We start from the raw sequence: 144,179 nt of genomic DNA on the forward strand, positions 1-144,179 counted from the left end.
ATAGACCATTTTCTGTGATGCACTGGACTAAATAGACCATTTTCTGTGATGCACTGGATACATAGACCATTTTCTGTGATGTGTATTGGACTAAATAGACCATTTTCTGTGATGTTTGGACTAAACAGACCATTTTCTGTGATGCACTGGACTAAATATACTATTTTCTGTGATGTATTGGACTAAATAGACCATTTTCTGTGATGCACTGGACTAAACAGACCATTTTCTGTGATGTATTGGACTAAACAGACCATTTTCTGTGATGCACTGGACTAAATAGACCATTTTCTGTGATGTATTGGACTAAATAGACCATTTTCTGTGATGCACTGGACTAAATAGACCATTTTCTGTGATGTATTGGACTAAATAGACCATTTTCTGTGATGTATTGGACTAAATAGACCATTTTCTGTGATGCACTGGACTAAATAGACCATTTTCTGTGATGTATTGGACTAAATAGACCATTTTCTGTGATGCATTGGACTAAATAGACTATTTTCTGTGATGCATTGGACTAAATAAGCCATTTTCTGTGATGCACTGGACTAAACAGACCATTTTCTGTGATGTATTGGACTAAACAGACCATTTTCATTTTCTGGATTTAATACTGCCTTGTACAACTGTTAATAATTGCAATACCTCTCTAAGTCACTTTGTAGATACATAGGATACAAGACAGAATGTGTAGATGCATGACAGAATATGGTATGTATAGATGCATGACACAATAGCTGGTATGTGAAAATGCATAACAGAATGTGGTAGGTGTAATTGCATGACATAATATGGTATGTGTAGATACATGCCAGAATATGGTATATGTAACATATGAAGATGCATTCCAGAATATACTATTGTGTACCACATCACACACTGTGGCAGGTGTAATTGCATGACATAATATGGCATGTGTAGATACATGCCAGAGTATGGTATATGTAGGTGCATCAAAGAATATGGTATGTGTAAACGAATAATACAGTAAACAAGACTTCTAATTTTATATCCTCACTCGTTTTTCCTGGACTTTATCAAATGCTTTCTGTGCTGGGGTTCTTTTATCAACTGGTGATTTCTCCGGCATAGCACCATCCTCCTCATCATCTCCCGTTACTTCCTGCCTTGTAGCAATGTTTTCTAGAATTTTCTTGGTCTCCTTGCTCTTCTTTTTTTTCTTCCTAACAAATGAAGATTGACCATGATGTTTATATCTACCAGCAAATGAATGACCATGATGTGCATATCTACCAGTAAGTGTGGAATGACCATGATGGTCAACAACGAATGCACCAGCAAGGTCTTCTATTATACCTTTCTGGTGAGTTTGTTGTTGACTCTGTCAAGTTAATCCGGTGATAACCTTGTGACAGCATCCACAGATTAGTAATTTACCCTTGCTTGCTTTGGCTCATAAGGCAATCAAACGCATCAGATAATAGACGCAGCACAGTGACAAAACTTTGCGAAAGATTGTCGAAGGACAAAGACATGACACAGCGACAGAGAAAAAGAAATCATTACAAAGCCAGTGCTAACATAAGACCATAGACCCTGGAGCAAGACCATGACACCAAAGGTTGGCAGTATAAATCTTTATTGGCAATACATATCACAGTCAAATGTATTAAAATACAATAAACCATAGCAAGAAGAAACCTGTGCTGAGACCAAGACACCCCTATCCTCGCCCTTACCCCTGTGGACAAACATTTCTACGACCCCTATGGTATAGTGTTGGTCTTTCTCAGGTAACAGGTATGAATTTTGACATGAGGTTGGTGCCACCAATGTTGATTTATTTAATAAATTCTTTGTGAGTGAAAAAATTCTTTGAACTTAATGCGTGCATGGCATAGCTGCCAACTTATAGCTCTACGGTGTGGCGGTCGGTGAGTCTCGGTTTTTGCGACCTCGCTAACCAGTAGAGCTACAATGCCGAAAAAACGTCGATCACCTTCCAAAAAACATTTCTGGGAGCCGCCGTTACCAACTTCCAGTAATGGTGGCTCCTAGAAACACGGATTCCCCATGCTAAATGTTTATAGAACACGATCAACACGTTTGAACAAATACCAAACCCCATAAACAACAAGGTTAGTGTAGTATAATGTTTAGTCTTCAGTAGTGATAAATCAGTACGACCAAATGCAGTAAATATGTGGGATTTCACACCCAAACGCTGCACCATGTGCTGTGCGCTTATTTTGAACTCTACAGGGCCTTTGGCATTGTAGCTCTACTGGTAAGTGAGGTCGCAAAAACCAAAACTCATTATAGAGCTACAAGTTTGCAGCTAGTGCATGGCAGTGAGCTGGTTTCATCATGGAGGTAGAACCATGGAGGTACCTCCATGGTAGAACACAGCATTATGGAGGTACCAAACTGTGTGCTACCTCCATCATGTCCATGATCATGTACTAGTATTTTTTTCCCCAGAGTCACACTGGGTCTGGCCGTTGTGTACCAAACCACAATTGACTGTGTGCATATGTATGGGGGAGGGCCGAGGGTCTGCTTTAGGTGCGAAATGTCTCGATCTGATATCGAAGCCAATCTCTGCTGAATCAAGAATAAAAGTTTACAAAAACGAACAAAGTTTGGGTGCTGTTAGCTCATGTTTACAATTCAATTGGCTGTGTCCGTGTGTCACTGTGTGTATCCTACGGAGCGGAGAAATTCTAAGTACTAACATTTCGGAGCCAATCGGGATTACACACGATTTTTGTCACATCATTAGATATAATGATAAATTTACTAACTAAAAATGCTGAGATTTGGACTTACTTTTTCAAACCAGGGTTCTGTACACCCTTTAATTTAAGAGCACCTCCGGCTGATGTATATGTCGACGCCATGTTTGTAATTGTCCTTCCGATATCGACTTTACTTCCGGAATATTTTATTATTCTACCGCTGAGGGCGTCTGTAGCATCAGGCATCATGATGAAGGTACAAACAATAATCAAACAGATAATTATTTGTTTTTTCACACAAGACGCATTGTAATTTTAACGCATTCACAGTTATGTAGATTTGTTTTATTTGTGACTATGTTGAAATAAATTTATCTTTTAACAAAAAAAAAAAAAAAAAAAAAAAAAGAAGGTACAAACAAAGATCATCATATGAATGCATTCAGGATGCATTCTTCTCCTTCCAGTCTTACAAGGCTTGAAAACTTTGTGATAAATATTTTACAAAGGAAGTAATACAGTAAATAATGTCAGATGTTGCATTATTATCATTTTCGATTCCTGCAATTGCTAATCTTTTGATATTGATATTATTATCAAAGTTGTGGTTTCTGACAAAGAAAGAAATACATTTCTGCCAGATTTCTTTAACATATTTACACTCAAATAAGATGTGTTCCAGTGTTTCTTCTTGGCCACAAATATGGCATTTCCCATCACTTAAATTGAAAGTTTTGGCCAAGCTTCCTGTGACTAGGCCTCGATGGAAAATCTTCCAATTTAAATCATTTACTGAATTGCTGACAATTTCTGTTGAATTAAGACGGCTGAATAGAGTAGCTTGTAACTGTCAGTAAGACTTAGATTCTCAGCCCATTTTTGACCAATCTGACCTCTGACTGCATGCCATTTCTTATCAACTAATTTCCAATGAAGTGACTTGGTTTTGACCTCACTTTTTGTCAGACCATAATTCTCTAAGTCTAAGATATCATAGTTTTCTTCATTTTGGATGTTTGAAGAAATGATTTGTTTCCAGGAATCTGGAATAGCATTGAGGAGTGTTTCATACTCTGTTTTGATTTCCTCTTGCACATGTCTATTTGTACCTCCTCTAATTTTTGCAATTATTTCCCATTGTTGAAGCCAGTCATTTCTGTCATCATTCCAGATGTCCCTAAGCCTTAAAATTCCACTCTTGACCATTTGTCATAAAAGAGGACACTTCCTTCATTCTTAATATTGTCGTTATACCACAGAACTTCTCTAAGAAGATTCTGTTTTGATGTTGGCAGATTCACTCTTGTAAGTCTAAGTGACTTCCAGGTATTTAACATACTGCTGAAATCACTAATGTATTCAAAACGTAAAAACAAAGACCCTGCCGCCAGCACGTCTGACCGCAACTTTTTCCGGCTGTCAGCAAGACTTGTCAACCGAAAACATGAACCCGCCAAATTCAAAACATCGACGCGCGAAACAGAAAAGTTTGACTGCCAAGACCAAAAACATAAAACCACGCCCACCTTCCAAACGCCGACCACCGCACACTTACACTGAGTTTAAAGCGTGTTTGTGGACAGCTTTTCTCTCGATTTACTTACTGGTTTACTAGACTTGGTTCAAGTTCATGATTTGTGAACGCGTGAGTTGGGTGAACCCTGTGAATGCAATGATTTGTGTTCCGTTTTCATGTGAAACGTGTGACTAGGATGATATGAACGCGTTGAGTGGGGTGAACGCGATACAGGGAAGTTTCACTCTGCACAAACTAACTCACTGTAGCTGCACAGACCATGCACAGACTAAATAAAAAACGCGTTGATCGCTACGAAAACCTGACCTGGGCTGCCAAATTTTACACGATGAACTTTTACAGATCATTACAGGGAAGTTTCACCCTGCACAAACTAACTCACTGTAGCTGCACAGACCATGCACAGACTAAATAAAACGCGTTGATCGCTACGAAAACCTGACCTGGGCTGCCAAATTTTACACGATGAACTTTTACAGATCATTTTATTTTTTGAAAATTCACTGACGAACCAATTCTCTGGTTTACTTCGTCCTGTGACACCCTAATGGCTCAAACGGAGATTTAGGAGTGGGAAGACAATCTTGCCCGAGTTACAGGATTTGATTGTCATGGAAATCTTACTGCGTGGTGGGGATAAAGTTACTGGCGATTTTCTCGTCATTCAGAGAGGTGGCGAAAAGTTCCGTTTCAGCGATCGTGGGCCACGAAATTTATGGTAACGCTTTTGTATCGTGTAAAGCGTTAGATATCTCTAAAAGAAAAAGAAAATGGCGAATATGGCAATAGTGCAGAAGATGTCTCAACCAGTGCCGTCGCACGAGGTGTGAGAAGCCGATGGTCAGTTTGGGAATGGACTTTTAAAAAACTGACGCCGCGCCAGTAGCCTATGAGAAATTCACCGATGAGAATATTGCTAACTGTGATGAATATGTGATTTTTTTTCTGAACAACACCCAAACAAAATCCAGTTCTTTGATTTCCAGTTCTTGCATATTTCACAAAGTCCTATAGTCCATGATTTCGAGCCATGCTTCTAGTTGTTTCTCCCGCGGCGTGTCGATGTTCTGTTCGGGTAAATCCTGTTCATCGTCTCACAATTTTACAATTTTCCAAAGATGAACGACAGAATGGCCGCCGGCCGCGCCAGTCGACAGGACCACAAGTCTGAACAACGTCTGAGAAAGTGGTTGATCGTGAAATTTGAGGTCAAAATTGGAGGCGTGGTTTAACAGATTTGCTTTGGCGGGTAGAACTTTTCTATTTCGCGCCACGATCTTTTGAGTTTGGCGGGTCGATGTTTTCACTTGACAAGTTGAGTGACAGCTGGGAATATCTTGCGGTAAGACGCGCTGGCGGCTGGGCCTTTGTTTTGACGTTTTGAACACATCAGTGATTTCAGCAGTATCCCCATACACCATTGGGTTCGTTTGTTGTTGACTTTGAAATTGAGATGGAGGTAGTGATAATCACTATTAAGTTTATTGTCATAACTCGCTATGAAATATTTTGATAAGCTGGCCCATTTAGGGGTCCCCTTATCTGGATTTTTCTCAAATAGTTTCATAAGCCACTTTAATTGGAGTGCATTAATTTTTTCTTCAATGTCGACAACTTTTTGCCACAGTCATCATATCTTTGAATGAAAATACCCCTTTTTATAACTTCTCGTTTACCTCTCCAAATAAATTTCCATAATTTACTATTTGCTTCATTAATAATTTCCGTTAGGTACGTGATCAATGATGCCAGGTACCATAATTTTGATGCAGCCAGCATATTAGCTACTATTGCTCTGCCTTTAAACGACAGATTTCTAGCATTCCAGATCTTAAGGCAATTCGTAAATTTTTCCATCACTGTTTTCCAGTTTCTCTAGATGTGTTACTGTTTCCAAACCCAACTCCCAAGATCTGTAAAACCTTGTTTGAAAAATCGACCCCTTCCACTGAATCAGTGCGGTTTTTAAAACTCCCAGCCCATAAACCTTTGGATTTCTTTTTGTTCAGCTTTGCACCTGTTGCTTTTTCATATTTGTTGAACATTTTCAATGACTGAGTAATGCTTTTCAAATTTCTCAAGTAAAGAGTCGTATCATCTGCAAAACTCTTAATTTTTTCCTCTTGTTTGTCTGGTAGTATGAATCCTGATATGCTGTCATCTTTACGAATATTTTCGGCTAGCACTTCTGCTGCCATGATATACAGTAACGGTGATAAGGGGCACCCTTGTCTCACACCCTTCTGAAGTTGAATACTGCGAGAAAGAAAGCCATTACACTTAATTTTGCATGTAGTATTATTATAAAGAATTTTTATCCACTTGATAAAGTCAGTGCCAAAGTTGAATTTGTCAAGGACTTGAAAAAGGAAGTCTCTGTTTAACCTGTCAAAAGCTTTTGTTTGGTCAAGACTTATGACAATAAGAGGTTTATCATAGTCGCGGCTGTTTAACACAGAACTCTGGTTCCGTGTTTGTATGTTTACTTCTGCGTATTTGTTTATATAATTATTATTATATTATTATTATAGTTCTTTATTTCAGACTGAAATGTCCGTGTTAGGAAAATACAAAAGGAAACACCTGAAAAATTCACACCAGAAAAAAAAATTACAGAAGATACAATTGCTTTCTCCAAAGCTTAAAGAATGTAGTATCTGTTACTCTATCTGATGAACAGATCGCGGCAAGTAATACATTTGATGACTTTTCAAGCCTACACTTAAAACTGTACATATTAGGCCTAATAACTTCACCTAGAGACATGACATGGTTTGTCACGAACATACCGGTAGCTGATGAACTACAAAATGGAGGAAGACCGAGAAGTCTTCTCCAGACGATGTTATACATAGTTCTTAAGTTGTTCATCAGTTTCACCTTAAAGTTCACCCAAACATTGCAACAGTAAATATTGCTACAATATGCCATAAATAATGCTTTCTTTACATTCGGACTACATACGTTGAATTGTCTGAGTAACGTGTTAGCTCTTACTCAAAATGCACGTCTATGTCTTGTGATAATCCTCATTGTCACACCCACCACAACATATTACATGACCCAGATAGCTGTGCACAGAAATACAATTCAGGTTGTTACCATTAAATTTTACTGAGGATATTCTTTGAATGTTCGTTTTCCTCCCATTGAAAAGCATGCACACAGTTTTATTTATATATCATATTCCTCGCTATACACTTCACACATCCTGAAAAGATGGCGAAAGCCCTTCACACTTGCACTGAGTAAAGTCATGTCATAAGCGTAACCTAAAGTGTTAGCACTGACACCACACATAGTACAGCCAACATTGCATTTACAGAGAGACATTAAAAAGATACGGAGAGAGTACTCCCCCTTGTCTTACACCGTTAGAAGCAGAAAACCACTCTGATATAACATTGCTCCATTTTACAGAAAACAGTTGATTTCTGTACCAATAGTATCATATTCGTACGACAAATAAGGAACATTCCTGTCGATGAGCTTTTGGACATATTTAAAGTGATTAACTCTGTCAAAAGCTTTAAATGCATCAAGGAAGCAAGTAAACACAGGTCCTCCATTACTGGTGTAATAACTAACGATTTCTTTATAAATGCAAATAAACATAGGTCAGTGGAATGTTTTCAGTCACAGATTCACATCTGTTTTAGGTACTCGTCTCCATGGTACTCGCGAAGCCAAAACAAGTCGCTTTTAGAATTGTTCAAGTTTCGTGTCAGAATCGATTTATTTCAGTTTTTCGCCAACTTTTTATCTTTCTATTAGGAAATCGTTTTAGATACCAGATATTGTCAGGTGTTATATTTAGTTTAGCCTAACGATGGGTTCTAACATGGCACAACACAAAGTTAGCCCGGCACTGGTGCTTCTGAGGTCGGAAACCGCGTTCATGTAGCTGTCCGTTTTATGCTCCATGCCATGTTCAAGGCGGACTGTGGTTGTACTTCAACATGCAGCACGGAACGTAAAAGCTTACGTACGCAACACGGCGTCTGAATGAACTTCGTCTTTGTCGCTATGTACTACATTGTAAATTCATTGTCACGTGTCTCTCTCCAGGCAGGAAGCTGAACACGCGTTGACGATTGCGCAACCAAAAGAGAGGAAAACACAATGTCATCGGACTTGGCATGCAAAATCACATAATTTTTACGAAGTATATACGCAGCCAGCCATTTCTCCGCTTGATAATCAAATTTTAACTTGTACACTACAGTGCACAGTTAATACGCTGCTTTGTATTTAGCAAGAAGATTATCCCCAGATTTCGCTCGGAATGACAGTTGTGTAAATAAAGCCTAACGCTTACGCCGCGAACTGGCCGTTTCAGCGTTCGTTTTCTTCCAATTTTCACGTCATGTATCATTTCATTCATACCACAAATTCAGACAATTATGTAAAAAGTCCTGTACTTTATTATGGGCTGGAAATTTCCGACGAAAATGTGAGCGAACCGGAATTTTAGCTGACTTTGTGCGACTCCAAGGGTCGCATACACATTTCTGCGATTTACTCCGTTCCGTTTTTGGCAATGTATCGCAACTTCTGGAGAGTGTAACTTGGCGCCACGTTGACGGATTAGCCTTATCTTTGCACAGGTTGTAGTTTGTGACTGTTTCTGCAAAAGTGTGTCTCAGAATTCCGATAATGTTCCAAAAACAAAAGATATCGTGACAAACGTGGACAAAAGCCGTTGATTCATTCAGAATCCACCACTTCTCACTTTCAAGGCTAATTGTGCAAAAACAAAGCGGAGTATCAAAAATCCAAGACACGGTTTTTTACACAACTAACCCTGCTATCGATTGCAGTAAACGGCTCACCAATGGCCATCACCCTCTCGTACTTACACTTTTAAGTGAAAAAAACTCAAAACAAACACACGCAAACAAGTTTTGAAATATTCTTACAATTTTTATAATCTTCAATTGTCGAGCTACCCAAACATATACTACATGTTGGGTTAAAAATTCATTTTAATGGTAAAAATCAGGTTAAAGAAAAGTGTCTGCGAATGTGGGTCTCCCCCTTAAAACTAATTGTAAATAGAGTGAAGTAATAAATTCCTCACAACGTGACAGTATCTATTAGTAGTTTATTTGTTACGTGTGATTATTTTATTATATAGTAGTACTATAAAGAACCAATAAAAAGTTGTATTTGCGTTCTTGTTGGTCAACAAAGAAGGGCATTTGTTTGTTATTTTACTTGTCTTTGATTGTTTGTTTGTTTACCAGTTTAGTCAACAAATCTTCGATAGATAAAACTTTAGAAATTCCTAATACAATCACACATATGAAATAAAGCATACCCCTCCTTTTCCATGAGGAGTAAGCACTCATGTGTGTGCACCATTCAGTCTCATCATGGACATAAGAAATAGATAAAATGGTATAATTCAAGAAACAAATCACAACTATGCATAACAAACTCAAGAACAGCAAGGTATGGACTGCAGCCTTTATTAAATTTATGGTGCAAGGCTTTGGAACTCACTACCCCAACATATGAAAAATTGTACTGATTTACTTGATTTCAAAAATATGATGCAATCATGGATGGGTTCTTTGTGTAAATGTACATTTGTCGATTTTTCTGTGAATGTTTTTATGTATTTATTTTTGCTCTTTCAGTCAGTGATATTAGTCTCCGGCTAAATTTTAAAACTGACTTTAAATAAAAGAATTGAATTGAAAAAGATGGTCTCGCCAATAACCAGATATGGACCGGGCGGGAACCCGGTGGTGACCAACCACGGTGTCTTTTTACAGCTCTTTTCACAACGAATGAGAAAAGCTGGCTTTGCAAAATTTCTGCTAAGCTGGTACAGCTGTCAGAGGCCAAGCTAAACATCAAAGCATGACATAGGCCGGGGCCATGAAGAACAAATGAATGCTTTATTTCACCAGATGCTTCACAGTATATACAATAATAAAAATGAAAAGAAAAAGGTGTCTTACTGAAGTTGTACAAAGTCAAAAAAGAAAGAACATTGCAGTATTGTGCAATCTGATGGGGACCATGAAAATAGTCGAATAGCACTAGTCGAGTCCATGGCCCTGAGTATCCTAATAATTATTCAGTACAAGCTTAGGTGTGATGGAGGATGGAAACATACACAGATTTAATGTAGGTTCAGTAAATGACGTTTCTATGTGGATTTGAAAATTTGTCTACTTGACAGTTGTTTGAAATAGTAAGGCAGGGAATTCCAGTGATTCACAACTGCATATTTAATATCATGTTATAAATTGTCAAATTTGAGCTTGGGATACGAAAATTTTCAACTTGTCTTAAATGTGTTGGATACGAGTGCTTTGGAATCTCAAAATAGTGTTCAACTGTATGAGGAAGATTGTTATTTTCGAATCATAAACAAACATAAAAGTACAATATTTACTCAGTTTGTAAATATCTAGATTATTCACTTTGTAAAACAGAGGTTCGGAATGGGCAATAAATGAGAAAGGGTAATCGAGCGAACAATCCATTTCTGAAGGCGAAAAATTGGTTCTAAGTAGCTGGAAAAAGTGTGTCCCCAGATTTCCAAACAGTAAATTATATGAGGTAAAATGAACACATTATATAGTTGGATGAGAATGGATTTTAGAACATAGTGTCTTGGTCGTGTAATAGTATCAATTTCGGGTGTAATTACTTCAATAACCTTCCTTATATGATATTGCCAAAGATGAATCTATCGTAACCCCTAAATAGCTGGCACAAGAAAGTTGTTCTATGGCACCATTCCCAATTGACAGATTTCCTTCAAATGTGGTGTTTCTCTGAGGTGTCTTTGTGATCATATAATTGGTTTTGTCAACATTGACAGCGAGTTTGTTGGCCATACACCGACTGATAATGTCATTAAATTTGGCGTTAATTTGATTTAGATTTACATTCTGGGTACGTAGAGATTTAAAGATGTTAGTATCATCTGCAAAAAGTGTACAATTTCAATAATCAGTTTAATTAGAAAAATCATTAAAATATACCAAGAATAAAGTGGGCCCCGCACTCCATAATGATGCAGTTTGTGAAGAAGAATATCATGATCTATAGTGTCAAAGACTATTTTCAAATCAACAAATATACCTAATGTAAGATCAGCAACGATGTCAGCGAGGGCAACTTTAGGGCTGCACGTGCGTTTTGGGAAATCCATACTGCGTGTCAATGAATATATCGTACTTGTCAAAGAAGGAAAACAGCTGTTTATTAATAACTGCTTCAACAATTTTACTAAAGACTGGCAAGATTAAAATTGGCCTGTAATTTCAAAAGGGACAACCTTATTGTGAAGAGGAGTAATTTTTGCAACTTTAAGACTATCGGATAATACTATTCGAAATCGAAAGATTGATAATATTTGAAATAGGGCCAGCGATATACTGCATGAACAGTCAAAAGAGGGTGACTGAAATCATAACCAGGTGTTTTTGAGGAATCCAGGGAGCGCAATTCTTTTATAATGTCTCCCGGTACAACTGGTCGAAAAAAGAATTGCTACGACTCTGCTTCAAATAATTCTGAAAATTGATATCAGTGGAAATTTTGGACGCTAAATTGGGCCCAATATCAGAGAAATCTCACAGAATTTATTTGCAATATTTGTACTCTCTGTTATCACCCTGCCACCACTTTCACTAAGTTCTAATTTGTTTGCGACAATTCCATTAATTCTATTGAGAATTTCAATTATAACATTCCATTATTTTCCAGAGTTCCCACTTACAGAATTAAATTTATTACAATAACACATTTTCTTTGCGTATTTTAATTAAGCCTTGGTTAAGACATTACGGTAACTCTTCAATATCATTATAACATCGTCGTTCATGGGACGCTCCTTACTTTTTGAGAAAAGCAAATGTTTTTTCTTGATAGAAATATTAAGCAAGCCTTTTGTTATCCATGGTATCCGAATTGATTTTCTGCGGCGTTTTTTGGTGTCAAGCAAGAGTACGTACATGTTTCATTGCAATAACGTGAACTTTTTCATGAAATATATTGTAGGCATCACCCATGTTACTGCAATCATACCCTTCCTGCCATTAAGTATTACTCTAGTCAGTCAAAAAGGACTCAAGACTGTTACTAGAAAAATCGAAACGTGTGTTCCCATTGCTGTTTGAAAACATGTTTCAACACTTTTACAATTGCAAAAGTAGACAGATTGTCTGAAATGTCAGTTTCGATGGAACCGCATTCAAAATACATGTATTGGTAATCAGATGGTCTATTGCTGTACATGTATTGCCAGTTATTCCGGTTGGGATGTTAATTACTTGATGGAAGTTATACGAATTCAAAAGGAAATGAGACGATGAAGACGTATCGATGTTGAAATCTCCAACAATTATGCATTTTTTGTCTTTCGATGAAAGGTATTCAATGACTTTTTCAAAGCTTTCAAGAAAGTCTTTCAAGAAATGATGGTAAGTAAGATTCAAAAACTGGGTGCATAGAAAATGGTGACATGGCATCCCCCTAAACTTTTATTACGAGTGTTGGATGAAAAGTTTTGAGCTTAACTGTGAAGTCCTCTTAGAATAAGTTTCTATGCTATTTATTTTTCAACATAGTCCCCCTTGCGGTGCTGCATTGCTTGGATCCCTGCTCTGTAGGTTTCATCTTCGTTGTCAAAAAAGTCCTGAACAGCGGATATGACGTCACCATAATCGTCAAAATGCTTTCCAGCTGTTTCTTCATTTTGGGGAAGAGATGAAAGTCTGAGGGTGCTAGGTCAGGAGAGTATGGTGGGTGTGGAACGAGTTTGAAGCCGCACTGTTGCCATGGCAATGACTGACTTGTGGAGTGGAGCATTGTCCTGATGGATGAAAACACTATTTTCTCAACTTTCTTCGTCGTTTTTTTTGATAGCCTCCCGTAAGTCTTGTATCAGTAGTCAAATACACAGCAAACTGAAAATAAACCAGTCAGTTAGTCATCTGAGAGTTGAAATAAATGCAAACCAAGCTTCATTTATCTGGCATCGCTCCTTCATAGTTAGGCTAAAAAATTTTCATCCACCCCCCGTACATGCCTCGGATGCGAGTGCAAATCAGTGCAATCATATGAATACGAACATCCGGGGACCATGTGAGCAATGTACGGACCGGTTTCCATAGTTACCTGGTCCGATGAAGCCCTTGGACATTTTCGTCGGCACCCAGGTCTAAAAGTCCACTCATAGATCCTGTAGCCAGGGCTATAGTTTGACCATAGATTTTGGAGCCAGGGTCTAGAGTTTACCCACAGATCCTAGCACCAGGGTCTACACTTTGCCGTTAGACCCCCGAGGCAGGGTTTATAATTTGTCCGTAGATCATGAAGCCAGGGTCTATACTTTGTCCATAGATCCTGGTACCAAGGTCTATACTTTGCTGTTAGATCTAGGAGCCAGGGTTTATCCTCTGACCATAAATCCTAGAGGTAGGGTCTATACTTCATCCATAGATCCTGGCACCAGGGTCTATACATTGTCCATAGATCCTGAAACCAGTTTGGGTCTATACTTTGTCCATAAACCCTGAAGCCAGGGTCTATACTTTGTCCGTACATTCTGAAGCCAGGGTCTATACTTTGTCCGTACATTCTGAAGCCAGGGTCTATACTTTGTCCGTACATTCTGAAGCCAGGGTCTATACTTTGTCCGTACATTCTGAAGCCAGGGTCTATACTTTGTCCGTACATTCTGAAGCCAGGGTCTATACTTTGTCCGTACATTCTGAAGCCAGGGTCTATACTTTGACATGGCGTTTTTATCAGTTATTTTGTTTCTTGAGAGTGAAGAGTTGTTTGAATTCAGCTTTTATCATGGAAAAGTAAAACTGACTACGGATGAAGTCACCTAAATTTGAACCTTTACAAAAGCTGTTTTAAGGACTCAAAACAGGTTATCCCAGATATACGTGCCACAAGGGTTCAAAGCCATGGAGGGGAAAAAACATTAAAATAACCAACATATTTGAGGAAATTTGGGAAAGGCTAACTTTTTACCAGTAAACAAAGTGACTTTGATATTTGGTTCAGTAAGTCTGAAATTCTTGATAAATATGGTGCACAACAATCTTTTCCAAGTACGTCATAGAAGACAAGGTATACATAAATTAGCTTTCAAGAAAAAATTACTTCTTTTATTGCTTTTTTAAATTCAATATTCACAGAACTTAGCATCAAAATTATCAACGTACACAAAATGTAAATCAATTTGCGATTTGATTTGAATTTGACCAGCTGAGACTTCGGTGAATGTCATGTGATGTTATCTACACTTGATCTCGCCATAAACATAGATCTTGCTCAATGAATTAAAATGAAAAAAAAAGAAACTGGCAGTTAAGGTATTCAATAAATTCAAAAAATTAATGTGTATTAATCTATTAAACTCTATGAATGGTGACATCATACAAAATCCTCACATGCTGGGCATAAAACACTTCACATCACCAATGTTTCTAATATGAATTTCTGAATACACATCATGATTTCTATTAAATGATCTTGTCAAGAATACTTCTCTGAATTGTGAAAAGCAAGAGAAGCATTTTTCCAGTATGAGACTCTCACTAAACAATACCCTAAACTGATTCTGTAAAAATTGAAAATTCCTTGGTATGAAGATACACTGGGTAGCTACAGAAAGTTGTGAGGCCAGATGGTTTTGGAACTGATAAGTTATCTAACACAAAGGCACCTGTTTCTGTTCACTGAAAAACTGTTGACATCTTGACAAAGTGAAACACCAACAGACTGTTTTCCCTTTTAAACATAGCTCAGCACAATATGTGTGCAAGTTAGTGTACATATTTTTACTGTAGAGTATTGAAATTCAGTGTACATGTTGATTTGATCTGACATCAAATTCTTCATCATGACAACAAGCAGGCTGGATATGCCACCAACTATTTCAACACACAGGATCATGGATGCATTTTAGCTGATAAAATTTGTCACTTTCCAAATTTGTCTTCAACATTTCCACCAGACTTCCACAAAGTAGAAAGTTCTGAACATGGCATAGAAAGAATCTTGAAGACATAGAGCAGCTCTGTATGTCAAAAAGACCCACAGTAAAGGAAGTAGAAACGCTTCAACCAAATAGTGTGTCCATTTGTTAACACTCACACCACAGACATCTCAACTGGTCACATGCCAAAGTCTTAGGCAAATGCAGGTTATTGGCAAAAAGACCAAAAAAAAGGAAGAAAGTAAATCTGTAAATGCATTTAGATGCATAGCAAGAATACAAACTTTGAAATGGAATGCAATCAAACCTTAAGCTTTAGATAATAACATGAATTAATTTACATGAATTAATTTAACATTTTGATGAAAAAAGGCAACAGCAAAAAGGACTCAAGTTTGACATGGAAAAAAGGCAGACATCACATCTAACAGAACATATTCTGATTTACAAATACATTGACACAATACAGCATCAATTCATGATATTTTTTGTCCTCTTTCAAAACAGTACAGTATCTTTGATTGAAAATAACATACATTATAGATATAGCTATCTCTAAGGTCTTCTCTCACTGTGCTTGCCACAGTAAGATGCAAAAATACAACTAATTCAAATAAATAAATCTCTACCTCTCATTTAATTTTGCAATTTTAAATAGCCTGTTTGATTCCCTAATTTTTGCAGAAAATGCAAAATTGTTCAAATATAACTTTGTCTAAATACTACACCTTAGAAGTTTTTCACAAAAAGTCACTACACTGTACATAGTATTCACTGTCCTTGAGTGCAACTAATGAAATTGATCAAGGTGCATAGATTAAAGTGAACCAAAAAAAAGACACTGAACAAAACAATTAATAAAGTACACAAAAAAGAAATTCTTTTTCATATTGTTAGTGGTCACAAAATCTCATTATACAATGAATACAAAGACATTAACTTGTCTTCAAAATAAATTTAGAGATGAATGATGCAAGATAAGCAACAAGGGGATAAATATTGTAATTTTCAATTTTAATTTAATATTTATGGAAGCTCAGGGATAGATTTCCTAATTTGTACATTATCTTATATTTGATCTTTGACAAAGTCAATAGATACATCATGTAGAAGAAACACAAGGTTTTGAAGTAGGCATCAAAGCTTTTATGACGCATCAAGGTAGCATTTACGTAGTTGTTCACACTAACATCAAAGTATCCCCTTTCTCAATAAATTACTATAGAACTCATTCAATGACCTTGATGGACTTTTAGAGTGCTATGTTTGTGCTTGATGTTTAATAGATAAGGCATGTAGGCATGTATCAATGTCTTCTGTTTCTGTTGAAATTGTTTTAGAAAACTTATTATGCAATTTGATTTAATTCTTCAAGATGGTTTTCTGAGGAATTTCATATCTTTGTCTAGCATTGTTTGTCCTCCGTATTCTTTTCTCTGGAAGACAATAAATAGTCTATGTCAAGCTCTAAAAGTGACTGGCGGCATGACGGTTAACATAGCTGGGGTAATCTTAGTTTAGAAAATTACATGGAAAACAATAAACAGCAAAAGTATGATTGGCTTATCTGTACCCTGCTGGCCTTTTTGAAACACACACATACAACTACGCTGTAAATATTACACAAGATCATCATTACTTTACAAGGTTTTTCCTTTTTAATATTATTATACAACACTCTCTGATTCAGTGTTGTGGTTTGTTTTAATATACTCTTCTAGAATGGCAGTGCTTTGAATTGTTTCCCAAAAAATGTTTGTTTGGAGTATGCTGATGACAATCTGTCACTATTTACATATGCAGTTCAGTTCAAATCCAACTCAAAATACTTTATTTTCCAGCAATACCACCGCTGTTACGCCTTGCAACTGCATTCTTCACATTTTTCTTGTGAACTTGAGTTCTTTTGCCAGACTTCTTACTGTTTTCTGTGCTGGTTCTACTGATACTACTCCGACTGCTGCTGCTTTTAATGCTACGTTTTCCCTCCACACTCAGTGAATCTTCTGTACTGGAACGGTCACTACTAGATCGATGAAGGTTTTCTATGCTGGAACGTTGACTGACCGACAGTAGATTTTCAAAGCTTGATCTCTGGCTTGCAGATTTGGAGCCATGAGTGCCAGGTTTCACAAGACTGCTGTTTTGTGAAAGATCTTCACAAGATGAACTTGATTTGTGACTAGACACTTCACTACCACTGTCCCTTGCCATCCAGTTAACACCATGCAGTGAATAAACACCTTTGGATGATGTACTGTTGATGGATCTAGTTCAAGATAAAGCCATTCAAATTAGAAATCAACAAGTCATTGACAATGACATAGTCCCCACTTGTAATAGGAGTATTAGTCTTGATGGGGCAGGGAAATGTGGTCATTAGAAGTATCACTGGAGAGTGGCGTTCAGATCTATGGACACATAGGTCTATATCATTGTTCCCAATTTGAAACAAGAGGCATGTCTAAGTTATGGTTCTAAATCAGGAAAAAAGATCAGACCTCCAGCTGTATTGGTCTATTGCCTATGAAAATTGAAGCATAAAGAACTTGTGGTTACTGAGTTATGCATATATAAGTATAATCAAGGTCAAGGTCATCAAGGTCATGTGACATATCGAAAAAAACATAGGGCAAAGTCCCTGAAGCTACTATAGACATGGATACAAAATTAAGTATTTCCTTACTGTATGAAATTATCTCACTAAGGTCATCCTACGGACAAGTAAACTAAATATTAAAGCTGTCTGACCAGCGGTTTTGAAAGAACAAGCAACTCAACAGTTGACAGAGCTCTGTTGAGTTATGTAGAGAATAACCTTTTGTGACACATGTATTGATGAAGAAGGTGGATATCTTTGATTAACATTGTGAGTTCTGTTTAATAAGTTGAGACTGTACATACTCAGAGAAAGCACACTGAAGAGACAAAGGTTTGAAACTTAAGAAGTTCAAGGTCATCAAAAGCATTATAAGGAATCATGTTACACTTTCATTGCACTGTTTACACAGATTGCATAATTGCTATAAATAGCACATGAGGAACTTTATACAGCCCAGCTTTACCATAAAACCCTATCACTTTGACCACTCTTTTAATTGACCACTCTATTTTTTTCCTCAAAAAGTAATTTTATTTTATCCTTACCAAGTCAACCATAAATGGAAATTAGAACTTTCTCTATCTCTATCTCTATCTCTATTGACTATTTTGAGCAATTTCTTTTAGATAACATACAGGGCACAATAAATGACGGTTCAGAATATGTCAAAGTTGGGATTCAGGAAAGTTGCCTTTACATGTTTTAATCCTCCAAGATGGTAAGCATTTCACTATGAACTGTCAAAAAAAGTTGAACTTTCTGATAATTCTACACTAAAATTATTTTGGCTTTGATGATTTCCTAATTAATTCAATTATTTAAAATCATATTAATTATTTTTTTCTGGGTGAATTGCTAGGGTTTATACAGTACAAGAATTACATACAATGTAAGTCAAATTTTGACCAAAAATGACAAAAAAATTCCTTAAAAATACAGATTTGCATATTCATCACAATTTGAACAAGTCTAAGTTGGGTTACCCCTAGGGACCTGTATACCAAATAACAAAGCTGTCTGACCAGCGGTTATGAAGAAGAAGATTTTTTACCAAAACACCTTTTTTGGCATTAATTTGCCTATTTTCAACAATATCAAAAATTAAAAAAAATAGTTTCTCAAAATCGTATTTTTCATCTACACAACAAATATCAAATCAGTAAGTACTGCGGTTCTCAAGATATTTGAGTGGACGGACGCCTCACAAACGGACATACATACATACATACATACATACATACATACATACAGACTGACGCCGGACGGATACCCATCCCAATAGCTTCTATAGACTATAGTCTATAGTAGCTAAAAATTGTATTGCTAATTAATCCCTATATGCAAAAATCGAGACCTCTAGCTCTATTGGCTTGCCAAGAATTATATATGTGCATAATTAATGAGGTAAACCATGTGTTGTCATAAGGTCTCCCATCCTACTAAATATAAAGGACATAGCACTTGTGGTTACTTATTTATTGACATAAACATGTATTTTAGGTAAAAGGTTATCGAGGTCTAATGAAATTTTGTCAAAAAATTTCTATCCTATAATTATCCCTATATACCAAAAATCAGACATCTAGCTCTATTGGCTCGCTCAAAGTTAGATATGTGCATAATTAATGAGGTACAATATGTGGCGTCATAAGGTGTCCCATCATACCAAATATGAAGGGTGTAGCACTTGTGGTTACTGAGTTATGGACAAATATGTATATTTGAGGTCAAAGGTCATTGAGGTCACGTGACATTTTCTCAAAAAAATTGTATCGCTAAGTTATCCCTATATACCAAAAATCAGACCTCTAGCTCTATTGGCTCGCTCAAAATTAGATATGCACATAATTAATGAGGTACAATATGTGGCATCATAAGGTGTCCCATCATACCAAATATGAAGAGTGTAGCACTTGTGGTTACTGAGTTATGGACAAATATGTATATTTGAGGTCAAAGGTCATTGAGGTCATGTGACATTTTGTCAAAAAAATTGTATTGCACAGTTATCCCTATATACCAAAAATCAGACCTCTAGCTCTATTGGCTCGCTCAAAATTAGATATGCACATAATTAATGAGGTACAATATGTGGCGTCATAAGGTGTCCCATCATACTATATATGAAAGTTTAGCACTTGTGGTTACTGAGTTATGGACAAATATATATATTTGAGGTCAAAGGTCACCAAGGTCAAGTGACATTTTGTCAAAGTGTCTGAGATATCTGCGTGAACGGATGGGCTCACGGACAGACATGACCCACTCTATAAGCCCCCTGAACTTTATCTGTTGGGACTAAAAACTGTGTCACTGCATCCTTTTTGCAATATGAATACGATGAGAAACTAAATTTTATTTTTCTTGGCCTTATCTTATACCGGTACATCGGAGTCTATGGAGAACAGCCTTATACATGGGAGTCTATGGAGGCGTAAACTAAAAAGTCCTCTAACGCGGCCAAATTTGATCGCATCGTGAAACAAATTGACGTGCATCTGTATGAGGTAGGGTACTATCCTTGTATTAATTTTGAACAAAATCGCTCCAGGCGTTTCTGAGATATCTGCGTGAACGGACGGACGGACGGACGCACGGACGCACACACGCACGGACATGACCAAACCTGTAAGTCCCCCCGGACGGTGTCACTGGGGACTAAAAAGAATTGGCACAGGAATATCTCAGATATCTGCATTCATAAGCCCCTGTGCATGGACACAGCATTAATATTAATTTCATCCTGGGGACCCTGTGGATCATACCTGGGGACCCTGTGGATGGATATCAAAGACAGGAAAGAAAATGGCCGTCACACAGCCATTTATGATCGAATCATTACAAAAATCGGCGTGCATATATATGTGATAGAGATTAATATAGGTATCAACTTTTAATGCATCCCACACGGCATCGCTGAGAAATTTACGTGAACGCCTGCACAGTCGTAAAATATAGGAAACAAAATGGCCGCCACGTAGCCATTTTAGACCAGATAAAAACAAAAATCAATGTGCATATGTGTAACATATAGAGTGATCTATGTACCAAGTTTGAATGGAATTGCTCCTAACATCACTGAGAAATTTGAGTGAACATACGCACTGACATCAAATACAGGAAACAAAATGGCTGCCAGACGGCCATATTGAATCAGATCGTAAAACAAATCGATGTGCATATGTATGGCATAGGTGATAATCCTCGTACTAAGTTTGAATGAAATCGCTCCAGGCGTCTCTGAGATATCTGCGTGAACGGACGGACGGACGCACGCACGCACGGACGCACGCACGCACGGACATGACCAAACCTATAAGTCCCCCGGACGGTGTCCGTGGGGACTAATTCACCAATCACATCGTGTTAAAACATTTTGTTTTTCTTTCATTTTGAGATGAGCAGTACTAAACAAAAATATGATAGCGATATTGTTGGCTCATCAATGGATCAAAGTTTTACACACCATAGGATTATGTTTATGAAAACAGACGGCATCACACCATAGGATGGCATTTTTCCAATGTTCTTGAAAACTGACAAATAAGTGATGGCTGTTCTTATTGATTTGTTTGCTTTATTTTTCTGTGTGCATTCTACACTCAATTTTAGTTGTGCTGATATTTTTTCTTTGTTTTGTTGCTTTTGCTTTGTTGTTGGTATGTTCAACTTTGTGTACTGTTTTCTTTAAAGTTCCCTTAAGGGATTTTTGAGGAACCTGTAAATGGGTCCGAATACATAAAGATATAAATAAATACATAGACAATCATATATAATGACATGGTGTTAAGAGTACTGTTGCTTGGATGGTTCTCAGATGTTTGAATGAAGGAAGAGAAACAATGTGATATCATGATTATTGGAAATTTTACGGTATAGGCTTGGTGCTTGCATAACAGGAAGCTGGCTACAGCACAAACTATTATAAACGCTATTGTGTAGCTACACTCTGTAATCTTAATACATCACTCTCCTGATGTGTTCACACATTCAAAAGAAGTTTGATAAATTCTAAACAAAATGATGGAAATGACTTGCAATGAAGGCAGACATGTTGACATAACTTACTCATTCAAGTACTGTCCATCGTCTGCTACTAACTGCATAGCACGGAAAAGTTCAATAGTGTTTGGTGTCTTGATGGCTGCAGATGTACCTGGCTGTGGTGTCATCATCATTGTGCCGGCATTCACACTCGGTGTCAGCACTGTAGAAATAGCAGCCGGAGTAGCCGGCAGAGTGCGCCCTGTTGGACCTGTAACAATGAGATGAAGGTTTGTTCATGTCTGCTTCAAAGAAAATGACTAGGTGACCTGCAGTCAACTTTCCAATTGTTGCTGTTTCATTTAATTACTTTATATTATTTCATGATATTATTCAAAGCTAACATTGTAGTGAACAGCACTTCTAAATCAACGACACACAATTTATACAGACGCTACATCTTTTTGTGCAATCTCTTTTATAAAATGCTGTCCAATTTATTACTTCTTGTAAATGATGCAATTGTATCAGTCTGAGAGTTAATAAAACATCACTGAATAATTGTAGAAATATTTGCTTGATTGTAAATTGTGACGGTGGAAAAGCAATTTTCAAAAATATATTGTCAAACAGTTTTTAAATGATAAACTTTGCTGTCATCTTTGTAAGTAAATAAAGAGAGCGTTAAGATATTGTAGTTCATCAGCCCTACATCAAGTGAGGTTACATAGATGTCAATAACTTTGATGAAACTGTACTGTAAACACATTTTTTGATGCATTTTATTGTTATTACACACAGATACCAATCTCTTGTCAGCACAATGACATAAGGTTATCTTTGACTGAAATCACAAACTACAGAAAAATACAGCCACCAAGTCTAAACTGATTTTGATCTACATAGAAAACTCTGATAGTTGTTCTAGGTGTTTGGCTTTCAAATACACAACTTCACATACAGTAAGCTATTTGACAGTAAGCAAGTGTTGAAAGGTTCAAATAAACATGACAGTTTAATAATGATTGGTCTAAAATCATGTAATTGTAAAGAGCAGTGGAAACTAGCAAGTCAGAAATGTGCTTGACTACCGCCCTCTAGAGGCTGGTAAGATTACCAGTATGCAAACTAGATACTCTATCTACAAGGGTGCAATTGAACTGGGACACTTGTCATAATTCTGTTTTGTACTGGTGTTATTTTTTCATCATTATTCTTCAAAAATGAAACAGCATCAATTGTTTACATTTTATTGATTTGATGACATTACCCATCATGCTGGCAATAATACACATTTTGAAGCCACAGTTTCTAATTTATCCCTTGCAGTTACCGATTAGAAAACACCAAACAATGAGAGATGCCTGGATGCCATTACTATACAATTTATGATAAAATGAAAGCCACACAGTTAATCTACACCTACATGCTGTATTTTTACTGATGACTTGAGAAGAGTACAACGGAGGTATAGATGACCCTTCATCTTTCTCTTTCAACCTTTGTCATCACACTTCCCTGAGGAATGGTACAACCCACCCACCCCACCCATCACACTTCCCTGAGGAATGGTACAACCCACCCACCCCACCCATCACACTTCCCTGAGGAATGGTACAACCCACCCACCCCACCCATCACACTTCCCTGAGGAATGGTACAACCCACCCACCCCACCCACTATAGAAAATAAGATGGATATAAGACACCATTCACTTTTAGCCATAGACACCAGTCTAGAAGCAAATACAGTGGAGACTTTGGTGGGCTGATTTCACTCACAGTTGAAAGGCGTATCTTTATACATAATTCATCTTTCAGTGTGAACTCAGCCACACCTTGCATTGAGCAATGTCAAAACTTTGCCCCTACAAGATTATCTCAATACTCTCTATTGTGGATAGTATGCCATAGTTGTGACATTCTTTCTCAATTTTTCTTACTCCAAGATCTTTAAAATGAGCCATTACTAGTGGTGGACCAGAAAAGCTTGTAAAAATTGAGATTCCAAGAGGCACATTCTACCCTAATTGGGAAAAACTGGGTCTTTTAGGTCAGGAAGTTTTATTTCATTTTAACACTGACCACTGAGCATTGTGTTATTGAACTGAAATGGACAAATTAGAACAAGTAAATTTTCCTATTATGATCCAGTGCTATTCAGTAACTTGAAGTGAAATTGATATATTGTGCTGTTCAACATCAACCCTTACAACTTTTGATAATGGGGAGAGGGAAGAGATTAGCTCTAAATTGTATTCAATGCAGTGTTCTGAGCTGTCACTAAGAACACATGTACATGAACAAATACTGTGCAATCTCAGTCACTGCATCACATTGACATTTCACTGTGCACACATTTCACCTTATGTGTTGCGTTGAAATTGCTAATATAATAGAATGGAAGTTCCATGACAAGGCAATGCATTGGGCACCTCGGATTAGCTAACGTAATAGAATGAAAATTCCATGGAAAATCACTGCATAGGGCACCTCTAATGGCTAACATAATGGAAATTCCATGACAAGGCACTGCATAAGGCACCTTGGAATACCTAAGTTTCACAGGAATTCACTGCATAGGGCATTTGAAATGGCTAGCATAACAGAATGGACGTTGCATGGGAAAACACTGCTTAGCACCTTGTAATTGCTAACATTATAGAATAAAAGTTCCATAGGAAATCACTGCATTGGAATGACTAGTAACATTACAGAACAGACATTCTATGCAGCAATTTAATTACATACAACATTTGATTGTTCTCACTGGCTGATGTACAATAATAAATATTTTTCATCCTGATACCTGAAAGGAAGTAGTCTGAGATGAGTGTGAGCATAGTTTAAAAGATTTCACCATCAGTTACAGCTCAATACCTCTTTAATGGAGTATGATCCAGTTGAGTGATGACAAAAAGAGTTTATGTCCTTGGAAGGTGATCTTAGAATTCCAACACAAACACAACCCTTTAACCCCATACACAATGTAATGCACAGTCACCAAGGACTGAACCAAGAAACCACACAATGCTTTGTGATTCATGAAAAAGACATTTCAAAACTCCCTCCACCCTATGCAGTTTTTATACTGAGTACGATCACACGGAAATTTTTTTATTGACTGAAACAAGTATGAATGATAATTACAACACGAGAACTGAATGGAATATGGTATTTTGAAATGTATCACTTTTGAACTTTATGAAAACAAACCGCTTTTTGATCTTGTTGGTGTAACTGAAGCAAGATTTACTTGAACAAACAGTAATTTTTATAACTTATAATTCACTATTTTATTTGCAGGGTATTTCAATTTGCATAATACAGCCAAAGTCTTGCAGAAGACAATTTTATGAAAATTTGAATTTTGTCAAACAAATCACAGAGAGATCTCTTGCCACTTTCAAAAATATATCATGATTTTACTTTATTGACTATTTTTTCTTCAATTGATGTCATTTGTCTCTGACTTTCTAAATCAGTAAAACATTTTCTTTTTAACAATTCTTTTAATATGATGTCTCCTACAGAACACTGAATAGATAGGCTTTCAGTCTACATATACCTAAATTTGTTGGAAACACTTTCACTGATGCATGGATTTCATAGTCAGAAAGTGTTTTCATGGAATATTGCATTCATATTCCTACATAAAAAGTCCGGAAATGTTGAGACCCAGTCTCACTGCAAGAGCCTGGCACAGTGACATTCATGATGTGTGTTGTATTTCACAGCTGTAATTAAATTGATAGCTGCATTCATGTTATGCATTGTTACTGCATGCCAAGACTATAATGCCATGCTTGCCATGGTCTAGTGTGTGCAATTAGAGACAAGTGTTACCATGGTATGGTGTCGGCAATGAGAGAGACAGTGTGAGACAGTGAGCGTTGGTGATTTGCCGAGACATACATACCCTCCCAGTATATTGTTAATAATAAACAACAACAACATCATCATCACCACTCACAGCCTTGTAGAATGGAAAGTGAAAAACACAGTGGTGAGAAATGTGTTACATGAATTGACAGGATAAGAAAATAAAACAATTGGTTTGACGTGTAAAAAACATGTTGATCGAATAATGTAACATAATGTCATACAATGAAACAGATGGGTGTCTAGGATTGCATCGTCCATCAAGGTACATTATCAAGGTACATTATTCATAGCAATACAAAATAAATATTTCAACTCTTTCTACTTTCAATTTCAAAAATAACATCTTTTTAAAGAAAAACCTTACTCAGTTTGGCAGAATAGGGCTGTATCACTTATTCTGCCATGAAAACTCACATTTTGATATTTTCAATTTGAAAATAATAGCTCATTCAAATGAAAAAACCAATTGAAAGAAATTGAACTATGCCATGACAGAAAAGGTTTCTTGGGTAGTTTTGAAAGACTTCAGGTTGCTGGTCTGGAAGAATGAAAATCAGTATCTCCTGACATTTAAATACACACTACACTATGGATTACACATGTAATGATGTGGTGTTATACATTGTGCAAAGGGGTAAGGTTGTCACTCAGCTATGGGTAACTATGTGAGTATAAAATGTGCTACTTTATATGTTAGAAGTTAATTGCTGAGTTAATGATAGAATCCCTTCAAAAAAAAGAGTTCAGAAAATAAAGCCATGTTGTCCTTGATCAGCATATATGGGACATTCTACAATAATCTAGTGTTCTTTTAATAGCCTTCTTTTACCATGACATTGACAGTTAAGGATGGGGAGGTGGGGTGTCAATAGAACAGCCTGTGATGAAGGATTTGGAATATTTCTAGTCTAAAGGCTACTTCAAAATTTGAGGATGTACTGGTTGTTAGTTTATGGTAGTTTTCAAAGTAATTCCATATTAAAGCTCTTCTTTGCTGAAATAACCTACTTTTCAGACGCTTTTCAAATTTTTCTGAGAAAAAAAAATTTCACAATCAATTACTGACTCCCTGAAAGAACTTGTCAACTAGTGTTTCAGACTTATTCATGGAATATGTAATTTGATGACAGAATATCTTACTTTTAGCCGTGGAGATTGACTTAGCTGGTCTGAGAGTTGGTGAGACTTGATGAAGCTGTGTTGTCATTTGAAGGAATTGTTGTTGAAGAAATGTGGCCTTTTCTTCTTCAAACTTTTTCCTCTGCAATGGAGAACAAAAATGAGAATATTACAGTGTATCTACTGAAATATTTCCATCCAGCTAAAATGATGAATTTTTTATGTTGTTTGCTAAACTGTTTTATCAGTGTTCGTCCTGTGGATCTCTCCTTTATCCATATGACTGCTGAGCCCAATATTGAGTTCAACTGATCCTTTCACAAGCAATATGTGAATCAATTATTCATTTCATCATTCAAATTTCATCAAATAAAGCCCTGCCAATTTTTCACAACCTTCCCGTCATCGTTGATGACACAGTCCCCGCTTATCCATTTTGTTATAATCTTTTGTGTCTCGGTAGCTGTGGTCTAGGTCGCTGTGGAATGACATTGATGCAACGGGTGCATCAGGCCTGTGACTTGCATAATAAAGTAATCTGAGGAACGTTCAATAAATGACTCATCTCTGCCGGTAATGACCACTGAAGGAACTTTTGATTACATCACACATAACGATGCCCTCACTGCCTCTAGTGTCATGACGGCACATACTATACACATGGTTTGGTGGAATTTTCGAAATGGTATGGGATCGGGTATGTTGTTGTAATCAGCCATCAGCCATTTCGGATCATATAATGAAACAAATTAATGTGCACAAGAATGCAGCTATAGTATTTTATCTTCGTATCATGTTTGAACAAATCAGTCCATCGAGGGACAGTGACCTATGTTTATGTTTCAAGGACATAAAAAAATCACACCAAAATTGAAATCAAATGGCTGTCTATATTGACCATATGGATCATAGCACAAAATTAGTAGACATGCATATGTATGCCACAGTACTTTATCTTTGTACCAAGTCTCAACAACATTGGTTATGGAATATTTGCATATGATTAAGCCTCAAAGACATGAAAAAATCCAAAAATGACCATCGGGCAGCAATATTGGAAAAAAATGACAATCTGGCAGCCATATTGGAACATATATGTCACGAAGTACATTGACATGTATGCCATAGTGCTTGATCTTGTGCCAAGTTTGGACAAAATGGGTGTAATGACCTTTGAATTACGCTTCAAAGACATGCAAAATTACAACAAAATGGGCAGTTCTGCTGCCACATTGGATCGTATCGCAAGGTTAATTGATACATGCATATGCATGCCATAGTACGTGCTTTGCCTTTGTGCAAAGTTTGAACAAATCGGTTCAAGGATGTTTGAGTTACGGTTCAAAGACATGAAAAATTGCAAACAAAATGGCCGGCTTGCGGCCAAATTGGATCATATCGCAAAATAACTTGACATGCACATGTAGGCTATAGTGTTATGCCTTTGTGCCAAATTTGAACAGAATCTGTTCAAGGATGTCTGAGTTATGGTCCAAAGACATGAAAAATCGCAAACAAAATGGCCGCCTTGCAGCCATATTGGATCGTATTGCAATATAATTTGACATGCACATGTAGGCCATAGTGTTATGCCTTTGTGCCAAGTTTGAACAGAATCTGTTAAAGGATGTCTGAGTTATGTCCAAAGACATGAAAAATCGCAACAAAATGGCCGCCTCGCGCCCATATTGGATTGTATCGCGAAATTATTTGACATGGATATGAAAGCGATAGTGTTATGCCTTTGTGCCAAGTTGAACAGAATCTGCACAACAATGTCTGAGTTATGGTCCAAAGACATGAAAAATCGCAACAAAATGGCCGCCTCGCAGCCAAATTCGATCGTATCACAAAATAAATCGACGTGCATCTGTAGGTCATAGTGCTATGCCTTTGTGCCAAGTTTGAACGAAATTTGTTCAGCAGTGTCTGAGAAACTGTTGATGACGGACAGACGGACGGACGGACGGACGGACGGACGCACAGACGGGACCCAATCTATAAGTCCCCGCCGGACTTCGTCCGCGGGGACTAAAAACCTTCCCGACAGTGTTATTTTATTGATAATTGAGCATTACCTCATGTCCTAGTCTTATTGCAGCTTCAGTAAATTTTCTTCGTTCCTCTTCAAAGGCTGCCTTTTGCTGATAAAACAATCTCTTGTCCTGAGAAAAGCTTTCTTTTTCTTCCAGTAAATGAGCATCTTTGAGGAAAGCCAGTGTCTGGTCCTCTTTGTCACTTACAGAGTTGTTTTGGTACTGTGATCAAACAATAAACATAGCAGTCATTATTTCACAGTAATTGTACATTACTGATGCATTCTAATCATATTGTAGAATTGTATCTTGTGGAACACTGACATTACCATAACAACAACCTTGAATAAATGTATCTATGAGTACAAATTTCACTGTACACTGATAGGTATCAGACTGAAGAGTTGTCATACCTGAGTAAGTAGTTGTTCTTGCTGTTCAATAATTTTTCTGTACACTTCAACTTTCTTCTGTAATTCTGACCTTTCTTCCACTAGCACCTCAACAGTCTGTGTACGACTTGTTATCTGGGTGCTTGTCTCTGAACATAGAGAGAAATAACCATTACTGCATGTCTCCGTTTGGATCATAATAAACTGGAAAAATGTACTTGAAAATGAAACAGTCTTTCAATTAATTTGGACAAATATTTCAGTTTTGACAATTACACTTCAATTTAAATACACTTGATCATAAAAACACGGAGCTCTTTGCCACTAACCTTTTTCATTTTCAATTTTTTTAATGCGTTCTTTGAGTTTTCTCCATTTTTGTCTCATACTGTTTTCAATTCCTTCTCTAACCATCTCATAAGGCATCTGATAATGACCAGTAGATAACTCTTCTATGGATGAAGAAACTGACTGGCTTTCATCTTCCGATTCCTCTCCTGAAGACTGAATGGATAAAATATGCAAACTTGCTAATTAACATGCACATCAAAACATTTAATTACACTTTTTCAGGAATAACTATCGAAAATGGTGAAAATAAATTATCTGAGACAGTCATGAACTATGTGAGATTATTAAAAAAGCAAGAGGATTGAAATTTACACATATTCTGCTTGCTAATCTCACTGGTTCTCATTCAAACAAGTGACTTGGATATCTACTAATAGTTTGATTCACATATCAACATGGAATGTTATTTCCTTTTTATAGCTGGAACAACTTGATAAGAAAATCAACTTTTCATGACGTTTCCAGGACCATCTTTTCATGAAGTGGCGATAAACAAAACATTATTGTATGTATTGTTTACAGAGCTTATTTGCTCATCCTTGCATGAAATACAGAACTCTGCTTGGAGTATTCTTTTATGAACTTTAGTGTTGCATTGTTTGTTAGTCGGACCATTCTAACCTAAATGACCACTGTACTGAGTCCTTGTTAAAAATATTATTGAAACAAGTCATCGTTGATGACACAGTCCCCATTTGTTAACGGGTACTTTGATTACACATCATCAGAGAGGATAGAGCCCTCTTCATTAGGTCTCTGATAAAAATACTTTTGAAAAAATTCGCTTGATACATGTCTGAGCTGTGGTTCAGGACATGAAAAAATCGTAATAAAATGGCCACATGGCGGCCATATTGGATCGTATCACAAAACAAATCAATGTGCATATGTATGACATAGGTCAATGTCCTTGTACCAACTTTGAATAAAATCGGTTGAAATATGCCTGCGTTATGGCTCCGTACATGAAAAAAGCGTGATAAAATGGCCGCCTAGCAGCCATATTGGATTGCATCACAAAACAAATTAATGTGCATATCTATGTCATCGGTATATGTCCTTGTACCAACTTTGAATAAAATCAGTTGAAACATGCCTGAGTAATGGCTCTATACATGAAAAAATCGTAATAAAATGGCCACACAACAGCCATATTGGATCGTACCACAAACAAATCGACATGCATCTGTATGACATATGAAGTAATCCTTGTGACAAGTTTGAATGAAATTGCTCCAGGCATCTCTGAGATGTCTGCGTGAACGGACGGACGCACGGACATGACCTATAAGTCCCCCCCGGATGGCGTCTGTGGGGACTAAAACCATCTGCACAAAGTTTCATCAAATTTGGTACAGTTGTACCAGAAACAGCGCTCTAATCTTGAATTATGCAAATTAGAACTAATTATGCATGCCACACCAATATAAATAGACCTGCATATGTATGCCATAGTGTAGTATCCTTGTACCAAGTTTAAAAAGAATTGGCACAGGAATATCTCAGATATCTGCATTCATGAGCCCCTATGCATAGACACAGCATTAGTATTAATTTCATCCTGGAACCCCTGTGGATCATACCTGGGGACCCTGTGGATGGATATCAAATACAGGAAAGAAAACGGCTGTCACACAGCCATTTATGACCGAATCATTACAAAAATCGGCCTGCATATATATGTGATAAGGATTAATATAGGTATCAACTTTCAATGCAATCGTGCCCGGCATCTCTGAGAAATTTACATGAACGAACGTACAGTCGTACAATATAGTAAAACAAAATGGCCGCCACGCAGCCATTTTAGACCAGATCAGAATAAAAATTAACGTGCATATGTATAACATATAGAGTAATCTATGTACCAAGTTTGAATGGAATCGCTCTTAGAATCACTGAGAAATTTGCGTGAACATAAGCACTGACATCAAATACAGGAAAAAAAATGGCTGCCAGACGGCCATTTTGAATCGGATCGTAAAACAAATCGACGTGCATATGTATGGCATAAATGATAATCCTTGTACCAAGTTTGAATCAAATCGCTCCAGGTGTCTTTGAGATATCTGTGTGAACGGACGGACGCACGCATGCACGGACGCACGCACGCACGGACATGACCAAACCTATAAGTCCCCCGGACGGTGTCCATGGGGACTAACAATGATCACTCCAAATTATGATTGTTACCATCAACAGATCAGGAATATATTTCTCTGATCCAACAAAATAAATCATATTGACTCCTGGATCCATGATACACTCTAATTCTGTCTGACCTAATGATTATCAACAGTCAAACCTTTATGTCTTTCATTCAGATAGTTTTAACCAGGTTTCTGATCACAGTGCAGTAATATTATGAAAAAGACACAGCCACAATTAATTAACTCACCGTTGATCTGTTGGTTTTGACCGGAGACTGTTGATTAAGGAGATCCACAAGTTCTTTTTCCATGTTGCGTAGTGATTCTCTGAGATCCTGGTTTTCCAGCATTAGTTCCTTCTGTCTTTCTTCATAACTTGTGATTATCAACCTGTACATGTCTTCCTCATTTTTGCTGAAATAGGAGAAGAGGATTCTAAAGTTTATGACCATCAGTCAACAATTTTTTTGTAAAAGGAGTTTATGAGAGTTTGTCGGGGAGAATTATCTATTTGCCATACAAACCATCTTTACTATTATAACTGTTGGGCTCATGTCTGTTTAGTCTTCACTAACAGTCATTCAGCATTTTATAAAATACCTTGTTTGATACTCACGTTACACAATCAAGACTGAAATAAGAACAGTATTACATGTGCCTAGAATTAACAATGCACACTTAAATCTGCGGTGCAGTGTAATTCAAAATTACAACACCGTCATTGTAAGGATATTGCTCGGAAGTAATCTAATTTTTATAAGCCGACTGATTCCCTTTTTTCACAGAAGTCAATCTTAAACAGAGTATCTGCAAAGCCACAATAATCCCTAAGCATTTTGTGTGTGTGTTTGTCTATGTTAAAATGAGAGCAGAGTTATTTCAATAATTCTTGATTTCCTTTTTTGTTTGACGTGACTCACAATACTCATGCTTTTTTACTTACTAAAATGGTTTTAAAATAATTATTGGATAAAGGTGATATGTAAAAGGTGACTAAGGTGTCCTTTTCCTTTCATGAACTTTTACCTGTTGTGTCCAGATGTTTTCCAGGTTCCTCGTTTGCCATCTGAACGTTGTAAAGAATTCAAAATATCCATTCCTGAAACACAGATTTACAGTATCCGTGTTGTAAGCACATTCTGTACAGAATAATTGCTTTTGTACGCAGGAGTTTAGGGTTATGTTGGAAGTTATCGTGATGTGAGAGCATGTGTGGTGGATGTAATGTTACACAAAGGGGAGGATGGAGATAATACAGAGTTTGTTGTTAGTTCAATATAATGAAAGTGTATAAAAAGTTGTAGGGGTGCATGGTTAAAACAAGGAACACATTGCAAGGAAAACTTTGCAGATTAAAATTAAATGTTAGAATGTTAGAAACGTTGAACAGAAGTAAACTATTTACACGGATACATACCGGTACTGTACATACCAGTATGTACACAACACAAAGCAGTCAGCTGACAAGGGAAGTATGATCATTTCATATTCTCATTTTTATTGAATGATGTTATGTGTTGTGTAGTAAATTGCACATCTTAGTTTTTGAAATTAATGTAGCACAGAACATCAGAGAACAACTTGTGACTGTAAAGGCTTGTGAAGTGATGTGACCATACAGTATGGCATGTGAGGTGTAACCGTACAGTATGGCATGTGAAGTGTGACTGTACTGTATGGCATGTAAAGTGTGACTGTATGGCATATAAAGTGTGACTGTACAGTATGGCTTGTAAAGTGTGACTGTACAGTATGTATGTGAAGTGTGACAGTATGTTATGTGAAGTGTGACTGTACAGTATGGCATGTGAAGTGTGACTGTACAGTATGTTATGTGAAGTATGCCTTTACAGTACTAGTATGGCATGTGAAGTGTGACTGTACAGTATAGTATGTGAAGTGTGACTGTATAGTACAGCATATGAAGTGGCTGTACATATGGCATATAAAGTGTGACTGTAAAGCATGGCATATAAAGTGTGACTGTATGGCATATGAAGTGTGACTGTACAGTATGGCTTGTAGGGTGTGTGACTGTACATTATGTATGTGAAGTGTGACTGTATGTTATGTGAAGGTGACTGTACAGTATGGCATGTGCAGTGTGACTGTACAGTATGTTATGTGAAGTATGCCTGTACAGTACTAGTATAACATGTGAAGTGTGACTGTACAGTATAGTATGTGAAGTGTGACTGTATAGTACAGCATATGAAGTGTGGCTGTACATATGGCACGTGAAGTGTGACCGTACGGTATGGTATATAAAGTGTGACTGTAAAGTATGGCATGTGATGTGTGACTGTACAGTATGGCTTGTAAAGTGTGACTGTACAGTATAGTATGTGAAGTGTGACTGTATGTTATGTGAAGTGTGACTGTACAGTATGGCATGTGAAGTGTGACTGTACAGTATGGCATGTGAAGTGTGACTGTACAGTATGGCATGTGAAGTGTGACTGTACAGTATGTTATGTGAAGTGTGACTGTACAGTATGGCATGTGAAGTGTGACTGTAGAGTATGGTAGGTAGGTATGACTGTATAGTACAGCATATGAAGTGTGGCTGTACATATGGCATGTGAAGTGTGACTGAACAGTATGGCACGCAAACAAAGGTATACTTTCTTAAAAAACCAAGAATATTACTTATTTTGCCACTGAAAACTCAACACATACCTATTCTTCTTTCTTGTGTTTTATCTGTCAACAGCTGATGAACTCTCTCCTTCAGTTTGTTTATTTCTCTTTCCTTCTTCTTAATTTCATGTTTAAAATGAGAGTCTCTTTGTTTCAAAACGCCTTCAAGTTTTCTCAGTTCCTCCTTTTCAGTTTTGACTTTATTTAACAAAGATTTATTTTTGTTTTTTAACTGTCTTTCCTTCTCACAGAGTGCAGCAATGTCTCTTTGGCCCTGTTCAATTTCTTCTTTCAATCTGGTTTGGTTTGCTTGAAGGTGATCCATGTCACTATAATTACGGTGTTGCCTACAAGGAGAACGGTAACAAAAACGATAAATCTGAATAATTTGAATTACGCCCTTATAACACTGGTATACTCCCATTGGAGTAGGGTGACTTGATCTACAATGTACGTGTCTGCAGTGGAGGTGAGAAGATTTTAAAGGAATGCTTATCATACACATGATACCATGGCAATGGGAAGTTTTTTCAAAACAAAAAACTGAAAATCACTGTATGATACTCGTGTAATTACTAATTTGATAACAAAGCATAGACACAAATCAGCATAGTCTGTTTCATAAACTTCATGTCAATATGTTATGACAAGCAACTTTTTATTCTCTTTTCTGTCCATCTCATTACAAACACTGTTGATCTGACTATAACGCTGTAAGACTTACAAGGAGGCCAGTTATTCACTGACCAGTCTCTGAATGCTTGAGACAATAACTCTTCACTGCTGAAAACCAGTACAGTTCATGACATTAAGGTCATCAGCTTTACTCATGTAATAAATTTGGTAACTTAATTGACCATAAAACGGACTGTCTGAACCAAATTGACTGCAGTCTATTGTTGTTGCTACTTCACAAGTGAATAACAAATTGCACCGTATTTGTTGCATTCTCACTTAAACAGTTTGCTAATCAACTTAGAACTTAACAAAGCCTGGAGGGCGTGACTCCTGGTGCTTTGTGCCTATGCTTATGAGGTCAAGATAAAAAGCATGTCAGCTTTACATGTATGTAATTCATTCCATAACAAGGATACCATAGAATTCGAAAGCCTAGATATTCTTGGCCGGTACTCATCAGATATTCTTCTTTTATTCTACATGTGTGCAAGATAAACACGGACTATATACTGGTATTTCAGAAGATTTACCGAGAGCAAAAGCAACACTCAGAGTTAATCATATCACAAAGCAATACCATCAGATAGATTCAGTAAATTATTTCTTCAAATCCTTTTCTGGCAATGTTGAACCTTGTTGAACACATCCCTGTGGGATAACTGTAATCTCATTGAAGTTCAACGCCACAAAACTATATAACGGTCAGTGGAATTTACCAGCTAACGTTAAAAATAAGCCATGTATTTAGAATATATGGTGAGCATTGGACACATGAAATATTAACTCTAAATGAAACTTGAAGGTTGTCCGAAATGCAATGTCATTTTATCTTGGGTTTAATTTCAAATGATTGCATTATACAAGGTCTTGACTGTCATACATACAATATACATGTACCTCTGCCTCACATTGGCCATTGCCATTCCATTCCACATTAGAAACTCCCTCTCCCTCCCACTTGCCATTGCAATTCCATTCTACATATAAATTAGAATATTGGAAGAACACCATCCCCACCCCTGCCTCCCCTCCCACTTTCAATTTTGATTCAATTGTACCTGGACATAAGAATATTGGAAACCAACGCCTCCCCCCCCCCCTTGCCTTCCACTTGCCATTGTGATTGCACTGATGTCAAACTCTGAAAGTCCTTGATAAATAATCAATGCAAATAGTCTGGTTCCTGCCTGATCTATTGTCTACCTGTCATTAATGAATTTACAAGCAGATTAGAGGGTTTGCAACAGTATGACTCTACCGTTCTGTCAGGTTTCTATACACTACAGTCATATAGAGTCTAGCATTCTATTGACAAGGCAAGGAATCTCTGACTTTATTCTCACAGAGACATGGCAACACAAATATTAATCACTGAGAAGGCAAAATAATTGCAAAGTAATCCATAATTAATTGAGAAGTGAGATGATATGGTTTGGCAGGACACTGTCACAATAGACACACAACATACTTTAGTAATATAAAATATTTTACGGAAGTAAATATTTGTGTGTAGACGTCATACCTAAACACTGCCTTAAAATTAATTTACCTGGGTGTTTTCAGATCCAGTTCTATATTGGAAATAAGATTACTGGCTTTGTTGTGGTGGATGAAAAGCCTTTGAAGGAACTTAACCTTTGTTTACAATGGCAATGTTTTGTTAGAATTATTTGGCATTATATGTCTTTTCAGTCTGAGTTGTGGTTTACCTTTGTAGTGTGCTAATAAACATTACAAATGGATATTTTAAATGCTGACCATACTTGTGAGGATAACCCCATGACCTTATAAGAATGTTCTAAAGATACATTGCATCATGTTATGGGCCAGTGACAACCTGAAGAAACAAACAGCACTATATAAAGACACCCTTAGACTACTTCTTATACACTACACACCATTGTTCTGGCAATGTAAACAAACTGCACCTCTTTTATAAAGCTGCAATAACTTCAATCTGTCAACACAGTCTGTAAATTATTTGAACTACCTTTTTATGCCTACCCTGCTTGGATTTGAGCCGAATCTCTGACTACCCTGCAAGGAGAGTTAGCTGAATATATTTTATCATGCCGGTGCAAGGTCGGTAGACGATATTACAAATTTATGTATTTGAAAGGTGTACTCAAGTAACTTGTTCCTGTCGTGTCAGTGAAATGTGTACATATTGAAAAAATGTCCAACGATGGCATTATATAAAGATTTTGCACTGTTTGAATTTTATGCCACGTATCAAAACAGTCTGAGCCATTTTAAGCAGAAGCCTAATTTCCACAGAATTGTCAGTTTTGTACAGATGCTATGATTTGCTAGTTGTGCAAACTAAATACATCTCTCCTATAGGCTATACTAAAACACAATCTATGCAACCTATTTCAGAGATTTATTAATTGATAAAAATGAGCAATTTGAGCTGACAAAAGACTGAAGCACCAGTTTTTACCCTGAATGGTGTCATCATCATCAAAATGATGGGCTAAGGTGAAAGTTTAACATTGTAAGGTACCTGTAGAGACATCTTTGTTTCGGTTCATTTGATGGATGATATATCATATTCTACTGGGTGGAAGGGCTGTCAGTCCTGGGTGGCGGGGGGCTGTCAGTCCTGGGGAAGGGGCTGTCAGTGTGATTGTGAGTGAGCGCTTCACAAACTCTACAGCGTGCGAAGGGGTCGCAGTCAACTTAGCTCTGTTATTGAACCAATTTTTTTGAGATTGGGGATTTGGCCAAGTGGTTTTGTCTGTGGCTTCTTTACTAGGTGACTGGGTACCGTACGTTGTGAGTTTGAAGCTGATTGAAACCAACGTATTTTCTACTCTGGGTTGAAAGCTCCGCCGGTGGACAGAATTGTCCCGAGGCTGTCTTTCACCCAGTTTAAGCGATGTATTCATTGCTTTGCTTTGATAAAGTGTGTGTGCAATTTGTGATAGTGAGCGTGTGGAGGGGTCGCAGTCAGAAAAATTGTAACAACTTAGCTCATTTATTGATCAAATGTTTTTGAGATTGGGGATTTGGCCGAACAGTTTTGTCTGTGGCTTCTCTGCTAGGTGACTGGGTACTGTACGTACGTTGTGAGTTCAAACCCGATTGACAACACTGTATTATTATGGGTATAACATGTAAACGTGATCATGTCATTTCAAGAAATTGTCATCAACTTTACTGTTGTGTCATGGCAAGAGCATATACAGTTTGTATATTTGTCATTTCAAAGTACAACATTCATTTCAATTACAATTATAGGCATTATAGGCATAATTGGCTATCTCATGCTAAAATGTGTTTGCGGGCACATTTAGAGTTGCTGAATCTTGTCAAAACTCGCTACGCTCATTTCAACTTTGACAATATCATACAGTCAACAGAAACCCGACACTGCATACTTCACATTGTAATATCTTGTTTTTGCTTACATATAAACCATAAGGACAATAATTTTAGCAGTATGTTTTTTTTATAATCAACCCACTACATTATAATTAGAATCATTAAGTGTATGGTACTCCATGAGCACAGTCAAAAATTCAGAACTTTGTTCTATTTTGCTCAGTACATGTGACAGGATTTGTACAACCCATAGGATAAACATCCCATACTGATTGCATTACTGACTGTTTTGTACAAGCCACATGACAAAACATCCCATACTGATTGCATTACTGACTGTTTTGTACAAGCCACACGACAAAACATCCCATACTGATTGCATTACTGACTGTTTTGTACAAGCCACACGACAAAACATCCCATACTGATTACATTACTGACTGTTTTGTACAAGCCACACGACAAAACATCCCATACTGATTGCATTACTGTTTTGTACAAGCCACACGACAAAACATCCCATACTGATTGCATTACTGACTGTTTTGTACAAGCCACATGACAAAACATCCCATACTGATTGCATTACTGACTGTTTTGTACAAGCCACACGACAAAACATCCCATACTGATTACATTACTGACTGTTTTGTACAAGCCACACGACAAAACATCCCATACTGATTGCATTACTGTTTTGTACAAGCCACACGACAAAACATCCCATACTGATTGCATAACTGACTGTTTTTTACAAGCCACACGACAAAACATCCCATACTGATTGCATTACTGACTGTTTTGTACAAGCCACACGACAAAACATCCCATACTGATTACATTCTATCTGTTCTCACCTATTTTCATACTCTTCTTGTAATCTCATACTCTTCTGATGTGTTTGCAACAATTCAAATGTACAGTTAATAAGTCTGACAATGTCAAAGGTTTCTGCTGGTCCCTTGTCGCTCTGAGTTGCAGTGTACAATGGCGGAAAGCCTAGCACTACTAATTCCTGTTGACAAAAAGGTAGAAAGAAAAGAATGAACTATCAGTAAGTCAGTGTACTCAGCTTCAGTCATTATGATGTCATTGTAGTCTTCATATGCATTTATATGCCTCATACTGCTACATAATTAGTTATTTTGTAAAGAAAATTTGGTACAAACTACAGAGGTGTGACTGCAAGAAATGCAAGCAACCTTGAATTAAAGGTTTCACTATTTGATTCAGATGGCCATGACACCATCACTGCCTACGGTAGAAGTTAAAACACGTGTAGTACGGTTTAAAGTGATGCCGGTATTTAAACAAAGTCAATGAGCCGAATGTTGTGCCAACGAATGAGATTTCTGTCACATGACTGACCTCTGAAACTTTTCTAATAGTCTTTTGATGTAGATTGACTGCAGTATGTCATGTTCATCAGAGTAACTGGTGGATAAACTACATGAACTACATTCTAGTACGACAATTATCAATTTACACTATGCTCACTTGTGTACATATTACTTGACATGACCTTAGAATGAACCCAAACCTTGCGTTACAGACTAAGCTATACGGTAGATGGATGTTTTGTATTGTCTTTTTGTGTCAAGTGATAAGTAGGCTGACAATGACAACTTCTTTCTGGAAATTGCCTTCAAACTAATCATACAAAAGCTGTGATGTTTAGACTTCCAGTAACCGTTTTTCTTTATCTGTTTCAATGCTGACAAAATTTCTTACAACTGATACTTTGTAGATGATGCTTTTCTTTTGCCAAAATAGTCATTTTTTCAACAAGAAATCAAAATTCCCATCATGAAAATACAACTGAAGTGAATTGAAATCATAGAAGAAAGGTTCATGAGCTAGGTCCTGTCATGAGGGATTACATTGATGAAAGAAATACAATACCAGTTCATATTTGATGGGAAGCTGTCTTGCATACCGGTACTGTTCATGTTAACCCAAACCAAAGAGCTAAGATCTATTTTGGAATTTATAATGAGGTCACATACAGTTGAACATTTTACTCATGATGTGAGCAGTCAGAGATAAATCTGAAAATAATACCTGATCAAGAAATGCGATACACTGGTCTACATTATCCCTTGTACAAAATACCGGCTGAAGTAACTTTTCTGGGAGTAGTTTCGACTGCAGCGGCTGTGGTGACGGTGTAAACTGCAGTCCTGGTCTTTCACTAGCTAGCATGCTTGGTGATTTGTCTGATGGGAGGATGTATTGCATAGGAAACCCATTACTGAGTCTATTCGGTGTTGTCATTTCGGTTAGCCTGTTGAAACTACTTGCTCTGCTCCAGTCGGCCATCTCTCTCCAGGCCACACATCAGCTCTTACTTCTACTGTTCATACTCCCTGCAAGTAGAATGTATAAAATTAATGTTTGATTCGACAAGCTTTCCCATGTAACAAGCTTTTCTGGTTTGTCTGAAATAAATTAAAATGTATGAGCAGCTTTATCAGCTGTTCAAAATAATTGACACATAACAGTTCAAAAACTCAAGCATTTTTGTGGATGTTGGCGACAAATTTGTAGACCAGAGGTAAACGTCATAATGAATGAGACAGCTGTGAAACACTCAACATGCCAGACATCGAGATGACTAGCATGATATGGATAAATATATCTTCTTTAAATTGCCTACAACATACCCATAACCACCATACACTGATGTGACCTTGGTACTACTATAACCAGAGAGCTCAGATTTAACTGGATCCTAATACTGGTACAATTATAGAACACTTCAGTAATATGATCCCCAGATGTCAAAAAATATTATTTTGACAAAACCATCTGTTGCAGTAAAACCTATAATGGCTGAAAAAGGGCTTAGATGGCATGGAAATTAGCTGGTGTACCGTATTGTCTAAACTGGGAGCATAATTTATTATTAAGGTATTTTAACATGATTCAGATGCAATTGCATACTTGCAATATTTTATTGTGCATTATCATAAAAATTCTATTCAATTCACACACTTAATTGTTTGCATTAGATGGACATAACTGGTCTGGATTATCACGTACAATGTGAATATATTAAATGTTGCAATTGCATATGAGAAGTTAAACCAAATCACAGTAATTACTTAAAGTCTACAAGAACCAATTTTGAAATATCAATTGTGCTAAGAAACTTTCAGAGATATTAAAACACAAAATAAACAAATATAAGTAGATACAGCTATTTGAAGGAATGAACTCTTGGAACAAGTTCTGTTTAAATGACAGACTGCGTTGCCTATCAACAGGCAACCAAGCTGTTTATCTGAGGGTATACTGGTATAATGAAGTAGATCATGGAAGACTTCCTGTGTTGACCTTTCCATAAACATTGCCTAGCATTACAGGTGAATGCACGGGGTCAATCATATTTCTACCATACAAACAATACTGTATCAACATGACTTGGGTCCCTGTACCGTACAATGAATGGTGAATCACTACAATGAAAGACTAGAATTTCTGGCATTTCTGAAACTTCTTTAACTAAAATTTACACTAAAATAAGAGCATCCTGGAACGCAAACAGCTGGTACATGTATACAGCATTCATAAATAAAAATAATTGTGGTTCACTACTGAATATATAGGCCTTAAAGATTACGAGATAAGAAAGCCCAAAGATATTTTCCTCCTAAAAATCACAGATATTAAAAACAAATATAACCACGGGGGCATATGCAGTAATTTAATTTTACAAACAATATTGCCCAATGTAAATTAATAAATTTAGACATGTCAGATGGTGTGAACTTACACCAAAATACATTCAAACATATTACATCAACAAACCAATTGTTTCTGCTAAGGTTCTGGAATGTTAAATGATTTGGGAACCCTGGTAACATTTCTGCTGTCCCTAAATCTGATTGTTCTGATATACCAAGGGGAAGTCTGGTGAAAATGACAGGGGAACCCTGGTAAAATTTACCTGTTTACCGCCCTTGGCAAAAACACTGAAACCCAATTAGAGGGCCAGTAGCTATAACCTATTTGTGTATCTCTATATACGCTTTGGGTAGTTGACATTAAAGACAAAAATATAATCTAAAGATATAGTTAGGGCTCTTTAAATACTTTTTATAGTTTTGCTAACAGAATTAGTGCAACATGACCAAAATATCTTTATATTGATGTGTGTATACCATTGTCAACTGTCAAGCTTTGATGATCTATACATGTAAGATCTCTCTGTATAAGGTCATTAGACTGCTGATGAAAACGTTTAAAGACATAAAACATTAAAGTACAATGAGAAATAAACTGTTACATGCCTCCCTGATGCCTCATATATATTGAACGTGGCATGCTCCATAGGATTCCATGGTAACATGTTGATGATGTCGCATGCTGCATAGCCATCATTTGGATGAAAGTGAACAGGATTTATTTTCAATTAGGCAACTTTGGGATTTAAAATGATCAAATTACATGTTTTTCATGGGAAATACTGTTTTTACAAAACTATGCATTACAAAATTGATAAACACATTACAGCGATGCACCATTCAATGATGAAAATCATTCACTTTCACTTACCATGTAAAAAAACATCTGATTGTCATTTGAATTTAAACCCAAAAATTTAAAGTAAAATGTATGTAAAAGAGGCATGTAGTAAAAACATCATAGCCAAAACAAGGGACTATGTACATGTACCCTCAAGGCAGGAGACTATTTGCCATCTTTATATCCAGCAAAAGGTCACCTATCCCCTGGCACATAGTCCCATGTTTGGCCTATAATTATGATATTCCTGTTCAAGTTTAACCCTTTGAACCTGGCTCGGACATAAATGTCCGATGACGTCATAGAGTATCAGGGGGTCAGGGTGCAAAGGGTTAATAGTCATGAATGAAAAGTAATCAAAACTTTGATAATGTTACGACTGAATAAACTAAACTTTATTGTGATACAATAACATCTGAGTATGGAATATGGTAACCATCAACTGACTGGTCTCCAACTACTGACATAGAGATATTCGAACTCTACGTGCCACATTACTTTCGTGGTATCAATGGATCTGCATGTACATGTGTAGTATTCAATGTCATCATTTGATGAAAATTCTCTATCTGAAGCACTGTATAGTGTATATGTATGTGCATAAAAACTGTGACAACTACCAGAGGTTGAAAGCACACTACTAGTAACATAACTCAGTAATGCCATCTTGAATACAGGCAGGGTGATAGTGTACTCTGAAAAATTTTACTGCCATCTTAAGTGTCCCTGGGACACTTTATGTAAAGACAGTTGACTATAAGTATAAATCACAACTCAAACCCAGTGATCGAGATGCCAGCATATATAGTGAGTAATGAATCCACCCTAATAAGATCTCCATTTCTACATAAAAGCAAATAACACACAGGGTTGCCATCCTAACATAACATCAAAACTGGGCAATTCAGGAATTTCTCATCAGAGACGAAGAACACGTCATGTACCACGCAAACTGTGAACATTATCAACCGAGGTCAGGCAAAAATTGAATTCCAATTTATTTGCACTGTTAATAATATTTCCAGGATAATAGAAAATAAATTTTTCACTTGAATGCAGCTCAATCAATGCCTACTCACAGCTTGAATAAGCCGATATTTCATTGATATCATAGACTGTGTGAGGAAGCTACATGTACATTCCTGTATTGAAATCACATTCATCCATCAGCCTGCATACATACCACTGTACCACATTTCTGAGATTCCAACCGACCACTGCGGCCATTGACAGAATCATACGTATGACATGTATCAAGTTTTTGCCTGCATTCATTTGTAGTCTAAAGTTGATGCTTTCTATCATTTTCAGTATGGATCACCATCATTCAATTACTGTGATGAAGGAGAGTGGGTTGTTTTCATCCATATCGCATGGCGATCATGTAAATGCAATGAGAAAACAAATTAATATATTCTTTGAAGAGTTGATACACCAAGACATTGACATCACAAATACTGATAGATTGGCGCACACATGCTGGTATTGAAAATAGATTTTGCCTTGAAAGGTTATTTCATGTTGTCATAATCAAGAACACCATACCTTCAACACTTCTGTTTTTGATTGGCACCTGCACCACCACATCAAATACACTTTACATTCAAAACAGCATTTATTAGAATGTTGTCTTGAATGTGATTTGTACAGGAGTAGCCATGGCACACTGAGGTCATTGACTAGCGGTGTCAACTCGGGCAATACCAATTTACTGACTCTAAAGTATTAGCAGTGCAACACAACATGGCAAGTTACTAGTACTCTGTAGTGCAGCAAACATGATGAACCTTAGATCATCAAAGACAGTTCACTGTATGGTATACCAGTTAATGTACATCATATGTACGTATACCCCTATCTGCACCCCTCCCTTTTCACACTCTCACCTTGGTTGTACACAATAAACCTACACAATTGGTGCATGACCAAACTGTGATGGTAAAACAGTTAATATAATGAAGACAATTAAAGTGTCAGAGATAAGTTTCCATGGCAACAAATACACAAAACACAAAACAATGACCTGAATTGGAACATGCCTTTGTAGCAAACTGTTTTTACAAAAAGACATTATTTGGGGGTTTTAATAGCCAAGGAATTTACTGTAATGTATCTGTTGAAAGCTTTGGCAAAGTGAAGCACCATTGAAGACTGTAATTTCATCCTTATTCATGGATGTTCAACAAGGTCTTGGTCTCAAGGTACTTGAGCACAATGGATCTCTTTTGTTCATGGTCTATGCATACAGATACTGGATTTACTGATGAACAATCACGGTTGTTACAGGTCAGACATACTGGTAAATCTAATGCCTCAGAACCTAGATACATGTACTACCAGTATATAGCACTCAGTCTGTGATCTTTCCCTAACCTTAACCACATCCTACTAGACAATGATCTCCATTTGGATTTACCGTAAATGCTGAAGATCGTTCTCTAGTCTGAACTGCATCCTATTATATTATGATTTTCACTTCAATTTGATTTCTTGAAGAAACTTTTTAATGCAAAACACTTACACTGCATTTAAGCATATCTTGCCAAGATTTCTACTAGTGGTTCATTGATGTGGAATATTTTGGGTGTACAATTGTCTTAACTTTGCAGCTTACCTTGGTACATGTAAGGCTGGTGTACACTGTATGGTACACTGACAATGTTAATGTGTGTCACACATGTGATCTTTGATATTTTATTCATAGTACCAAATCAGTTGATATGGCATCATTACTGCAAAGCCCTGATCAAACAAACTTTATTTTAAACTGTATCTACCGGTACCAGTACATTGGATTCACGTATGGGTTTGTGCTACAGACAGCTGTCAGTAAACAGACAGCACCTTTTACAAGCATCTGTCTGTAGCAAAATCAGATTCTGACCTTACAATACTCGTAGAGAGGCAAATTCAGTCTACTTATGTTTTAACTTCAAAAATATTAAATTATACCATCAAATTGATGGCATTTATAAATTAAAGAGCATGTACAACTTTACATGCCACTCAATAAGTTTTCTTAGACACTTTGCTGTCAATAATACCATATTATGTATGCTTTGTTAGGGGGAACACTGCTATAAAAAGGCATTGCGGACAAACAGATATGAATATAATTTACAACATTTCAAATATTACGACAGTTGCAAACGAAAAGGATGTAATGTAATAAATATAGATTTGCTGACTACACACCTAATAAAGAATTTTATGATGTGTTGTATGCAGTCAAGGGTCTAGAATTATTATATATACTGGAACTTTAAACAGGGTTGTACACGACATACATGTATGTATACATGTACCGGGTATGTCTGTGAATAATCAAAAGTTTGATAGAGTTTTGGCGAAACAAACCTTTATCAAACAGCATTGTAAACTACAGATTTGTTCTTTTCCCGGAAATAGAATCTAATTTGGTGAATGAAACTGAGCAATTTTCATGCACATGTACTTCCTTATGAAACCAACAATCTGTCAATAAAACAGTTCCTGTCTACCATTCGTTTCAATTCACACACTGTTAAAAACATTTCCTATTTCACTGATATGCCCAGTTTTGAATTAGACAAGCAATAATAATATACTGCTATTCATTTTATTTGCCTTAATGACACGAGAAATGGGGTATATTAGGCACTTATGAGCACTAAATACTGACTAACCATATTGTTCCATTGGCAGCCTATACCATTATCAGGGTATACTCTCGGTAAGTGAACCACTGATATTGATGTATATTCTCTTCTTTCATCAGATAATCCTTTTCAGTGTTGGATTATTCTTACAATTTTACATGTCACTTTAATATTTCAAAGAGAATTCTCAAATTTTTGAATAGCTGTTATACTGGAATAATTACTCAAAACAAGAAATATCATTGGCATTATGTGCATACGCTTAGTGAACCATTGAATTGCCATACAAGGCCATAATATCATTAACCATTGGCCTCCTTGTAGAAACAGCTGGAGGACTTCTACAACATTCTGGACATGAAATACAGATAAGGCTCACAAGAATGTTCAAATCAGACCTTGTTGATGGATTTGCTCAGAATATTAATCAATATAACTGGGAAGGTCATGCAATGATCCTGTTGATATAATTTGTGAATTAGCATGAATTAATAGATTTGTAATTTCTAAATGGCCCAGTCTTCCGGCAAAGCAAAATTCAGCTTTCCTCTTGGATGTATGATTATATCATACCAGGCAGCCATTTTGGAATTTGGTATGAACCTATGGTACTGTACACAATGTCAGTGATTTTTATTTTTGAAAGACATCACAACTCTACAGTCTGCATATGAATTATGATATTACATCAATTCAATAATTCAAGCATGGCTGCTTTCATTATCAACACTTCTTCAGCAACTATCACCCAACTGTGACCTTTTGGACGACATTCAATTCCCAGTAGGCTATATTCTGCATAAATGATACATGTATTAAAAGGTCATGTATTTACCATTCTGAGCTTTACCATTGCAAGGTCATGTGTCTATATGTACCATCATCATAAGCTTCACCATTGATATCATCTACCCTTACACTTGTAAATGTCCCTGAAATACAGAAATAGCCTTGGTATTTTTTTACATAAATTGAACTTTCTGTAAACACATCTACCTAAAGTCAGGTGGATTTATTAGTAAATGACTTCCACTATTCATGACCTGAGTCTTGTATTTGCTATCTCACTGACACAACACTGACCTGCTTACATTAGGGACAGCACAGTGTACTGTTATTGGAGAATTGCCTAACGAATACCAAACAAACATACAATGTTTCTACTTGATATCATATAGTGAAGTTGAGCTAATGCAATGAAAAATCCTGTTTGTAAAATACAACAAGTGTACGTTCCCTGATTGCAAAGATTTTATCAATTCAAAATACCAGCATGACATTTTCTGATTCTTCTTTCATGACGAGGCAGTCAATGTCCCGAGTTTTTTTTGTCACTTTTGGAATTGTTGACATGGAGAAATCAGAAATTGAAAGAATTGTCAAAAACCTTGTCTACTGACAGAACTGATGACAAAAACAACCATTCCTGGTATCGACAAGAAATATGTGTTAATGTATTACAAGATAAAAGTCTTTTGCCCTTGTGAGGTGAAATGAGACTCTAAAATTTTGACAACTGTGACAATTGTCACCCATGTTATGATCTGATCCTTGATTTTCAACAAGTAATTTCATATTTTCTGGAAACAAAAGAATGCTAAGCAATATTAGCTATATAGCTGTTAATATACTTTTAAATCTTTCACTGTTTATGCTTTCCAAATCTACAACTTGCCAGTTTGACAGACAAAACTACCAGTAATTTTATCCAGTATTACCTTACTACTGGATCAACAAATGATAAAAAAAAACAAAGCAAATAGCTGTATACTCTACGTTCTTAAAGATATCCAATTACAATTTGTCTTTTAGTCAACCAAGAAGTAGAAATATTTTCATTTCTGTTGAACACCTTCGTTATCCCTTAGTCACTGTAACTTAGTGCGTGACGATGACACCATCCCGCTTTGACCTTTGACTTACACTTGCTGCAGAACAATGGTGTGTATGTGTACTACTCATTTTCCTGAAATTAGTTTATGTTATTTGTTAACGCTGATGATGAACACAGTACGCCATAGAAAAAGGTAACAAATACACACATGAAAATTAGATTGGCAATAAAAAATAAATGAACAGAGAATCATTTTGACATTTGTATAGCTACACGTGTCAGATTTCTGGTTTGTCTGTATATGATAACTGGCTGACGTGTGGGCACGTTGTATCATAGTATACTGTCATGGTAAGATTAGAAACACTGTAACCGGGTACCAAGGAACCTTATCTCCTCTACATTAACATCAATCATTTTATTTCAGAAATACTAAAAATACCCCATCTACTTCCTGCCTTCATAGCTGTGATTCTCCAATGTGCATTTGAGCAGTGCTATTTATTGACAGCCATCAACAAACCATCAAGTCAAGACACATCACTCTATGGAGTGTTGGCCAAAACTCATCTTGTAACTCAAACAAGGTTACAAACATGTGAAATAGGTCACTGGACGTTTGTGTATATTTATGGGTGAGCCATTATTTTGCAGCCCCCAATTTAAGGACCATTTATTGATACATTTCACCATACCACTGTGTTCTTGAAATGGATGGGAAATGTGTGAGAAGCAAGGAATAAATGTAGGTACCTTAGCACACTGATAGAGCGTATGTCAATCAACAATAAGTCATTAAAAATAAAGGAAACTGATGACATTCATTGTTAATATTTTCTTGACAATGAAGGGGAGAGTTCAAAACGAAGTGTTTTACCTCAGGGTTCAGTTTGTCAAAATGTCAAATAACATCTAGTGAGTTTACAAACACTGCTGTGTCTACAAATCAGTTATTAATTATGTGGTTGTACCTTGGAGATGTCAAACTGTCATGATAGGTGTAACTGTTGAAATACAGGTTACTGTTTGATGCTTGATACAGATCTGTATTTACGTCACTTCATTAACACAAGTAATGGGAACTGTGGCCACTCAACTGTACATGACACAGTAATTTCAGTCACAAGCCATACTTGGGTGTTTGTTTACATGTAAAATAGCAGCAAAGACATGAACCATTTGAATCACATTGTACACAGCCAGACATGACATGTTCTATCACATCATCCCCTATCCACTGTATTGTCTTCTGAATAGAATTGATTATCAGCAAACAAACAGATACAATCTCAATTTATGATGTCTGGAATTTTGTGCAAGTTTTGCATTATTGAGAACATGTTTCATTTTGTTACTTAAATATCTAAAAGTAGTGTTAGATAATTAACAAGATATTGACTGCTGTTTGATTAGCCATTTATTCCCATGGGATATTACAGTAGTTTGCAACCACCAGACTGAGTTTACTTCGCAGTATGCTGCATTTATGATAAATGTGAAGATCAAACTATCTAACAAGTTCCATTAAATTACACTTCTGATCTAATTAATAGGAATAAATAGTCTATGTTTGAATGTATACTTTAGCCATACTGAAGTCACAGTGAATATGGGCAGATTTTCATTTGAAATCTCGTAATTTTGAAGATGTCATCAAAACTCTACAGAATTCCACTTGGTAAAAAGTTAAGCCTTTCAGTAAGTCCAGTTACACAGTTAGTTTAGCCTGTTAACCATCCAAATACACTTGGTGTTAATCCTTTGAACATACATCTACTCTCAGTTTGGAAAGGTCTGAATACATCACAGAATTAAGATGATAAAACATAGAGCCAAAGTCCCTGAAGCTACTGTAGACATGGATACAAAATTAAGTATTTCCTGACTGTATGAAATTATCTCACTAAGGTCATCCTAGTGACCTGTAAACCAAATATTAAAGCTGTCTGACCAGCGGTTTTGAAAAAACAAGCAACCCAACAGTCGACAGAGCTCAGCTGTGTTAAGTAGAGAATAACTTTTTGTGACACATGTATTGATGAAGGTGGATATCTTTGATAGCTCATTTCAGGACAGCCTGACAAAAAATGGCAAATTAGCTGCAAAAATACAAAATTGAAGATTTCATCATAATTCCAATGTATTACATTAAGATAAAGCCTAGGAACCTATATACCAAATATCAAAGCTGTCAGAAGAGCAACTTTTGAGAAACAAATATTTTGACCAAAAAGTGGCAAAAATTGACCCAAAAATACAAAATTTGAAGATTTCATCAAATTTCAATATATCACACTAAGACAACCCCTAGGAACCTGTATACCAAATATCAAAGGCATCAGACAAGTAGTTTTGAGAAAACACATTTTGACCAAAAATGGCAAAAATTGCACCAAAAATACAAAATTGCAGATTTCATCATATATTCAATATATCATATTTAGTTCATCTGTAGGAACCTGTATACCAAATATCAAAGCTGTCAGACAAGCGGTATTGATGAAATAAAGTTTTGACCAAAAATGACAAAAACATTCCTTATAAATACAGATTTGCATATTTCATCACAATTTGAACAAATCTAAGTCGAGTTATCCCTAGGGACCTGTACATCAAATAACAAAGCTGTCTGCCCAGCGGTTATGAAGAAGATTTTTTACCAAAAACGCCTTTTTTGGCGCCAATTTGCATTTCAACAATATTAAAAAGTTTCTCAACATCATATTCTTCATCTACACATCAAATATCAAATCAATGAGTACTGTGGTTCTCAAGATATTTGAGTGGACGGACACCTCACAAACGGACATACATACATACAGACTTACGACGTACGCTGGACGGATACCCATCCCAATAGCTTCTATAGACTATAGTCTGTAATAGCTAAAAAACAAGGTGTTGTCTCTGTGGAGTGTTTGGTGTTTATCTGTTACTTCTAATTGCTATCTGTTCAAGAGAACACACCCAGGAAACTGCCGTGTTAACACTTTGAGTACCAGTCTATTTTGTCCCTTTATGAAATAAACCCCTGTCAATTTTTCTCAGATTTTTTGCCAAAATTTTGAGAGAAAAGTGTAGCCAATGAAATGTGATGTCCATTTGGTCCAAAATTATGAAAACAATACAGAAAAATTCATAAAAATTGGTAAAATTTTGCACTAAAATTTTGGCGGGAGAAAATTATAGAGCTCAAAGGGTTTAACTTTCTACTTCTCACTGACACAGATTCCAAATGTCCTCATACAGTACACAGTACAGGTAGATAGCAGCAGTTTCAGAAGGCTGTGGAAGCAATCATGCAACGTTCATATTTCACCATCAAGGCAAGTTGGTTGAAATTTGTAAAGCATAACACATACCTTGCATTTCAGTTTAACAGAAAATAGATTTGAAGGCTTTTGAAAACATGCATAAGTTGTAAACATGATTTTTGCAGACTAGAACTGCAATAACATATCAAGCCAAATACGTGACAATACATATGGTTTTGGCTCAGTACTGCGTTTTACTGACTTGTCAGTTTGGGAAGTGGTACTGTCTGGCAGGAAAAGAGCTAATACAGTATGGTGGTCTACAAGACCACTGGCACTATCAAGGTGGACCCAATGTCCCACAATTGAGTCTAAAAGTCCAGCATTAACCAGCATACATTTTAACCATTGGTCAAGTCATGTTAGAATTCTACTTTTACTGCTTTAGCTAACCCTCTATCAAGTATTTGTTCACACCTGAATGATGTAAATATACATTTTCAATGGCATGAATTACACTATCTCAAAGGCCTGTTCTACAAAAACAAGGTTTATTGAACTGTATGAAACAGGGATTAGTAAACTGATTTATATTTTATTGATGTAAACATTGTAAAAGTACACAAATAAACCATTTGCCATCAAAACACAAATCCTTTACACAGTATTATCTTCCAAGTGAACAGTCAAACATTACTATCTACAACAGACTCTCCTATACCTGAGATAATGTAAGAGTTGTTGAATCAACAAAGTCAAATTAGGGCCTTCAAACATTTGACAAGTCAACATCAACTATTTCACACAAACTGAGGACTTTATTTGTGCAACCCGTAAACTATATTACTTCAACACTGCCCTGATATTGGAGTACAATGTACATAGCCAAAACAATATAGTCCTTGCAGTTTTCTCCACAATGTTTTCAAAAACACCGCTATGTCCACTAACCAGTGAATAAGCCAATACACTGAGACACAAAACCTGGGAACAAAACTATTTTCAAAATGCATTTTGAAAGGACAGCTCTGTATGACAGATAACCTGGGTGTTACAAACCACTGAAATTGTTTTTAAACCTTACATGTATTTGTTTCATAATTGAAATGAATCCATACAAGAATGGACTCATCCTGGTGCTGTGCTCTCCTGGCCTTTCGAAATTGTTAGTAAATTTACGAATTTGGTTCAAAATAAATTAGTAAGCACAAATTATGTAATGCTGAGCCATGCCATTTTCAACAAGCACTTCTGGTACTCAATAAATGATTTTAAGGGTATAGAAATGATGAATGATTTTTATTATAGACAAAGGAAAGTGAAAAATTAATAGTTTTTTTTGACAATGAACACTCATATTTTGATACACATTTTCAAAAGATCCATTAAATAACACAGTATATCATGGGTCATGAGTGCTTGTAACATTGAAATGAGTGCTTGTAACATTGAAATTTCTTCCTTGTTTCAATAAAGTGTGTCATTTTGGTCAACCGGCCCACGAATGTTATTCAATTAATCGATCTTTATCACACAACATAACATTTTCAAGTATATTGTGACACAAATCGTAACTCCCTTTGTGTGTGTAGTCAGTGCTTGATGATTTTATATATTAATATATGAAGTGGTCATTAATATTATCAGTGTTTGCACCAGTTTAGATGCTAGAAAATCTCTCCCCTGTTTGTCATATTTGGAAAGCTCTGTTAATCTGAAAGTATGCATGTCATCCATGGGTACTAGGTGGTGCCTCTTGGTAGCTGCAGTCATTATGCCATGTTCATCTTAAAATTCTTTTTAAAATAACCACTGATCAGAACATTTGGCAGTCTGTGGTTTCGCACAAATTTTGTCTCATTATAACAGCAAATTTAAGTACGCAAACTGAGACTGGCGATCCTGCTAATGTTTTCTTTAGAGACAGTTATACTTTTAAAACGCTGCAGATGATCGTTATTTATTTTTTGTCTGGATAATCGTTTTCGTCTTGGGGCAGCTGTGCATAGCATTGTCTTTGGATCATCAAAGAAAACTATCAGTATTCATAACATTTGCTGAGACAGTTTCTTGTAAAATATTTTGAAGGAAACCTATTTAAATTGGCATGTTCACTGAAAAAAATTCAATCTGCAGATCGTCAAATGACAAATCTATGACAACTAAGATTTCCGGCTAAGATTTCCGGCTCGTTTCCACCTGTACCTCCATGCACAGAGACAACCACTTTGCGGTACGATACATCGTTCAACCATGGGCGGTCCGGACTGCAGTTCGACTGTCTTTCCGGCTGGTCTTGATCTCTTCTCGGCGGTTTCATTGTTTCCAATTTTTTCATATCAGGTGCCGTTTTTATGCCCAACTTTCTTTCCCAGCTGAGGATACTATCTATCTGAAGCATTTGTAACTGCCCGCTTCCCTCGATCCGCTTCACCGCGGCCGCGTCCATTCGGAAAGTTGACAGCATGTGAGTGTTTGGGTATCTCGAAACTACCGTAATGCATGACATACCAGTATGAGAGTACACGACCCGGGGATCTTGAAACCTTTTCGCGCATGCTCATGTTAGCACAGGTCAAAGTCCAAAGCTATTGCCATTGTCGATGCGCCGATGATAGGGGCAGAGTAGTTTTTGACGGACGAGATATGACAGTATTTCCCCGGAATTCATAATCTTGACCGAAAATCAGGCTTCAAAAATAAAAAAATTGTTCGTAAATGGCCGATCGGGCATGTATTTTTTTTCGTAAATTTTCATTTTTGTTCGTAATTTACGAACGTTACGAGCGACAGCGAGAGCACAGTGGTGATAGTTCTTTGACTGTCAGAGGTTGTCTCTGTCTTATACTGGTTCTCCTATACTGTTTTACAGTAAAGCAATTATTATTAGAACCTGTTCAAGTACATTCATCTATCATGGCATTGGGACAATTGTGGGCAGATATTGATGGACACAGAACTGACAGGCTTTACATGGAACAACAGTACAAAACTACACACAGCTGTCTGTTACAGTGTTTAGAAAACAGTTGGCCTGGAGTAATCAAATGATTTATGAAAGTATGGCTGTGTTTGTCTGACAGGAGATTTCGTGAACAATTTTCTTTCAGAACAAATACCTAATATTGAGTTGACAATTATTATACCAGCAACTACACTGGAAAGAGAGCTTTACAGGTTTCTGGCTCAAAGGTCAAGTGAAGTTGACTCAACCAACTGAGGTCCTTGTGTATCTCCTTGAAACACTGTGGCCTTAGAATTCCATTCAGCAAAGACATGAATTGCAAGTGTTTTTAAGAAGGTTTTGGGGAATGTACATGTGATTGGTTTCAGAACTCTGACACCATTTCTACTTGCCACTAATATGACGTCATTGATATACCAAGGGGAATCCTAGCAAGATGACTTGGTAACCATAACATAAAATTCACCTGGTACTGCACCACACAGAAACACAGAACTGAACCACTGTATATTGATTTTTATGTCACATATTTGATTGCAAAAGAACTGAAATACCTGTTTTAAAATTTAACAAACCTACAACCTCTCAGAACTGGAAATCTTTCCATCTACCATACAGCAATATTCATTAATAGTATCTCAAAGTTCATTTATGCTTCCTCTTTAAATTGAGGAAGTGGATAATTTGGTAAACAGCCATTTTTAAGCCATCAATGGCTTTACAAAAGTCACCCTTGACAAAAAGATATGACTACAGTTCAAGTACCAGTCTTTTTTATGAGAAAATGTAAACAGAATCACTAAAACAGTAATTGACTGCTTTGATGATTTCAGAAAGATGAAAATAAGTGTTTTTTATACTATAGTCTTGGGGTTTAACTGTACCTATACACAGGTATATTAACCCACATTAAGTTGTAACTTGGTACAGCCTTGTGCTTTCCAATGATGCAGTTCAGAGTGGAATACTTTTAACAGGGGGAAAGGGTTGAAAAGAATACAGACCACTATTGTTTTGAACAACTGTCAAGTTATCTATGCACTGTTCAAGATAAAATACTATTGGTTGAGATAACTGAACAACATTCTACTTTTACACCATTGTGTACATGTAATGTTGTTCACAGTGTCATTGACTGTATTGCATCTGTCAGTGCAATTATTCAAAACAAAGCAGACTTGATTAGAAATGAACACCAGTAACTTGTGGAAACTGCCTTACAAGACTAACACAAGTCAGTTTTTATGAAATTATCATTATACATGAAAAGCAAGATGATATTTAAACGACAAAACAGACTAGCATTAAATTTGAAAGGTGTGTTTGACGTGAATTTGTAATGTTGTGGTTTGAGAGGAAATTAAAATACATCATACTATGGGACCACCTGGACACCAATCTGTGCTGTGATTTTGCTGTAGGGCTTCATTAGGCAATTAGAACTGGCAAATCAAAAAAAAAAACATTCAGTAGATACACAGAATTATATTTTCAATGAATATCAGTAACTCCATAAGATTCGGGTATGACTACATTCACAAAAGATAATCATCTATAATTTTCAAAGTAGCTTCAATTTACAACTTTAAGTTCAAATAGGAAGCCAAAGCGTGCTAACACTATATACAGAGATTTAAGTTTTAACAAGAGTGCATGTCATAGAGATAAAACTCACCTGAACTATAAGCTGCTTATGTATGTCTACCTGAAAAAAGGCATTGATATAACAATGGCTCATAAATAAAGATGACATGAAATACTCATTATTTCCTGGAACAGCTACAAAGTTAAACTCAACCTCACACAAACAAACATCTATTTGACCAGTATTGATGTACAGTACAGCAGTTGGCATGACCAACAGCATATGACAAAATATAATACAACCTGGAATCACTCTGTAATCGCTCAATATCACAGATATACCTGGGAGTCCATTTCTTACTTTGTAACGCCAACTTCACCGAAAATAATCTTTGACAAAATCATCACATGGTACATTCTAATATAAAGCTTTCTGGTCATCAAGGGTCATCTAAGACAAAAAAGTAGCCTAAGGAATTAACCAGATGGTCCATTTCCTCAATGCCACAAATTGGTAAAATGTGAACATATTTCCGAAAGCCCAACTACATTGACTTTTACTAAAATGACAGAATCTACCTGTATCCATGATAAAATTTACTCAGTACAATCAGGAACTAGTTGATGAATGGTACTACCAAAGTTAAAATACATTTGGAAAAGCAGCTGGAAATAGTTGGATTCTACCATAATTGCTAATCATTTCATAACAGAATGAAGTAAGTGTTAACTCTTTGATGCTGCACATTTGAAATAGTTGGTCACTAAACCCCATGTCTTGAAGTAAAGATCAAAAGTTCTATTTTAGAGGGTCTGTTTGATGCGCAGGAATTAATATATAGCATACAGACAGTAAAAAAATAAATAAATTGTGAAAATCATTTTTATTTTGAGAGCATGAATACCTTTAATCATTGAAAAACACACTTGTTTTGGTTGACCATTATTACACTGAGACTGAGATTGATCAGCCTACATTTCTTTCTGCAATATTTTTTTTAATGTACAGAATTGCATGTAATGTGATACTGATAGTGATTCACATGCACTCTGGAGTCTCATTCAGTCCACAAGTGCTTGCAGTATTGCTTGGATAGTTGATCGAAGGCCCAGTATTGAAGTGTGTGGTTGAAGGCTGAGCCACAGTAGCAGTGTAAATCGGCAAAAAGGCCAGAACCAACACAATGTAGCATCTGCTCTCAAAAACATAACAGCGGAAGGTCGACAATACCTTCGAAAGTTCAAATCTTTACTCTTGTAACTGCATTTGACTGATACATTAGAGTAATATCGAAGCGATGGCCTTAGAGTGTTCTACAATAACAAGCGATGGCATGAGTGGACTTCTAGATTACTAACAGTTAAAACAAAATTGTCTTATGTCCACTAATCTTCAGTTTTGCTCTTCTTCAGTTTTGCTCTTTGTTTCAGTACAGTCATGACAACATATTATTCCTGACTGAGAACTATTTAACATACTTTTGAGTCAAATGATATCAATGCAGATAACACAAAATGTGTCTACCTTTGCTAGTACATGATTTCACTAAAAATAATTACCGTACATGACTTCTTTCCAGTATTTACATTGTTGAGTGGCTATGTTAATCAAGTTAATGTAAATGTCATACAATTAATATTTGGTAAATTGTTTTCATCTTTAACCATTTGAGCAACAGAGTCAATTTTTGTCGCCTTTATAAAATATACCTGGCTACATGTATTTTATACCTGTGTATTTTTTTCGATTTGTGCTAAAATTTTGATAAAAAGTGTAGCCAATAAATGAGATGTTCATTTGGTAAAAATTATCAAAAACTTACAGAAAAATTCATAAAAATTAGTAAAATGTTGCACCAAAATTTTGGCGGGAAAAATTACAGCACTCAAACGGTTAATACTTCAGAGTGATGCTTTTCACTCTGTGTTTTGCATGTAATCTCCCTAATTTTATGGTTCATTAATTAAGCCAAATATAAGTTATAACATTCTAATCCATGAATTCACATGGCATTCCTCTAACTAGTACCATTAACTTCCACTATTGTGAGTGGAATATTCTAAAAAAGACAGTCCAGCTGGATTTAATTTCTGCCATATGTTTTCAGAGTATTCAGATCATTATCAGCATAATAACAACAGGTGGATGCACGATCCATTACACTGCATTTTGTTTTATCTTAATCATCATTCTCCTTTATGCAAATTGTGGGGATCAACACTCTTACCAACAGTGCCACATTAGTTGATTAAAAGAAAATTGTTATTAATGCATTTATGAACGTTATCATCATGTAGAATCTTGCAGTTAATCCCCTGAAGATATTGGGAAACTTCATGAGCACAGTTTGTCTGCATTTCCTATTACAAGCATTCAAGGAGGTAAAAATTTACCACAAGTGTAAATTTATCTCGTGGATTTTTATCACAGGTGAATATTTTCACTAAGCCTGACTCTTGTTAGCTATATAAAAACTAGAATTGTACATGTATGATGTATGATATGTATCAATCATGATCTGGTCAAAATCATCCTTGATCTCTCAATTTTCTGACCCGTACAAGTACTACATGCCTGAGAAGTGATACAATGTTTTTCAAAGGCATTTACATGTACCTTTCCTCGAAGCAAATGATTCAAACAGGCAAAGCAAAATGTAACCATGACGTCATTCAAAACGTGATGCGTGTCGACAACTGTTTGTCTGTGTCTGTTTTGGTGTGGTGTGACTAGCGAGTGGTCAGGATGTTCGTATGAATCATCCGCTTTACTGTTGTGAACAGCTGTTCGGTAAAACTTGGACGTAAAAAGCAGATTACCGGCGAAAAGGCCGCTAAAGATTACCCCCTCGCTAATCCATGAACGGAACAACGAAACTGTATTTATTACACAGTATGGGACTAAGCTGGCAGAAAATTCAATGACGATATTACAAAACATGTACATTTTATTCCATTGGGACGAAAGCAGTGGACTTGTTAGGACAGGTACTGAGGTAGACTGTATTCACTCACTATCACAGCAGACATCTGTCAAATGGGTGCAATTCAACGTTACCATAATAAACTATATCGGTTCCGGCGAACCGTTATTGCAGTGACTCGTCGGCAAATACATTAATACCGAACATGCAAATAACTTGAGTGCGAATCAATATATTATTTTGAGGTATCAATTTTCCTTCTTACACTGTACACAGTTTTGCGACGACGTGCGTGACGTATCAGTGCACGTCTGCGATGCTGATTTTGACGGTTAATTTTCGGACGCAATTGAAATGATTTGACCATGGAAACGTCAGAATTCTCTTCAAATAAGACTATCTCCGACCACGGCTAGGTAATTCGTTCACATCCATCACACCGTGCACCAGTGAAGTGTTGTTACGATACATGGGCTCTCGACGACTAAAACTGTTCGTAAGTACAGTCGCGCCGAATAACATTCTCTGAGTAGGGTCAGGTTTCATATGGAACACAGACAGTTTACACTTCGCTACTTATATCGGCAATGAATCAGAATGATATAAATATATAGTTCTTACTATTTACTTCATACGAGCTTACCTTGTTCAAAAACGTTCATTCGAAGAATAACAAGTGGCTATTTTCCCTCTACAGGCTACAGTCCTAGCAAGCCAGTTGACCCACGGTACATTAACCTACCAGCACACCTTCCAAATTTATCTTGGTACGACGCATGCCTCCTGTTACAAAGACCCTGATTGGCTGACCCCGCAAAGCGCACACTTCAAATTAGCCTCGAACCAAGAATACATGTGTAGTGGTCAATTGTGCTTACATTTCATATTGATAGATCGTCAACATGCATTGATGCTTCATTGCTTAGAATAGTTCATCGTTCACAAGGGTTCAGTTGACCAAAAAAGTTGCATATCCTTGATTCGTCCGCACTTTTTCACATCTACCAATCTTCTCCGCTGGCGCATAAACAGGGTTGTCAGCTCAACAGGCACAATATATCGAGTTGAAGCCATTTGGACATCAACAATGGCGGAAGATTCAAATCGGAAGGGGAAAGAAACTGCGAAAGTGGTGATAGATTGTCGCGCCAACCTTCACAAACAAGGAGAAAACAATTCCTTTAAGTCCTGGAATTTTATGATCTGCCTGCCGAGCGATCAAATGACAGACTGTTCCAAATTTAAGGACTTCAAACAGATGTTAACGAGGAGGATAGAATCAAGCGCTATCAAACATGGAGTAAACAAAATTGAACACAAAAGCGTCAAAGTGAGTTTGTTTCGGACAAACGGAAGACGGGGAAAAGAATTCCCTATACAGTGTCAAATGGACTGGACTGAATACTACCCTTTACTTGTGGATCAAAGCGAACTCTACGAAATCGAAGGTGGGTATTTTAAACAGGCGTTGTTTTGCAACATTATTCAACAATGTTTATAACATTGCCATTGGTAAGCCTCTTCATTCAGTGCAGCCTATTGTCATGATGTAACGCAATTGCATTCGTACTTGCTTGGGCTGTCGCCTCATTCTTAAACGTTTCTGGTACAAATAATAATAGGCCCAAATACCCAAATAGCTCTCAAAATTTTCTTGCGACGCTGAAGCACGGGTGAGAGCGCATCCATTCCTTAGCACCGTAAGCATTCGCAGGCAACATCGTCAACTTTGCACCAGCATTTGAACAAAGCGCACAAGTGTAGAAAATAACGAGCGTTTTGTCTTGCGTTTTGTCTTGGCTGCAGACAAAATTTCATACATAAGTTATCAGTTTCTGCAGTAGAGTAGAGTGATTCGTTCGTCAAAATCATCAGGATCAGATTATCATATATTTTGATATGGCGGTTAGACAGAGATTTCTGTAAAATTTCAAAAATGGTCCTCAAAAAATAAAACTTTACGCTAACATTTATCGATAATAATCATAGAAGTCTAACTTGTACAGTATGATGTTACTAATGCGCTGTTGCTTCAAGGATTTCAGCGTTGAGTCCTTTTAACATTTTCATTTGGGGAAGACTGTTATTGATTTCTGAAATTAAAAAATTAAGAAGAAAAAAACAGCCAATGGAAATGTGATTGTATTGCTTGGTTTGAATTACATATTTATTTGATACACTTACTGACTTTTATAGTCAAGTATAGAGTTACAGTTTTGTCTTTATTCTCTCCTGGTAGTTCAATGCCAATTAGAAAAGAACCGCTCTGGTACCAAGAGATCGCATGCTGACAGTGAGGGTGGCTACGAAACAGACATCTCAGCTAGTACATGCAGCACAAGCCGGAGAGCGACCTGTAGTATTGGCAGTGGTAGTGGCTCCGACAAGACAAGGTCTGTATTGACCTTAATAAGTCAAAGTCAAGGCACTGATTATCATCCACCGTCCATGATTTACGATAATGAAGACACTCATTATCAAACCTATGGATATTGGCTGTAGAATAGTTAGAGAATACCATGTAGGTTTCCAATACTAATCTTATCTTTCCTTTTCCTTTTTCTATTCACAAATATTAAGCAACAGCAATTAGAAAAAATTATCTTTGATGAATTTTATAATAAGGGCTGTACTTTTTGCCACATAAAACAATACTTCTCACCTCTGCGTTTTGTGCTAAATGAGTTTCTAGAAGAATTGTATTTCGTTGTGCTAAACATCTCCGCCTAATTAGTCAACACATTAAAGAAATACCTACACTTGTGATATCAACCATAGAAAATTAGCGTGTATTCAACATCGTGGCCGCTACCACCATCATGAAGCAGCACCTCATGAGGGCAGTGTGACTGCGGGAAAACTGCATGTCCCTTGTTCTATGTTAATCATTGATGTATGATCTATAGTGTGTGTCAATACCATCAATGGATAGAATCTAACTGCCAGTTTTATTCAAACATCATACCAGGCTACCTCCTGGTACCGTAGTTGTTGTAACATCTGTTGGTCCTGAACTGTAACTATATTCTCACAGCTTTTCTCTCTATTCTAAACACCCAAAATTAATTATTTCTTGATTTCTAAATCCCCGACAAACTGTTTCTCAGATTCAGAGTCTGTTGTGGAAACTTTTAATGTGTGATTGAAGTTGTATGTGCAGTGTTATTGTACTTAGATCAAAGTTTATCCCCAAGCTTTGTGTCAAACGCTATTACATGTTCTACCACATGTGTGTTTGTCTAAGGATTCATAAGTTCAGATGTAGCAAACAGTTTTCCCTTCTGTATGACAGATGGAGTGGCAATACTTCAAATTAGCAGCCGTGCTATATTTGATTTTGTGTAGTTATCAGCTATTCCCAAGTTTTCAGAATGTTATGCTTGTGATAATTCTTTGCAAAAACCAAACCAGCAAAGAAAATCAAAGATCATAGTTTTCAACCATTGACAACACTCTCCATTGATTATAAGAACCAAGAAAAAATCAAGAAATTTTAATCAGTAATTTGAGCCATTTAAAAGGAACACAATATTATGACTCAGCTGGTGTTCCATATTCTGCATACATGTAGTATCCTCATGTCATGATTCTCTGCATTATCTGAATTTTAATTATAAATCAGTGACATCATTGTATTGTCTCGTAGACTTTACAATCACATTGATATTGTTATTTCACAATAGCAATGCACAAGATGTTGCGCTATAATTAGTGGATTATTGTTACTCTTGCACCTAAAACTGTTTTCAGCTTGTCACACATGTTACAGAGCAAGTTTTCCCACCCAATCAAGAATAGCCAGTTGTTCTCACTTCTTTATACACTAACAGTATTGGTGATCTGCCACATTATTTATGATTGAGTTTATGGTAGTGAATAACAAAATATCAATGTGGAGGGGCCGTGATTTGCAGCCTATGTGGCAGTTTGTATTCAGATTGAATTTGAACATATCATGTTATCTTTACAACTAACTACTATTCTGAAAATCCCTGTCATAATGAGGTGGTTTTTTCTGTGCATGTTTCAAACTCATTTATCTTGATTTTTCTGCACACTGATACACAATATGCATGTTTAGCTCATGTTCTGACCAGTCTTCCTGTCTTATCTAAATTGGATTATTATCACATTGATATACTGAAGGGTTGATGTACATGCTGATATCCAAGGGCCATATCCATTGTCTTTCTTTTCTAAAATGTAGTACACATTGAAGAAATTGCAAATTTTCAAAATGTTGTAGTTGTGTCTGAACATATGCAGAATGGTCCAAGCACTTCACACAGATCAACTTGTAGTGGTTTTAGTAAACCTTGATAGCAATGGTAAGCTGAGAAAACATTTGAACAATGACTGGAAACAGGATATTGCCTGAGAAAACTTCTTTTGTGTAGTTTTAACACTATTGGTATCATGCGTGCTATTCATTGATTCCACGTTGATCATATTTCATTTCTTATATTTCATTACAGGTTGATTGATTTTCCAATGCCCAAAAAAGCCAAAAGTCAAAATGTCACAGTATTCATCAGTTCACCAGAAGGAGAACTTTTCTGCTACAAACTCAACCGAAAGACATCTCTCAAAGCCATATGCAAGGAGTATTGTCTGAGAACAGGACACAAGCTGCATGCTCTGCGCTTCATGTACGAGGGTGAACTAGTATTCTATGAGCATAGTGCTGATTTCTATGGCATGAAGGATGGAGATATCATCGACGTTCATTTTCAAACCCTAAGTGCCACAAGCCATGATACCACAGACACTCAATAATCGTACAAAGATCAAATGCCCTCAAGGATCACTGTTGTCTGTCATCATTTGCAAAACCCATGACAATGAGCATGATACTTGAACTCTGCTCTACATACCATTGTAATGTACTTGTATTATCAAATCAAGTCTTCATTCTACTTTGTTAATGTAAAATGTGTTTTCATACAACTTTGTATGGGCCAAAGTGTTAACATTGTGTCCAATGCTCTTGTTCTAATGACTTTCTGTTTACTTCATTAAACAAGGACAACTTTGCTCCATAGTCATAGTCACTGTAAAAGAGTTCAAAATGGCTCTATAATCACAGTCACTGTTACAGAGTTCAAAATGCATTATGATGTACCACTTTGATCAGCTTGCATCATCTTGAACAACAAATTCAGTTTACATCTCAGTCATTTTGTAAATGTTAAATAATTGATAACTCTCACAATTCTGTTCCTATGAATGAATATGTCAATCAGCCCGACACATTTTTTATTTGAATGGAGTGTCTCATAACTGAGTGTGAAATAGTATGACATATTGACTGGCCATGTGGGCAACAGCATACGTCTGTACTCCGAGGGACTGTGAGACACCCCCCAAAACGGAGTTTCCCTCGGCCTTCAGCCTCGGGAAATAGTTCATTTTTGGGGGTGACTCACAGGCCCGAGGGATTAAAGACATATGGTGTTGTCCTCATGGCCAGTCAATATGTGTTTTATAACACACCTCATCCGCAGTCATGCATAAGAACGTACAATACACAAAACTTGTCGCATGTAATATGTTGCACTGGTTCAGTAAGAAAAAGTTTTTCCCAACAGGATCGCAGTACTTCTGCAAAACATTCAATGCACCTTTGATTATAATTTTCGTCCGTTTCGAGTCCTTGTTGGAAACCAGAGCATTCAGTTCTTCTTCAAAAAGTAGGATAAACCTAGAAATTTCTTGACTATCGTTCGGATCGGCCGCAGACAACATCTTTGTTTACATTTCAGTCAATGTCATGCGTCATGCGTCAATGTCGTTTTTGACGTCAGCGGGCATCATTTTTCGGAACTGATGCCTGGCAGGCAACAGTTAAAAAAAAATGATGCCTGATGACATCGTTTACGTGGATCAGCGCAAAAAGAACGTATCCCATGTGACTATCAATTGGCGAATTAAAATACAGACTGTGGATGAGGTGTGTTATAATAAACTTTGATAACATTTTAGATACAGGGTCTGACTTTAGAAGCCACTGTTTCTCACATTTCTATCCTCTCACTTTGGCATTTGTGTTTTTTGAAGGCAGGAAGTCCAAAGTGAAACTTCATTGAGACCAAGAAAATCCATGCATTATGCAACGATACCACATAAAGGTGTCGTAATGAAGGTTTAAGGGTTGAGGCAAAGTTTTCAATTCACTGTGGCATATACTTTTGACAGATTGCCCAGTATTTTTATAAAATGAAATTGATATCACTGCAAAAGGCTGTTCTATTTTCTGTTAATTCATCTCCCTGATGAAAACAAAAAAGGCCTACAAAAACAACTTTCATATTTTCATTTTTGAAGAGATTGAAAAATCAAATTTGATGAAATTTTGAAAATGAATTTTCTGAACAGACTGAAAATAGTATATTTCTGATATAAAGCTTTACAATGTTCAGCTATCAAGTTACTGTACTTCCAAATAAGGTAATGTTTGTCCAAGAAAGTGATAGCTTCAGAATTAAAATATGCCATTGCAACCTCTGATGTCAAAACTTTTTAGACAGAATCAAGTCGCAGTGTTTACATTTTCAACTCCAAATACGCACATCTTATGTTTTTCTTGTTAGTTTGCATTATTAAGGAAAAGATTAACTCCTTAAAGTAGAACAAATTGAGGTTCATAAACCTATATTGTGACAACTATCTCAAGAAAAGTAAGTTACCTTCCATTTGAAATGTCTTTGTCAATTTTAATTTACCGGTATCATGTGGCAAGCTGTTTGTTCACAACTCATAAATTATTCATGAGATTATTTTATTACGGAATGTCAACATGCAACTGTATTATTGTTTTAAGGTTAATGAGGTAATATTCTTAGAGTACATTTGACAATGAACACTGCCAAAATATGTATTAACCTGAATGTGCAATCCAAAATTATTTTCATTGAAAAATTTGGCAGTTTATGTTAGTATTCACCATATCTTAACAATACCGTAGATTTGCAGTGGTGGGTATAAAGATATCAAGTCAATTTGTTTCTTCTCTTCTTTTTACATTTTTATATCGAAGGCTCACAATTTCCATTTTGATCATTTGAATAAACAAGGAATGGAAAACATGTCACAGCTACTGATTCATCTTTGTAACTAGTAAAGTGACAGTGTTGGTGCCAGATGGATACAATCACAAGTAGAGCAATAATGTTGATTCTAGATATTGAAAAAAACTGTTGTATTATTGTTTTATTAATGAAAAACAAACATCTTCTGCCATACTTAGATTATAATTCATGGCAATTTGATGTAAATGTGTGATTTGACAAGTTCACATGACATATGCAATAAATCATGTACAATCCTTGTCCAATATGTTAATTATGTGTCTTTGTTACATACACTCAATTTGATTTCATTATAGAAATGTTTCTTCCTTCAGAACTTGTCCTTCAGAACTTGTTCCCTCAATATTTTTTGTTCTCTCAATGGTAGGAGGTTCAATCCCAGGGATCAAGTTTATCCTAGTTTGTAAGAGGATTAAGGAGGTGTCATAGCCTTTCGTTTTCCATTGACATTGTAATCTAGTAAGTAAATTTCCTGGTAAGAAAATCTGAGCCCCAATACAGCCTTTAACCCTTTTCCTGCCAGACAGTAATAACTATCACTTCCCCATCAGCCAAGTCAGTAAAAAGTGGTATTGAGCCAAAACATGATGTATTTTCACCCACTTGGCTTGGTATGTTATAGCATCTTTTGTCCAAAAAACATCAACTTTACAGTATTATGTTTTCAACAGCCTTCAAATGTACAGTATTATGTTAAAATACATCATATGGAATACGTTGTGTTTCATTAATTTTAACCTTCTTGACCTGTTGGTGAAATATGGACTTTGCAGGAAAAGGGTCAAATGAATTGAAATTCTATTGCCATTGAGTTTTCTTGTCCTAAAAGAGTTGGATAAGATCAGCTCCATCTGGAATGAGCACTTCAAACTCACTCAGAAGCTACTGGTAATACTGAAAGGATTTTTAAAAAAATGAAGACTGGAAATATAAAGCATATGAATTAACTTGACATTGAAACTTAAAATACACATATCTGTACTGGAACATACACCAGCGCATTTTAAACATCACTCCCGTTGTAAACTGAATTCCCTATCTCCCTGCCATGGTGTCTCTGTTTATCTTCCAAACATCAGATCTTGTCAAAACAACATGTATTCACAGATCAAGTACATGTACAGACAAGGCGTTTTATTGACTTAAAACACACTAAGTGTATCTCGTTGGTAAAACTGTGTCAAGGCCTGTTGGTTTTACCAGGTACCGTGGACACTTCAAATCTATAATCAGACTGTCTTGTATTTATTTCAAAATTTGTATTATCTTGTTTCAACTTGTTGAAAGATAAAAGCCCCCACACTTGTGAAAACTAAGATAGTCTGAGATTTCATCAAATGGTCATTATGATGTTTATCATGCAATTACCAGGCTCTTAAACACACGCTGTTGATAGGATCACTTAATTTGGGTTATTTACAGGCGTCTTCCCAGTCAACAGACTCTAGATTTTTTCCCCAGTTAACAGACTCTAGATGTGTCCCCAGTCAACAGTCTTTAGGGTTAATATTCTATTACTCTATTCACTGACAGAATCCACAGACCTTTATATGAATTAAAGAATTTACATCCCCATTATCTGTGCTTTGTTTATTAAAATCCAATTTCTTGTTCCACTTTCAAAATCAAGATTTTTATTTCTACATGCATGTATCTATATTTCTTCAGTTTGGTAATCTATATTATGATGATGAATATCTTCTTAACTGACAGTCCACAAACTTCAAGACATCTCTTAGACTCTTATGGATATCATTCTGATTCGTTAGAAAAGGTACTTCTTGATGAAACAAAGTTTTTTGTCTATCTTGTAAATTGGACAGTTTTGAGTATTCTTTACTGGTCAACTTCAAACTCAAGAGCATCTTAATCATGCCAACTGTTTTGTGATTCGCAGAAAACAATTGTCAATTTCATTCTTTTTCATTTCATAACAATTAGGCCTGCTGCTTATAAACCAACTTACCAGCATTTCTATAATCTATACCACTTGTCCATACCATTTATGCTGGTGGACGCATCTTTGGTGTATGCATTGTTATTTCCTTACTAAATGTGATAGAATGAGTATTTTACCCTCATATTTATTTCATTTTAAAGCATGCCACAGTAAGTGAGACTACCCACAATTCCCCTTGATTTGTGTGCTCAGACATTATTTACGAAAGGCTTCTGCATTTTATCAGTTTCTGAACAATTTGAAACTTAGAATTTAATTTAAGGATTATTGGCTAAAACTATGTTCCAAAATTATTGATCATGTTTAAAATTCAGGAGTAAATTGAATAAGAATTCGATGTTTAAAGGTGCTAAAAATTGTACACTTGTCAAGGTAAAGTTATCAGCAACTAAGATGGTCTCATCATACCACCTGTCAGACATGTTAATTTCCTATGTTACAAACATTCAAAAAAATCAATACCCTTTCTTTTGCCAACACAGATGCTACTTATTCCCTTAGTTTCCTTGAAAATATTGCATATGGCTGTCAAAAAACTATGTCGACAAAATTACAAAATTGCTATCTCCTCTGCGGGAAAGGGGTTGATCTCCTCATTATTCACAGTGAGAAATCAGAAAATTATGATGATCAGAACTATGGTCCCAGAATTTTGAAATATGGACCGAGTTGTATTGTGTACAGAAGAAATTTGCTTCAGTTCAGTGAGTGATCTCCGTGTGTACAGATCATGGAGAATTGTGGGTAGCCTCACTTACTGTGCATGCTTGAATTATAAGAAACATTGACAGAAGACAAGGTAACTTGTTGTCCTTATCATGGAATTTCTTCCAGAAAAATGGTATCATCTGCAAAAGACATCATAAGTGTCATCTTTAGTTTACCAAGGTATACATGTAGTTCCAATTACATCAAGAGAATAATGCAGGTGCAGAATTCATTCAGAAATGCACTATTTAGCACTCACACTACATGCACATATTGGTTAGTAATTCAGTTGATGTGGAATGGAAATATATATATTGCAGTTTTAGAGTAGTTTTCACTTGATAACTAGCAAAAAGATTCTTGTCACAGAAATGGGTTTTGTAAAATTTGTAAGAAAATAAGAGTATTATTGAGAAGTTGCATACTCTCATCAATGAACTTCTGTATTCAATGACAATATATCAATGAATGTGTGAAGACAGTTTATTAATGTGATACCTCTATTTCTGCATACCATATCAGTAATTATAATATTTAAATTATTTACATGTATTTTATGCAAAGACATGGTCTCAAATAGATTTGCTTTGAAAGGTGTGATTTCTCATTTCCTTGAAAAGCATTGGTCACTGACAATTGCTTTCTATGCTTTCTAGTCCATTTATTATTGACCTGAAAATTTTACATCCACCAAATACTGGCACTGATAACTTAGAAGTTCAAAAGATGAAAATATCTTGCCTGAAATATGAGCAATTTGGCCCAGAAAACTAACATTTGCAAAGTTAACCGTTTTATCAAATTCTTAGGCACCAACATACAAAATTTAAAAGCTATCAGTCAGCTGAAAGAAATAACATATCATTTTGAATGTAAATGAGGAAAGAATAAAAGAATTTGCATATACCAATTTACTGCTTTATTGAGCAAAACTATGTATGGGAATCTGTTTACCTGACATATTAGTGCTCTCTTATGAACAGTTTTGAAAAAAATTATTTTTGGCAGTTGTTAAGCATATTCGCATATTTTTGGTGTGAGCAAAAACATTAAGATGGTCATCCACTGAGTGCTGATCCAGTATTTAATGGTAAAAGGTTTTCAAAATATCTCACAGGATGGACACACATGGATATAAATATGTATTATACCAGTAGTTCATCAAAATAGCGCCCCCATGCTGTGCATGATGAGAGCGTCAAATATTACAAATTCAGCCAATATTCATATATGCAGGCTTCTGTTGACAAACTGAATATTGTGTGATTCAGCATGCTTTAGGGAGACACCAAGAAACTGTATATGATTATTGCACAGAAATATTGAAAAAATTACCAACAGCAGCTTCTGCCCTGATACTAGCAGGTCTACTTGTTTGATTTTTTTTACAAAAATGCACACATTTTTAGATTTTTTGAGACAATGTGCCAAAATAGTTCTAGATCTGGTTTGATTATTACTAACATTAGAAAAATTTGATGACATTAAAATGATATTCAATTTTCATTGAATTACCCACCAAACCTTGGAATTGTAAAAAGTACAAGGGAACCAAAAAAATTTCAGCCCCCCTTCTCCAATAGGTAGAGCAAAACTTTCAAGTACGCCCTGCCTCCACTACTCCCAAAATTTTTGAATTGCCCTGAATTCCCCCCGCCCCCCCTCCCCCACTATTTTTTGGTGAACACAGCCTTGTAGTCAAAGACAAAAGTATGAGTATCATGATATTTCATAATGCATTGATTAGCATCCTTATTTTGTCTTGAAAACATGAACAAAGGACTTATTGTACTAGTTAATGGTTTGAAAGTATACACTAGTAAGTTGTAAACCTGGCAACATGCAGACTAGCTGTGACCTGTCATGTCAGCTGAAAGAGGATTTAAATTAGCTTCCTAATTTAAAGAAATGAGATGAAGTGGTAGCCATAATTTTTACAAAAAACACTTGATTTTTGAAATTTGTACAAGCAGTATAGGGCGGTGGTGATGATCATAATTATCATCCATGTATTAAACATTTTTTGAAGACTTGTCCTCTATGTACTGGGGATGTAACAAAGCAGTGAACATGTTCTGTACAGCGCCACCATCACTGGACCAAAGAAATGCATCCCTCCTACAAGAAATGATAAACAGGCTATTTGGAAACAGCTTACATACATTTCATGTAATTTTACTGTCCAATCTGACAGCGGGTTGTGTTCTAGCTGTTTATAGGCAAAACACAAAATTTGTTGCCATTCCTTGACATTTGGTCATTTATCTGACGATGCAAAAGACTTTCACTGTAGCATTTTATGGGTATGCTGCATGCATGAAGGCTATTAATTTCAGTAATGATGCAAATTTATGAATAATTTAGGCTGTGTGTTGTCAGTATGTAGTTTGCCTGGGAATACAATAGTAAGAGTTGGGATTTCATTAACTAACCTACAATGGAAAAATCAACATGTCAGCCAGGTCTTGCAATATATATGAGTGATGTCCAGAAATATATATATTTTTTGGTATTAGTATTGTCTGGTTCGCTACCCAATGTCAAGTGAGTTTTATTTCACCAGAATTGTCAACATAATATGTACATGTGTGAAAAAGAAGACACAACAGTAGTCTCAAATCTGATGAGGGCAACGCAATTAGGGACTGGTCAGTTTCTTCAGCCTGGGGGGGGGGGGGGTCACCCTGTTTTTGACTTTGGTGATAGGGGGGGTCACCATGTTTTTGAAATGCCCAATAGGGGGGGTCAGTGTGTTTTTGAATTTTGACACAGGCTCATCATTGCCTAAAATGCTAGTGTCAGCCACAAAATTCATCATTCAGTTGTATTTTTCGGCGCGCCCTTCGGGCACGTAACTTTAATAATCAGTCATATTTTTCAGCACGCCCAACTTTAACATATCAAGCATACATACATCAGAGATATCTGTATGTTCAATATTTTTCAGCGTGCTCTTCAAGCTCATTACTTTAATATATCATACATCTTTCAGCATGCCCTTCAGGTGCATGACTTTAATATACAAGGCATATATATCAGAGATATCAGGATGTTTCATATTTTTTGGCGCGCCCTTCGGGCGCCATACTTTCAGAGATATCTTGATGTTTGCTAAGTGAAAGTGTACCATTATGAAATCTGCATTTCATATGAAAGGATGACAAATTCCTGATACTTTTCTGTTCTCTCTGTGAGAATTCAGTATGAGAAAGCAACATGCACAAATATTTCACAATATATATTTGATACAGTGACTTATTTTAGAGATAGAAAAATGACAAGATATCTTTCCTTCTCATTGATGCAATTATTTTCCTTTGTTTCATAGGTTTTCTGTAGAAAGATGCTTTTTTATGAACAAAATAACAATTAAAAAAGGCAGTTTTTGTCATTATTAGCTGTGCTTTTATGGTTTCAATGTTACACAAGAAAAGGTCCTCTCAGACACTGTACACATCAGATTTGGCTAAAAAAGCTCTCTATGGCTCCTCAGTAGATTTAATTGGATCGTTGGCAAGTCTTAACACCCATCAAAGTTTTTGATTCACTGCTTTTTCCTCTTTGATATTAATGATTGACATCCATTTCTGTACAACAGTTCAGGACATCTGGTTAAGCAGAGAAAGTGTGAAATACATTCACAGCTCATTCAAAATACAGCTCATTCAAAATGTACTGTATTTAAACTTTAAGATTGACACTTTGAAATTCCTATCTTACAACTGACATGTCAACAATTTCACTAAAACATAGAATGACTATTTAAAATATAAATATATGTAATATATATATATATATATATATATATATATATATATATATATATATATATATATATATATATATATATATATATATATATACCGGTATATATATAATTTATGTCCATCTTTTGTTTTACCTTTGTCGCGCCCCGGGGGGGGGGGGGGTACCCTGTTTTAGAAATTTGGAATAGGGGGGGTCACCCTGTTTTCAAAATTTGGAATAGGGGGGTCAGCCACTTTTTGACGTAGGCAAAAAATAATCCACCGGCCCCCCCTAGGCCGAAGAAACTGACCAGTCCCTTAGTTCTGAGCGTACAAGTTAGGTCATTGTGCACACACAACTGTGTTAGATGGCAGATTTGAATGTAGATCATGAAAATGCAAATATTTGCTGCATAAAAGACGTAACTTACATGAAAGCCCACGCTCCCTTACTTGTTTATAATAATGACAAAATAACAATAGATACAAGAAAATTGTACATATATATATATAATTAGTCAATCATCTCAAAGGTAAGCTTTAGCATTTTTATTTAATACATTGCTGTTAGAAATAATTTTGATATTGCATTGGAGCGAATTCCATCAGTACGGATCTGAGTGTTTTACACCATGTTTACTTTGCATAAAATTTACTCCAGGTATATAAAAATTTTCTTGTTTTGGGCTAGTGGATCCATTGGGACTCACACTATTTTGACTTTGGTGATGGGGGGGGGGGGGGGGGTCGGGGGATTTACCATGTTTTTGAAAACCAAATAGAAAGTCAGTGTATTTTTGAATCAAGACACAGTATAATTGCACAAAATGCATGATAGCTGCCATGGCATCATTCAGTTTTTGTTTTTCGGCGTGCCATTTGGGCACATAACTTTAATACATCAGAGATATATATCAGAGCTATCTTGATATTTGCAATTTGAAAGTCTGTTTCGCAAAGCATCATACCAGCCACAAATTGCATCATTCATCTGTTGTTGTTTTTTCCAAGAAGGGCTCAGCCAGTTTTTGACTTCAGCAAAAAATAATCCACTCCCTGCTGAAGAAACTGACCAGTTCCTCAGTAAACTATTTTGAGAAGCAAATAGTATCATACAACCTTGGATCTGAATTCTGTGCTCTTTTTGTCTTTATTCATGATAAAACCAGAAATATTATTATTATAATGCATTTATTGTCATAAAAATTACTACATTAACCATTCACAGAGACCACAGAACACACAAATTTATTAAAGATCTCCGATGGACCATCAAATTTTAAATTTTTATAATCTGTAACATTGTACAGAAGTCTTAAAGTATTCTGATTTACAAAAGTAATCTTATTTACCGTGTGTAAAAGTCAGTGCTCACCATGGGTGATATTTAGTTGTACATTGAACGCTGTCTTAACCACGATCAGTCAGTTTATGAAAGTCTGTCTTTTCCTCTTCTATTCCACATCAAATAGCTTTGTTCTATGAACCTTTCTATACTGGACACTTTTATAACTTAATCCTTTCCAGAATTCCATCAGTATTTGGTTTAGACAGCTTTCACTTAGTATGTCATGGCATGAGAAATAAGAAACATTTTTCTAAAATGATGTGTCACAAGTACAGACAGTATTTACATAACATAACAGAAATGACCAATGCTGCCACTAAGGCTTAATTGTCCTCTTTCATACGTAAGGCCAGAGACCTACGTACCAGTCACAGTGATTGGTGTTTGTGGTCTGATAAGGTCCGCTTACAGCTAACTGATTGGCTTGACCTTTTCCTTACTATGTAATGTTCAGTTCATGGCACTGTGATTGTCTGCCTCATGTCCCTATGTTAGCCTCGTTTTGTAATCTTCACTGTATGGCCCATGTACTTCCTGTAAACTGTTGTACTTGTAGTAACCAATCAGGATGCTTGCATGTGCTTCAACCGCGACGTGAAGACAGAGACAGAGACTCAGTGTTCACTGAGAAACATGAAATCATTCAATTTGATGGTTTTATTTTGCTCTGCACACTTTGTGTTCAGCAAGTCCACCTTTAATAGTAATATTTTGATGTGGTCCGTAGCGCAAAATAAGCATTTTCTTTTGTAAATTTGGAAACATCGGGCCGAATGATGACATTTTGTACCATTTGGAAAGAAGTCTGGTACGAAGCGATCATGCATAACACTAACAATGCATACAGTGTTCATCAGACACCTGAAATGCATTATTCTAACAATCATCACAATCCCTACAGCAAAGAAACTAGCAAAATTTCAAAATGTCCTCCCTTATGACAAATATCACTGGTTAACCATAAAAAAATTGAATTTCAATAGAAATACTGTAAATATCATTATTTTAGACAGAGAGGTGTCAAGGTGGTGGATTTACTGATATTCCGAGTTCCTTTTGAGAAAAAAATATTAATGGCATTCAGAACAAAGAAAAAAGGGTAAATTAAACAGGTACTGTTTTGATTCAGTTGGCGATGTCGTTTAAATTGTTCTTAGTACAGTACGGTTTCACAAAAAATGGACTGAAACATTGCATTGAGAGTATGAATGATTACAACTTGTGAACTATATATGCCTAATTTACTGTGGCTGTCCCAATCAAAAGTGAACAACTGTAAAAGACTCCGGCTGCCTGATACTTCAGCAATGTAAGGCTGGTAGAGTACTATCTGCTGGTGTTCCAGCTGTAGTACATCATGAATCGGTCTTTTTTTATCTTAACCAATCAGTATGCTCGATTTCCAACCACAAGCTGTTATAATGTAATTCAGAGTATGTTGCTGCGATCCACTGAATGGTTCACAAACGCTATTGGTGAACAGTCAATATATTCCACAATGTTCAGAATGTTTGTGCGTTTAGAACAAATTTACAAAAGAAGAGCTCTCACCAGTGACCAGCATTTTTTTAACATCAAGTGAACGTTCCTATGGCGAAATTGGTTTTCTGTCTGTGTTTGTAAATTGTGATTGAACCATGTGCCCAACGCAAAGACTTTAAGCTAAATGACTGGTTACCAAAACAATTTTCAGGAAGTACATGAGGCACTCTATTACGAGGCACCGAACACAACAGAACAAGGCTAACACAGGGACACATGGCAACCAATGACTGTGCCGTGAGATGAACATTACATGGTAGTGGGACCTAAGAGAGAGGGTCCACGCAATCAGTGAGCTGTAAGCAGACCTTTTAGGACCACAAACACCAATCACTGTGGCCAATACATGTGTCTAGGACATAAATCGTAGGTCATTTTGAAACAGGACTGTTTGCAGGTGCAGCCAACGAACAATGCACTTTTAAAAAGGTCCTTACTATGAAAAGATATATTGTGCATGACAAATGATGTGAACTGACTAATTTTAAATCAAGAGGGTAATTAATTAGCTGTTCATAATTTGCCCTCCCACAGAAAATTTTTCCACTTACCCTCCCACACTCAAACTTCATTTTTACCAACTCCCACTTATTTTTGCCTGTTTCCCCTCCCCACTGTGAATTTTTGAAGCTCCCTCGCCCTGTAGCGTAAAAAAACTTGCCAATTTCCCCTGCCCTGGAAACAATTCCCCTCAAAAAGTTTTTCGCCAAGCCCTGTCCCTAGGAAAATCAACCGATATCCGCCCTGCCCTACAAAAAAACCCTAAAATTTGCTCCCCTACCATCTAAAAACATGTCCCCTGCCCTAGCAAAATTTAAAATTCCCCTGCCCTCAAAAATTGCTCCTGGAATAGCTTTTTCGATGAATAGCTCCGTGGCTGCACCTGTGTTTGAAGGAACACTACTTTTGCAGTGTCTCTGAATGGTCTTGCAGTGCAGTGTCATGTTATAGGCCACTTGAGTTTCAGTCATTTCAACTGGCACTAGTTTTGGTAATGATAAACATCAAAACTCTGTGTGAAAGGTGAAATTTCAGTTGGAATTTTACTTCTGCGTTTTGAAGTTTAGCCCTTGCTAGTGGCACAATTGCTACCACTATACATTCAGGGTATGTTGTGACCACATGACCTGATTTACACACAGTAACTCAATAAATTACCATATGAAGAAGACGCAACATGGCTGACTCTGCAGCTGCAATGCTTTTTTTGGTACCAAAGCCTAAGTTGCTCACCAACTCAAATACTTAGAGAGAACACTGTGGTAATGGCTGAGTAACAAAACTAGAGAAAAGTTGAACAAATATGAATACTAGGATGAAAACCTGGAAACACCTTTACATTTATTTACTACCCTAAGCAGAATAAACAGTTCAGAAATGAAGTACTGGAAATCAAATATTGAATGCATAACTTTACTAGTGTGGTATATCTATGCATTCGTTCATGCATTGCCTTTCAAACATGAAAGTCCTACGAACACACAAATCATTGCTTCAAGAAAGGTCACAGCAGATTGCCATTGCTCTGCCATTGCAGATGACATATCACTACAAACACCCACTGAACTTCCTTTGAATTCATCATTTTTCAGTTACACAGCTAGTCTGGACGACTTTAGTTTTACCATTTTGACAATTATTTTAGTATATTTGCTCAATGAATCAGTTGCTATTTCTTTCAACACTATTCATAACAGAGGCACAATGGCCAAGAAGGTAGAGTACCAGGCTCACATCATAGGATGGTCAGTTTGAGACCTGGATGTGGCCAAAGTAGTGACTCACTAAAAAGGATGGTCACTTTAAGACTCCAGCAAGGTGCTTTGCACTTTACTCCATACTGCTCCATTGAGTAGTGGGTTATGGGTACCTCATCCCCTGAATGGGATTTTAACTCCTCGGATGATGGAGAAAATATTAAGATAAAATAAAGTATACATTTGTTGGAACACCCAGACCAAGTATTTGGTCAGTCAACAATTCTTGAAATCAAACATTCTCATTACTAACAATTGAAATTAAAATGGCATTAATTTGTCAACATAATGATACATGTCATAACATATACAATTCTGACGGGATTACAGACTTGCAGAAACTACAGTTGATACACTATATACTGAGAAAATCTTGTCAACATTTTCAGTCATTTTGGTTGCAATTACTTAAAAATTCATATTTGGACAATAGAGTCTGATACACAAACAATGTAAGATTATATATCCTTTGAACACTGGTTTAAACAATGAAAAGAATTTGATGAGTTCATATCCAACTTTCATGACCCTACCAGTTGCTAAGTCCAGACCCTAGCACAACAGACATACACATAATGATGTATGATCACTACTTTATTGATTTCTGTAATGTCTTTTTTTTTCTCAGATTTAACGAGACATGTATTTGAAAATTTTGATAACTCCAATAAAAACGTAAAAAAAAAAAAAAAAAAAAAAAAAAAAAAAAAAAAAAAAAAAAAAGTCTATTCAAAGGATCATTCTCAACAAACTCCAAAATATCTTACAAACTCGGTAATTCTACACAGCACTGGAGTTTGTGATTTCAGTCAAAGATGAAGGCAGAGTAAAGAACTCTAATATTTTTATGATATACAATTTTTCTTGCAAAATATTGGAAATTACCTACAGGTCCCTCTGATTTGCACCATTGCAGATTGCCTGTCAAATAACTTTCTACTGTGATTAATTTTAATATACATCTACAGTTGAAACACAGATTACCATTTTCATAATATCTCATAAGAATGTATGGATATTGTAATAAAGCAGTAAAATTATGACTAAATAGTGGTAAAAGTCAAGCATTGTGGGTACTCAGAATATCACATTTTAAAAGGCAAGTAATGGCACTCTCAGGAAATCATTCTCCATTCAACAATTAACATGTAAATTTATTTTGTCATGTCTATTGGTAAAAACCAACATTTTCTTGTTTGTTAATCCAGATTTTACTAGTTGCCCTGTTTACCTGGAAGTTACTGCATATAGCTGGCGAGAAAATAGTTTAGAAATTTTACAAAATAAATATTTCTAACAATCAAGCATGGTTTTTCAAAGTAGTTCAAAATGCGAATAAGAAAAACCTGTTCTTAAAAATGCATTTAAAATACAAGTCTAGGAATTTCTCTACACATTAGAGGCATGTCTGACTGTTAAATTAGGAATCTCTAATGGTACAAATTAGAGTAAATTTAAGCAATAACCCCCGCCACAGGAGGGTATACACGAGATTTTGGTACAATACGCGACATATAGCATGAGCCGATAAGCGAGTGCTATATGGAGCGAATCGTACCAAAATTGAGTGTATACCCAACTGCGAAGGGGGTTATTGCTATTATACTCTTATCAACTTGTGTGTCTTTGTTGTCTTACTTGGGTATTTTCATCACTCTAAGTCCCCAATGCAGAAAACGGACGTCTGAGAGATCGAACGTCGGAAAGTCTGCGCCCGAGACCGAGCATTTTTATAAGTTGGGATTACGTACAGGCACACAGTATCCTACGATAAATACGCATTACGTTCATATCGACATTGCATTTTATTCGCATGCAACATGAACACTATACTTGTCAAAAAATACCTGCTGCAGTCACACAGAAAATGGGTCAAGAGTTCAAATCAAAAGAAAAAAGTAACAATATTTTCATAAATTTACATAAGAACAATAATCCTGGCTTTTTTGGCATACTAAAAATAGATTTGTCTCATTCTGTGCTGCATACGCGTACCGGTATATGGTATACATCGACTGTCATAACATTCAGAGGTGACACAGTGAAGTTACAGGATCTATTTTTGGTGGATAATTTGAACGTTAATTGTACCAGAAAACAAGCAGTTTTGAAATAATCCAGACTTGCGATGACTGCAACTGTGATGAACAGTTGTGCATAGTGTGTTCCCGATGCAGGGATAGCTGGACACTGACACTGCTCGTTGCATTTGATGTCAAATTTCGTTGCAATCGCCAGGAGTCATCCCATTGTTATTTTGAACTTGGTCTACATCCTTTAGGACACACCCCGGTCTGTTACGGCCCAAACTTTGGTAAAGAATATCTGACATACCGTTACTGTGAGGAAGTGTCAATTTATTTGTGTATGAAGGAATACTATCTTCATTTTAAAGAGCGGTAGGATATATTACGTCTCCACTCCCGCAACATCAAGCAAAGTTCACCGTGCGCTATGTTGCCCTAATATTTGTGTGCATTACATCCCGAATGTGCTGCCTCAGAGATGTCTTTCTTCATGTATCCCAACTTATTTACACCAAGAGGTGAGTTACAGACCCACACTTTATCTGTGAATCAAAATTCGGTCTTCGGTCTTTGAAACAAAGTGGACTGTTTATGATTTTCCTGAGGGTCTATGGTTTAGATAGGTATGTTCAAATGCACCGACCGGGCAATTTTCGAAAATGCTGGTTAGGGGCCCGTTTTACCACCGCTATCAGTGCTAAAACAGTATTTTAGCATCAGTGGAATGAGCTCTCGTCCAATCAGAATGGCGCATGGTAGCATGATATAATATAATACCGGATAGCTCTGCTATGTAATATGGGATATTCAAATTCATAATCCAGATGTGACTCCCTAGCTTGCGAATGGAAATGAAATATCAATACATGTATGTTTTCACTCAATGTACAATCTTACAAGGGAATCATCACAGAAAATAACACTTACAGTAAAGCTCTAAGTTATGCCACCATATCCTAGCTGGAACTTTCTTTAAACCAAGCATTTCTTTGTAGTTTACAGGTGTGTATAGTTTAAAGCAATAAACTATACATTCCTGTATCAAAAGCATGTGTTTCTGATCTTTGAATTCAACCCTCTGTATTGTTTTGGTAATATTCTGCTAAATAATAAGATGGGTATGGACAGAGACTTAGACAGACATACCCAGTGTTTTTGCTAAGGGCGGTAAGTAGGTAAATGTTACCAGGGTTCTCAAGTCATTTTACATGGTTCCCCTTGGTGTACCAATGCAGTCATAAAAGACAGCAGAAATGTTACCAGTGTTCCATAACTTTAGCAAAAATGCTGATACCAGTTGTACTATGCAGGACACTGATGCTAAAGGGGGAAGATCATGGATACAGAGGGGAGGGAAACGAGAACAGAAACAGTTGGCACTGATAAACATTAAAAAGCAGTTGGAACTAGCAGAAAATATTTACAATTCTACATGGCTATATTTTATGTCAGCTTCATTACATGTCTGTTTGTGAAACTTACCATGCTCAATAAAACTTAAGAATATGCACAAACAGAATCGCTGCACAGTAATTTGTGTCAACTGAGAAGTCAAGTCTTTCCTAACACAAGTGATATCTTTCAAATACATGTAGCTATCATCCCCATTGCAAAGTCTATGTATGTGACCACTCTGTAGAGAACACTGCAGGTCATTCCAAAGTTTGGTTGTGAAAGGGTAAACGATTGTCATTCATCACAAACCAGGCATTATGTACGCAATGTTATCCAGCAGAGAAACCTTGAAAAATAAAAATAATTTTACACAATATCAGAATGTGTAGATTATCATGATTCATGTCATTGATCTCATATTTTAGAATACTACATAACTGAAGTCACAGCAGCAATGTCAAGAGGATAGTATTATAGTATTGACAACAAGCAATCTAGCAGCCAATATATCTCCATTGTGTTCTTTATTGGTAAGAGAATTACATAAAAGGTGTTCTTTATTGGTAAGAGAATTACATAAAAGGTGTGGTCCAGTTGGTTAATTTGGGGAATACTGATGAAGATTTATGATACTTGAATGTCAGCAGCAAATTTCTGAATATGCTGTACATTATTTTTTGCTTGTGTTTCGATACAGAGCAAAAGCTGTAAATATACATGGCAGACATGAAGGATTGGTTCATCTCTTTAATTTTAGAGCAGCCTTCGCTGTGTATTGAAGGAAATGCAAGAGTGTTTTCAATGGTATATGCCAGGCTATGGGCAGTTATTGTGCACTGTAATGTGATATCCTCACGCGCTCTTTAGTAAAAAAGACGTGAGGAAAATCACAGTACAATTTTGCTTCACGAGACAAAAATATCAAACATGTTGAATATTTTGTTCAATATGTTGCACTAAGAGGAAAAAACTCATGAAAAATTGCCCACACACAAGAGTAAAATGGCTGAGCAAACAGTCTTGAACGAAATTTTGTTCAGCTAATTTCTCTTGTTAGCGCCAGGCTTAAGCTCTACATCTCTGATTTTGGAGCTAAAATTGTGATTTCAATATGCCTTTGGCCTCAGTCAAGCTTGTACAAATACATTGTTAACATTTTTTTAAAATACTGAAAAAGCCTTTTTTGCTCCTTTCGATTGCAACTACGTATTGTATTTCTGTTATAGTGATTGTAACACATCCAAAACTACACATCTATAAGAACAGCTGTACACAAATGTTCACAATTTTATAAAGTGTAGACATGATTCATTCATCCAATTTGCAGTGATGAACAAGTAGAAAGGTTGTTAAATATCAGTAAAACAGAACTAGTTCAGTGTTATTAAAGTGTCACCTGTGTATTGTGTGGGCAGCCGTCCAATTCCTTCACCTGTGATGTCAAACACAACAACGGTCCAAGAGCACACAGAGTTGAGTCAAGCAAGACTGATAAGCTACCATGCACTTCAATGTTACCCTGAAATCAAACACATCAATGGACTTTATTGGCAATTCCTGTAGACAGGATACTACTCACTAGCTAGCCCGTGTTCAAATGCAGATATGCCATGGACTGCAACTATACCATGGACTGCAACTATGCCATGGACTGTAACTATGCCATGGACTGTAACTATACCATGGACTGCAACTACATGTATGCCTTGGACTGAAAATATGCCGTGGATTGAAAATATGCAATAAAGATGAACATTGGAAGAAAAGGGGCAGAACATAACGTTATACGGTAGAAAACTACATGTAATTAACCAATCAGTGATTGGAAATCTTTTCTTTTCCAAAAATAAAACAATTTCATAAGCTAGTTATGACTATTTGAGAAGCTAGAGATGAGCTTTCTTGATATTCTAACTGCTGGAAAATAATTCATCATTAGTTTAACATAACTACAACACCATGGTACTGTAAATCATGAAGACTGTACAGAGACTGAATATCCAGCACAACATAGAAAGAACAGGGTAACTACAAATTATGACTGTTGCGGATTTCTAGATGTGAAAAACAAAGTAATTTTGATGATGTATTGCCAAAATTAATTACTGTAATACCTGATGCTCTTGAAGTCTATTTCCAACCAAGCTAAGGGACTCTCCAAGCAATTTGAGATAGGCAGCCATATCAATGGGTTGGGTGTTAGGTTCACTGCATCTAAGTGGACTACTTGATTTCCTCACTGGACTTCCTGCCTTTGGTTTTATTGCTTTGTCCTTCAGTTCATGTTTATTTTTGGAAAGGTTAGGAACATTCTTGTGTTTGCTCTTCTGTAGTCGCTGTTTTCGCTTCCATTTACCCTTTTCTTTGTCAGAGAGCTGTTGCCAGATTGCTCCCAGCTTCTTGCTAATTGTTGAGAAATCTGAAAGATATTTGAGATTTGCAAATGTCGCAATCAGAGAGGTCAAACATTAAAGCCAAACATCCATGTTGCACTGTTAGCCTTAAGGTAGAACGCACCTCGGTGACAGACATTCGGACTCTCAAACTTTTACAATTCTCTTCTGATATACCACATGTGGAGGTTCATTTTAAAGCTCTTGGTGAAAGAAAACTTTTCACCGGCTTAGATTTTCGAATTTCGAAAATATTTATTTTTCTCCATAGAGTTAACATAGGGATGGTGGCCATTTTGAATTTCTGATATCGGTAAATCTTGGGTAATTTGTTTCTCTAGTACCAAAATTTGCACGGTGACCCCCTATTTTTATTCTTGATTTGGAAAGAGAATGATTGAAAGATTCCTTGAGGAAAGTTAGAGCAAAAGTTTAAGTCTTTCACTTTCGAGGTGCATAGTACCTTAAATGAAAACCTGGTTCTGTGTTCAACCAATTTGGGACATTTTAGCCAAAGACCCTCTTTTGTTAGAGGTCAATGATTTGCAAAACTTCTGGAGCACATAAAAATTGTCACTTCCTAAAGTTCATGACAAGTTGAAACCATTATTATTCACAAATTACCAGTTTTGTTAATCCTACCAGTACATCAATGACAAGCCCAGGTTGCAAGGTCATAAATACTTCTCTGTGTGCTGTCAAATTCAGTAATGACATGGAAACTGCTTTTCATTTTAAAAATGAATAAAATCTAGTTATAAACACAGACAAAATGGTCTTCACTTGGAGTCACAAGGCATTATACTTGTTAAATTATTTTCAAAGATAACTAGATACAAAAGAGAACTTGTCAATGATCTTCAACACTGCTGCAACATTGTTGGCGAAATCAATGAATTTCAATGTATTTTTGAAATTCAGTTTTACACTCAAATAAATTAATCCTTACCAATGCCGGGATTGTCAGCAACTAATTTGGATCTGTTGTGGTTACACCAAAGCATGTATGCTGATAGTGGTTTTTTACTCTGCAAACAGAATAAAAAGAAAAGCCTTGCAAAATATTCTGATATGGTCTAGGCTTTTGAACAGATGACTACCTGGTACAAACATATCAACAACCCCTTCTTTATTACACAGCTTCAATACACTGATGTACATCTGTCCATGTATATCTATGGTCTAACAAGATATTACATGGTGAAACTTGGCTGGCAAATCAGATCTCAAAACAAGACTACACATTACTGAAATTGTAAAGCTTTACAGCAGAAGAAGCTGGCAAATAATTGTGAAAGTGTCCAAGTTTGGCAATACTGGTACAAACTAACTTCTAAGTGAGATTATCTAGGTTTGCAATATCTGTAAAAACTATCTCAAAAATTTAAGGAGAAGAATACAGAAGATCAGAACAAAGTTAAAGTTATTTAATGAAATGATCTGATAAGATTTATTTGAGAATAGGTTGTAGTTATGCTTGGATAAGATGCTGTCACAATAGCCATGAAATAAAAACCCTTGTTCAGTGACTTTTGACAATACCAGGTGTACCGTACATGTATATCATGTCATACCCTCACGATTTCCACTGTTCTGAATGTATGCTAGGCTCTGTTGATGGGCTTGCATTGTTTTTTCATTAAACATTTTAATGAGCAATTTTCATCAGCATCACCAAACATCACATCCTGTTTTTTTACAGTGATGTGTATAATTAATAGTTATTATTTAACTCAAAAAAACATTTACTCTTGAAGAGAGAATTTAGTGAATATGATTGGCTGTTGCAGAATGTTCCGTCCAACAATAGCATTTTAGGTCTATAGTTCATCCATAGACATTCACAGGTCTATAGTCATACCATAGACATTCAAGCGTCTACAGTTCAACTTGTTGATTCACACTGGTCAAAGTACCAGGATGTACGTTCACTTTGGGTCAAGAAAATGACAAAATGCATTACAAATGACTCAAAGCCTTATTAAAGAAATTTGCACAGCACATCAAAATATTTGTAACACTGGAGACAAATTTTTGAAGGTGTGACTTTTGAGAGAAAACTCAGCAATGTTTAGTTTCAAAAACTTTAAAGTTGTTTTGACGCAATTTGAAAACAGTGTTTAGCAACAAATCTGAATCCAAAGCTAACCTTTTCCTTCTTGTCTTTCCTGCCTTTGTCTTTCTTGCTTCCTTTAGTCTTTGTGTCCTTTTTTTCTTTCTTTTCTTTAGGTTTAGACAACTTCTTCTGCTTGTCTATTTCTTCTCTGCTTGTTTTGCTCTCTTCCATGGAATCTGAGAATTGAAAGGCTGGACTCCCGCTATCATCACGTACATCTATCACTTGCATTAAAGCGTCACTCTCAACCACAACAGTCTCTTCATCTTCAGGAACTTTCAATTTGATTTTCATCTTGTCTTTACTTCTTTCTTTGGATTTATCTTTTTTGTCCCTCTTGTCTTTCTCTTTCTTGTCCTTCTTTTGCTTTTTCTTCTTTTCCTTGTGAGTTTTTTCCTCACTGACAAGCGGAGGCACTGTCTCCTCAAACATTGCAATTTCTCCTGGAACAATTTTCTCTCTCTCCATCACTTCAGTGTGTTCAGCATGTACTTTCTTCTTCTTCTTCTTGGCAGGTTTATCTCCGGCATCAACAGTGACATCTGCTGCAAATTCAAGATTCTCTTCAACATCACTGTATTTCTTTTTTTTTCTTTTGTTCTTTTTAGCCTCAGCTGATTCCATTTGGAACAAGTTACTCTGTTGATTGCCGTCTGAATGAAATGTCAATTTTGTTTTGACTGATTCCTTTTCCTTGGTCTTAACCAACTCCTTTTCCTTCCTTTTCTTCTTCTTTTTCTCCTTTTCCAGAACACATGCTGGAGAAAACTCTGCCTCAGGTGAACTGATGGAATAAAAAGGCTCAGATTTTTCCTTTTCCTTTGGAGAAAGGATTAATTTAAGCTTAATTCCACTGTCTTTGTCCTTCACCGGACTTTCTGGATAGCCCTCCAATGGTGCAGGAATATTTTTCTTGCTCTTTTTTGATGAGCTTTTGTGTTTGGATTCTGGCATGGTCTCAACCGGCAAGTACATCTGACTGACTCCAGACATTCCTTCACTAGGTTTTTTCTTTTTGTCCTTAGATTTGCGATTGTTCCCCTTTTCATCTTTGTCTTTGCCAATGCTGATTTTCAATTCTGGCAAAGGCCCTGGATTGTATGCAGGATAATCCTCTTCCCTGCCGATTCCACGTTTCCCATTTTTGTCCCTTTTATTTGAGGCCTTAGAAATATCTGGATACTCTGCAATCTCAAGGTCTACCTCTTCTTCTGCTTCCAATAATTTGGCAGATTTTTTCCGGACTCTGCTTGGTCTATTGATACTGTGATCATACGTCAGCCAATCAGAGTTATCGTCACTTGAGTCATATGATACACTGCCAATGTCTACAAAATCAAATGAGAGTAGATGACTGCATGATGAGATTTTGATGAGGTGTTTTTGGAAAAATATAGTCATAGAACAGAACTCTAATGGAAAAAGAGACACCTTCTGTGGGTTAATTTCTAACATTAGTACAAAAGACAGACAATATTTCCCAATGTGGGTAGAATGCCATTAAAAAATTAAAGTAATGAATAGCACTGATCACGATTTCAGGTTTGCTACTAAATATAGCTGCACAAGCACAACATCGGACACAACTGCTTGAAATTCTGACAAATTTTGTTATTGCATGCATGATTGTTGTTGTTGCAGCTTGTAGTTTGAGGTTTAGCCATGAATTAGTGTGACCTTTAGAATCTATTGTAACACTAGAGGGTTTTATTTTTGTTGTTCTTGTGAAAAATGTACACAAACATTTATTCCTGCATATATGAAAAAAAAAATTATGTCATTTGCAATCAACGCTATTGTACATAAGCAAAGTCCAGTCACGATATATTGATTGGTTGAACTGTGTGATTCAAAGAAAATGAGTTGTTTCCATTTACACTGTTTGAAAATTAAAGATTGAACATGACTTCTTTATTGTTAGTAACAAGTACCAAGGAGGTAGAGAGGTTTGCCTCCTCAAGCAAGCACTGATCTTTACTTAGCTGCAAAATTATAGCTCTACGGTTGGGCGGTCGGTGAGTTTTGGTTTTTGCGACCTCGCTCACCAGTAGAGCTACTATGACGAAGGCCCTGAAGCATACAAAATAAGCACGCTGCACATGGCACGGTATTTTGATGTAAAATCCCATATATTTACTGCATTTGGTCATATTGATTTATCACTACTGAAGATTAAACACTATACTACACTAACCTTGTCGTGTATGGGGTTTAATTGGTATTTGTTCAAATACGTCGATCACGTTTCAAAAACATTTCTTAGAGCCGCCATTACCAACTTCCGGTAATGGCAGCTCCCAGAAACACGCTCAATGTTTATGGAACACGATCGACGTGTCTGTGCTAATACCAAACCCCATAAACGACAAGGTTAGTGTAGTATAGTGTTTAGTCTTCAGTAGTGATAAATCGGTACGACCAAATGCAGTAAATATGTGGGATTTTACATGAAAATGCTGCGCCATGTGTTGCGCGCTTATTTTGTATGCTACAGGGCTTTCGGCATTGTAGCTCTACTGGTGAGCGATGTCGCAAAAACCAAATCTCACCGACCGCCTCAACGTAGAGCTACAATTTTGCAGCTAATCTTTACTCACTCTTCTACTACTAGTGACTCAAAACATCATGTGATGACCCCTGCTCTGGACCGAAAAGAGACGGTCTTTTTTTAATTTACCACGGCACAGGAACACAGCCAATGTTCCTATTTCCTCGATGTACAATAACTCAACCCTTTACAGCCAAATACTGGGTCTGAATTTTCGTAAATGACCAAGATATAAGGTCAGTATCACCTTTGGTGGCAGTCAGTGAGGGCGCTATGACAAGCGGGCAATGTTTTATGCATGGAGCGACAGAAACAATATTTCCGAACAAGCTGGTGTTTTATAGATGTGGATACTTCAGTAATGTAGAGCATTCAATATCCCGTTTTACTTACTACTAACTGAATCTATAGTCTTCTTCGCTTTCTTTGCCGATTTCCTTGATGAGTACGATTCGGTGTCGTCCTGACAGTCAGTCGAGGGACGCTTTCTCTTGCTTTGTCGGCTAGACATTGTTGCATCGATTATTTCACGTCAGAATGATCCGGTAATCGCGGTGTAAGAGATTTCTGTAACCGTATCGGCGCAAATATGACGGAGATCCCTGCAGCAAAGTATCTGATGCTCGGGAATCGCCGCAATCAGGAGCCGTTTTCCCTCCAAATATCAAAACAAGGCCGCCATCTTTATTGAATACAAAACATTATAGTTGAGGGCGCTCTACAAAGAGATCCGAGTATCTCTGAGCCACATGCCTCTCGAGACAGCAGCAGGATTTATGTATTGAGAAACGCCTTAGGGAGCGTTCAGTTATTATGGCCGGGGGTGGGCCACCTCAAATTTGAAAACTGCAAAGGGGGGGGGGTCATGTTTTTTTCAAACAACTCAGAGGGGGTCACTTAATTTTCATAAGTATCCGTCCCGTCAAAAAGCAGTTTCAGTGTTCAGAAATATTCTGGGAGATAAAAATGATTCATTGCATGATTTCATTCACCTGTAAATCTGAACAAAAGTATAATTATCCGTCACATGAACATCTTAACTTGACAAATCTGAGGCTTGTCTTATTGTAAATCAAGCTCACTGCACTGAGCGCAATGAACAATACCTATTACTTACATATTAGAGAGCACGTTTTGTCAGGGAAATTATTTAACAGTTACCTGTACTGAGACTACTAGTACCATGAAAAGTTAAATAATACTTTTAGGTGAAATTCCAATATCATAATTGTTGTCAAAATCTGAACTTTTAAATACCTTATTTGAATCAAGTACATTTGTATCAATTATCAAACACTTGTAAAAGTACAAATTAATTTAGTTTAGCATTGTAAAAAAATTATTCTTAGTTTTCTCATAGACTCCAATGTATAATGAATCAACATTTCGGTGAAATTCCAAAATCCTATTTCTTGCACACATATCAACATTTAACCATCCTAGGCTAACTAAGTACTTTAAAATGAATTATCAAATGTCTATAAATATACAGATTTTGATAGTTTTGTATTGGAAAAAAATTATTCATATTTTCCTCATAGACGCCCATGTACAGTGAATCTACTTGTGGTATAATTCCAAAATCCAATTTCTGGCGAACACATCCATTTGTTACCACCCTAATCTCATCAAGTACATTGATATCAATAATCGAGAGTACATAAATACATGGGTTAACCTATTTTTGTATTGGAAAAAAATTATTCATACTTTCCTCATAGACTCCCATGAATAGTGGATGAACATTTTCAGTGAAATTCCATAATCAGTTTTCTTGTACACATAATATGCACCTTTAACCATCATATTCAAAACAAGTACAATTATGTTAATTATTGAACGTCTGTATATGCACAAGTATACCAAGTTAAAATTTTCATTGGAAAAAAAATTATTCACAATTTTAGCATTGACTCCCATGTATAGTGGATGAACATATTTGGTGAAATTCTGAGGTCAAACTTTTTGTCCACATGCCAGTTGTAACAACCCTATGTCATTTAAGTACGTTTATGTAAATTATCAAATATCTATAAATGCATAGATATAGTTTTGCATTGAAAAAGTATTACATAAATTTCTCATACATGTATGAGAAAATATATGTATACCATGTATAGTGAATCAACATTATCAACAGCTGATTTTTAATTAAATCCAAATATCAAAATTTTGTACACACACGCTTGCGCAAAAATATTGCGATCCACCAGTAATTTCTTTCCAACCCCTTTGAGGGGTAATTTCAAAATTATAGCAAGCCATAAGGGGAAATCTGAGCTTTAACACCTTGTGAGATTGTAGGAGGGTTATTTGAAAAAATCTAAGCTCTTTTTTTTTGGATTCTATCACACCATCCCCCCCGAGGTGTTGTGTGTGCAGCTTTACTCAAGCAGGTGGTGGTCATTAAATTTTTGTCATCTTGAAAGGGGGGTCATCAATTTTTTGGTACTATGGGTAGGGGGGTTCACTTGTTTTGACTGATGCGCTTTTCTCCTTCAGACTTCAGTGGGAGTTGCTGGAGTAGGCTACTGAGGGTCTCCTTTGTTCTGGCAAATTGATAAGCTTTACGCAGGGGTGGGGGTGGGGAATACTCCCGTAGAAAGGTGTACAGGTATGTGCCGCCCGAATGGGTCACTTTTTGACGAAAAGAGACCAAACATTGGTCGAATTTTCATCAGAAAAAAACTAAGCATGGGTCGATAACAAAACATATGTCTCACGCTTTAGGACAACCTTCACATGCAATAGAATAAAGTTGAATAAAGGTGAAAATTCCTCAACTTTGTATCGATTCATAAACGACAGTGCCAATTGTTGGCATATACCGTACATGGGTGGATGTTTTCAATTTGGGCGGCACCCCCCCCCCCCCCGACCGCCTCCCCCGAAATTGATACTATCCCTGACTTGATAGTATACAAAAGGAAGTCATTGATGCAATCACCATCTCTCCGTGGTGCAGAAGGCCTAAAGCATATTCTGGACACGGGATTACAGTTTGAGATCAAGTGAAAAATTGTGACGGGCCCCCTACTTTCACGCTGAGAGAGTGAAGCTCGATAGCTACTCATTCAAACAATTTAGGAACGAGCAAAATTACTGCAATTCGGTCTAACGACCGGGGCGGAAAAGAAAACGGGGGAGGGGTAAGAATAAACTGCGTGTTCAGAGGGGGGGCTTGAAAATTCTAGAGTTCTGTGAGGGAGGCCTCCACCTTTATACCCAATGCACAAATCACTCTGAATAGGACATAAAACAATTCTTTCATAAACCAGTCTTCTGAGTGTATTCAATGAAACAACTGCGATACAATGACTTCGAAAGATCATAAATAATTTGTACTTGTGAACACTATAAATGCTGACTGAAAGTGTTGGCATGAGAAATGACAGCAACGGTTGTCGATCATCGGTGTACTTTAAGGTAATATGCACCTCGAAAGTGAAAGACTTAAACTTTTGCTCAAACTTTCCTCAGTGAAACTTTAAACCATTCTCTTACCGAAGCAAGAATAAAAATCAGGGGTCACCGTGCAAACTTTGGTACTAGAGAGACAAATAACTTGCGATTTCTCCATATTTGAAATTCAAAATGGCCGCCATCCCTGTGTTAACTCTATGGGAAAAAATAAAATTTTCGATTTTCGAAAAATTAAGACGGTGAAAACTTTTCTTTCACCAAGAGCTTCAAAATGAGCCCCCACAAGTGGTGGGTCAGAAGAAAATTGATAAAATTTGAAGGCCCGAATATCTGTCCCCGAGGTGCGTTCTACCTTAAAGGCAGACAATGAAAAGGGAAAGAACGTTCAGGCAAATCAGTTAATACACCTTTACAAATTTATGCGACTTTATACATACATACATACATACATACATACATACATACATACATACATACATACATACATACATACATACATACATATACATACATACATTATGTCAGACAGACAGAAAGACAAAGAGGAAGACAAACAAACAGACAGACATACATACAGATAGAAATAGATATAGGTAAATAAATAAATAATAATTAAATAAATACATGCATCGATACAGTGATAGACAGATAGCACACTGCTAAGGGACCGTTCAGTTTTTACGGCCGGGGTGGGCCGGCAAAATCTAGGGGGGGGTCACCGTAATTTTGGAATCCGCGAAGGGGGGGGGGGCGGGGTCATTGCTTTTTCACTAATACGAAAGGGGTGGTCACCACATTTTCAAAAACATAATACCTACAATAAAGTGCACTTTATGCCATGGCGATGATCAACCCTCTTTACCGGCGGGCCGTCTTTGGCGGCCCACTACAAAAAATTGACTTTATGTATTACTCATGACCCTCTTAATGGGCAGATGCCTTTGGCGGCCCACTCCAATAAGGTTTACTTCATGCAATGTCCATGGACATAAGTTGTCTATGGAAATGAAGTTAAAAATTGCCTTACAGTCGTCCTAATTAACAGACGATTGCATAGATGTGGCTGAGAAGTTTGTGCACTGGCATCTCTGCCACACGAATAAAATGCGCCGCGTACCGGAGTTCAAATCCAAACCGTGCGGGTAAATTTGATATATGGGTTTGGGTTATTTTTCAGCGGGGGGAGGGGGGTCATCAAATTTTTTCGTCTGACAAAGGGGGTCATCTGTTTTTCATGAAAAATGCAGGGGGTCTATATTTTTTTGAACACCGGCGACAAGATTTTGCCGCCCCCCCCCCGGCTGTAAAAACTGAACGGTCCCTAATTGGCGCTTATGGGATAAGATGACGCCGTCGGTTCTTCAGTTTCATATTGGAGAGGCCTCCAAACATTTCCTTGTCGACAGATGGCGCTTTGAAAAATTTAGCTAACGTTGTGGAGGGAATATGCGAAACATCCCCCCCCCCGGATTGTGCTCGTTCCCTTAGGGCCTCTACAGTAAATCGTAGCATTTAGTTTCGGTTTCGGGTAAACATAAGTGCATGCATGCCATAACCTCTTGTCATCGTGGAACCTTATTTAAAAAGAGAATATCCGAAATTCTTTATTTTATATTTGATTGGCCTATTTAATTTCAATGGAGAAGGGCACTGGAAGACAAGCTTATGACAGTTTGAGTTCGAAAATAAAGGACCGGGCGGACGACATGAGTTTTATTCATCTATTTACGGTTAAAATACCACTCTATGGTGTCCATATTGGATTTACGTTGATCAGAGAAGGGAAATACCGGAATATGTAATCTCTCTCTCTCTCTCTCTCTCTCTCTCTCTCTCTCTCTCTCTCTCTCTCTCTCTCTCTCTCTCTCTCTCTCTTCTGAAGGAGTTCCAAGGCTTCCGTTATCTAAGTCAACTAGGGATTGCCTAAGTTCATTAACCTAAATGGTTAAATGTTGACTCTAGGGAGCCTTCAGTACTTACAGGAGGTGGGCCGGGGAAATTTCGTGCGCACCTGTACTGTAGATGTGACCCTCCCTCTAACCTCTTGTCTAATTGTCACCCCCCTTGTCCGACATTCTATAACTTGACCCTCCAACCAATCACTGAAGTATTCTCCCCAGGAATAACTGAACCAGTATGAGCTAATTTACATAACAATTAGTTTAATTGTTGTGTATGATAGAAACAGAAATTACAGGGAGAGACTGACGTTTTGGGAGGGAAGGTCGCAATTTATCACGCAGCATTATTTGAGGACCATACATTTGCGGGAGGGTCACCATATTATGCGCAACTGAAAGAAGGCAAGATGTGGCTGATACAGTGCTTCACCCGAAAATATTAAATATTAATACATGGGAGTCTATCAGGCAAACTATTGACAATTTCCCCCCTCAAAACAAGCTATATCTGTACTTTTATACATGTTTGATGATATATGTAAATGTCCTTGCTTGAAGTGGGAAGTAAAACATGCATGATTGCCATGTGTGTACAAGAAATTGGATTTTGAAATTTCACCAGAATGTTGATTCACTATACATGGTAGTCTACGAGGAAACTATGAATAGTTTTTTTCCAATACAAAATTAGGGAAATCCTTGTATTTATGTACTATTGATTATTAATACTAATGTATTTGATTAAACTAGGTTGATTAATAAGTGGAGGTATGTGCAAGAAATTGGATTTTGGAATTTGACCGAAATATTGATTTCATTAGATATGGTAAGCTATGAGAGAACTATGAACAATTTTTTTCCAATATAAAAAATAAAATTGACAATATCTGAGCATTTATAGACATTTGATAATTGATATACACTTTGCTATCTGTCCCACATGTTTTAAGTGTCCTGTCTTCCATCAGTTTGAACTGTCCAAGGTGTTCAATGTAGGATAACACTGCATCTTCTTTGCTTGTGAAGCTTGTTGTTAATGTGTATGTATTTAAAAGAATCAATGTATTTAGTCGATGATTTCCTATTGAGGAAATATCAAAATTACATTCAAAGGTTTGGCCGTAAAATCATCTTCTGCTAAAAGTGACCCAAAAGATAGGTTTTTGACCCTCCCCTTGGACAGTTTTCTGAAAAGTGACCCTCCCTCCAATTCACCCCGGCCCAACCCCACTTGTAATTACTGAAGGCTCCCTTAACTAGTCAGGATAATTAAAACGTAAATTTACAGTGGTCTTTTTGCAAGATAAAAATTGTCTGATCTGTTTTAAACATAATATCAACCATTTGCTCTTTATTTGTCACATTTGTCTCTATTTTCACGTAAAACCACGGTCCCTCCGCAAATGATCGAGGTAAACTTATAACTATGGTATATCTTTGTCAGAGACTTGTATTCAGGAAATGAAGTCAGAGTAAGCTGCAGCCTAACCATGTGACTATGCACGCAGATTTGGACAGTAAAATGACTGTTCGGAAATCCCATCGGGGAATCCCCGAGCATGTGAGTACGCCCCCTCCCCCAGTGACCTGATGACCTGTGTTAACGTTGTTTGTCCCGGTACTCGGACGCCCCAACTGGGCGGTAGGCTGTGTACATAAAAGGTGACATGGGCACTGCCGTAGTTGACGGCCCTTAAGCGCAGTCAACTACGGCGGTGCCTGTGACAGGTGTCAGTGGTTAGCAAGTCACGTTATTTCTGCTCTTGAGTCTTGAGTTTACTGTGTTTCTGACATTACACATTGACAGCGAGGTGATCTTCATCTGTGAAGTATTGCCATCAATTTTATCTCCACTTTAAAAATAATAGTACTCTAGCTATATTAAATTTATATTGTTACTATCTGGCCTATCTTTTTGACACAGCAATGCAATTGCTGTTTTAACTGCTGGTTTCTATTAATAATACATGACAACAACATGTCAGCTCTCCCTTTCGATAGTTTGGCCTTCGACACAGACAACGTGCTGGAAGTATTCAACACTGACAACGTACTGGAAGTATTGTAACTCCATGCGCTGTTTATTACAACAGTATCTGCCGATTAATCCGTTGCAGTAGATTCTTCATGATGATAAACAAGGAGGACCTATGGATAGATCATGAAAGTGCCGGTATTTAGAAGCGATATTTCAAGGATAGACCAAACAAATATGAAGCCATCAATACCAACTCGGAAACTCTCAAATAGTGAGCTTCGCGATGTATCTGTAGTGGAAGCGAAAGTCTAAGAAATTAAAACTCACAAACAACTTCTGAAAAGTTCATTCATCATAGTCGCTCGCCTCCTGGCATTTCTAACATCATTTTCCTTTATCGTTGTTAGGGACATTCATTTTTTATAACTGGGGGCGGCAAAGTCAGTCACGGTGGAGTGTCACCTTAGTTTTGAAATCAAAGAATGATAATAAATAGTTTCCTTTTTCGTGATCGGTGGCAAGACCATGTCTCAGTATTTCTGACGTGGCCACGCTACTCACAAAAAAACCAGTGTTAAATGCATGTCAATCTGAATCTGGAAAATGTAGAACAGACTGGCTAGCTTGAATATATTTTAGATTGTTAAACCTATTTAAACATATAACAAATTGGACAGACACTGTGTCATTAAGCCAGGTCAGTCTCGTGATACATTTCATTATATTCAGATATTTTTATTTGCGCGTCAGATATTTTTATTTGCGCGTCACAACTACACAAATGATTGTATTTCAATAAAACTTTTATTTCATCGTACAGCACGACAAAGGATTGTGCACACAAGGATGAACTGTGCTTTTAAAATAAAACACAACGCCTAAAATACAGTGATGTATAGGGCCTTGCCCATGACATAATAACAATTAAAGAAGAACATAGGTTTCTCTGCTTTCCCTTTTGATAAGTATGACACCTATAGAACCCTATACAATGTCATAACCATCCCTATCCCAGAAATCAAATGTTTCTCCCCATAATAGCGCTGTCAACTCTTCAGTAAACCGGAAATTATGATTCGTTTGCAAACTTAGCTCTAAATACTGCCCTGAATCATTGATCTGCCTCAAACGTTCCATAATAGAGCTTAGTTTATAATATTCTGCTTGACAAAAGACAACATGTATTAAAATTTCGAATTATTTACAGCATTAAATGTCCTGCATTTCCGTTGGCGCGTTGCCGACAGTTTTGAATGGAAAGACCTTTCTGTCGTACAAGAACACGTAAACAAAATTACGTTACGTACAAACGCTTGACCAGTCAGCTAATTATGTCACACTTAAAAATATTAAAAATACTTTTCAACAAAACAATGAGAATTTTCATTAAATAGTACGCCATAAGAAATTGTGTCGAATATGTCTATCAAACGGTCCTTGGATACTTGTCCTATGAAGTGGGTATGACAACACTTGAACATAACACAAGAGTGACAGGAAACGATCTTTGCAAACGTCAGTGTAGAATATTGAGAGATTTTGAAATCTAAATCTACAGTCACTCTGGATAAAAAGGCAATTAAACTTATAAAGCATGCTTTGTAAAGTTGAAGTGTATATCGTTGACATTTGTCTCTGTCTAAAGCTCCGAAGTAATAACTAAGTATCGGTGATTGCTGCTGACTACCTCTATCACTAATGGACAAAACTTTTCCCTGTGTTAAGTCATGAATCTAAGTCAAGACACAACTAAGCATGAATTGACTATAAATTCACGGCAGGGAAATATAAATTAATGCGATTGACGAAAAATAGTCAGCGTTTCCTTGTTTTGCAGCCAGAGGCCAAGATTACAGACGTCACAAGAAAAGAAAGGGATTCCCGGCCGACTCAACACCAAGAAAGTTGCAAGTTCACCTTCCTTGTATGCTGTAATGTGTCGTGTGTCTGTCTATCAGCTTTCCTGACCCAATGTCAACTGGGCTGGCTGGGTTCCAGTGCATTCACGCAGTGCGATCGTACATTGTCACTTAACTCGCTGTAGACTGTAACGTTAACTATATTGGATGCTTGGAGCGAGTTACGGCCGCGATTGGTTCCTCTGATGAATCACTAGTTAACGGCAAAAGCGTCATTATTGATGCCACTACTGTTTTCGAGGTCACCATTAACGCTGCTACCGCTGTCTTGGCTGCAACTTGAAACGCTAGGCGATGAAACCGATGACACATGTACACTCTTGTCGTCATCACTTAATTCTAATTTGGACACTTCAAATCCGTGTCGCTGTATTCCAGCATAAGTTACTTCATCTTCATTCGTACTTCGACTGTGTGGAGTAAACTCTCTGTCGTCGTCACTATGTTCGTGCAGTGAAGCATATTCTTCGTTGTCGTAGCGCCCCCTTGCCTGATCGTCGAGCAACTTGGCTAGAAAGTTTATGTATTTCATTGCAAGCCGTAAAATTTCGTTCTTACTAAGTCTCTTGTCAATCGGATGCGTTGGCAAAAGTTTCCTAAGTTCATTAAAAGCCATATTCACATTTTGTTGTCGCCATCTCTCTCTTGTGTTGGTGTAGACACGGCGCGGTGTCTTCCACGGGCTACGTTCACTGTGAATTCTTCTTTTCGCTACAAATAGTGACGCTGGTGTCAGCGGTGGCATGGCGGTGATCCGGGGGAGACTGTGAACAGGTCCAGAATACTGCACCAGCAGCTGCTGTCGTTCTAACCATGGAAGTTCCGCATGCCCGTTTATACCACAGCCCGGAGTGCGTTCCGTCTTCTGATGATGACGAAAACTCAACGTTTCCATGGAAACAACGTTTCTCCAATCATTTTTTTCTGCCGCTTCCTGCTCTCGACCCACTTTGATTAGCTCTACTTCCCGCGTCCCCTTTTCATTCCTGTCTTCTAAGAGCTTTTGTCTCAAAATGCCACCACTTGGCACGCTGCATTGATGAGGGTCGCCCACGTCAACCTCTGTTTGCGGTGCCTTTTCGTTGTTTACCTTTTCCTCCGAGTTTTGCATATCTAAGAGGGGAGACAGTTCGATATCGTTGTCCCCAGAAGCATCGATGTCGCTCACAGAAGGCTCAGGAGAAGCCATTGATTGTCCAAAAAATAATCAGCGAAGGCAAATGCGTCCACTAACTTTCAAAACTATATCACAAGTCCAGCTAACGCTGCTAAAGTGCTCGGATAAAGTTGTCGTTTCTCTCACAAAGACGATATCTTCCAATAAGATACTAACTCGTTCGACCGTTCTGCAAACATTCGCTTAATTTATAGGTTTTTTGTCGACTCCCTTCCTCCCGTTGGCCTGATCTGGAAAATACTTTCACTTGATTACGTACAGGCAAATACTTCCCCGTTTAAAAATACACAAGGAATAATTCGCGACGAGGTATTGCAGTGCCGACGGCGAATTATCGTGATCGCCTCTAACCTCTATCGTCTTTGTATCCCAAACCACAGGCTCAGCTCTATCCGGTTATTCTTCTCTTCAAAACACCTTACTCATGCGTGACAGAATGAGACCGCTTTATATGTAGCATTCTTTAGGGAAACTCGTGACTTCAATGTGTTGGACACAGAAACCACACCATATAGCTCACGTGCATAGCACAATGAACCAATCCCGACTCCCCAATCTGTGGTGATGATATCGGATATAGGAACTCACAAGCAAGTCGAAAATAATTTGAGCCAAGATGATTCAGTTCTAACTTTATGAAAAGTTGAAAAACGAAGAAGAATTACATCGTACCACATAACTGACGACGGCATTAAGGTGAAATAAAATGTTAAGCAGACAAGCTGTCCCCCATAGAATAGCTCTCTGATAGAGGGCCGGGCGTGCGACGGGCATCGATTGAAATACGAGACATCCCCATCCGTCTTCGTGTCGACTGACTGCTTAAGGGTTGAACAATGAACGAATACCTTTCGCTACATCATAGTCAGAATCAGTCTTGTAGGAATTTTGAAATCCTTGTACATATTTATGATTTCAAAACACAAACAAAATGTCTTGGTTTTCAATGTCCAAGCGATAGGTGGATGGTCATAGTATGTTTATCTTGTATAGCTATGACACTAAAATAGCCAACCCATTAATTCATTTGGTTGTGATTTGTAGGCAATTTTCTTTTCAAAACCTGTTAACTGAGATCTAGAGGCAAAATTTAACCCCATTTTCTGATTTTCTTGGTCACATTTGTCACTGAAGGTTTTTATAACATAAGAAAAGTACACAATATCAATTAAATCTTGCTCTTATTAGATGAATTCAGCTGAATTTGAATTTAGCTATCCTATTTAGCTGAATTTAGCTATCCTATTTAGCTGAATTTAGCTATCCTATTTAGCTGAATTAAGCTATCCTATCATAAACACATTTTATACACAGCTACCTTCAGGAGAAGGAATAGTTCGATTTCTTTCTGATCAGTTCAAATATCTCTTTATTTTCACGCTTTACAGAGTGAAGCTGACTGTTACATGTTTACATACAAAAGTTATAATCGCAGATCGAAACTTACGGTTGTCTTATCTTTGTCCACAACCTGTTCCCCTTCCTTCCTGTGACCTTTGACCCGTTGAATAGGTTAGGAACACGTTTTATATCACAACATTTTGATTTAGCGGTACGCAAAATTACAGAAAAGGAAATCCGCCTTTTTCTGAAAGCGTTATATTGAGTATACAAAGCCAGAAAATTATAGCTTTCCATGGATATGATGTTTCTTTTATCCTTTATTTCGTACACAAGGAACAATGTTAAAGGCTAACAAATGAAACCGCAAACACTGTTTTGGTGTGTTTACGGATATACCAAGATGGCACGATGAACTAATGACCAAGTCGACTTTCGTTAAAAGAACATGAACACGATGAATTCCAAAGATTGCACGTTACTCTTGACGTACGAATCTTGCAAGTTTCATGACTCTCGTTGTTGTAGGTTATTTGGACTACCGTATTAATCTTTACCGTCAGTTATGAGCTGTACTACATACATAAATCACAAACGTGACTCAAAATAAGGTAGAAAGCTGCATGCAAAAGTACTTGAATCACGACGGAATTATAAATAGTGACTAAACCGTACGTACCTTCCCTTATCAACTGATGATGTATAGACTGTCTAGAAAATCCAAGCAAAAAAATGTGTCAACCATTCAAGAAGTCATTATGGTGACTTTCGTGTTCACATTTTTAAAACGTTTGACAACTGACGAGATACTAAAGACGTTTGTTCATCCTTGGACGTGAACGATATCCAATAAATGCAGTGATCTTCTGTAGGGATCATGGCCTATGTCCTTTAACGACAGTAGACGGGGGTTGCTATTTTACTAATTCTAGTTTTCCTCGAAATGCATTGAAAAGATAAATATACGCACTAATATGAAAAATAACATTACAATAGTATTTAGAAGGGACGAAACAGTAATCTCCTCTGCTTCTCAGGGTTAAAGGTCATGGCCGTGAAGTGAAAGTTCGAGTGCGCTAGGTTAGACTACAAAAAATAAAATTTCGACGAATCAGAATCTTGAAAAATATTTAATGTAACTGTTTATCCATCATGCATATTCAGAAATTTATTTTATGCAATTGTCACACACAATGGATCTTATGACATCGAGTTGTCGTGCAATCAAAGTTCAGTAACCTTCTCTTCTCAGCATAGAATGCTCACATATTGCATTAAGTTTCTTTAGGAAAGTGATGACACTTGCTTCAATTTCATAACAACCTCTCTGAAACTTTATCTGATATACTCATCTGGAAACTCTGCGCATGCGTTCCGTGGGTCTCTATCTATTTGTGTTGGTGAACTTGAATCTCTTCAAGGAAGCGCTGATTTCACAAACCGATGAAGGGAATAAGGTCAAAATGAATGGTGGAGGGGGGGGGGACTAAAAGTTCGACGGTGCCGAGGGCTCATAAAAATACGAAACATGGGGATTTGAAAATATTTGTATGGTACAAATTGGTAATTTTCACCTGTAATTTCAGGGGAAACTGGGACATACCCCTCTAGGCAGTACACGCCTTTAAATCGAAAGAAATTTAAGTTTGCTTTAACTTTCCGCACCGAAACTTTGTGTCATTCGTTTCCGAAATCAAAATTAAAAAGCGGGTGTTGTGATGCACAGAAACAACTTAGGCGTACCTAATATTTATCGATACTGGAAATTAAAAATGACCACCATACCTGTGTTAATTCCATGAGGAAAATTAAATGTTCGATGTTTACAAAAACGCCAGTGAAAATCTTAACTACTCCATGATCTTCAAAGTGAACCTCACAGTGGTAGACGAAAATGTTTGAGAGTCGGAATATCTATCATCGAGGTGCATGTTTTATGCCTAATCATCTTGAACTTCATCTTATTAAACTCTATTGGCTGTGACTGTAACGGACATTACAAGGTTAGTTGTGTAAATCACAAAGTAAAATGTTAAGTATAGCAAGACGTATTTTTTTTACATATTTTGTTCTTCTGTCCTGTTTCCTATAGATTTGCATTGATTCAAATTTTACTGAAATCTATCGATGTCCTACGGTACCACAAGGCCAATGACCCCCGTTGCCTAACGTGGATGCTGGGAGTTCTCTGCCAAGGCTACGCCGTCTCCCTTCTCCGCAGAGTAGCAAAAAGCCAAGCAATCGTGGACTCCCAGACAAAGAAACCGAGTTACAGACACCATTACCAATTCATACAGCGTGGTTAACTTATACAGGTAAACTTTTCATTGACCTACTTTGAGTGCGGGGGCACTTTGTACAGTATGCACCCTAACAATGATACGGCTAGGTACAGATTTAAAGAATAACGATTTTAACATGATATACTCTGCAAAATAGTCGCTACACATTGGGTTAGAGATAGATAGACCAGAACTACACATTGGGTTAGAGATAGATAGACCAGAACTAAACTAGAGTATGGCCGTGGCACAAAAACGTTAATAAACCCGTGTAGCGAAAGCTTGAAGCACGGATTTTTGTGTCTCGAGGGTCTGTGCCTGCAGTTTTACATCGGGAACAAAACAACGGGCTTATTTACTTTGTCGAATTTACAAGTTGCGTGACAACAGATCAGAAGAAGGAAACACGCGTCCTCTACTATGTACCGGAACTTCATTTACGTCACTCTATTTACGACACCTATTAACCGGAAATGAATCTAAAAATAGAATAATTCCGTGTTGGATTTCCTGTGTCTGTGTCTGTTGTACAATACTACAGCCACACTGGTACAACGTCGATTCTAAATATAGAAATGAGTTGAAGTATGCATATCCTCATTTTGTGAAATCAAGTGATTATGTAAAACCTTAGACCACAACTAAAAGTTGTTGTTTGAGATAAAATCCTGATCAAAATTACTTCGCACGTTTAAATCTCGATGCATTCCTGTTTGCATCTGTGGTACTCCAACTAGATTCACTGGGGATGATATTGCATTTTCTACTTTCATGACTAGGTGCGTAAGTGATTATACATGCCGATATTTATGTCATTTCGGCTTCAAAGATGAGTTACAACACGGTATCGCCCGTTGTCCATTTCCATATCTGTCACCAATGCTAACTGTCACTCATGTGTAGATACGACTGCTTGTCATTTTGTGTGTCGATCATCTTAAAGTGATGACAAGTTTTCAACGTATATGCTGTGGACCCAAGTCGTCAAAGTGATATTCAATATATTCAGTGTTAAGAGAGCCTTTTTTATGCAACAGTGTATTTTGGAAACTCAAAATACAAAACAATACAGATTATTTCAACTGTAGCGAACCATCTAATTTAGTGCCTTAATGTAAACATAACCGAATGAGGGGGGAGAGAGAGAGAGAGAGAGAGAGAGAGAGAGAGAGAGAGAGAGAGAGAGAGAGAGAGTTATTTGCAGATGACCAACGTAAATTTGAACTTAACATTACCACTGGAAGGCGACTACAACTTTGACGCGTTTGAAACACATGCACAATTTCAATTATCAGTGGATGCTGTAGCAAGGCCCCAGAGTTTCCCAAACATGTATAATTCCACATTTCGAACTTAGATATCAGATATTGTAAGGGGACTGCCGATTATTGTGATCGGATTAAACGGCATATTCCTTTTGTGCCTCCGAAAAAATAAACGAACCATCGACCCACTCCAAAATAAGTTATTACCCCGTAGAAGGTGATAAATATTCATTGCACCTCTCCGCCATGTCACTACGAAAGCAGATATTAATATTTTGACATTTTAGTATTTTCAGTTGGATTTACAATGAAAATTATTTGGTTCAGAATCACAGTTTGTACATTTACCATTCTATTTAAGTCTTGAATAAAATTCAATCGTCAATAAGAACAATGGGCGATTAAGCCCTACCGGTACATATACAGACTTTGTTTTGAAAAGAAAACAGGAAATGTTTTCCTGAAGAGCCTGTTGGTCTTGCAAATCCATTATGTACCTTATATTGAGTCTCAGAAACTTCAAAACAACTCTTCACGCGCGTATGCTGCCACCAATGTCAACGATTCCGATATCGCAATCATTTTCACCAGAGTATGTATCTGTCTCTGATATGCCACTCTCATCATTTTGTACAAGTTTGGAATGATTTTAATATTTTCTTTTGTTCATTCCGAGTAAACGGTGTGTATGCTTTAAAGTTCTCCCAATTTCCCTTTGATCGATATCAACAGATCTTTACAATATTCACTGAATTCTGTACTTTATCACTTCAATGAGAACTCTTTTCACATTCTTGCAAGAAACCAGCATTTTGAATAAGACATACAACCAACACTGCCAGAATGTAGGGTTACGAAGAAGTCATGAAAATGGCCGATTACACACACCTTATAGGGTAGCCAATCAGGAGACGTATAGCCGGTAACACACCGGTCCCGCCATGCAGACTCGGCGATACACACAGTTTCGTCACCCAGAGCTATGTCTGAGTATGAAGCTTCTTAAACAGAGAGTATTTTGGCAACATCAGCACGACACCACCTTACCGTTTGATACCAGAATATACTTACATGTATGTATTCAATATTTATTAAAAGGGGAGGCAGAAACCTATATTTACTATGAATCGCATAATTGACAGTTTTTGTTTCTTGAATGATAGTACTGCTGTCAAACTGCAATCCGACTTGTCTTTTTTCAACATTCAGCTTGCTCCCATGGTTTGCCTAAACGTACTGGGAACTTGCCATTACCAGTCTGCAGGTACAAGGTATGACGAAATAGTCTTGATAGACTTGCCAAGACAAATTAAGTGAACTGTGTGAAAAAACATGACCTCCCCCTCCCCGTTTTGCAGTTTTCCAATTTCAGATGACACCTCAAGCCGAAGCGAACTGAACCGTTCCTAGCATAACAATCGCAGTATTACACACAGTGCTCTTGACCTCAAGTGGCAGATAATGATCTTCAATTAACCGAAACGATCGTTTCCTTTGTTTTTGTTTACTATCTTCTATTTGGTTAATTTAACTCAGCGTTTACGTTGAATATGTCGTGAGGAAGAACGGAAACAGGTTTAACCACGCACAGCGATTAGACTAATTTAAGAAGACGCTTATCAATACAAGCCCTCGGCGGTGACACACATACCACAGACAGTTTACCATATTGCTTGCAGGGGCTGGCATGGACGTAATGTGGATTGATTGTGTCTATATGTGTCTATGAAATACCATAGAGGTAGAGTGAGACGTACCTCAATACGAACAGTCACGTCACGCCGCATTTACCAGAACAACCCTTCACAACCCTTCAATTCTCTTATTATAATTTAACAAACACTCGACAGACGCTTGTTGAGGAGCAGCGTTTTTATGTCATTTAAACATGTATGTGCCCAGATGAAGGAATTCAAATTGCGGAATCATGGGAAAACTGTTCATTTCATCAAAAGGATTAGGATTGTCTGATCCCAGCCTTTCCTGAATTGTAAAGTGCATATCTGAGTTGTTCAGTCAGAGACAAAAGTGCACTGCACAGTCTGTGTTCCAGATTTCTTTACTTGATATTTTCATTCAGGTAACATTTGTCATAACGGTCAGCGCCACAATTGTATTCTAACATCCTCAGTAAGTAGTATGATCTTGGACACTGGCCGCAGAGTGTAAAATATTTGTCTTTAATATGGCTTGGATCACCAAACGTTAGGGCATTAATGAAACCACAGGGCCCTCTTTTTAGTTTCATTAATTATGTCATTATCATGTCTCCTCAGAACTTTATGATGCAATTTACCAAGACAACAAGTCTGAGAAATGGACATGACATTTGACATAATTCAAATGATCGTAACTCCGGCTTCGGTTTTGGATTCGATGCGGTGAAGTCAGCCAGTCGATAGTGTCTTGAAGCGAATAATTTCTACCCAGCAAATAATTTGGACGTTAGAATTTAGAACAATGTGACTGGGTAAAATATAAATATTTACAACAACTTGAGTCGTAGATCATGTCTATGACAAGTATTTGAAAAGACTTCTGTAGAGAAACCGGAAGTAGCAACTTCTCGTTTTAAGCATGGGTTCATTAAATCAAAGTGAATTTCGTTCAACTGAACATCACAACCGCCGTCACATTTACTAGCAGAGAGGTATTCATGGCACACAGTAACCCATTCAATGTTTCAGACCAGAGGATTTCAATGGAAAATATTTCTTTTCTCTCGCTCCATTTATAATAAAATTTCCGGTGGTCAGACCTCAATGAACGGTAACAATTAGATTGACCCTACGCGGTTTAACGGCGATACACAGATGCCCTACCTTACTTTGACCCTCAAGATAAAACCGCGTGACCTCCAGCAATTTTAGACCGAAATGAAAACGGAAATGATGTATCGGGTCGATTATAGCGCTGTCATGATTTTAACTTTAAAAAGAAAGATTTGAAAACGAAGTATATAATGCCGTGTTCTGTTTTGTGATGACAAGAGCTCAGACAACGTGTTTGTGTTTTTAATGTATGTATTTTCTAACTTGTCAACTGTATCACTAACAAAGATACAAAGTATAGTTGCTTCTGATAATTCAGTTGTTAATTTGATTCAAGTATTATAGTGATTGAAAACCATTCGATAAATACCCATCTCTAATGTGAGCGAAGACTGTAAATGAGGACTTTGTTGTGAAATCCATGTCACGGCACACTCACAGAACTTTTCTATTCTCTCCAGTACATTTAAAATCGTATTTTTTCAGTCTTCCCTACCGAATAGTCGATTAATTTTTTCAAACTTAATAAATGTCAACATTCCTAATGTTTAACGTGTGTGTCACTGTTCATTATTCAAGAAGATCAATTTTTACGCAAAATTCCTGCAAACTTGCTCGCACCCATTCCCTTTGGAACCCCTTCCCGATATGAAATTAATATGCGGTATGGAGTATATAGCTAACTTGGACTAATTTTTGCCAAATATGAATCTTACTTGCGCACGGTTTAATTTGTTATGGTGAGGAACTTTTATTTAATTAGAACCGATATTATAGAGCATTTTGCCAAGATCATCACAATATTTTCCGAATCATTGCCTTATTTACTGGAGTAAAGCGTTACGATGGTAATTCAGCGTGCAATGCATGCTGGTATGAATAAAATATTTTGTTTGCTGTGGCTTCCCCACAATGCTTTGCAACGAGCAATGAGAATCAGTGTTATTATGAATGCATTAGTTGGAACTGGTTGCATAGAAGTGTTCAATACATATTTAAATTATGAAAATGAAGATAATGTTGATGATATTAATTTAGTAGGGTACTTGTCGACGTAGTTATAATTCAAACAATTCATTTTGTGATAATTGTTCATTAGTGTTTATATCTCCAGAAAAATCATGTTTTTATAATGTCCATTTTTGAAGATATTTCATTTTTTTATTTTGTCCATTTCTTTGTTTATGAAGACATTTGATGTTTTTATGCTCTGTTAAAGTTTGGGTTAATGTTTTGGCAAAGTTGACTGTATTGTTTAAAATATTCAACATTAAACGTAAACGTTTTGGAAGTTGTCACTTCTTCCTTGAACGAGCTCATTCCTACATTCCATCTCATGGTTACTCTTTGCATAATTTGCATTTCTTACATTCTTTGGAATTATTTGAAATCAAGTCGAGGAGCATGAGATTGAGTGTTGTGCAATGAAAAAACTTCTGCAGCCGCTTTGTCTTTTTTATGAACGCACTCAAGTCAGCAAAATTATCAAGTTAGAGTAGTATTAAGCCAGTCGTGTTTGTCAAAATCAGTATAATACAACCGCTATGGTACTCTAAACACCCATCCATAGCTATTTCGTGAAATTGCACTCAGCAATATTTTTTGTGTTGTAACTCTCTCCGCATGACCCTTGGATAGTTGTCCATCCTTTTCCAACCTCCTCTCTACCCTCTCTGTGTCTGTTTATATGTCTCTCTCCATGTGTCTATACATGTCTCTCTCCATGTCTGAGACTGTGTGTTTGTCTACGTAAATATCCAAACACCTGAGTACCCTAAGTCCCATCAACTCTTTACCACAGTCCCTCCACGCGTGTGGAGGGACTGTGCGTACTATAAAATTTAAAAACTGAAATAATGTCCGACACCAACAAAACTCAATGCACCGATATTGTCAAGTAATTCTTTCAATGCTGCCAATATATCAATATATTTATACATCAGTTTATTGATAGGTTGGTACTAGTAGGTAAACAGGGCAGGTAGGAGGAAGATAGGATGGCAAATAGGTTGGATGGCTGTTTGTTTATTTGTTTGTTTGTCGGCAGTATTCTATAGTCTCTTGGTTTCACCTATATAATGTGCTCAAGCATATATGTGTATCTGTCTATTGCTATCTTAATCGAAAAATAATTGAACATTTTCGATAAGAACATGCAAGTCACTCAAATCCACCAGACAGATCATTGTCGAGCTCTTTACACAATTGCGTTATTTACCGAGTACGCCATGAGTACAAAAAATGTGATGAGATATAACCAGCAGCATCGGACTGGGCAATATTCAATCCAGCTCTAACGGATCGTGACTACAAAATAGCTTCGATGACGGTATCAACCATGACAGTCAGGCCATTTCATTTCAATTTACAGCAAAGGCTGACGAGTGACGAACTGAAGGAAAAAAATGACTTTAGGGTCTCGTTTACAAGTATCTCCATCGATTGGGAATACAATAAGTGTATTAATTTTCTCTAAATAATCTTAACCAAAGGAGAGTTTGTTTTGGTTTTCTTTCTGTTTTCTGTGGCGGCAATAACAGCCTTTCATGTAGAATGAGCTTATGGCGGCATTTATTGACATCGATGTCACCAGGGTATACGAACGACAGACAACAAACCATTCACTTGAGCGCCAACCAACCTGAAAATTTATGTTTGTTTTTGAAGCGTTGATCGTTGATGCCGAGATCAGAGCGGAGATAGAAATGTTTCCGCATGGTTAGCTGTTTCAGTGTGGCCGGCGGTTAATTACAGGTTTCGGGTTAAAACCCCCGTGATAGCATCAATGCTTGAATGGAGGAAAGCGAAAACGTTTGAAGGAACCATTCATGACACAATCGACCATTTTATTCTGGCAAGCAAGTAATTAAATAGTCATGTAAAATGAGGGAAAGTTTTTCTGCGTTTAATAAGGCCTAAGCTTTTACAGAAGGATCTCTGCGTTTGATTGAAGTTTGTGAACAGCGAATGTGAGTACATAGCTTGCCAGTGCCTTTCAATAAGATCGAAACTTAACGAATAGTAAGTAAACGAGATTTGCAAATGAACTCAGCGTTCTACTAAATTTACAGAAGGATGCCGACGTTTACAAAGTGACGTCAAAGCTATTAATTATCCTGTCAAAGCTAGCTGGCGGTTTCTTCACCGTCAGGTCATTTTTGAATCAAAAAGGGTAACTTAGCATTTTGAGACGCTAGGAGAATTCTATGTTTTGATCTGGATGTGTAAATTTGTCTGCTAATGAGGAAATAACAGGGGTATATAAGTTGTTATCGTTGTGGCCATGAGATAATGTTATATTGGTTGAAAGTCTGCGTGAGATGGTGTCTTGCGTTCAATTTTCCATTGGCTCTAGATTTCAGTTTGAGAGTTTAGGAACCATCTCAACAGTTCTATCAATAACATTTACTTGATAATCGTCAAACTGTAGATCCTCACTGATACCTTAAGACTCACGGGACCAGACGCATGTGAAAGTTTCAATTTGGAAACAATAATTAACAATGAACAACATTTTTACTTGCAATGTGAAAAGACGATCTGCATACCAGACTATGTAAAGCTGACCTCGCTGTAGGACACTGCAAACTAACCACTGGTCATTTGTCCGTAAATCCTGCCAAGCAGGGAATTTGGATTGTATACACGATATGCCTGACAATGTCACGAACTACACTGTACAATTAACGATCCACTTCTCGCTGACCTCTTGCACCAAAGTTCGCTAAAATGGAACAGTTACGACTCAAATTGTGTGGTCGTTGCTTAGAGCGACAATTTACAAAAACATCTTGACTTATTTCACACAGACATCATTACTCACCGTGATCTGCTCCAAGTCAAATATGTCAAGTATCCAAAGTACAAAGCCATACCGGCGGCGAAGTTTTTAATAACTTTGTAAAAGCCTACCGCCTATTCAAGGTTAGTGATCAATCAGTCATCTTCTAGAAGTTGTCGAAAACAATCCAACAATCTCATTGATCTTTACAGTGTCACCATCTCTACCCTGCCTTTTGTCAGTCAAAGTATCGACTGCACACTTGATCCTTGTAGCTTTCCCAGGATTGAACTTTCCCCGTGTCAACCCACAGTATTAGCTTACATTGTCCTGATTTTTTTTAATTATTTTATTGTCCCTCGGCAGCCTAAGAGTCATACAGGAAGAGAAGTCTTTCATGGATGTTCCCTAACTGCATGCTGTTCTCAAGACATGCCACTTAGAGTGTTAACTTATTGATATCACACGAAACAGCCGGTTGCTTGATCGTGAATTTGTCCTTAATGTTGAGTAATCCGGGAAATGTAGAAGGGATAATTGGTTGTTCGCATTGGCGGCGACATCTTAGTAAGTGTTGTCACTGTGACAAAACGTCGCTTAATGGCAATATAAATTTTTTATAAATATAAACTATAGAAAAGATTGAAATATACCAATACACTGGCCAGATTTGAATTGTAAAGGTGTACAGTGTCATATGAACAGTTCAGAATGAAAGAAGCTGCAGAAGCTATACAGTAACAAGAAGAGAAAGTTGAGGTAGAGACACCAAACTGTGACATTGACGCTTATTGTGGTCGAATTTTATCTTTCGAGAGGTAAATGTGAAAGAGCGGGGCTTACCTCAGCAACGGGTGCAAAAAAGACGGAACATGAAGTGAAGAATGGCGGGGTAAACAACTCACAACTGTAGAGTATTAACAGCCGTCTTCCGGTGCATACAGTTTGGCGATGTCAGCCATAGGAGTTATAACCAATGTTTATAAATTGTTTATAATTTGAAGAGATTTATGAATATGAACATTATTGATAAAAATGATATTTCTGACATTATTGGATACTACATAAGTACCTAACTGCACCAGAATCCTGGATGATGTTCAGTATTTATGTCAAATTCACGCAGTTGTAGCATAGACCCGAGTCTGAAATAGGGTCGATAGTTGTATTATAAGCATTGCACAGTAATGCATGCATGGTCACAGTATTACCTTTGCAGCCTCTATAATAAATGTACTGAATTGGACACACTGGAAACGGCTAGACTGTGTCAAGTGTGAATCGTACTGATTCAGTGACTTTGCAAGTACTGCAGAGTTGAAACCAAAGTCAACCCTTCTGAACCCGTTTAGTTATTTTTCAACTATTGCAGAGCGCAAAAGAAGCTCAACACTGATCAAATTCCAAACTTATTTTATCAATTAAAAAGTTATTTATATATTTCGCAAAGACTATAGAATGCCAATTTGAGCTGCGTGTCGGCATGGTGCTGTCTTCCCAACAAACCAGAGAGGATCTTCGCTCGATAAAATACCGCCCGGTTATATAGAGAAGCTAATCAACAGCAGAGTTGGTATCATTTGTGAATGAAAGTGAATATTTCTTTTTCATAACACTGTTTCCACAGCATGACACGTTGATCTGAGATTTATCGTTGACACCATGAATGTACCAGTGAAAATAGTTTAGGGGGATCATTCGTTTTTTACCGGGGTGGAACTTAAGCGACAAATGAAATGAAAATAGCGACCCCCTACAAATTAAATTTCGAAAATTTGCCCCCCCCCCCAATTCATCAAATGTAAAATGAGACCTCCCCCAAAACGGAATAATCAGATTTGATTCATTAACCCTTCGCACCCTATGGTCCTGGAGTGAAAAAGTGGGCTCTTCAAAAGTGTTTGCAAGAAAAAAGAGTGACCCACCCCAATTTTCATGCACAACAAACAGTGACCCTCCCTAGATGTCACAGTCCATGTCAATAATATCTTAATTTACATAAAATTTCTCATTTGACCTTTGAACTTTCAAAAAATCCTTTTTGAACTTTACAAATAATCACTTGGGTGAAATTCCACTATCATATTTGTTTTTCATATCTACTCTTTCAAAAATAATACTGTCAATCACGTACATTTATATCTATTGTCAAACATTTACAAAAGCACCGATTTAACTAGTTTTGTTTTGTAAAAAAATATTCATAGTTTCCTCACAGACCACAGTGTATTGTGAATCAACATTTTTGTGAAATTCCAAAATCAAATTTCTTGCACACACATCATGCACATGTACCCGTAACCCTCCTAGTCTAATCAAGTACACTAATATCAGTAATCAAAAGTCTATAAATACAAATATTTAACTAGTTTGTATTAAAAGATTATTCATAGTTTCCTCATAGACTACAATGTATAGTGAATCAACATTGCGGTGAAATTCCAAAATCAAATTTTTGTGCCAAAACTCCGTACAACTCTGAGTAAAATTTGAACGCCCCAGAATCATTGATTGTAAAATTTGACCCCTCTAAAAACGGTATCGTAAAAGTCAACCGAAACCAACCCCCCCCCCCCCCCCATTCCACCGACCCCACTCCTAAACCCGTAAACACGGAATGCTCCCTAACCATAATCCAACACACTATGGAAGTGCCCGTTGGGGGTGTTATTTAAAACGCGATTATCAGCAGGTAAATAATTTGGCCCAGTAGTTGACATTCCTTGTGTTCAAACTTTCCTTAATCTCTTCAGTATTGAATGTACATGTGTCAGCTGTGCTATCTGCTTTTCGTTACTGTTAACGTAGGGTAAAAACCCGTACTCCTCTGCAAAACGTCCGATAATTAACTTCCAGTTCCACCATGTTATCTGTTCTACCATCCTGACACAACGATGCTGATCACGATTCTAACCTTTGGCCACTGGGTTGTGTTTTGACGTCATCACAATTACATTCGAACAATGAATGTCGCGCCCAGGGTCACAATATTGCAACCATATCAAAGTACGAAGTTTTCTACTTTTGAAGGATACTCTGGCCCCAGCACCATGATCACCTGATTTCACAGTGTATCTAATATTCATTTAAAGCGAGGTACAGTGATAAAACGTTATAGTTTATTCATTTCCTATTCGACTTATAAACTGAGTCAAAGATATTTTTCATTTTTATTGCCCTAATTATGATTTCGCCAAGATGAATCTGTGCATCTGCTTCTTCAACAACGGCTAGACATCACTACAGCAGTTGTCTGCTGGTATCGGAATGTAGAGAATAGAAATAGAATTGGTAAGACAGTAAATATTTGCAGAAACATTATCGTAGAGCAATAAGTGGATCCTTCTGACTTGTTCGATAAGCACGTAAAGGAAATTTTATCTTACATTCCACATTTCAGCGTACATTACATCGTGAATTTGACTTGCCCCATCTGGTCGTCGTTCTAGAGAACCGATTTCTTAAACCAACAGAGCTAAAATTTTTTATCATCAGAGCTATCGGACGATTGAACAGAATCAACTAGCTTTTCAAATTTTTATTTCAATCATTTTAGCCATGTGTGCTTTTTTGAGAATTGTGCTGCCTAGATTTTAATACTTGCGTTTTAAATTTTCATATTTTGTAATCTATGTACGTATGTTTGTCACTGTAGCAATGCTAATTGCTAAAATTGGGATAATAAGGATTGATTGATTGAAAGCAAAAAATTAAATCAATAGAATTTCTTGACAAATGCCAAGTAGTTGTTCAACATTTAGCTAAGCTTGCATCTTTCCCCCTTCGGCCAAAACATTCCATGAACCTGACACCGTATTTCAAAATTTATATCCTAATTTCCAGGGAAAATATCAAATAAATCACTTGGTCTGATTATTGCTTTTGCAGCTCTCATAGATTGGCATTATTAAACTAATCATTGGTCTCACTGAAGAATAACTCCAAAGGCTGTAGTTTAAATATCATTGGTCTCGCTGAAGAATAACTCCAAAGGCTGTAGTTTAAATATCATTGGTCTCCTGAAGAATAACTCCAAAGGCTGTTGTTTAAATATCATCGGTCTCGCTGAAGAATAACTCCAAAGGCTGTAGTTTAAATATCATTGGTCTCGCTGAAGAATAACTCCAAAGGCTGTAGTTTAAATATCATTGGTCTCGCTGAAGAATAACTCCAAAGGCTGTAGTTTAAATATCATTGGTCTCGCTGAAGAATAACTCCAAAGGCTGTTGTTTAAATATCATGGTCTCGCTGAAGAATAACTCCAAAGGCTGTAGTTTAAATATCATTGGTCTCGCTGAAGAATAACTCCAAAGGCTGTAGTTTAAATATCATTGGTCTCGCTGAAGAATAACTCCAAAGGCTGTAGTTTAAATATCATTGGTCTCGCTGAAGAATAACTCCAAAGGCTGTAGTTTAAATATCATTGGTCTCACTAAAGAATAACTCCAAAGGCTGTAGTTTAAATATCATTGGTCTCGCTGAAGAATAACAACAAGGGATGCAGTTTATTATGATATGGTGTGTACAGAATCACTTGTGCTTCTGTAACGAAATCGAGAGCCCTATTACAAAATCTAAGCAATCTCGAGCAAACTAAGAAGGCATGTCGTCTACAAATAATTATCCTTGCATAGACCCTCCAATTCTTGCATAGTGCAGTGAAACACTTCGCAATAGCCTTACCGCTAGAGGGCGTCCTAGCATCGAGAGAGCTGTGACAGTGTCTGCGGTCACTCTAGTGAGATTAGAGGGGTATCGTTTTGTCATGAATACAAGGCAAGCTTATGTCCTTAGTTTATTTTTCATCATATCTGTTACCATTGCACAATGTTTCAGGAATGGAAATGATCTATTTAGAAACTGACATTTTTGTTGTCAACTTTGCTTATTTGTGGGCTCTCTATGACTTCTTCGTGTCAAATATTTTACAGTATTTAAATTTACAGACGACAGTTAATGCTAAGTAGTTTGTGATTATCTTTCAATTTTTATAAGTTTCTCTTAATATAGAACTTTATTAAGGGCCTGATGTTACTTATCTCCTACAGTTTAAAAATGGATTGTGCAATTTGTTCTTGCAAGGGTAAACAATGGTATAATAATAAAATGATATTTTAATTCTTAAGAAGCAAATTCCACCACGTCTTAGTGCGTTGTACAGTGAGTTCAAAAGAGACAATTACATAGCTAAAACTCAAGCTACATTTGCTAGTAAAAGTTAGTAAAAAGATGGGTCCTCATCTACAATTAAAAGAAGTGACATTCCTAGCACAGCGAATTTCTGATCTGAAGGCAATGCATTTCACGGCAAAGGAAAACATGCCGAAAAAAAGCTTCTGATCTTAAGATGTATTAAAATAAGCACAATGAGGGGTTAAACGCAATTCCTCAGAAGATAGCAGATCTCTTGTCGGTACATACAGGTCAATTAAATCGGTCAGATAAAGAGGTGCATCACCTCTGACAATCTTCAAAGTGGTCGATATGTTTTTGAAATGTATACGGGCTGTAACAGGTAACCAATGTAATTCAATTAAAACAGGAGCGATGCGGTGATATTTGCACTTCCCTGTGACTAGACGGGCTGCAGCATTCTGAACAGACTACAGATGATTTAGCTGGTCATTTGTTAAACCGAACATACGGTAGAACAGACTGTTGCAATAATCAAGTTTGGGAGTATGCTAATGGAGTATGCTAATGAGGTATGCTAATGGGGTATGCTAATAGGTATGCTAAAGAATCGTGCTAACGAATGCTATGGATGAGTTTCTCAATAGCGGGCTTGTCGAGCAATTTTTTGAAGTTTACCTATTCTAGCCTTGACAAAGAGAAATATGCGTTCTTATTAAACGGAATGACATGATCAGACATGAAGCCATCCCTGGTAACACCAATTTTCCAAAGGAAAGGAGAGGGAGTAATATAAATTCACCAATTTTAAGGTTGGCCAGTTCTGTGACATCATATTTTAAGCGCAAAAAAAATGAACAACTTTGTAATCGTTCAGAACCAGCATTTTAGGTCGCATCCATTCACGAATATCATCACTATACATTTCAACACCGCCACTCACTTCATCAGGTTTAATACAGTTATACCACTCTCCGCCTCGTGCCCATTGTTCTAACCCTGCTCTCTAATGTCCATAACCGAATATTTTATATATCCACCTGGCTTTCTTTTGTTTAAAAAGTGTCCGATTTACTAGTAAATCGGACAGTTCTTTTGTTAAAAACTGTCCGGTTTACTAGTAAATCGGACACTTTTAAACAAAAGAACTTGTAAAATGGACACTTTTTAAACAAAAGAAAGTCACGTGGCGACGAGTAAAAAAACCCAAACAAATGCGAGACATTATACCATTATTAAAATATATTAAAAGAATCACCGACTGAACTAATTTTGCACGACTGTACATCTCAAAATCAATTACAGGTCACCGTGAAATAACGGTATTGATTGCAAATATCACTTGTGTGTTAAGGTTATTGTTATCACGATCATTCAAAGCTGAAATTTAAGACTTCAAAGTCAGTTATCAACACTGAATGTAGATGTTTCAGTGGCCTTGGTAAAGTTAAATCTAGCGACAGGCAAACACACACGCAGTACCACAGTCATTGTGGATCTAGACATATTTTTTTTTGTACTTGCAGTTTCTGTTGCGCCTTTCTGACGTGGCTGTGTAGCTTGGTCTTCCGATTGTGGCCGTTAGCACTGGCGTGACAAGGGGACTTTTCTTTTCCATCTTTGGCTTTGGTAGTTGAAGTGCTCCGGATACAGCTTTCATTTGTACTTCATCCGCCATATCGATATACGTAGAGCGACTCGACAATTGCGTGTATGCTGCTCAAAGTTTTCGACCCAAGTGAGCAAAACGTGACTCTAACGTCGATCTGCAAACACCTTTTCACTTCATTCAACCAACCAATCAATCAAACATAATTCATACAATTCAAATCAAACCAGGTGCTCAACCACGGTCATCGCACTACAATAGCAACACATGTCAACTTTGTTTTATCCAATCATGGGTTATTTTTAATACTTTCGTTCAACAAGGTGTCAAAACGCGTCAATGTTTTCCTGCCAAAGTTTCAACTTGCACTGCACTAAAATTACAAATAAAAACTTTCGGCGTGCAAACAAGGCTCTAAAACTCGGCAAATTCGTGGTATAACACGGTCAGCGAACTCGTAGTCGGCGGTTTACGGAATTTAACGGTACAGTTTGCCATAAAACTCCTCGGCCCTGCGGGCCTCGGAGTTTTACTGTCAAACTGTACCGTTAAATTCCGTAAACCGCCTCCTATGCTCGTCCGCTTACCTATAGATAATATACATTTGTGCATCATCTGTGTAGAGCGTGAATAAAATCGGCCAGGGGATGAATCCCTGTGGAACGCCATACTTCACTTAGGAATTCGGAGATAACAGTTCCGACCCTGACACGGTGACTGCGATCAGCAAGACATGATCGAAATCATGAAGATACTGTACCAGTAATGCCCAATCTAGATCTGAGGCGATGTTATCAAACTATCGATCGTATCAAGTACGGCAGACAAATCAAACATAACGAGAAGAACATTCTTCTTTTGATTCAAGGCAAACATAATGTCGTTATAAAATTGGAAAACCTAAGGAGACAGAAGGTACCGTTCCGTTGGGCATTGGTAAGGTCACTGGTCTCAGTATCGGAGGATGGTGAGTTCGAGACCCGTCAGTGCGATAGTGAGTTCCAATCTCTGGCACGTTGTCGTGGCCATGAACAAGGCGCTTCACTCACCATTTCTTGACTGGATAAAAGTAAAGGGCACTGGATACCTGTAACTATTCATCCTGTTATTGGGCGTTCGCATGTTGGACGATATATAAATCAACTCGAAATATGTAAGTCACAACTTGAGCTAAGAAGGTCTGGAAAAATACACTAATTTCACTTTATTATGAAAGAGGCCAAATATGAAAAGTAATAACGAAAGTTAAATGTTGATACCATTATGCTGTTCTTCGTGTCTACTTGCCAATTTGACTGCCTGTCGTCTGAGACTGAGTTTTTCATAAACATCTCCTAGAAATACACCTCCCCCAAGGATATCATATAGTCCACTCTTATGCAGTAGAGCAAGAAGCTGTAATTGATTCACAAAATAAAAATACTTGAAAATATATTTGCCATAGCTGTGTTAACCTCTGAAATGATTCCAAAAAAGTAAATAAAAAGACGCCCAGGACTGAAGTGAAATAGATGTAACGTTTGTGAAGGTTTGTAGCTTATACAGAATACTAGTATATGCCTTATACAGAATACTTGTATATGCCTTGTACAGAATACTAGTATATGCCTTGTACAGAATACTAGTATATGCCTTGTACAGAATACTAGTATATGCCTTGTACAGAGTACTAGTATGATGCCTTGTACAGAATACTAGTATATGACTTGTACAGAATACTAGTATGTGCCTTGTACAGAATACTAGTATATGCCTTATACAGAATACTTGTATATGCCTTATACAGAATACTAGTATATGCCTTGTACAGAATACTAGTATATGCCTTGTACAGAATACTAGTATATGCCTTGTACAGAATACTAGTATATGCCTTGTACAGAATACTAGTATATGCCTTGTACAGAATACTAGTATGTGACTTGTACAGAATACTAGTATGTGCCTTGTACAGAATACTAGTATATGCCTTGTACAGAATACTTGTATGTGCCTTGTACAGAATACTAGTATGTGCCTTGTACATAATACTAGTATATGCCTTGTACAGAGTACTAGTATGTGCCTTGTACAGAATACTAGTATGTGCCTTGTACGGAGTACTAGTATGTGCCTTGTGCAGAATACTAGTTAGTATGTGCCTTGTACAGAATACTAGTATGTGCCTTGTACATAATACTAGAATACGCCTTGTACAGAGTACTAGTATGTGCCTTGTACAGAGTACTAGTATATGCCTTGTACAGAATACTTGTATATGCCTTGTACAGAGTACTAGTATATGTCTTGTACAGAGTACTAGTATATGCCTTGTACAGAGTACTAGTATATGCCTTGTACAGAATATGCCTTGTACAGAGTACTAGTATATGCCTTGTACAGAGGACTAGTATATGCTTTTTAGAGAATACTAGTATGTGCCTTGTACAGAATACTAGTATGTGCGTTGTACAGAATACTAGTATATGCCTCGTACAGAATACTAGTATATGCTTTGTACAGAGTACTAGTATATGCTTTGTGCAGAATACTAGTATATGCCTTGTACAGAGTACTAGTATGTGCCTTGTGCAGAATACTAGTATATGCCTTGTACAGGGTACTAATGTATGCCTTGTACAGAATATGCCTTGTACAGAGTACTAGTACGTGCCTTGTACAGAGTACTAGTATATGCCTTGTACAGAATACTAGTATATGCCCTGTACAGAGTACTAATGTATGCCTTGTACAGAATATGCCTTGTACAGAGTACTAGTACGTGCCTTGTACAGAGTACTAGTATATGCCTTGTACAGAGTACTAGTATGTGCCTTGTGCAGAATACTAGTATATGCCTTGTACAGAGTACTAGTATATGCCTTGTACAGAGTACTAGTATATGCTATGTACAGAGTACTAGTATATGCTTTGGGACCACATAACACCAGTACTACAAAATTTACATTGGCTTCCAGTCCAGAAACGAATTGATTTTAAAATTCTTTGTTTCACTTACAAAATTCTAACAGGCCAAGCCCCCGACTATCTAGAAGAAATGCTAACAGTACGTCATACTGGTCGTACACTTAGGTCCCAGTCTAGTGGTGCGATCATTTTGCATCAGCCTGTTTGCAACACGGCTTTTTATGGCAATAGAGCCTTTTCTGTATGTGCTCCCCATTTGTGGAATGCTTTACCATTTGAGATAAGGCTTGCTAATTCTTTTAACAATTTTAGAAGTCAGTTAAAAATTATCTTTTTAGATCATTTTATTCCTAGACGCTTTTTAAAATTTACCTCTTTGCATTTATTGGTGTTTTCTCGTAATTTTTATTTATAATTTACCTCAGCTCTTTTTTAGTGTTGTGTAAAGCGCATTGAGATTTTTAAAATGTAATGCGCTCTATAAGAAATAAATATTTATTATTATTATTTGTACAGAGTACTAGTATATGCCTTGTACAGAGTACTAATGTATGCCTTGTACAGAATACTAGTATGTGCGTTGTACAGAGTACTAGTATATGCCTTGTACAGAGTACTAGTACGTGCCTTGTACAGAGTACTAGTATGTGCCTTGTACAGAATACTAGAATACGCCTTGTACAGAGTACTAGTATATGCCTTGTACAGAGTACTAGTATGTGCCTTGCGCAGAGTACTAGTATATGCCTTGTACAGAGTACTAGTATATGCCTTGTACAGAGTACTAGTATATGCCTTGTACAGAGTACTAGTATATGCCTTGTACAGAGTACTAGTATATGCCTTGTACAGATTACTAGTAATGCCTTGTACAGAGTACTAATGTATGCCTTGTACAGAATACTAGTATGTGCCTTGTACAGAATACTAGAATACGCCTTTTAGTATGTACCTTGTACAGAGTACTAGTATATGCCTTGTACGGAGTACTAGTATATGCCTTGTACAGAGTACTAGTACGTGCCTTGTACAGAGTACTAGTATATGCTTGTACAGAGTTCTCGTATATGCCTTGTACAGAGTACTAGTATATGCCTTGTACAGAATACTAGTATATGCCTTGTACAGAATACTAGTATATGCCTTGTACAGAGTACTAGTATATGCCTTGTACAGAATACTAGTATATGCCTTGTACAGAATACTAGTATGTGCCTTGTACATAATACTAGAATACGCCTTGTACAGAGTACTAGTATGTGCCTTGTACAGAGTACTAGTATATGCCTTGTACAGAGTACTAGTATATGCCTTGTACAGAGTACTAGTATATGCCTTGTACAGAATACTAGTATATGCCTTGTACAGAGTACTAGTATATGCCTTGTACAGAGTACTAGTATATGCCTTGTACAGAATACTAGTATATGCCTTGTACAGAATACTAGTATGTGCCTTGTACAGAATACTAGTATATGCCTTCATTTCATGAGGGCCATGTAATAAAATATCAAATGTTTTTAGGATCGAACCCTTTACTATATAACAAGGTTTAACTGTCTAAAAAACTTCAACATATAATTTCAGAAAAAAATTGATTTGCATTTGCTTCATTAACCCAACTAAGTTTGAAAGTGATATTATTTTCCCTGGAAACACAGCATGTCTGAAAACTCTTTTTAAAAAGTTTGTATTACACACAAACAATACAAAAGCATCTATGATTGCATCTGACTTTCTACGAGAAGACGTAAAGCTCACTTACGACCATGTTAAACTTGGAAGATTCGAAAGTGTTTACATTTTCGAATATTAACTCCATGAATTGGGCAAATTATCTTACCATATAATATCTTAAATTACATATTACACTGAGTTTATTTCAGTTATACCACTCTACGCCTCGTGCCCATTGTTCTAACCATGCTCTCTAATTTCCATAACCGAATATTTTATTATATGCCACCTGGTTTTCTTTTGTTTAAAAAGTGTCCGATTTACAAGTTCTTTTGTTTAAAAGTGTTCGATTTACTAGTAAATCGGACAGTTCTTTTGTTAAAAACTGTCCGGTTTACTAGTAAATCGGACACTTTTAAACAAAAGAACTTGTAAAATGGACACTTTTTAAACAAAAGAAAGTCACGTGGCGACGAATAAAAAAACAAATGCGAGACATTATACCAGAAGAAATTTATTTCACCATTAAGTACAGAGTAAAGACACTTTAAAAGAATCACCAGACTGAATTAATTTTGCACGACTGTACTATCTCAAAATCAATTACAGGTCACCGTGAAATAACGGTATTGATTGCAAATATCACTTCTGTGTTAAGGTTATTGTTATCACGATCATTCGAAGCTGAAATTTAAGACTTCAAAGTCAGTTATCAACACTGAATGTAGAGGTTTCAGTGGCCTTTGGCAAAGTTAAATCTAGCGACAGGCAAACACACACGCAGTACCACAGTCATTGTGGATCTAGACATATTTTTTTTTGTACTTGCAGTTTCTGTTGCGCCTTTCTCTGACGTGGCTGTGTAGCTCGGTCTTCCGATTGTGGCCGTTACCACTGGCGTGACAAGGGGACTTTTCTTTTCCATCTTTGGCTTTGGTAGTTGAAGTGCTCCGGATACAGCTTTCATTTGTACTTCATCCGCCATATCGATATACGTAGAGCGACTCGGCAATTGCGTGTATGCTGCTCAAAGTTTTCGACCCAAATGAGCAAAGCGCTAGCGTGACTCTAACGTCGATCTGCAAATACCTTTGTACTTCATTCAACCAACCAACCAATCAAAAACATAATTCATACAATTCAAATCAAACCAGGTGCGCAACCACGTCATCGCACTACAATAGCAATACATGTCAACTTTGTTTTATCCAATCATGGGTTATTTTTTATACTTTCGTTCAACAAGGTGTCAAAACGCGTCAATGTTTTCCTGCCAAAGTTTCAACTTGCACTGCACTAAAATTACAAATAAAAACTTTCGACGTGCAAACAAGGCTCTAAAACTCGGCAAATTCGTGGTATAACACGGTCAGCGAACTCGTAGTCGGCGGTTTACCGAATTTAACGGTACAGTTTGCCAGAAAACTCCTCGGCCCTGCGGGCCTCGGAGTTTTACTGGCAAACTGTACCATTAAATTCCGTAAACCGCCTCCTATACTCGTCCGCTTACCCATAGAAAATTTTAAGTAGGAGAGGGCCCTGGTTTACAAACTGAAAAGGGTGAGGGGAGGGTCATATTTTAGAAAGGGGAATAGGGGAATAGAAGGATAGATATTCCATGAGCTAGGGACAACCCCTGCCGGCCCACCCCTTTATAATAACTGAAAACTCCCTAAATCGATGTCGGTATGACCTCTGATTCTATAATTCATACCAAAACATTCCGATCGATAGACAAGTAATTGTGAAGATATTTCAAGAAGGATAAACATTGGGTATTTGCGATAGTCGCCATGACGATCCCATCATTCAACGTCAGCCTTATTCCCGTATGCTGTCGATAATACTTGCCGTAACGCCAGTTTGAGTTTGCAAAATTCATGCCATCCGTCAAGATCACGAAATGTGACAGTTGTGGAATAGTGACCTTGAACTTTGCAAACCAACGTACGCGAGTCTAGCTCTCAGACGTCTTTCGGTAATGTTGACTGCCTAACTGGTCGTTCTTTACGGGTGATTTAGGTCTGCCTCTCTTACCGTAGCTCCATCTATAATTTAGATTTTGCCAAACTTTACTTCGCTACTAGATTTCAGACTGTCGAGATACACTGTCCCGGTGCCTTTCTTTCTTGCTATTCTACATTTACGCCATAGATAATAACACTGTCGCTGGTATACGTGGTTCAAGTCTGATATTGATAGATGACAGTCACAGGCACTATTTGAACAGAACTTTAAGGGCTTCCCCAGAATTCATAGGGGAGGGCTGGAGCGATTGGGGTAGGGTCACTATTTCTCATGCAGCTATTTAGGGGAGGGTCACTAAATTTTGCGCAAGTATTTGGTGGAGGGTCACTATTTTTAAATTTTGCTTAAGGAAATTTTCATAAAATATGACAAAATATTTCAACTGTTATGATCAAACATAACCAAAGTCGATAAAATTGCATGTTTCTGGTACACAGAATTCCAAACGTTTCATAAATTGGAGACCCATCAATGTGCAAATCTCAAACCGTCTGATGATTTGACACATCTACATTTTCCAATGAAATGACATTGTCAGAGAACACAAATTTTAGCCTGTGTCTAGTGTAAGCATTAACTACTTTTAGAAACATTAATTTCACATACACAAAAAAATGCAAAGTGGAAATTTTCTAAGTTTTGGGCATTATTCTATGATTGTAAGTAGATTTTCCAAATCTTGTTCATCAGGGAAAACCCTCCTGACCTTTCCCAGCTACTCTTTACACATCACATTGTAATCTATCTTCATCAATGTACAAAGTATATTTAAATCACACAGGTGCCACCAAATCATCCCATTTTGTAAGTAAGCTTATATTTTCTAAATCTTCTACATCAGGAGGGATACCCCTTCTGACCTCTCCTAGCTACACTGCATATCATATCTTATCAATTTTCATTAAAATAATAAACAGCTAATTTAAATCATGAACGTGACACAAATCATGCTGTTTCATTTATTAATTATATTTTAAAAATCTTCTACATCGAAAAGGAGATCTGACCTCTTCCAACTGCTTACCTTGTGAACAATTTGAAATAAAGCACACCAAAAATAAATTGAAATCATAAAAGTGTTACAAAATTACATCATTTTGTTACTTGATTTTCAAAATATGCTACATCAGGATTCGACATCCTATCCTGACCTCCCTAGGTACTACTTGCATCACATCATATTCATGTAGGTCAATTTCATTAAAGCATTGTGTTAAATTGTTAAATCATTGCAACATTTTACACTTTATGCTACATGAAAACTAGCCGAATAATAAAACAATTTATTTATCAAATGTTCAAAAACGTTCGGTATCAAAGGAAATAATATTTATTAAATTTGTTTTAAACTTCACCATCAGGAGATGGACACCCTCTCCTGACTTCCCCAAGCCTTTTATATCAACTTCTTAAAACTAGCAGAACTAACTTTTATATATAACATGTGCATGGAGATAAAGCAAAATATTAAAAAATTAAACAAGCCGAGTGAGGTACATTAATCAGGAAGTAGGCAACTTATTTACAAATTTGTAAATAATGATAATAATAATAATTATAGTGGCTTTGTGATTGTAAGTATAAGTGATGGAGACTCAAGAGGGGTCATTATTTTTCGTACGAGAACTTAGGGGAGGGTCACTATTTTTCATCGACCCGCTCTGTTAATTCTGTCCAGGCCCTAATTTTCCCGTAGGTTAAAGTGGTCTGCCTAGGCTTATCAAATTAAATGTCAAAACCGTACAAGTGGCCGTCGACAGTCCACCATGATATGTATGCACTGAGATGAAAATTAAATGGAGGCATATCAGCTTTCAGTTAGATAAATCTTGCATGCCTAAAACATCTACAACGGAACCATTTGCCGTTACAGATTTTTCTGTAGAAGGGCGCCAATATATAAAACCTACCTACATGGGTAAATTCACGATGACATGGCATGCTGCTATTGGTTCATGCAATTGGCCTATCATTTTGCCCCGAGTCTATTAGTCAATGATATGGAGCTGGTCGGCCTTTGCACTTTAAGAATTTGCCGTCGTAACAACAAAAATTTGTAACATTTACTCATCCGGTTAATTTCTGCAATCTAGGTATATTTATCGTCTGACCCTGTGTGACGTAACGGCTAGCAGAATGCTCCTTTGAACAATGACGACCAGCCATAAATTTCTTGAACGTGCATAGTTTGACGTTAAGGTATTTGATAACAGAACTCCAAACGACCAGGATCTTTGATTGAAAACAACACTCTTATCATTTTATTCAAGAAATGCTTAATCCTTCTCTATAAACACAGAACACGTCAGTTTGTTACTTGCCTAGAGCCTGGCATAAAAACATGCTGACTACTTTCTTGATCAAATTAATCATGTGATTTTACTAATTAAAGCAACGCTGTTTGAATGTTTACAGGGTGACTTACTCAAGGTAAAGTTTATCTCCGGGTTGCGAGTTCGGCCAACTTTGCACCATAATGGATTTCTAATCCGTTCACGTCATTCGATATTGGTCAGAAGCTCCACCAAAAGCGTTCGGTGGAAAATGGCACGTCGCAACAAGCAATTTGTATCCCAGCAGCCGGGCGACATAATCTAAGCGTCACTGTAATTAAGGGTACCTTGCTATTGTAGCAGCGATAATAACCATAGATGCCGTACAATTTACATTTCTGTCTAATGCAGTTTAACTGAACGTACTTGTGATAGATCAATGCATTAAGAAATTATGTCAACACACACAAACAGCAGTCTGCCCGTAGGCAAGGTAAAGCAATTCAACCAAACAAAGTTTTCAAAAAATACTTTAGCATGTCTAATTCAAAAGCCTCGATCTCTTGGAATCCTATTTAACAAACGACCTATATATTCATTTAATCGATTACTTCTGGTTGGAAGTTGGTATTTTCGTAGCGTTGTCAATCACCTTGGAAACCCATTGGAATCCGCTGGCTATGCATCTGAGTGGTTAGTTTTATACCGTAATGGCAAACCATCTGACGGTGTGCTGTTGTTAGGTACATGCACTACAATACGTAAATTAAGCGACACAGAAGCTGTAGGCATTAACACATTGCATCAAGAACATAAATCCGACATGATGAGGTACGGTGATGTAAGAATTTGTATTGACGAAAGGTTCATTCGGGTATTAGGTACGCGCCAAATCGTGTACACCGGGTAGGGCAGCCTCGGTGATTGTGGAGAGAATGCCAGTGCATTGAGCATTGTTTAACTTTGGATATGAGAGAGAGAGAGAGAGAGAGAGAGAGAGAGAGAGAGAGAGAGAGAGAGAGAGAGAGAGAGAGAGAGAGAGAGAGAGAGAGAGGAGAGAGAGAGAGAGAGAGAGAGAGAGAGAGAGAGAGAGAGAGAGAGTCAGTCAGAGATCATAAAAGTGTTACAAAATTACATCATTTTAAATAACATTAATCTAATTATTTAATTTTAATTAAATTAAATTCAGATTTTTCGATTTTTAGAATGTCAATGAACTGAGTGATGTCCGACACTAAATGATTAATTCTGAACTCATAGAACATATAATTGCAAGAACTAAGCACAATGAGAAATAAGTAGCTTTATATGAATATTTACGAATGAGATCGATTAGATGTCAAGAAAAGTTGTTGAACGGTAGATAAGTTTCAAAACATGTGTTAAATCGACAACAGTTATGGACAAGGCAAAGCTGCCATCCTTGATAATGAACGGTTATTACAACATTGCAAGCAGGTATTTCTGAATACCTTGTAAACCAAATTACCAGATAAATATAGCTCGGAGCATTGACAACCGTGGAAATTGGATTGATCTGGTCAGAATGGAACATTTTATGCAACCATTTCTGTGTGTAGTGGTAAATATTGTGGAAATATGTCTATGTGTTGCTGTCGTTTGTCAATTACTACGATTGTTAACACTGTAGCTCGTTTTCATGAACATTCAGAAGAGTCAAGGTATGTAAAGTAAACTGTTCATTGCTATGATTGCCAACACTGTAGCTAGTTTTCACGCAGATTTACTAGAGTCAAGACATGTGTAATAAATGACCAATGAACACATGCTAGAATTAGAGTTTCCCTTCTTACGGTGTTTTCCCATCTGAATATGCAGATATTTGCCGTTGTTTCAAATTCCGACATCTCTTGGCTTTGGTGAGTGTAATCTACAATTTATCTTCACATGGCAGCCAGTTCAACAAAGTTAATGAGAGCGTGATGTAGTCGACGCCAAATATCGTGCCCTGTTAATGATCCATCGTCGAGTGCTCCGTGACTCCCTGACGTCTTTGCTGAGAGACACGGCGCTTTAGGTTCCCTGTCAACATGAACGTCGTAGCCGTCGTCAGGTCACCTTCTGGGTTGCGAACAGATCACTTGGCGATACAGACTGACTAACAGCGAATGCAACATGAGGACCATGTCAGGTTCACTGATGACAGTTTTCCACGCATACTGATCACAAAAGTCTACGTGTAGACACATCGGATCGTGCGTGCACACATGCACAAACAGCACGCATAGTTTTGGTACCATCCACATCAGGGGCGGTTCCTTTGATGTCAGACCCTACTTGAATTGACCGTTTTTAAAATACAATTAATCACCAGCTTGAGTTAGATAAAAACAAAATCCTAAAGTTAATGCTTGTCTTTATGATGTATGTATATAGAAATCCTATGAAATTGATGAAAATTACTTTAAACAATCTCAGCAATCGACTTAAATATGATCATTTCGTCTGACAAAAGCATGATAAAGTTTGTGCTGTTTGTCCGGTGCCGTGTCGATGCATTGCTTAGACTGTAGATTAACGTTATGTATAGGTATAGGTATAAAGAGTCCATAACTGCTTAAACAACGACCACAACAGACTTGTGGTAGTGTATAAAGTACTGTCACAAAAACGTGATAACGCTCCATGAAATATGCTAACCTAACTCTCCCTTCCGGATATAAAAGTATATCTCTGTCTTTGTGTCTGTCTCCCCATCTCTGTCTACCTTTCTGTAAGTTTGTCTTTCTGTCTCTCTCGCTCTGTCTTTCTGTCTGTCTCTGTCTCTATCACTCTGTATATCCTGTCTGTCTATCTGTCTGTCCTCACAAAAACATACACACTCTCTTCTCACACACACTCTCTTTTCTCTCTCTCTCTCTCTCTCTCTCTCTCTCTCTCTCTCTCTCTCTCTCTCTCTCTCTCTCTCTCTCTCTCTCTCTCTCTCTCTTTCTCTCTCTCTCCATACCGCCATTGACATTCTGATATTTTTTTATAAACTTAACAGTATCGTGCTATTACTCGTGTACAGATCGGTAAAACTTTATACTTCCACAATGACTGCAGCTTTTGAATAATGTCGAATACTACAAAACAATCATGTATCTTTATCGTAGAAGGGTTGATAACAGTACAGACTTGTAGCTTTTGTTTTCGAATTCCTTTTTCTGTGATCTTAATATTATAGAAATAACGGACGACGCGCTGACCATTAACGTTTATTTATGGGCAAGGGCGAGAGGAAAGCCAAAAATTAAAGCCTCGCCCGTTAATTTGGCTTACCTCGAGCTCGCGCCCATAAATAAATGTTAATTGTCAGCGCGGAGTCTGTTATTTCAATTATATCATCAACGAATCCCGAAAAACCATCAAAATTTACGAAAATTTCCCGTGCAAACGACAACGGGGCCCCAGAACCTGTCTGTGAGTAGTGCGCGCTGCAAAAATTTTGCAAATCCGGAGATTTTTTGAAAAAAGCGTCTGAACTTGGCCCACAAATGCTCCATTTTATTTTGTGGTTGATTATGATCTTTGTACAAATCACAATTTTCGTTTTAGCCGTAAAGTTACTGTGTTTACAATATTATTCATATTCACGGACATAAAAACAAACCATTACTGTGTATTTGTGGGCAGTCCGTGGTTCAGGTCGACCAATTAAAACGCAATGGACAGGGCATGGTAATATAATATACATTACATTAAATAACCTAGATTACGTTAGTGTGCCAACGTTTCACGATCCGGCCAAAATTTATCTTTAAAATAATTTCCAAGAGTCGGGAAGACGATGGAAATCCATTGAAAACCATGTACTTTATTAATTTCTGAAGGATTTTCATGAAATAAGGCCATCTCCCAAATCTTCCGCTTTACTCAGAAAAACCTGTATTCTATGATGAATAGGCTTTGCCATCTATGATATAAATTTACTCAGTAAAAATAGTTTTTTCATGGGTGCTGAAAGAGATGAGAGACAAGCAAGTCAGGTACGCTGTTAACAAAACAATGGTAGAAAGGACAGCTTTTTTGACCTTTGACATTTGGCAGGACTGAAGTTTGACACAAATTCTCTAATATAAGATATTTATCAAAAAGAACGCCTCCAGCGTGAGAAACACTTTTTGCCGTGAAAAAATTATTCTGTAACGCTTATTTTCGAAAACATGTCAGTCAAAGCCTAACCTACAAAACATTAGCGGTGATTGTGTCAGAGCTATTTGATGTATAGGGTCATTTTGCATAAATCTGTCTGAGAGACTACAATGGCGGTATTGTCTCGACAAACTTTAACCTTCGCGGCGCGTTTATCTTGGTTCAAGAAAGTCTTGTTAACCGAATGTATTATCTGTGCATGTGCAGGGCCCATGGTCAGTGGGATAGTGTCTTGCCCGTACTTTATTGTTGTTCCTATCCGTGAAGCGTTCTGAACAGTATTATAATAACATATTTCTTGACATGGTACACATTTCTTTATGTGTGTACCTATATCATTCACACCTTGTAAATCTTTGTTTTCGGTTGAAACAGTTTACTTTCTCTTTAATCTCATCAGACATAAATGGATTCGAGTCGCCTTTTCCTTAATCGAAGTGCCTGCATAGTCATGATCTCTTGATGGCAAAGTTGTCACCATGATCAGACAATATTGTGGTCTCTAGGTTCTAGTCAGAGAATATCGATCGAGAGAAAAGCCAATCCTATCAATACACGTATTACACTTTAATAATAGCTATCATAGTCGCTCTTGGTAAAGATGATCCTTAGCCTCTGACAGTGTAAATTTGTCATCTGATAACGGCATGTCCACCTGTGATAGGAGTTACGTTTCTTTGCTAACTAATATACAACGCATAGAAATGAAGGCTGTATTTATATGCGATTTTTATCAATCATCCTATAATAGGATGCTCAATTTCAGAATGAGGTACATACTCCACGATACACTGTCTTCAACGAAACCGTGTGAGATAAAGTGACAAAACAAAAGACAAAATGTCACGAACCACGCCAATTCTTCAAATCGCCAACCTTCGAATGCGATTGCAATCCTCTGGTCATCTACAACGTCTCCATGAGGCTGCGTAACAAGCTAGTGAAAGATTGCGTCGGAATCTACACAGAAACTTTTTTTTATCTACACGAGCAAATTGTTCGGGTCTCAAGGGTTTCTGTCTGAATGTCGAGCAAATATGGACGGAGGCAAACGATATTCTCGAATCGGTTTTGGATCCATAACATAAAATTCTCAGAGTACGAAATGCTGGTAACAATATAATCGGCAAGAGATAATTGTGATATCGTGTTTCTTATAGACAGTTCGTTCATGCGGCTTACAGTATATCTTGAACACATCGACAGCATTCAGAAAACTTACAACAGCACACTGCTTCCTATTTGTCAATTCAATGTAAAATTTGTATTTGTTTACGTGTCTGTAGAATGGCGACAAAGAATTCGCCGCTTGGGTAACCAGATCTCAATAATTTCCATCATTTCAAGTGATTGTCCGAAAACAGTGATTATGTCTGTTCAGGCTATCCAGAGATCTGTATTGAGACACCAAGTCATGAACTGAGATATTAAGGACAGGAACAGGAATGTTCTTCAACAAGGTGGGGTGTCAGATTATAACCTGTGTGTCCGTAGTTAAACTTGTAGCACCGCAGTCAGACCAAGAGTGATTTTAAAACGTAGACTCAGCATTTATTCCTTTATCTTTGATTGCTTCAGCATTTTCACAAATAGGTGTACATGGGTAGGTGCTGTTTTTATCTTACTACAACAAAATACAAATAATCTGCTACTTTAATGCGTTGAACGATAATTTCTCGTTATTTCTTCAGAAAATCATACAATTTCCAAATGCAACAGATTGTTATCACTTCCGCGTTTCAAGATGGCTGCAATGCGGGTTTATTATCAATTAGGCACATTTGTCGAAGCCAAGTCTTATCTAGACACAAGCCCACATTGTACCAGCTTTAGATTAAGATTTTCAGGAAATGCAGTGTGTTATATTGGATTCCAGTATTGCTTGTAACTAAATGTCTCAGTTTTGAACAGGATAAGGTATCTGGGAGAATATAAATGCTAATTTGAGATATTTCCCTAGTTTGCGGTTATTTGGTATGTGTTCTTCGTCAGATGATGGTCAAGTTATTTGCGATGCGGTCGTTTGCTCTGCAGTGTTGACGACGTAATCACAATATCAAAGACTGACTTTTCCAACTGAAGTTACAAGCGTGGAGTTGATGAATTTTCCACATGGTAGCATCATTGACGTCGAAAGAAGTTCTAGGATAACTCGAGCGAAAAGAAATAGTTTGAGATTTCGATACCGACAAATGGACAGGACAATCATTTGATATGTAAGTATAACTCCATGATTGTATACTTTGGTTTTGTTATTATTAATTGTATTATGAGTCAAACATTATTTGGTATTGCTTTGATTCTCTGTATATTCAGGTAGATGTGGTTCGTTTATTAATTCCGACGAGTTGAAAATGGCAATATGACATAAAAAACTCATTTCTAATGCAAATTTGTCAGGCAGCATGGGAGTAAAAGATTATTCACTTATCATGCTGTGAAGATTTGGAATTCTATGCCCATCTCTGTCCAAAACTGTGGAAATGGTCAACATTTAAACAATCTCTGCGCAATTATCACTTGACTGCCTTTAGAAACGAAGTTACTGAATTAAATCAGTCCGTATTTATTCAATGTTGTTTTCTCATTCCAAGTATACACTAAAGATCATCGCGCCTGTGAAAGCTCATTGAGAGCTCTAATGTGAACTACACTCACATTTGTTTCAAATATAATTATCATCTCGAAATAAAGCATCATCGTCATCATCATAATCATCATCTGACTAAACAAAATTAAAAGGTTCCAGTTATACGCAAAGAACACAAATGAAGTATACGGAAGAAACGGTAAATATAATTAGTAGTGGTACCAGGTGTCTGAAATTGGAAAGTGTGCCTGTTAGTATGTTACAGCCAACAAGACTGACTAATGCTGTCATATTACAACCATCAAGTTTGGCCAAAGCTGTCATGTTACATCCATCAAGATTGGCCAAAGCTGCTATGTTACAACCATCAAGATTGGCCAAAGCTGCCATGTTACAACCATCAAAATTGGCCAAAGCTGCCATGTTACAACCATCAAGATTGGCCAAAGCTGCCATGTTACAACCATCAAGATTGGCCAAAGCTGCCATGTTACAACCATCAAAATTGGCCAAAACTGTCATGTTACAACCATCAAGATTGGCCAAAGCTGCCATGTTACAACCATCAAGATTGGCCAAAGCTGTCAGAATCAGCTGTTATGCTGAGCAACTATTGACTTCAATGGTATAAACCCAGTAAGAAAGACTGTTAAATATTTGAGACAGTTTTTCAGAAATGTTGAATTACAAAGCCTTACAATCACCGTTTGCACTTCATTAAGGTTTACAATGTTGATGGTTTGTTTATCAAGGAAATATGTCTTATTTGGCATGACAAATTCCGCTGTCAACCATTTTAAACAGCAAAAGCATAGCTTCACCATTCGAATGATAAGGTTTTATCAGTGGGGTTGTGACATGAGCCAGTCTTTTTTCAGCTACAAACTATTGATCTGATAAAATGCTGAGATTTATTGCGATTTTTCAAGAGTTATAGCATTTTTGAAACAAAATCATGGGTCTTTCTATCTTTATCAACAACTCTGGTATAGTCTGCCGGATTTAAAATTCGACTCTGAGAATGCGAACCTTTAAACAAGAATAAATGTGAATAAAATCAAATATTCATGTGCTAAATCATAGTGTCCATAGTTTATATCAATTAGTCCTTAAAACACAAGTTTCTACCGGCGCCATTTTGCCGATACTGAAATGATATTTTGACAAACCAAACAGTCTAACGTAGGCCATCGTCCGCTCGCACGGGGAGCAGCCAGCTGCCCGGGCAAGAGACCTTCGCAAGCGAAGATGAACGTAGGCAAATTGCTGAGACTTAACTGATATTATCGTCGTTTATGAGAGGAAGTTTCTAGAAACCGGCACTCTAGCAATTCGTAAATTGGAACTTTCAAGGCAAATCGTGTTCCAAAGTCTCCGCTACGCAACTCAATCTGCGGTAAAACAACACATTAGCATGTTCATTTGAATGTTGCATTGTGTAGCGGTACGTGAAGCTACGCTGATAATTACCATAGATTTGAAAACAGCAGTGTCGACAGGACACGCGATAAAAACGAATGAAGTCGATTTTTATGCAGTGATGACATTTGAAACAGCTAACAATATGGACTGATACATCGATGGATCGTATTACATGTTCTATCTCATAGTATTCATTGATTTTGAAGATCAACACAAGGAAGGAATCGATATCATACGGCCAATGTGTTGAATTCTGAGCGATAATTAATTTTCGATACATTGCCCAAACTCCTAAAGTTCTTTGCAATTCAAAGTCGTGAAGAAAAAACTTAGCTGCCGGTTTTTCTCGACTTTAAAATGCGACCAAGTTCCTCGTAAACTCTGTTTAATACGTGAAATGCCTTTGTCGAGAACCACTTTACACAATACTTGAAACTTACTGATAACGATTTGACATTCTCATTTTGACGGGCAGTCTAACCAATCAGCTCCTAATTAAAGTTTGCCAGTGAATGTTCATACTAGCTGTTTAATATGTTGACTATCAAACTTTGTGGAGAATAGAGCTGCAGTGGTATCTCTACGCTGTGTGTCTGTTAGAACGTCAGATCAGTTGTGAGAGACATGTCGCTTAAAATCTAAACATGATAATTGAAGTGTCAAAACTGATATGAAACCTAACCACAGCATAAATTCCTGCGTGACACTAGATCCCATTGTCGTGAATACAATTAAATGAAATTTCAATTTACAATGTCGCCTTATCTATCTTTGTCACACAATTTCAAACCTTTCCTCTAATTTAGACACATTCACCTAATACTTTGGACTTAGTAGACACGAAAAATCACACTTCTCTTATCGACTGATAAGCTCTCGGTTAGACAGCAAATATCTTTATGTAATTTTGAGATCAAAGGTGTATGCAGTGAGGTAGCGAACAAGTGAACAATCGTACAAGTTCAAAATTTGTTGAAAGTCATGGTGTGCAGATGATGGAATCCATTCACTTTCCGTCGGGGTAAAGAAAATCCAGAAGAATTCGTACCCTTTCTGTTAGGGAAAGGGAATTTTCTATGCCATTTTTTTTTTCAGTGCTGTGACTTGTTAAACTCAGATAAGCTGCCTTGATTTATTCAGAGAAAAACTAATGGTTTGATGTTTTAATGTGTCAGGGTAGATAGCGCCAAATCTCTGCATTTAGAACAGAATTAACAACTATCGCCCTGATTTATCTGTTCATGTCCAATTTTTACCTGAATTTGGATTTGATACTTTGGTCAAACATTATCTCTGCTCTACTTCCTAGCTTTGTGCGCTCATACTTTTAAGCCATAAAAGTCTCAAGAAAAACGTATAAATCGAACAAAAGGGCAGACAAGCGAATTTATAGCATAAAAGACACATTCAAAGCAATATTTCCCAACGCAATGTCAAAACTGCGATACACATGAAACCAACAACACGATTACAGGACATGCATGTAGCAGACCACAACCGGTTTGTAAAATATATCCCGGTCACAGGGTTTGTAATTTCGAGAACATTTCATAACTGTATTCACAGATCAGATCTGTCAGTACATGACTTTAGACTCACGTAATTTCTCACCGGCCGAAGGTCTGAAGTATGACTGTTCACATAAAGATACACCCTAGTGTCGAATTTCAAGGCATGTTTCGATGTATCAGGGTCTATGTAAAGTTGTGCCAATGCAGAGTTCTCAGATATAGCAAGTCAGTTGTCTCACGAAAACTGTAAAAGATCTACAAAAATTTAGACCCTGACGTATATGTCTGTCTATTCATAACTGTTCTAATCATGCACTGATGTACACATGAAATTTGGACCTTGTCAATACACCTACCTGTCCATAATACAGTATACAGGCCTGAGTTCTGACACTGTTAAGAGCCCTGAACCAACTTTGTTAACACAGACATGTAACAAAGCTATGTAACTTAATCTGCACAGTTTCTGTCACTTGGATGATTTTTCCCTGAGCACATTTTTGAAGAAGAAATTGTCTGTTTTTTGGTCCATAACGCTACCAGTCTTCTAGTCTTGTATGTAGAAAATATCAACTCCCAAAAGTCCCTTCTTACATTGGTTTCAAATGCAATGATTCCAATATCTATTTCCCTTCGTTTTAACATGCATGCATGGCTGATCCAGAGAACAAAATTAGATAACAAATTTCACCGCCGATGCGAATTTAAATCTGGTATTTCTGATTCATTGTTGAAACAATATGCGGACATCATATTAATCAGGTACAAAAAATTATTGTTGCTTTGGTGATTTGGAGACTTTTTATTGGTATGTTCATCTTTGCAAGTCTTGGTTTTGGTGACGGACGATCCCTACTTGGAAATTTCTCCAACAGAATTCAATAGCTGACAACGCGCAAGTCGTTTACAAGTTAGCAGATAGAAGTCGTTAGTCACCATACTATGTGGCTTTAACCGTTGACAATAATTTTGGTCAGTGGAAACGAGGACAGACTACCACTAATCCTAGAATTATGGTCATCCACTTACTCGACAGATAAAGACTACAGCTCAATGTTTGACATCATTTTGACACGACGGACAGTAAAGAGAATACCTTATTAGGGCGCGGTATGTGGATCCGAGCAACTGTTAACGGTTTACAAACTTTGAAAACTAACTCCTCTAAAGAAGCCATAAATGGATAATAAGAGCCGTCAGTATTGGTGTCATCATAATAAGGAATCTTCAATATGTAGCAGGGATATAGAGTCAGACACTCGACCCAACTCTACTAATCACATAAATCAACGTCACAGTAACATCACAGTGGATAGAACTACACACTATGGAATCATGGAAAAAATGTTATTTCCTACGATCTTCTTGTCAATTTTGAAAATTGATATGTGCAAAAGATAGAGATGATTTTCTATCTTTGATACGCCTTTCAAAGGGACACGGGTAGCAAATTTCATAAATTTTGCAAAATTTGCGCAAATTCTTGTTATTGAAATATTCTACAATGATCCAGAGTTGCAATATGGGTGCCTGATAATCATCCGTGAAAATAACTAAAATCCACTTGCTTATAACAGCGACACTGTACTTTTATATCACTGAATTGTAAAAAAAGCCGCGCTTTGTTGGCGAACTGTACACCCTTGTATTATTCTTGACTTAGCAGGCATAGAGGAGAAAGCCTTTTGTACACAACTACAGACAACAAAGAGAAGAAAAAAATATTAACGGCAGGGCAAGTCACTGTGTCAGTTGAAATTTGATGCAACTTAGCGTGTTCTTTTGACTATCGCTGTGGTCTTAGCGCTCAAAGACATTACACTTGTAATGTCGTACAACCACTCCAATGTTGTGTGCTAACTACTTTCTCTACTCCAAACGTTCGGGACTTAGGCAGATGAGTTTATTTTCAACCGACTCTAACATTAATTGCGTGGTAGCTGTGTCCGACAAACCGCTTGGTAGATTTTATTCTAAGGTAATATTTCGTGACTAAACCATTAATTTAGAAAAAATAATGGCGTTTTTGCTCTTGACACTGACATACTGAACCTTCATTACATTCTACATAATCATCGAAGTATAATGTACGTGTCCAATAAATTAAATATTGGGTCTCAAACACGACAATTTACAAATCTATTAACACCAAAAACGCCTGCAAGGCCAAAAACTGAACTTTAAATTTTCCTATTAACCTTACCACTTTCTACCCTGAATGCATTTAAAGGAGAAAAAAAAAATAAATACACGTTAATACATCTAAGATGGATAATCGGCAAGCCGCCGTTGTTTGGAGACTTAATGCCGTCTGACCCGTAGTATTTGTTGATTTCTCTACATTATCACAGTCCCTCCATCTGGTGATGGACGGACTATGGCACTATGAATATAAAAATGGCACTATTCTCACCTGTTTTTCGGCTGAGGCTGTCGAGACAAACCTGACAACAAACCTGTCAACGCATTTCTCACCAAGTCTTCAAGATTTCCATTTGCTTTTAGAAGACGGCGATATTAGGCTTGGTTCAGATATTCAAACTTACATAGATAGATTGCATATTTAATTCACTGCAGCGAGCCAGGTTTCAATATGAGATATGTTTGTTTGCTGGCAAAGCACGCTGATTCTAACAACTGGCTAATGCTGTCGACGGATGTTTTTTCCATGGAATTTTCTCCATATTTCCAAATAACGGCAATACGTACTGAGAAGTAATTTGTGTAAGCGGTATGAGTTTGCAACTGAAAAATACTGAGAACTAGAAAACAGCTTTTACTGTGACCGCCATGACACAGCTCGGCTACAATCAGAGCAAGGACGGCATTGCGGAGTGACGCTTCACAGCTCCCTGATCTGCCATCCGAAGGGAAGGGTTTCGATGTAATATCACCACTGGATTCAACCTGATAATTTAGTTTGCAGTTATTTTTATTGCAAATTGTGTTACGATGGGCCCCAGAGATTAATACTAGGAAGTTATCTTGCAAAAGAAAAAAAACGCAGACCAAATTACCTGCGTCGAACAATAATATAATCAACTGCCGTGAATATTCGCTATTCCGCTTGTATTTCATCAAAGAAAATGACATTTCAAAAATCTTGTGACAATTTACAGAGGTTTTGAAACCACTTTTAGAAATTGTAGTGTATTTTCAACGATGATTGGTTATTGCAATCTTGAACTTGTTAAATGTATTGCCAACGAGAACTAACCATGACTGTACTCGAGTTAAAATCATAACGGCCTTAAAATTATGATAAAACATAGTAACGACACGGTTTATCAAATAGTTAAAAACCTATCAATTCACGGTTAGGAAATTCACTTTCGATGGTCCGCAAATTTGGATAATGTCTTGGCAAGACCACGAAACCACGTCGATATTGAAATAAGTGTGATGAACATTGCTAGCAGTGTTTGTGCTCCGCAATTATTGGTCAGGGCTGGGTTTCCGATGTCCTAAGTTTTCACCGTCCATTGTTAAGAGACTCAGTTTCTGAGTACAGCTTGACGATAGGTTGACTGTATGGTAGTTTTATTTTCACGAATTCATTGTTTCAACAGTCTCTGATGCAGTACATGATCGTGCAAAGACGGACCTGATGGCCATCTTTTTAAAGTTGAGTTTATTGGTGGCGGTATAGCGACAGACGAGGGGATGTGCGGGGCGAACGTGGGCATCATTGACACCGGTCTCCTGAAAGCAGATTCCATCAATTTGTCGGTAGGAATATGGGTCTGTGGTCTCTCAGGCGGCGGCGGAAAGAATTTATCCCCGTAAATTGGTTGTGTCGCGTAGTCGGGTTGGTAGACCGTGTATTGAGGGGTTAGATACGGCATATGCATCGGGTAATCTCTGGCGTACTCTGCGTACGGCGATTGCATGGGTACTGCGGTAGGCAGTCTGTTGTACATAACCATGGGAGGATACACGTATCCTATGTCCAGCTCTTTCTTCCTCCCTCGGCGACGCGACCGCCGCCTTTGCCGGAAATCCCCACGGGCAAAGTCCCGGAGATAAATGGGATGGATCGCCCAGTAATTCCCTTTACCGTCTTCGCAGCGTCCGGCTTTAACGAAGCATTCGTTCAAAGAGAGATTATGCCGGACACTATTACGCCAACCTGTACCACAATTTCGGTAGTACGGGAAGTTGTCTGTGATAAACTTGTAGATAGAGCCTAGGCTTAGGCGACCGGCAGGTGAATTCAATATAGCCTTAGCGATCATTGCGATGTACGACAAAGCCGGTTTAGCTTGGTTTTGTTGACTTTCCTGGCTTGTTTTGTCAGCTTTATCGTCATTTTTATCATCAACAGAAACTGTCGAATTACTTTCACCATCTTTGACTTCTTCATTTGCCTTCTCGGCAATTTCTTTTGCGGTGATCTTCTGGTCGTACATGTCACTGCCGCTTTTCTGTAGAGCCCTGACTTCGTCGAAAGCGGTTGTCATACTCGTCGAAAAAGCGGCTCGATGGAGTGCCTGGGCAGCACGCCGTTCATCGTCCAACATTTCACAGACTGTGCACTTCTTCTGTTCCCAGCCTTCCCCCGGTTGTTGGTAGGCCGGGCCGTGCTGTACGACCTTTCCCCGATCAGTATACCAGTTCGGTTCCTGACATAACTGTTGCCCGTCTCCGTGCTTCGTTGCCGTCGGTAAGAGACTCATGCCAGGGATAGATCGCTAGGAAAAGGAGATCTCGCTGGAGTCCAGTAAATCAGATGGGCAATTTGTCGGGGAAGTAAACGCCGTGTAAAGACAAAGCCGGGTTCATCAGCCATGCATATGTCAGGGATGGGACTGCGCCTACTCGAAATGTGGAATAATATCGTCAACCCACTTCAAATGTCCCGTCACTCTATTCGTTAAGAAGAGTTTATCTAAGACCAATAACAGAGGGCTTTTGATGTGCCATTGTAACAAATTAGCCTTTAAGTGATAAGTTGTTATGTTTGATCCAGATAAACTACACGGAATACATCACTGATAACACTAAAAATAAAGCTAAAGGCTCATCAGACATTCCTGCTTAACCTGGACGAACAGTGGATTATACAGAACCTGGCGATATCGCATTGGATGAAGGCTGCAATCATGTGTTGTTGTGTTATCCCATACCACTAGATACAATGAGAGGTAATTACATATAGTTTGTTGCTTGTCACCAAACTAGGCCGTCCAAAATCGCCAAACTTAATCAGATTACAATCAACACGTCTAGCAAACCGACTAATTGAAAACTGTCTTTGTTTATCTTCTGTCTTGTAATTATTGATACTGAAGTCAGATGAAAGTTCAGGTGTGACCTTCTTCTTCCAGGGTTCTTGTTTTCAGTTATGTAATCGATACATTTTCTTGGTTCAAGGAGCTAAAAACAAGGCGTGTTATTAAAACTTGTGGTTAACCTTAAAGTTCCCGTTTGTAACCCGCTTGTCCCACGTCATGAAATAATTTATGGTGACCTCTTGCTTTCTAAGTGTCGCAAAGTATGTTGTTGTTGTAACAATTATCAGTATCATCGGCAAATTGTTCTACCGCCCATCGCCACATTATCAGCTTCCTGTGAACAGAACTCTGGGGTATCGGCCCATGGCGTCGTTGAAAGGGTCTGATTCGTCGGCTCCAGAGAAGGAAAGCGTCACACAATATGATAAAGGAACACTCTAAAGCTTGAAGTAAACACACAGTATCATCTGTTGCTACCGTTGCCATTTATTTAATTGAATTTTTGCAACCAATAACCCTTCATTGCAGCACTTAATTAAAACGTCTATTAATCAAGATGGTGTTATCATAGGGTGAAAGACTAGTCTAGCTTCCAATCACTGCCGATTACGTATTGCAATCAACATTTATGATTGATTTCAGTGTTTCTAAGTTCCCATTTTCAATGTTTAAGGAAACCCGGCCCACACATCTTCATGCAACGCGTCGCACATACATGCCCAGTCAATGATAAGATATGGAGATTATGTCTGTCCAGTTTATACATTAATAAGCGAAGGGTCGCAAAACATATATATTTGATTTGCGATTAGTTTTACCAACTGGGTGTTGTTCTCAAAGAATTGTAACTGATAAGAGAGTGCACATGTACCGCTTGTCTTATCTAACAAATGAGGGTTAGACACTCGTCATGTAATGTAGCTTCATCGGTATTCTCAACGGAGTCACACCTGACCGAAAACAATCTCTGAAACATTGCCACGTCGTAGTTTATGTGTTTGTTATTTATCATACATGACAACACGTCTGTAATTATTGGTCTCTGTTTTAGAGTGCGCATTCTACGTTACAATCAACAAAACCATTCATCGGCCTTTTCTAAGACTTATGATAAACGATCAGTGTCGTTTTTGTCGTTAATATCAGGTTCCCACTGGTTCATTAAATTAGTCAGTCTGTTGACGTAACTCCTTCAAGGTGAAAATATGGATGCAGATTCTGCATTATTCTGTATTCTGGACGCTTAAAACGTTCCTAGTTCCCTTGTATTTAACTTATGTAATCTCATGGCGGCGCAGGTGCCTTTCTGTTTGCTCGACGCCAGAGTATCATTTGAGCGACACAGTTTATCCCGCCAGCCATTAGTTTCCACAACGCTGTGTTAAACGAATTTAATCGTGCCCTAGCCGTAAACAAATAATCCTATGAAGTTTGTCAAAACTATGTCCTTGTCGCCGGGGGTTTACCAAGTTTGCGTAGATAGAAGTCAAGGGCTTGTACATGACCACGCACCCTGTAATTAGCCTTTCTCAATTGTTGTTCTGAAAGATAGTAACCATAGAATCGGTAGCATTTGGCGTTAATCACCGTTTGCTGTAGATTGGTGAACATCATTAGCAAGTCACCTATAAGTATAAGCACAAATATCAGCTATCTGAAGGTCAAAGTAAATTAAATCTGAAACATCTCGGGACAGACACATTATAATTGGTATTTGGGTATTTTTGGAGAGATGGACAAAGGAACTAACGTGAAACTCAGTGTTCCTTCACAACCAATCCGAACTGTTTGAGGCTTGAAGGTTCTGTTCATGTGAAGTTTTCGTGGAGTGAGATATCTTGTTACCCATGCCGCGTTGACATAGTTTGTGATCTCCAATCTTTCTGTGTTGCCTGGTTTGCCGTTATGTACATAGTATTATCGGTAATTACATGGAGATTTAGCGGTCCCATCGTTTATTGAAACGCACCCACGTTTAGCCCTGATCAATCTGTGCATAATGGCGGTCAAATCACGGGTTTTGATCCCCTAACGGTGAGTGTTCAGTACACTGCAGGTGAAAGAGAAGTAAGGTTCCCCAAACTGTGCTGCTCTGTAGAAGGGGTTAATTGACCATGAGAGGGGGAGGGACTGAGAGTTGATAAATTATCATGTTTATGATAGCGAACGACCTCGTCAATAAGTGTCCAATCATACGTGTTTCGCTGCTATCATGGAAAAATGCGACTACACTGCAGACTGTAACCATACCATCAACCAAGTTTTGACTTAAACGCCGACGTTATATCTAGTGGCCCTACGCCGAAGCCTTGATCACCTCAATATATTCCCCAGCGATTTTTTTTTCCATTAATCTCAACCCATCGTGTAAGAAAAGAATGACCAATGTTGAACGTTAGCACCGGAATTGAGTGTGCTGTAAATAGTCTACAATGGAATCTTATCAACATTTCCTTTGAAATCGAATTATTGAAAAAAATTGTCTGGGGCTTTGACGTTTCTCCAAATTCAACACGTAAAATGAAATGAGTATAGGTGCAACTTTATCCACACATGCATCAAATTACATTGTCGTCATGGAGACCTTTTCCATTGTTCCATATCAAAATATCGGGATATTCCGTCCTCGGTCTTTTATGCGAAGCCCTGCATGTCACCGTTCTCCATATTCAATGGTCAGAATTGTCTCTACGTTAACAAGTTGTGTGCCGATGTATCCACACAAAACCATAAAACCGTCTACTCGATACAACTTGAAGTTGTTTACAACTTAAATGAGGGTAACAGTCTCATAAAGTTATTAAAAGCTATTTGAGTGTTTTTGTAAAAATTATGACTTAGCTATGATCAGTGCTGGCTAACGAAGCAGATCAAATTATGTTTGAAAAGGTGCAAGTTCAAGGTTTGGATCAGAGCGTTAAATTAATACTTAGCACACTGAAACAATTGGAAGCAAAGGTCCAGTATTTCAGCAGTATTTCAAATTGTGTTAATATTTAAATGTGATATAGTAGCATTTATTATTTGACCTGTTAAACACAGATAAAAATAAAACATACATTCTCATACACGTAGCGTAATAATAATACCCGGCTTGTAAAACTCATTGCCACTTACTGAACATCTGGACACATTGGGTTGTCATGGTGACTAAGCAAGGTTAGTTTTCTTATGTCGTGATTTATCTCAGGAACTACGTTCTGTGGCGGAGTCTTTTGATTCGAAGATGAGTGTGTAATTAAGACAGATGATGAGTTGATTTGTGATGATTTGTGGGTAAAAAACCTCTGAAAGACTGACATTGCTAATCCAAAGTAAAACACACAAAGCCCTCTAATCACCTCGCTCGTGTTTGTACACCCTAGCTTCCTTGTAATTGATTACATAATTTAGTTCCAAATTACAGCGACCTCTATTCGGTACACCCAAATTAGGCAGATAATGATCGGAAACGCTGGAATATTCATGCACTTACTGCACGATTTCAGTCACATCGATGTGTAAACTCTGTCATAGTACGCCTTCTACGCTGAATCAAAATCTTCAAAATCCCCAGCCTCTCATTTATTAAGAGGGTGTGAGGAAGCCTGCCATCTGTGTTTCTCCCTCCTTGTCACAGAAGTGCATTATGGACCATTACTAGTTCCCTTTGGCGGGGAATTATAGCTCTAGCGATTTGACGGACTGTGCAAAAGAGTCTGTGGTCCGTCTTCTCGTCAAAATTAATGTTGCTCAATAAAAGCTCATGTTTAGGGTAAAATTGCTGTTCTTTTCAACACTAACAGTTATAAACCAGATCCGGTGTCAACGTCATGATGCTTCGACTTTGTTGATGGACCAATGCGACAGAACGGATCGTCGTCTTCATTTGTGCGTAGCTGACGTTATTCGATCACTGTAACTTAAATTAAAATGAAATGCAACTGAAAACACGGAATCAACCATTTGAACAGGGGTGTTAGGCAAAATATGCATTTAAATTTTTGTACGAGCAGATTAAGTATTGTGTTTTGTGAGCTATTCTTTGAAGGTACCAGTCGCTACATCTGACGATTTCTATT

General features: G+C 37.2%; 6 protein-coding genes across 9 annotated transcripts in view; 1 reads left to right on the plus strand and 5 right to left on the minus strand.

The window, feature by feature from the left end:
- The window catches only part of LOC139138124 (protein FAM32A-like), a 7,539-nt gene extending 4,592 nt beyond the window's left edge, over positions 1–2,947 (minus strand). The window contains exons 1-2 of the mRNA XM_070706351.1: positions 2,797–2,947; positions 1,025–1,190 (exon numbers count right to left, since the gene is read on the minus strand). Of these exons, the coding sequence (XP_070562452.1) occupies positions 1,025–1,190; positions 2,797–2,867 (237 nt within the window). The 5' untranslated portion in view covers positions 2,868–2,947. The remainder of the gene's footprint in view (positions 1–1,024; positions 1,191–2,796) is intronic.
- An 11,416-nt stretch (positions 2,948–14,363) lies between these two features.
- On the minus strand, positions 14,364–59,902 carry LOC139138125 (afadin- and alpha-actinin-binding protein A-like). Of its 2 annotated transcripts, XM_070706353.1 has the most exons (13): positions 59,757–59,861; positions 56,281–56,310; positions 40,449–40,753; positions 39,245–39,402; positions 34,422–34,729; positions 32,769–32,841; positions 31,991–32,156; positions 29,571–29,745; positions 29,263–29,390; positions 28,892–29,071; positions 26,835–26,955; positions 21,894–22,080; positions 14,364–17,492 (listed from the first exon to the last, which is right to left on the minus strand). In XM_070706353.1, the coding sequence occupies exons 3-13, from the start codon at positions 40,704–40,706 to the stop codon at positions 17,054–17,056; spliced, it is 2,193 nt and encodes a 730-aa protein (XP_070562454.1). In that variant the 5' UTR covers positions 40,707–40,753; positions 56,281–56,310; positions 59,757–59,861; the 3' UTR covers positions 14,364–17,053. The 2 variants fall into 2 exon arrangements, with proteins under 2 accessions (XP_070562454.1, XP_070562453.1); XM_070706352.1 differs by lacking the exon at positions 56,281–56,310 and having other exon boundaries at positions 59,757–59,902.
- LOC139138126 (uncharacterized) lies at positions 59,382–66,454 on the plus strand. 3 transcript variants are annotated; one of them, XR_011553532.1, is made up of 4 exons: positions 59,382–59,609; positions 59,811–60,561; positions 61,353–61,634; positions 63,589–66,454. XR_011553532.1 is itself a non-coding variant. In XM_070706354.1 (4 exons), the coding sequence occupies exons 2-4, from the start codon at positions 60,201–60,203 to the stop codon at positions 63,887–63,889; spliced, it is 816 nt and encodes a 271-aa protein (XP_070562455.1). In that variant the 5' UTR covers positions 59,386–59,609; positions 59,811–60,200; the 3' UTR covers positions 63,890–66,454. The 3 variants fall into 3 exon arrangements, 2 of the variants coding, with proteins under 2 accessions (XP_070562455.1, XP_070562456.1); XM_070706354.1 differs by having other exon boundaries at positions 59,386–59,609; positions 61,353–61,506; XM_070706355.1 differs by having other exon boundaries at positions 59,386–59,529; positions 61,353–61,506.
- A 12,600-nt stretch (positions 66,455–79,054) lies between these two features.
- On the minus strand, positions 79,055–88,443 carry LOC139138128 (HMG domain-containing protein 4-like). The gene is made up of 6 exons (XM_070706356.1): positions 88,135–88,443; positions 85,227–86,521; positions 84,027–84,105; positions 82,799–83,103; positions 82,081–82,203; positions 79,055–81,030 (listed from the first exon to the last, which is right to left on the minus strand). Exons 1-6 carry the CDS (start codon positions 88,250–88,252, stop codon positions 80,986–80,988), a joined length of 1,965 nt encoding a protein of 654 aa, XP_070562457.1. The 5' UTR covers positions 88,253–88,443; the 3' UTR covers positions 79,055–80,985.
- Positions 88,444–95,759: 7,316 nt separating this feature from the next.
- Positions 95,760–98,626, minus strand: LOC139138129 (uncharacterized). Its single transcript, XM_070706357.1, has one exon. It carries the CDS (start codon positions 98,149–98,151, stop codon positions 97,156–97,158), a length of 996 nt encoding a protein of 331 aa, XP_070562458.1. The 5' UTR covers positions 98,152–98,626; the 3' UTR covers positions 95,760–97,155.
- A 39,312-nt stretch (positions 98,627–137,938) lies between these two features.
- LOC139138130 (forkhead box protein unc-130-like) lies at positions 137,939–139,983 on the minus strand. Its single transcript, XM_070706359.1, has one exon. It carries the CDS (start codon positions 139,558–139,560, stop codon positions 138,439–138,441), a length of 1,122 nt encoding a protein of 373 aa, XP_070562460.1. The 5' UTR covers positions 139,561–139,983; the 3' UTR covers positions 137,939–138,438.
- Positions 139,984–144,179: the final 4,196 nt, after the last annotated feature.

The sequence above is a fragment of the Ptychodera flava genome, chromosome 8 (genome assembly GCF_041260155.1).
Source record: "Ptychodera flava strain L36383 chromosome 8, AS_Pfla_20210202, whole genome shotgun sequence".
Taxonomy (NCBI): Eukaryota; Metazoa; Hemichordata; class Enteropneusta; family Ptychoderidae; genus Ptychodera; species Ptychodera flava.

What these genes read in the sequence shown, in the direction of transcription:
- LOC139138125 (XM_070706352.1), bottom strand. Translation starts at nt 40,706, where the DNA reads ATGGCCGACTGGAGCAGAGCAAGTAGTTTCAACAGGCTAACCGAAATG. An exon ending in CAATAAGACTAGGACATGAG is followed by an intron (nt 26,956 to 28,891) that starts GTAATGCTCAAT and finishes TCTCCATTGCAG; the next exon opens with AGGAAAAAGTTTGAAGAAGA. An exon ending in GATGGACAGTACTTGAATGA is followed by an intron (nt 17,493 to 21,893) that starts GTAAGTTATGTC and finishes ATCTTGAACTAG; the next exon opens with ATCCATCAACAGTACATCAT.
- LOC139138126 (XM_070706354.1), top strand. Translation starts at nt 60,201, where the DNA reads ATGGCGGAAGATTCAAATCGGAAGGGGAAAGAAACTGCGAAAGTGGTG. An exon ending in CGAACTCTACGAAATCGAAG is followed by an intron (nt 60,562 to 61,352) that starts GTGGGTATTTTA and finishes CTCTCCTGGTAG; the next exon opens with TTCAATGCCAATTAGAAAAG. An exon ending in AGTGGCTCCGACAAGACAAG is followed by an intron (nt 61,507 to 63,588) that starts GTCTGTATTGAC and finishes ATTTCATTACAG; the next exon opens with GTTGATTGATTTTCCAATGC.
- LOC139138128 (XM_070706356.1), bottom strand. Translation starts at nt 88,252, where the DNA reads ATGTCTAGCCGACAAAGCAAGAGAAAGCGTCCCTCGACTGACTGTCAG. An exon ending in GACTATAGATTCAGTTAGTA is followed by an intron (nt 86,522 to 88,134) that starts GTAAGTAAAACG and finishes TTGATTTTGTAG; the next exon opens with ACATTGGCAGTGTATCATAT. An exon ending in GCTGCCCACACAATACACAG is followed by an intron (nt 81,031 to 82,080) that starts GTGACACTTTAA and finishes TTATTTTTCAAG; the next exon opens with GTTTCTCTGCTGGATAACAT.
- LOC139138129 (XM_070706357.1), bottom strand. Translation starts at nt 98,151, where the DNA reads ATGGCTTCTCCTGAGCCTTCTGTGAGCGACATCGATGCTTCTGGGGAC.
- LOC139138130 (XM_070706359.1), bottom strand. Translation starts at nt 139,560, where the DNA reads ATGAGTCTCTTACCGACGGCAACGAAGCACGGAGACGGGCAACAGTTA.